This window comes from Balaenoptera acutorostrata, chromosome 5 (genome assembly GCF_949987535.1).
Source record: "Balaenoptera acutorostrata chromosome 5, mBalAcu1.1, whole genome shotgun sequence".
NCBI lineage: Eukaryota > Metazoa > Chordata > Mammalia > Artiodactyla > Balaenopteridae > Balaenoptera > Balaenoptera acutorostrata.
This window is the reverse complement of record NC_080068.1, coordinates 421,558-531,631: the sequence shown is the minus strand read 5'-3', so window position 1 is coordinate 531,631 and position 110,074 is coordinate 421,558. Positions and strand designations below refer to the sequence as shown.

Below are 110,074 nucleotides of genomic sequence, written 5' to 3'. Positions count from 1 at the left end.
AGAGCATGAGCTTTTTTCCGGAATGGGTGCTTTATTAGCAACGTAAAAAAATGGAAAATTATCCTCTGCTGATGTGATAAAAATCTTCCTCAATTTCACTGACATTTGAAGCAAAATAACTGCATTGAATGTACCCATTAGTATGTTTATCAAACATATGTATTTATTACAGTGGCATTTAGAATGTATTTTGCAGGATCTTCCTTCACATGACAAAGAACATCAAACCTAAAAATGGGCAGAAGACCTAAATAGACATTTCTCCAAAGAAGTTATACAGATCACCAACAAACACATGAAAGGATGCTCAACATCACTAATCATTAGAGAAATGCAAATCAAAACTACAGTGAGGTATCACCTCACACCAGTCAGAATGGCCATCATCAAAAAATCTACAAACAATAAATGCTGGAGAGGGTGTGGAGAAAAGGATACCTTCTTGCACTGTTGGTGGGAATGTAAATTGATACAGCCGCTATGGAGAACAGTATGGAGGTTCCTTAAAAAACTAAAAATAGGGCTTCCCTGGTGGCGCAGTGGTTGAGAATCTGCCTGCTAATGCAGGGGACACGGGTTCGAGCCCTGGTCTGGGAAGATCCCACATGCCGCGGAGCAGCTGGGCCCGTGAGCCACAATTGCTGAGCCTGCGCGTCTGGAGCCTGTGCCCCACGATGGGAGGGGCCGCGATAGAGAAAGGCCCGCGCACCACGATGAAGAGCGGTCCCCACACCGCGATGAAGAGTGGCCCCCGCTTGCCGCAACTGGAGAAAGCCCTCGCACGAACCGAAGACCCAACACAGCCAAAAAAATAAATAAAATAAAATAAATAAATAAATAAATAAGAAAATCCTTTAAAAAAAAAAAAAAAAAAAAAAAACTAAAAATAGAACTCCCATATGACCCAGCAGTCTCACTACTGGGCATATACCCTGAGAAAACCATAATTCAAAAAGAGTCATGTACCAAAATGTTCATTGCAGCTTTATTTACAATAACCAGGTCATGGAGGCAACCTAAGTGTTCATCGATAGATGAATGGATAAAGAAGATGTGGTACGTCTATACAATGGAATATTACTCAGCCATAAAAAGAAACAAAATTGAGTTATTTGTAGTGAGGTGGATGGACCTAGAGTCTGTCATACAGAGTGAAGTAAGTCAGACACAGAAAAACGAATACCGTATGCTAACACATATATATGGAATCTAAAAAAAAAAAAAAAAAAGTTTCTGAAGAACCTAGGGGCAGGACAGGAATAAAGATGCAGATGTAGAGAATGGACTTGAGGATACGGGGAGGGGGAAGGGTAAGATGGGACGAAGTGAGAGAGTAGCATGGACATATATACACTACCAAATGTAAAATAGATAGCTGGTGGGAAGCAGCCGCATAGCACAGGGAGATCAGCTCAGTGCTTTGTGACCACCTAGAGGGGTGGGATAGGGAGGGTGGGAGGGAGACACAAGAGGGAGGGGATATGGGGATATATGTATATGTATAGCTGATTCACTTTGTTATAAAGCAGAAACTAACACAGCATTGTAAAGCAATTATACTCCAATAAAGATGTAAAAAAAAAAAAAAAAGAGTATTGATATAGAGAGTACCCAGAATTTTCTGAGCAGGTCCAGTGTCATCACAAAGGTCCTTATAATAGAGAGGCAGGGGTGTCAAATCCAGGGAGGATGTGATGGTAGAAGCAGAGGTCAGAGGTGTGGATGGCAGTGGAAGGTCTCCCACTTGTTCCGCATGTCCTGCCACTATGTGCATCTGTCTCTTTTCCCCTGTTGGCTGTGCTGCGATCCACACGTGCATCTCAGTGATGTACCTTATATGTGATGTAGGACACCCACCCTGGAATGCATAGCCACAGCCTTCTCTGAAAGAAGGATGTTCCCCAGGATTAATTGTCATGGAATTTGGTCTCTCCATCAGTCAGAGTTCTGTACTGCAAGCAACAGAATCTGTGGCTGACTTAAATGTAAAAGAAACTTACGAATATTGAGAATCATGAGGAAGACTACGAAAATAGTGGGGAAAACGTAAACTATGTGTAATTCTACTCATTTCCTCCTTGAAAGGTGACCCTAAAGAGTCAGTTTTGTTGCATGTACTACATAAGTATGTGGATTGTGGTGGGGGGGGGGACTTTTTTACAAGGATATAGCGTTATTTAATAGTTTTTGGTTTGGGGAGTTCTTTGTGCTGCTAGGTGCATTACAGGGTCTAAAGTATTTCCCTGCCCGTCTTTTCACTATCAAAATCCTTGGTCTGTTTCCAAACACTGTTGTTTTTTTTCATCACATTTGAACATCAGGAATATGTAAAGGGAGCTGGCTCGTCCCGAGAGTTGAGAATGTGATCTGAGAAAGAGCCAGCAGTGAAGCTCGAAGGCTGGGAAAGAGGCGGAGAAGCAGATGAAACTCTTCATCTTGGGGGCAGAGGAAAAACCCAGAGGAAATGAGTCACGTTTCGGGGATGAGCCTGGGAATACAAACCCAAAACTGATTCATCACCGATTGCGCTGAAGATGCGGATTGTACAATTGAGAACAAATGCAGGAAAAAACCCCTGTGGACCCACTGGTTGGCATTTCTAGATCCTGGTTCTACTGTTTCATCTTTGGTCTGTGGCTTAGTGACCACCCCGTGGACAGGTTCTTACTGACTGTCACTTTGTCTTCCTGATGGTGTGTGGTCCAGCATGGACGGTCTATCTCTTCTGCTCTAGACTCGGGGTACTGGACCAGGCGGACCACCCCTCTAACCTACTGAGCCGGGGAGAGAAGCCCAGAAAGCTTGAGGTCCCTCCACCTCCGTGACTGTGGCTGTGACCCAGGAAGCAGGGAACTGCGGGTTGCGGTGCTTACATAGCAAAATCCACGCGGCTGGAGAGGTATTTGCGCTTAGCAGACCCTGCCATCGGTGGGTAGACACTGGCAGAGTTACCCAGCCCTTTGAGGAGGGCTGCAGGGGGCTCCTGGAATTGAAAACTCTGATTAAAAAGATCTCTTGAGGGGGCTTCCCTGGTGGCGCAGTGGTTGAGAATCTGACTGCCAATGCAGGGGACACAGGTTCGAGCCCTGGTCTGGGAAGATCCCACATGCCACGGAGCAACTGGGCCCGTGAGCCACAATTACTGAGCCTGCGCGTCTGGAGCCTGTGCTCCGCAACAAGAGAGGCCGCGACAATGAGAGACCCACGCACCGCGATGAAGACTGGCCCCCGCTTGCCGCAACTGGAGAAAGCCCTCGCACAGAAACGAAGACCCAACACAGCCAAAAATAAATTAATTAATTAATTAATTAAAAAAAAAAAAAGATCTCTTGAGGCGTTTGGTTAAAATGCAGATTCTGGGGCCCCGACCCTGCCGTTCTAATTGGCGGGTCTGTGGTTGTTTGCGCGAATCCGCAACTTTACAAGCACCCGCTTCCTCCAGTGATTCTAAAGCAGGTGGTCCACATTTAGAGGTCCCCTGTCCGGTCCCCAGGGTACGTCTCACGCTCCGTTCTCCTGGCTTCTCTCCCCGGATGCCAAGGTTGGAAAACGAACGGCAGGAACTCCCCCTGGAAAACTACAGGAGGTCCTCAAGCAGGGCGTATCGGCGGCCAGAAAGTTCTGTGCAGACGGCGTCCAGCCCTGGCAGCAGCGAGCTTCTGTTGGCATAGCAGTCGCTTGGCAGGGCCCCTGCTCTTCGTGTGACACTCACGGCTCCAGCCCTGGACACAACCCTCCACAGGGACTTGCCCATTTTCTTCCCATCTGCCCGACGGGGTGGGTGTCTGTGCCCGGGGGACACTGCAGAGGAGAGCGCTTTGTCGGTCAGGCCCTGAATGGCTGGTTATGTGAGAAATAAACGGCTCCTGTGGGCGCCAGACCTCGGGGGTCTGTGTGAGGGTCCGCCTGTCTTAATGAACACGGTACCGGCTGGCAGCCTTGCAGACGGAAGACTGCTTACCCTAGGCATGCTGCTGCTTTCTGTACCACACACAGCCTCCCCGGGGGCAGGAAGCTGGATAAATCGTTTCCCCCAGCCTCTGTCCGTCTGGACTCAGGTGGGCCTGTGCCTTGCCCTCACGTTAGGGATCCAGATTGCAGTCAAGACGGCTACTCCTTCCATAAGCAGGAAGCACAGGTGTGAGCTGGGACTTTGTCTGGTCTCAGTCAGAGTCGTCAGGCAGAGGGCTTGGGACGTGTCACAGCGATCGAGCAGTGGACCCTCTGAGGACTGAACCCAGCGCTGTTAAATCCTGTGCTATGGCCAGTCCCAGGATGCAAACCGACCACCACCGTGGCGTCTACAAAAGAGACACACACAGCTATCTCCTGCCAGTACTAGGGCAGAACTGTGTTAAAGCGAACCTCACTGTACAGAACCTGTATCCTTGACGACGCACACAGTTCTCAAGACCATGAATCAGGCCACGTTTAGTCATGCCAAGGGGAGAAGTTTAAGACAACCCTAATATGAACTATGGGAGTCGACAAAGGAGGGCTGTTGACATGGTGAACAGTCCTTTTTATCATAATTCTCCCAGAGCAGGTTCTGCTCTACCAGGGAGGTATGCAAGAACCATGGCTCTAAAGCCCGCGGGGCTGCAGGCAATGGAAAGTGATGGACCAGTTTGGGAAGGTCTGTTACCCAGTCCAAACTCCACTGCTCACTGCTGGACAGGCAATAAATCGAGAGCCCAATTGTTGGCACAGGAATAACGCTGTTATTGGGAGGGCCAGCGGACTGAGAAGGCGGTGCTCTCCCCTCCCAAAGAACCGTCTTCCCCAAGTTAGCATTCAGGCTTGTTTTACACTAAAAGGGGAGGGGGTGTGGCTAGTTGTTGCAAACTTCCTGGTGTCGGAGTCCTTTGTTTTTGCAGCTGTTATGCTCTGTTCTGCAACTTTTTATCCCTATTTGAATGTAAAGTGTTACACCTTTAAAGGTCAGAGCCTTGAGAAGAGGCTACCTTGTCTATTTCGGGCTGCAGGCAACATCCTTAACTTGTAGCAAAAGCAAAGGAATACAAAGGTTACAGTAAAAGAAGCAGCTCCAAGGTGGAGTCCCTTCTTCCCTAGCGCAGGTTTCAGATAACGGGGAGTGTCGGAGACTCCAGTGGGCTGCTGAAGCCTCGCCAGCCCAAATGCGGCAGCTGCGATTCAGGGACAGATATTCCTCGATAGGACGGTGAGGCCGAATGCACTGAGATGCCCGAGTGAGATCTGTGATCTAGGCTTCTGTGCAAAATGGGCTCGTTTAGAAATGCTGGTGCCCTGTCCTAACCGCATCCCACTCGCAAGCCGGCAAGTTCGCCTGCTGCTGTTCCGAGGATCCTGGCAGAAGACGCGGCACTCCGGGAATGGTGGTCAGCACTGTATTCCTCACAGCCACGGCAGTAGCCAGAGGGGTCAGTTTCCCGAGTCCCGGCTCCCACAGGGAGACACAGAGAGGGCCAGAGGACAGCTGTGGGTGCAGCGGGCTTTCTTGCAGGGTAGCAGCCCTGAGCTTAGGGAGCTGAATCCTGTAGACCAGATGGGAAGCATCCCTCCCTCTGCTCTAGGGGGAGATACTGTCTCCATTTCCAAGGCACTTAGCTATACACACACCCTTGGAAAGACAGTGTGGACCAAAGGCAGTCAGAGCCTCTGGTCATAAGATGCGCACACGTATGAGGGGCCCGGGGAGAGCTGTCTCGCGGTGAAATCTACCCCTAGTTCTACACCATCGTGGCACCTGGTGAAGTTTACCAGTACAGCACTTGGATTAATCTGATTGAAAGATCTGCACCCAAATGTGTTCAACTTGCCTCGTACAGCATTTAGCTCCAGGTACTGTCAACAGGACTCCAATCAGCTATTAGGCCGCCCTGCAGGGCTGACCCTAGCCACGCCCTGCCCCCGGACGTTTGCACCCCGCCGGCGGAGCCAGTCCCATCCACCGCCAGGCCTGCCCTCTCCAGCTGGTCCTGTTAGTGGCGGCTCGGGCTGCACACTGACCTCAAGGGGAGAGGCCAGGGCGATGTTATCCTCATTCCTAAGGGCCCTGACCGCTGAGCTGAGGCTGAGTGCAATGCCTGCAGGACCTGGGTGGTGTCTCTGACGTCGCCTAAGACCGGGGAAAATTTCATAGCACCGTTCTCATCGTAGGGGTAACAGCCTGCCGTAGATGCATCAAGAATCCGTCAGTTACCCTCCCTGAGTAGCCAAGGATGGCCTCACTCTGGAGGGATCCCGGTCCTCACGCCCAGGCCTCCTCGTCAACTCCTGGTGGTGCACTGAGCACTTGAAGATCTGGGATTTCTTCCTTATTCCTCCCTGCCCGGCAAGCTGGTGGGTGTTAGGGCTCCTGGTTTAGCTGGAATAAATGAGTCTGGTCTCTTCTGATGGAGGCCCTGCCTGAGTGCCTCTGGCCCTGCGTGCGCGCCCTACAGACCCACACCAGCAGCCGAGGACAGCCATTCGGCCCCGGAAAAGTGCAGCAGCAGCTACAGGAGTGCGTGGGGAAGACAGCCGGTTGTGCAGCAGCTGCAGAGCTGGAGCTACACCCTGCCGTACTGATAGAATCAGCCAGGTTAAGGGCAACGGTAATTAAATCACGTTCAGAGTTGTCTGGCAGGAAATGGCAGCCCCAGAAATCAATACAGTTCAATGCATTTAAAACAGTTTCGGTAGCCACCCTGGGGCCTTTTCCTTTGTGAGAAAGGCTCCAGGGTTGACGACAGGTGATAAAGGCCATGAATACCCTTCGCTCTGCCCTATCACCTGGGGTCAAGGTGCTCCCTCCCCAGGGGCCACCGACCACCAGGGCTGCTCCTTGACCCCCGTGAATCTGTGGTCCTAGTTCAGCAGCTGTAACTTCAGCCTTTTCCCAGTTCTGCCCTAATTCTGCCCAGACCACTCATCTGGAATAATCAGGTACAGGAAACACAAGGGCATTTTTTATGAAACCTAGAGACATGGGTTCTATTCCCCGCTTGTGCCCGGGTGAACCACTGCATGGGGACTCGACAGGACGAAGCTCAATCAAGAGCCCTTCATCCCTACGATCTGCAGCCTGGTCGCTCCCGCAAGGGAACCCAGGGGGATGAACCAGAATTAAGTCTGAATTTTCTAGGTCTTCTTGTGCCTGGGCTGCCAACCCAGAGGCTGTGTAGCTGTGCTGGCCTGGTTTCTGCTGGGAGGCAGAGAGAAGCATCTTGTGCAGAAAAGCTCAGAGCAAAATCCAAAATTTCCAGATCAGGTCTATTTTTCCCATTATCCTTTTTTATTGGAGTGTAGTTGATTTACAGTGCTGTGTTAGTTTCAAGTGTACAAAGTGATTCAGTTACACATACATACATATATATACACATTCTTTTTCAGACTCTTTTCCCTTATATTATTATTACAAAATATTGAGTAGAGTTCCCTGTGCTATACAGTAGGTCCCTGTTGGTTATCTATTTTATATACAGTAGCGTGTATATGTTAGTCCCAAACTCCTAAGTTTGGTAAATTTGTTTTCTATGTCTGTGGGTCGGTTTCTGTTTTGTAAGTAAGTTCATTTGTATCTTTTTTTAGATTCCGCATATAAGTGATATCATATGATATTTGTCTTTGTCTGGCTTACTTCACTTAGTATGATAACCTCTAGGTCCATCCATGTTGTCTCAAATGGCATTATTTCATTCTTTTTTATGGCTGAGTAATATTCCATTGTATATGTCTACCACATCTTCTTTATCCATTCATCTATTGATGGACATTTAGGTTGCTTCCATGTCTTGGCTATTGTGAATAGTGCTGCAGTGAACACTGGGGTGCAGTTATCTTTTCGAATTATGGTTCTCTCCAGATATATGCTGAGGAGTGGGATTGCTGGATCCCATGGTAGCTCTACTGTTAGTTATCTTTTTCATCCTTATCATTTTCATTACCCAGGAAGCAGCCGAGGGGAGATGATTCCTTTCTTGAGACAACTGCACTTAGTAATCATGCTTCCTTATCAAAGTGTGTACACCAGGAGGAGGTGATGGGGGTAGAGCCAAAAGGAATTTTAGTCAATTTCTGAGGAGGCTGTTCTCGTGGTCAGCAGTCCCAGGCGCTGGTGGGTGGTAGGAAACAAGGAAGGCCAGCTCAAGAACTTAACTATCAGCACATAGCCGAGTGGATTTTGCAATAAAAATACACCATTGTTAGACTGTAAATGTTCCCAAAACCTGAAAACAATATTCAGTTTACTTTCAAGGGCTATAATCATGCGACATCAGTGAGCTGATCTGCCTGGAACTTAAGCACTGTGACCTGAAAAGTGTCAACACGGGTGGTGCGGCCCGGTGGCCTCACGCGGGGTCGGAAGTGTGACGTGTCTGTCTGCAGGACTGGGGGAGGCGGGGTGCTCCAAGCCATTCGGCCACTCTCGCCAGGAGACAAGTGGGGCCGCTTTCGGCGGGAATCGCAAGCCTGGCGGCAGGGGTAACCTCCGACTCCGAACCATAGTGGCGCCTGGCCTGCGATGGCAGCTGTGTTACGTTTAGCACAATGACGGTCCAGGCGGTGACGGCGGGAGTGCGAGCGCAGTCTCCTTCAGCCCCGGGAGTCCAGGCGGCGTCCTCGGAGAACAGGCCCTTGTCAGAGGCACTTACACGAGCGGTGCAAATAGCGTCAGCAACTGCGAGGTGCTTCCACCGGCAAGACCCCAAATACGGGAGCCTTTAGTCTGCTGTATGCGGTTTTTGAAGGAGCTAGAATATTAGCAGCAGCCCAAGGATAAGTGAAAACACAGCGAGACCCTGGGTTTCAGCTCAGCCGAACCATCAGTGAACCAGGCCCAGACGTGTTGGAAACCTCTGTGAACCGAGGGCTCGGCTGAACCAGCAGCTTTGCTGTTAAGTGGCCGAGGGCGTGTAGAGCTGCCCCCAAGGTGACAGCTGCCACTGTTTCCTGTAAAGCGGAGAGGCCGAGGGGCCAGGCTAGCTGTGTTCCTGAACAAGCCATTTCCACCTACCGGGTGAGGCTGTGGGCCCTTCCCACCCTGTCACTCGCTGAGACTGAGCCAAGCTGCCCCCAGTGGAAGCAGCGGCTGGCGAGCCCCACGCCCTCCGGGTCAGGCGTTCAGCTTCAACAGAAGCGTCACCGCAGCAGAGCAGTAAGGCTGGGCAGTAGGGGCTGCAGGTCGCTGTCGGGGGTGACAGGTCTAACCCTCGAGGGGGACGCTCGCGGCGAGGCCTGACTCTCTCTGTCTGGGCTCCCATCACCGGAGTCATCAGCCCAGAGACCTGCCGCCGAGGGCCTGCGCCGCTGGGAGTCGAGGTGTGCACGTCCGTCAGGAGGAGCCCCGCGGGCGCTGGGGCACAAGGAGGCAGGTGCGCGGACAGGTTACCTCCGGATGGACGTTCGGACAGGCGCGTAAGCACAGCACAGTGAAGGAGCCTAAAAGGGCCCCCACGGGGCGCACTGGCGTCCCCTTTCCACTGTGATTCTTGCCTGAACCCCATTAGTGTCATTCACATGCCCGTCCCACCAGGGAACCAGCTAGGAGGGCGACTTGCAAACAGCACAGTCGTAAAACCTCAATTCCCTTCCCCACCCCCCAATATTCAAACCCGTGACTCCACACACACACACACACACACACACACACACACACACACACACACACACCAGGCGCAGGGAGACCTGGGCCTCGCCCCTAACCGGCTCTCTGCTGAAAGACAGAGGCGCAAGTAGGAAGGGCCAGGGAATTCAGAGGGAGAGGACGGCCCCAACCTGCCAAGCAAGGAGCCTTCACTTGTCGTTCGGAGCCAGCTCGGGGCTCCACAAAGAGAACCCCCGAAGTCTTGGGTCCAGCACCCTGGAGCACGAGGCCGGGTCCTCGTGACTGACACCGTCTACCTCGGCCTGGGGACCCTGCGCTCAGCAGCCCAGCAACGCTAACTCCAGCCGGGGCCGTGGGGCTCGCTCATTCCAGCTGATGAGGGGCTGACTCGCATAGCAGTGACTTCTTTTTAAGGAGATCATTTTAATCTGGGGCACGAGTTGCCCTATTACTAAGAAAATATCCTTAAATTCTTGCCCAGCTGATGTGCAAGGTCTAGGGCGTCTTCCAGGGCTGTGGGTCTGACTTCAGTCATTTGTCTGTGTCAGTCTGTCTAGTCACTTGAATCAGCATCGTAAATCCAATTCAGGGCATGAAAGGTCCAGATACTGCCTACCTGACTTTGCTAGGGTTGCCAGAACAAAGCATCCGGTGCTGCAACTGCAGAACTTTACTGTCTCCCAACCCAGGAGACTAGAAGTCCAAGATCAAGGTGTCAGCAGGGTTGGTTCCTTCTGAGGGCTGTGAGAAATACCTGTCCTGGGCCTCTCACCTAACTTCTGGTTGATTCTGGCAATAATTCATATTCTTGGACCTGTGGAAACCTCACCTCGATCTCTGCCTTCATCTTCTCCCTGGGTGGCTTCTCCCTGGGTGACTCTGCATCCAAATTTCCCCTTTTTCTAAGGACACCAGTCATATTGGATTAGCGGTCTAGTCTATCTGCTCTGCGTGACCTCATCTCAACTGATTACACCTGCTATGACCTTATTCCCAAATAGGGACTGGGGATAAGACTTCCTCATATGGATTTTGGGGGGACACGGTTCAACCCAAAACAGTGCCTTATCTGTGGTTTCCACGGGAGTTTGTGTGTCTCAGGGAAATCCCCCCCCCAAAGAACCAAGCTCCCTTACAGCAGCCAGGACTACGGAAAAAGTCTAAGACCTCTGACTGTCACCTCTGCAAAGATCTAAGGTTGGCGTGAAAGTCTGCAGGAAGAGCTAGGCCTCAGACTCCCAGGACTTGCCATCCTTTCCCAAGAAGCACGATGCATCCACAGGCGAACTGGCCAGCGTTTCAGTGCTTCACCTGGTTTCTGCTCACAGGGCATGGGGACCGTCTTCCTGTTCACTGAGTGTAAATGTCCCTCTCCATTACTGTTGTCTGAAGAGGGCTGGGACCTTGCTCCAGTCCAGGACTGTTCTTTGTACTGGTTATGACGATGACATACATCTAAGGCTGGCAACCTGACGGGGGAGAAAGGTTCTCATCCAGCAGTGTGTCAGCAACAACGCACCACTGCTGAGACAGCTGCATTTGAACCTCCCGCCTGGTACATGACATGAAACTCCACCCCCAATCCTTCCTCACTAGCAGACAATAAAACAGACGACCACCTATTACCCTGTGGAACACGAAACTTGGTCACCATCTTTGCTACCAAACCCCATGGACTCTTCCCTCAAATCCTGTTGATCGGCCCACAAGAGCCTCGTCCGTCCTCTTCTAGGAAGCCGTGTCTCCGTCAGCATCCCATCCTCACTGCCGAACTGTCAAGAACTAGAAGAGTGACATTTTACTCTACTTGTGAGGTAACAGGTTAAACTGCCATAGTGTCATGAATTCTGGCAGAAGACACGAGATCCCTGGGTCAGAGGCAGAAGACTTCACCACTCAAAACGATGTCAAGAGACACGGAGAACCAGCCTCGCCTTGCGCTGGCTTCCTGGGCCCTCACTTCTACAGGACAATGTGATCTCTGCATACACAGTGGGCTGCATTATAGGACAGAAGCCCTGAGCTTAGGAATGCAAATCTTGCATAACGGGCAGGGAATATGGCTGCGCTTTTGCTCTGCGGGAGGGCATTATCTCTGTTTGCTAAGGCTGCCTGCTGTACAGACATTCTTGAAAAGATCGTGTAAAGCAAAGGCAGCCAGTCCTGTTTCTCTACAAGATGCAAGGGAGTGATGGAAAAACGTCTCCTAGCAACCTGCGGCCAAAGCAAATGGACCCCAGAGCTCCCGCTACTCGCCGTTACACTTGGATAAGCTGAGCACAGTTTTATTCTTAAATTTAGGTTTTCAAAAAATTTATGGTTTTGGTTTTATTTGTGATTTGAAAAACTCGGATATGAGTTTTGTTGGAAGTAGGAGTTTTACAGACCTAAAGAAATGTATTCTGGTTATACCGGGACTGTATTTAACAATAACTTTTTCAAAAGGGATTTTGGATACACTGACCTACACACAGCAAAGGCCTGAATTAAGAGCTTTTGGTCCTTTTTCTCCCCACTGTTGTGTTGGAGGTTTCCTCCATCTGAAACGGCAAGACCCACAACAGAACAAATGTATTAAATATTGTTTTTACTTGATTTGATGGTTCATTTTCTTTTTAAACAGAACTCATTTTAAATTTTAAGAAGATTTTTATTTAACACTTTTATTACAATATTTATATGGCAACAATATCTAACAAGCTTCTGAGACACAGGATAAATTTTTGATAGACTTTGCGACTCTGCCAGAAGCAGAACTCAAAATAAACAGTGTAATTTAAAGCAACTGTGAAAGTCATCATAAAAGAAGTGTTGTTAGTATCAAGAAGGTTTTCAACACGAGGTTCAATAGCTATCCTGTTTCACGTAGAGGAAAAATGAAAAGAAGTACTTAAACTAGAAGAAACAGTGGGATACCAAGAGCAGTGCACATTTACCAAAAACTCGAGAAAATGCATTGAGAGATATGTTAAACATTCGCTAAAAAGAAAACTTTAGTTGCTCATGTGTGAAGCCCCATGAATCAATCATTCCACAGAATCAGGAGCAAAAGAACTTACGCCCTTTGCTCCTCAAAAATCAAGTGGTCACATCTATGCCAAAGCTCACAGACTTCGTCTAGTTCTTCATTCTCTTCTCATTTCAAATAGGATTTGCTGTTTTTTCCCTTCTAGATAATAAGTTATTAGCCTGAGGGTCTCTGCTACCTCACTGCGGTGGCCTAGGAGTACATTCCAGGGAATCCCCAAACCTCTGGAAATACACATCAGTCTTGGGGTGTAAGGGCATATGCACATTTTTAGAAGGGTGATGGCCGATATCTTTTATCTTTTATCCAGTTCTCAAAGTGATTTGTGACTCAGTGAACGTGGAGACCCACTGGCCTGTTGTAACAGTTTCTAGAGTAAAATATAAAGAAGATTCACTGGGGTAAGTGAAGAAAATACTAGAATTTCTATTTATATTCATGCTTGCTTAAAATAAGCTTATTACTATATTATATCAGACTGAGAGCAGCGTATTATATATTTATTAATCATAAATATTAATAATACTTACAGGATAAAATTTATTTTTATATATTTATAATAGATTGTCAGTGTTCTAAAGATTTTACTAATGGTGTGCAGAATCCAAGAGTCTGGAGAACATTGCTCTAGACTACTAACTATCAAGCTGTGTCGTAAGATCTTGCAGGGCGTCTTTAATTTACATGTGGGAGGATGTGAAGGAACAGTACATTCCCGAAGACTAAAACATGTTTATCCACTTCAATTTTCCGACATATATCTGGGGAAGAAAGCAGCTCACTGTGATTGAACAGCCCTGGATGCCGCCTCCTGGGGCATCATCGTTTCCAAAGGCACAGAATTCTGTGAGCCTTGTCACTGTATCTTTCCCAAAGGCTTCAGCTTTACCTTTTTATTCCGGGCGTGTAATACGATGGACTGTCCAACTTCTGTAACAGCATTTTGTTTTGCTTTAATTTTCCCTGAGATGACCCCATAGCTCTTCCCTCAGTACAGATGGGTTTGGCAACCTTTCAGACTAAACAAACATCTTAGCTGATACTTTATAAGATTTGGGCATTATGCAAAGTCATTTTCTGCCAAGTGATCTTCTTCCCGATCTGTAAGGTTTAGTTGCAATTTAATATTTTTTTTTGTTATATACATTTGTTTGTTTTAGATTTTAGATTCCCCGTATCCGTGATAGCACACAGAATTGGTCTTTCTCTGTCTGACTTATTTCACTAAGCCTGATACCCTCCAGATCCATCCACATTGCTGCAAATGGCAGAATGTTTTAACGTTAAATACTTAAAAAAATTGAAAGGCAGCACAACCTTATCGAAAATCTTCTACCAAAATATCTGAGCTTAAGTCCTAGATCTGCAAATTAAATTTTGTCCTGATTTCGATGCCTGTGTTTAAATCTTAGATATTAACATTTTCCTTAAACTAAGTTTATTACGATGAAAAAGAATTTGCACTGACAGTAAAAGCAGCCTAGCGTTTAGAATATCACATTTTTTCCCCTTTAGCTTAGTTTTAAAAATTTGAAAGCTATGCGTTTATGAAACCTATGCTATTTTGGTTTTGCAGGCACTGGATACAGGAAGAACAGTTTTAGAGGTAAAAGTGTGTGGATTGTGGGAGTTGGTCGAAACAGATGCAGGTGTGACAGGTCAAGGGCAAGGCTGCTTCAGGAGAAATATAGGTGGCAATAAAGTGTAAAATGTTGCAGGTGGCTTAAAGTACGAACACCAAGTGAGTACAAGTCACCAACACCATAAAAGCAGCATTTAAAGAGAGCCACACTTCTGCAGTCTGGAAGCAAACAGGCAAAGAGCAAAAGGAAACTGAAGGCAACCAGGACTGCAAAGGGCTAATCCCTTCCAGAAGTTCTCGCCTCTCACAGTGGGAGGGATTCTTCCCCTTCTCACAGTGGGAGGGATTCTTCCCTTTCTCACAAGAGAACACAGATTTCCCAGGATCTGAGGAAGAATTCCAGCAGAGAATGTAGGTCGCAACACTGTAAACTCTGGTTTACATTTACCTCTTGGTGTTCTCTGCTGAGTAAAGCAAGCTGTCCCTGCTTTTAGCCTCTGTTTGGACAAGGGGACCGCACTTTCCTATCGTCTCTGCAGCAACCTGAGGTTTGGTTTTGCAGGACGTGTTAAGTCCTCCTTTACAGGCTTTGCAACCCCTCTGGCCCAAGCCCCTCCGGACCGCCCTCCCCCCGCCCGTGTGTCACGTGTGTCGCACCGCATCCTTCACCCTGCAAACCGGCCTTCGCTTAACTTGTTGCCACGCGGCCGGCTCCGGGGGGAAACGCACCCAAGGCCACCAGCAGGCACGGCAGCTCTGGACGTTCTGTGGTTCGGGGAAGGGCCGTGTCCTGTGGAGTCCCTTCCACTGAGGAACGACGACGCATCCGGGTAAAGCCCACCATTCACAGCCACGAGGACCCACCGGCCCATTCGCACTGGGACGTTAGGCGGGGACGTGGGCTTCCCAGCCTCAGGCAGCCTTAGGGTCGCTGGGGCTCCGCAGGTAGCTCGCGGGTGAGGGCGCGTCTGCCCCCAGCCCCTCCCGCTTCACCCCTCCTTCCCTCGCTGCCCCCCGGCCCCGGCCAAGCAGCCCCCCGGAGGGACCGCAACGCCAGGGAGGAGGGATTTGGAGGACAGGCCAGCGAAACGCTGAACAACCTTCCCACCCAAGAAGGCATGGACACAGCAGCACCTGAAGAGCGGCTCCTGGCGTCCTTAGGAGGAACACGTGTCTTGCGACCCACATGATATGTATTTTAGGACAGTTCACTCGGCAGTAAGATTCAGAACCCTTGGCTCCTGCCGGAGACCCTGTGTCCATCCTTTTCTGCACCCTCAACTCCACGCCAGCCTCAAGCCCCCGGCCGGGTCCCTCGCTTTCCTTGTGAACATACCCTCGGGCTCCGTCCCTGCCTACCCTCAGCGGTCTGGCCATGAACACGTCTCCCTCACCTCCACCCTCCAAAGTGGATCAGACAGAGATGGAAAAGGGATTCCTTAAAGTTTTAAGGGCCCAAGTTGCAGATTTTGAGCGCATTCCATCATGGAAATGTTGTATGTCCATCTTGCTTAAGGGCTCTGAGGTATCCCATAGTTAACGAGCCTTTGCAGGCTGGCCTGGGGAATCTATCACAGATGGCTTAATGTTTTCGAGAAAATACATTTTGGGTAACTTTTTATTTGGATAAAATATCAAACTTATGGAAAAGTTGCAGGAATAGCACAAGGAATTCCCATGGAGCTTTTACTCAGATTGTTCACATTCTCCTCCATTGGTTCTATGTCTCTGTGTGTGTGTATGTTTACACACACACACACACACACACACAGAAAATATTTTTTGAATTCTAATTAATTTACAACTTTTGGAACATAAATTATTAGCAAATTTGGGTCTGCTTAAATAGGTGATAAATAAGACACATTATTTTATGCTTTTTAATTTCCCTTAATTCCTAATATTTTCCCTGTGATAAGGGCTCATTTCCAGAAAGAAAAATGTATTTAAGTCTTTACTTCCCTTTTAAATACTTTTATTAACTTCATATAATTGTGAGACTATAACTATATTTTCCCAAGGCCTGTGATACTCTCCAATAATAGGATTGGTATTTAATGAGCCCTATTCGGTACCTCGAGACACTGGAGCATCATTGAGTAAATAATAATTATTGTGATATGTATAGTAATACACCAGGGATGCTAGAGGCCAGCCAGTAATGGCCTTTATTCCTGAGGTCACCATGGCCTGGCCTGGGGACTAGTGGAGATAACTGTTAAAAATTCCAGCTGACTTCCTCCTCAGATCCCCAAATAAGAGTTCAGTGTATCTATAGCTCTGCTAATACTGATTTAAACACTGTAATGTTCATCTTTCTCTTGCTTTGAAGTTGCGTTCTTTTTAAAATCAGATCCTTATCTCCAACCAAACTCTGCATGTTACTTAGTTCACCAGAGATCTTAGACTAACATTATTAAAAGTTCACGTTCCAGAAAAATGTTTTGAAATTTCTACAATGAAATCACAGCATAATTTTCTTCATCAATATTCACACCCTCTTTAAAAATATCATTGAATTAATTTCGCTAGAATAAAAAATTCACAGATGTGTACTTAAGACAAAGAGTCCTGATGGTTCCAAGGACATATATACACACCAAAGTGTTCAACACAAATACTTAAAAAATAAGCTATCAGCAAAAAGATCAAGTCTTATTTCCCACTCCCGAACTTAGATTTTCCTAATGGAACTTTATATGGCTCAGCCTGGCAATGGAGGGTGTCTGCTGAAACAGGTCCAAATTACTGCTGTGTGTGTAAATGTTTTACTTCTGTACGTTATGATTCATTCCCTGAATGCTGCCTTTACTCCATGTTGCTTCTGGGTAAAGTAAATTAGAATAATATTATTGCATTTTAATGTAGGCTGTAACCCTCTTTTATCCTGAAGATTATGACACAAAAATGAATAGAAATGAAATTGCTCTTATGAATTAAAATAGCCTTTCCCATATATAGACTTTTTAAAATGTCAAAAAAGGAAATATTTATTGTCACGACACATTATGTTGTGGAGAATATTTTTATAAAATCATCTTTCATATTTACAGAAGAACTACTTTAGATTCATATTGCATCTAACCCATAATGGCTTATTTTCTCTGAAAAAAGAAAAAGAAAAAAGTGCAACAGAAGAAAGCCTCAATCTATTTTGTTATGTATGCTAACAGTTAAGTGAGGAAATGTAACAAAATGCAGACTTGAAAGGTTCAAAGAGCTTAGGGTATCCAAGACTATGGTTTCTATTCAAAAAGCGTTTTTAAGGCAACCAACACTATGAAAAGGGCTTTGATAACCAGGGTGTTTGGCCAGGGCAGAAGGCAGGCGACTCCACCAGGTTGAACAGGTCACTACAATCACCCGATATATGAACAAGGCGATGAGTTCTGAGTACAGGTTATAAGCTATTCTTATATATCAGAAATATTCCCCCAAAGTCACTTTTTGAGGCTTCTTTCTTTCCTTCTTTCTTTCTTTCTCCTCTCTCCTCTCTCTCTTTCTCTCTTTCTTTTTCACTGAAGAGTTGAATATTGAGGTGAATACATTTCTGTCATGTTAAGTGGAAGGAAAAGCAGTTGGTGACTTAGCTCCCGAAACGTTACTACTGCTCCGCAGCTTGCTGCCATCCCAGGGTGCTCTCAGAAGGTCCACACACGCTCCAAGGACTCAGACCCAAAGACGAACAACTGGGTGTATATTTGGCTAATCTATTCCCGATGCTTTGCCTAAAAAATTGGCATTGGCTTCCTCAACATCTTTCTTCTGGAACCATGGCTTTGAAGTTGTTCCTTGTTGATAAGCTTCCAGAAAATGACAGATTCCAGGAATGTCACTAGGAAAGTTTGGTGGGAGTTCCTCCCTTGATCGAGGTGTAAACACAAAACCAGGACAGTCTTTGAGTAATCTGGAAATATTGAAACACAAATATTAATCATAAAACTGAAGACTGACGTAACTGTCTAGTCAAGAAAAGGCGGCATAACTAAAGGAACATTCCTGAGAATATTAATAAACCAGCCATCTTCAGTGTCACTGACAGGAAAAATCCTAATGATGTTTATAAGCATCTTCACAGAAGAACCGCAAGGAATCAATGCACAATAACAGAAAGCCCTACCAAATAATGTAGTTCACTCATATTAGGAAAAATAACTATAAAATAGTCTTGTAAAGGTATCATCTATAATCTATAGAACAGTGCAATTCACAGCAGTGGGGAAAAAAACCCAAAACAATGCAAAAGTCTAATAATAGCAAAAAATACATGAAAATAGTGTTACAGAACTGGAAGAGTTGAAAGAGATAAGACATTGTCTGTCAATTCATTCATTTTCTAAATATTACTGAGAAGTAAGCTTGGGCAAGAACTTGTGAAAGAAAATTCTATATAAGATATATATCTATATATAAAATGTGAGAGTATCTTTGGGATCTCTCAATAGAATTTTTATGAATTCTAGGTTAGTAGGACTAAAGTGAGATTTAGTCGTATATATCGACACTCTACTTACTGTCTGATATTTGCAATATATTTTCTTCTTAAATTCTTAAGAATTAAATTTCATCTTAAATTCAGATGTTCTACAGGCTTTTATTATTTGCTGCATTTGTCCATGATGATAAACTCATTTGGAACTAATTTTGATTAAGTTACTGGCTCCTCTTCCCACTTGCTTCCCTAGCTTTCTGTCAAATGCAAACTTAATAAGCATCTCTCTGATCTGTTATTCAGGCCGTGGATGGAAACAGGCTCTAAACCAGCTTCTGCAGAAAATCTCTCACTGTATCTTCCCTTCCACGCCCCAGTCTGCAATGAAAAGAGTGACAACGCTGCACGAGACCTCAGGACCCTGAGGCCCCTCCGTGTGCTGAGGAAACCGCTGGACACAGATGCAGGTCTCGAGGATCACAGCCCTCAAGTAGAATACATGGGAGTGTTCAATCAACTAAGTTTTATCAGTGCACCAATAAATATGTAGCCTGCAAAATCATAAGACTAATGAAATGATGTTTTACTCATGGATTTGTAAATATTTTGAGTACCTATTATTTTTAAGGTATAGTATTTGGTAATATATAATGAAAAATTACAGAATTCCACACAGTTGAAAGTATAAGCTTCAAAGTCTGGTAAATGTAGGTTTGAATAACAGCAAAGATGTCAGATTTCTAGCCTTTCAAATGGGGATTAAAATAATACATGTCTCTTAAGACAGTTGTGAAGATTAAATAAATTGAACAAGATTAATTAAGCATCAATTAGATATCACATAACAACCGTCATATTGGTAACAATCAGTCTGATAATATCAGTCACTGGGAAATAGAAACCTTCAGACACTGTGGATTCTATTGGTATATATTACCAATATGTACCAATAGATTGGTGAAACCAATCTGGACAGCTAACTGATGCTTAGTAAAGCCGAAACCGGGTATAGCCCACGATCTGGGAATACCATTCGTAGGTATATTATCTAGACATGCATGTATAAGAATATTTATCAAATCACGTTGTGTAATAATGAAAAACTGGCAATCCTCTCATTACCCACGGATAGAAGACAGACTGGCTTACTTATACTCTAGAATACATATTATGTCACATGCACATATGGGGACATGCTAGATTTATCTCGTACCAGCTTGTGAGAAACAGCTGTTAAACACTCTGGAATTCTGCAAGCCAGTTAAGCCATCGGTAGCCTGAAACCTGCCACGGTGATAGTATTTACACCTTAAAAACTGGTAAATGCTGGAAGTCAGGGAGTATGCACTTTCACTCCGCAGGCTGGTTTACCAGCACACCACTGCATTAGGAATACTGTAAATAAATGACCTAGATTTATATTTCATCAAGAAAAAAATCTCAAAAACATAGTATTGAGTGGATTCAAGGCAAGTTGTAAAAGGGTATGAGTGGAATCTATCTTTCTCTGGTTTTATTCTTCTATCTGGAGCATTCAGAAGTGGCTTTAAAGCAAATCATTTGAATGTATGAAGAGCCTTGCTCCAGATCACACATCTGGTAAGCCCTGTGCTGTAGGACATGTCTTCTGCCTACAGATCCCATGCTTTTTAAAGAGACTTACAGATTTCTTGTTCATTAAATCGTCTTTTTAAAAAGACCCAAATTTGTAAGGAAAACAGGTTGAAAAATAAAACCATTTAGAAGCAAGCTTGAGTAAGAGCCGAGAATAGTAGCCACAGCCCCAGGGCAAATGCTCACCCGTGGAGGGAGGTTTTCTTTATCCCTCGTGACCGGACACGGTTTCCTGCCAGTGGCTGCACCAACTCTCCTAATTCAGTCATCGTCCCATAAGCCCTTATTCTCCTTGTTCCCTGGTGGAATTCAAGTCCTGCTTCTGTGTCCCTACAGGAGTTCCTGGTCAACTTTCCCGCCCGCACGGGGCACCTGCCAGTTTTGTCTTTAATGATCCTGCATCACTGCACGCAACCCTCCCTTTAATCCACTGACCCCAAACTCAAACGGTATTGAACCTAGTGTCTGTGCATTCTCTGCACTTCAGTAAAAACAAACAAAAATGAGGGAAACTGTCCCCTAGAAGAAAACTCCTCATGACATTTAAACGAAAGGAATGTCTAATTGCCATTACATTCTAAATTACTGATCAGAATTTGGAAGTGGAAGTTTGAAGGAAATGGATATTTTTGGTGGTGGGTATGCAGTCTGTGTCCTAAAGTTACATGTGCTTCATAAATATATCAAGGAAGTTAACACTTCCTAATATTATTTTATTGGGAAACGCCATCCCTGAATTCAATGTACTATCAATAAAGCTCTGCAAAGAAGTAATTACCTTTCATATTTGTATAACTTCTCCTAGAATCGCTGCTTGTCCTGAACTTAAGAAACACAGGATGAGCTAAGCTGAGCACCGGAGGGTGTGTCCGGGGCGGGTGAGGAATGTGTCTGTGGAGACTCGGCCTCTGACTTAAGGTCTGATCGTGAGAAGGAGGAAGGCAGGGGATGACCCGGGAGAGAAACGGAAAGCAAGCAGCCTCCGTTCAGGAATCGGTTTGGCGAGTGTGATGCATGAAAACGAGGCCGGGTTGCAGGAGATCCGTGGAGTAAGGAGGGCGTGGAAGAAACCGCGGTGGGGTCTGGCGGGACTCTGGTCAGGGGAACGGGTGAGTCCGTGGTGGCACGTTTAATTTTGTTCTGGCTTGTGAGGCGGGGGGACGGATCTGGCCTGTGCTTCACGGAGAGAACATGGGTACCACGTGGAGGGGAGCCTGGGTGAGGAGCCCTGCGTGCAGCGGCATGGGGGGGGGTGAGGAGCCCTGCGTGCAGCGGCACAGGGGGGGGGGGTGAGGAGCCCTGCGTGCAGCGGCATGGGGGGGGGTGAGCCCTGCGTGCAGCGGCATGGGGGGGGGGTGAGGAGCCCTGCGTGCAGCGGCATGGGCGGGGGGAGTGAGGAGCGCTGCGTGCAGCGGCATGGGGCGGGGGGGTGAGGAGCCCTGCGTGCAGCGGCACGGGGGGGGGGGTGAGGAGCGCTGCGTGCAGCGGCATGGGGGGGGTGAGGAGCCCTGCGTGCAGCGGCACGGGGGGGGGGTGAGGAGCCCTGCGTGCAGCGGCATGGGGGGGGGCGGTGAGGAGCCCTGCGTGCAGCGGCATGGGGGGGGGTGAGGAGCCCTGCGTGCAGCGGCATGGGGGGGGGTGAGGAGCCCTGCATGCAGCGGCATGGGGGTGGGTGAGGAGCCCTGCGTGCAGCGGCATGGGGGGGGTGAGGAGCCCTGCGTGCAGCGGCATGGGGGGGGTGAGGAGCGCTGCGTGCAGCGGCATGGGGGGGGTGAGGAGCCCTGCGTGCAGCAGCATGGGGGGGGGGTGTGGAGCCCTGCGTGCAGCGGCATGGGGTGGGTGAGGAGCCCTGCGTGCAGCGGCACAGGGGGGGGGGTGAGGAGCCCTGCGTGCAGCGGCATGGGGGGGTGGGTGAGCCCTGCGTGCAGCGGCATGGGGGGGGGGTGAGGAGCCCTGCGTGCAGCGGCATGGGGGGGGGAGTGAGGAGCGCTGCGTGCAGCGGCATGGGGCGGGGGGGTGAGGAGCCCTGCGTGCAGCGGCACGGGGGGGGGGGTGAGGAGCGCTGCGTGCAGCGGCATGGGGGGGGTGAGGAGCCCTGCGTGCAGCGGCACGGGGGGGGGGTGAGGAGCCCTGCGTGCAGCGGCATGGGGGGGGCGGTGAGGAGCCCTGCGTGCAGTGGCATGGGGGGGGGGTGAGGAGCCCTGCGTGCAGCGGCATGGGGGGGGGGTGAGGAGCCCTGCATGCAGCGGCATGGGGGTGGGTGAGGAGCCCTGCGTGCAGCGGCATGGGGGGAGTGAGGAGCCCTGCGTGCAGCGGCATGGGGGGGGTGAGGAGCGCTGCGTGCAGCGGCATGGGGGGGTGAGGAGCCCTGCGTGCAGCGGCATGGGGGGGGTGAGGAGCCCTGCCTGCAGCGGCACGGGGGGGGGGCGGTGAGGAGCCCTGCGTGCAGCGGCACGGGGGGTGGGGTGAGGAGCACTACGTGCAGCGGCACGGGGGGGGGGTGAGGAGTCCTGCGTGCAGCGGCATGGGGGGGGGGGTGAGGAGCCCTGCGTGCAGCGGCATGGGGGGGGTGAGGAGCCCTGCGTGCAGCGGCATGGGGGGGGGAGCCCTGCGTGCAGCTCACTCATCTGCAGCGGAGGCGGGGCACGCACGGGGAAGGAGGGGGCACGCCCAGGGTGCTGGTCCCAGGAACCAGGTGCACGGCGGCCTCTACCACCCAGTCAGGAGACGGACGGAGCTTGGCCGGTGGGAAGTGGGTGTCTTCGGGGGGGGGCGGCGGGAATCATTTGTTCTAATAGGATCACGTTGGCTGTAAGGGGCCAATTAATCACCCGAGCAGAAATACAGGTCAGAACGTACGAGTCTAATTCAGTGGAGAATCATGGGTCAGGCTGGAGATCAAAGTTCCCATGAGGCTAACGAGCAGTTTAAAAAAAAAAAGTTAAAGTGAGGATGATATAAGTTATGGCTTTTCTTTTCCTTTAAGATGATCTAAGCAAGAACAAGTTATGAAGAATGAAACAAACCAATAGACAAAACTGACGCCTGCGTATGAATGCAAAGCATAGACTTCAGGCACTGAACGGGATCTGTACCTGTAGGTGGTAGGGCTGACGTTGATTTTCCGGGGGACACTGCAGGACTCGAACTTGTTAGCCAAGGTGACATTGTTTCCAAAAAGGCAGTAACGGGGCATCTTAACTCCGACAACTCCGGCAAAAACCGACCCAGAATGCAGTCCAATGCGCATCTGAAAGCAAGAGTAACGCAACGTTGCGGTCATGGGTAAACGCTCCTGCTAGCCAGCGCCGGCCGCGCGCCTGTCGAAATCACTGGGCCCCTTGCTCTCCCCTCACGCCCTCCTTCCTCCAGGCCTGCAGCCGATTCCCCTCTGCTCCTCACCACCACGTAAAAGCCACTAGGCTGCATCAGTCCCCACTGCTCACACAGAACATGCTTTATCTCAACCGTCTTCCGCACCTGAATCGAAGCCCCCCACGAACGGACCACAGTCACCATGGTGACCAGAGCGCCTGTGGACTGTTGACGTGCACCTGCTCTGTCCATCGGTGAGAGAGACCTGACTTCCGGAGCCCAGAAGTTGTTTCCCAGCACGGTCAGAGGGGGCCAAGAAGCCGCTGCTCAGGATGCAGAGGGCGGGCTTTAGGTGTTCTGCTTTAAAAGGACTTCCTGCCAAACACTACCTCACTACTCAAATGACCAAGTGCAGAAAGAGAATGGTAATATTTAAGCAGAAAACGACGGAGGAAGCGGAAAGCTGGCATTGCTGACGCCTGCGTCACAGTGACTACACCCACTTCAGTCCAAACCATCTGGACCCGAGGAAAACCAGAGTCCTGCCGCATCAGGATGTGCTGAGGTAAACGTTGAGGCATCCTGAAAGTTATCAACGATCTGGAGCGCAGTTAAGACAATGTTTTAAAGTGGGATCTTCTGGAAGCTCCAAAGACTGGCTGATCTTAGAGGAGGTACAGATTTTAAATTACTGCTGCAACAAAGCAAGTTAAAGGGGGGATGTTTTACGTGACAGTCAGATGCCATGCACGTTACTTTCAGTTCTCTGTTTAGCTGACCATTTAAAACAAGTTTTATTAGATGTGCGTGTTGTAAACAGAGGCCGAGTACTCAGTGACTTAGATGTACTTTAGAATCCAGAAGACTCCAGATCTCCCTAGTTTTACTGCTAATTTCAGGTCTCTTCTAGAAACTTCTGAGAATCATTGGCTTGTAACATGTCAAATCATGAATTCTGCAAAATTTTCAAACAAAAGCCCTACATCATGAATCAGGAAATTTGTATTAGAAACCAAAATTGTGCTAATAGCTGGTACTCTGACCTACAATATTAGATTAGTTTCAGGCGTACAACACAGTTATTCAATATTTTATAGATTACACTCCCCGCAGAGTTGTCATAAAATAACTGTACTTGCTGTGCGGTCCATTACATCCTCGTAACGTATTTATTTCACACCCAGTTGTCTGTACATCTAACTCTCACTCCCACGTTCCCCTCCCTCCACCCCCTTCCCTCTGGGACCGCTGGTTTCTTCTCTGCATCTGGTAGTCTGACTTTCTCTAAATCTCCAAATTTCCCTTGTACTCTTTCCTCACCTAAAAAATGCAGGGTTGGATTATTTTTAAAGTTCCTTCTTCATCCAAGTTTTACTTTAAGCACAAAAACATAAATGTCTATTACATCTGGCTTTTTCTTCCTTAGGAGAATATGGTTCTATATGTAAACACTATGACAATGAACAATGAACAATGTAAACACATAAAATAAGGTGATAAAAGGCTATCTTCTGCTTATAAATATCAGGCAGGATTTTAGAAGTTTTTACTGTCTTTGGGCACTCTTCTGGTTAAATCAGTTTCTCTCTTTGTACCTAGTCATTCTAGCTTTTAATAAGACAAGTTTATCATGGCGTTTTACTGTTTCTATTGCATAATTAATACGGAAATGCGTCCTCCTCATAAACATCCAAACAACGCAGACAAAGCCAGTGTCTCTTTGCTTCCTCCCCTGCCCCCCAACTCCCCTCCCCCAGCCCTGAATCTCACTCTCAACCCCAAAGCTTCCTTATCGGGGAACTTTTCAAATTCACAAGCACGAAAATGGTCCGAAGTTTAACAGGCCCATCGTGCCCCCGGTGGGAACCTGCGGGGGTCTCCCCTTTGGGGCCACGTTTGATGTAGCCCCTCTGCACACGGGTTCTGGGGCGGGGAGGGAGGCTCCCAGAGCCTGTGTCCGAGTTCACTCTGCACCTCCCGACTCAGCCTGGCCCTGGTCTGCATCACGAGATGGTGTCCACCCACTGTCTTCCAAGCCTCAGTGGGTGGACGTCGGTGAGGAGGTCAGTAGGAATAAGTGCGTAGATGCTTTGTACATGTGACACGCTGGAGAAAACAGAGTTTGAAAAGAAAAAAAGGAAATATTTCCTATTCTTTCTCTGTGATTCCATGCCATGGGGCAGTAGGGTAAGAAACACATGACTCCAAACCCGGATCCGTGAGAGACTCGACTACTCTTGTCCAGCAGTGAATTGTGGAGGCCTTTTCATAATGTTGTTATAAAGATTTTAAATAAGATGATGTTTAAGTCACAATCTGCTCCCTGTGATACACATTAGTGCTTCTCTGTCTACTAAGACTACTCTGCACTTCTGCATCTGTGATATTTCATGAGTAGCCCCTAAGGCTGTCAGATATTTCCTAGGACTGCAGGTCAATACAAAGAAAAAGGTAGTTTCACATCTGACTTTACAGGTCAGTAAAGCTAAACTATTATCACCCAGGTAATTATCTTTGAAACTAGCTATAAATAATTCTTGCAATTGCAAAACTCTAAAAGTGGATTTCTACAAATATCAAAAATCATGCCACTAACCCCCCTGCCCCAAACATACACATCTTAATTACAAAATCCATTTATGCGGAGATCACTGGTTTTATTATTAACCTGGATATTTTAAGCATTTACTTTGATGCTATGAGTTTCCTCACCAAAAAAAGACAAAACAACTACAAAAAAAACCCCAAAAACCACATAATTCTCTTCTAAAAAATTATAGAAATTAAGCATCTGGAAAAGTCAGATACTGTGAAGCTTTTAAAGCACAGTTGAAAATTATTTCGCGCTCTTCCTGTTGAAACCTGGGGTCTCAGTCTTCTCCCCTGTGGGCAGGCTTAGGGTTGCTGTGACCAGTAGGACAAAATGGACGTGTCACGGTGTATCGCCTCAGGCCAGGGCATACAGGCCATGCAGTGGATGCAGACCTGTTCACGGGACGTGGCCCCGATGTAAGAAGCGGGATGGCCCTGAGGCTGCCCCGCCGGGGCACGACAGGTGAGCACCTGGGCTGACAGTCCCAGCTGGGCCCCGCCCTCCGCCAGCCCCAGCCACGCAACCAGGCGGGGGAGTGACGCGGCGTCTTGGAATCGGTGCTCTGGTTCAAGTGGTGTAATCCCAGCTACCCTACGCGCCCTCAGCCGCTGAGGGGTCCCAGCTGAGGTGCTAGATACTGTGAGAAACGACAAGGCATTCCTGCTTCGCCTCATCCAAATTCCAACGCACAGCATCAGTGCAGAATCAAAGCTCTGTGGTTTTACGCCACTAATTTTAGGGAAGTGTGTCACACATCGGTATATAACTGGGAAGACAGTTGACTTAGAAGATAGTTGTGAAGGCTTACACACACGGCTTCTATTAACAGTGGAGACAGCCCTGGCTAAGCTTCCAATTTTTTTCCTCCTTCTCTCTATATTTTATATCATGCCACATAGGATTCCGTATTACTTCAAAGGCCCATTTCTGAAGGTCATCAACTGAGGACTGTTCTATAAAAATTAAATGGCAGATTCACTTCAAGTGGGACAAATAAGGATATTCCACTCATGTTTTATCTATTAAATCAATGCTTATGAGCATGTTAATTTTATTTTCTCATCTGCTATAAGACATTATTACTCTGGGATCCGGCTCATCTAGAAATTTTGGAATTTTATGTGTCCTGGAAAATATTGGTGGATTAGTAGCCCACTTCATGCTCGTGTAATTCCTCCCCTGCAGGGCTCGAAAAACTAAACATTCCGTTTTCCAAAGTCCCTTGAAGGTTCTAGATGTACTTAGGTGTGGTGAATCAGAAGCCCTTGCATGAGCTCTGGAAACCTGCCTTTCTGCCTGCACTCCCGTTGTGAGCACAGCTGGGGAAGCCTTTGTGTTCTCTCTCCCCTGCTCAGCAGGCAGCCCTGTTGCCAATCACTCCTTTTGGACGAGTCCTGATGCAGTATCTCCATGTTGCTGATGCAATTACAGTAGCTGCAACGTTCTTCTGCAGCCAGCACTGGACACAGTTGCTTTCCGAGCGCAGTGGTCCCCTGCCTGGCTGTGGCTGTGTGGTTCTGGAACCAGCTTCCAGGTCACGGAGGAAGCCGTGGTTCTGAAGTGCGGGTTTGGGAACCATTTTTTCAAAGCTCAAGCCACGGATGGCGTCTTTGGTCTCTGAGTGATCTGTAAGCCACTTAACACCGCGTAGTCAAGCAAGCTGGAGGTTTGCTCTCTGCCACTAAACCCTGAGGGATGCCCCATTCTGTTGGGAGCTAACTAATCAGCATTTACTGGCCTGACATCTCCTGGCCAGTACGTGGTCCGCCTCACCTTGATGGGCTCTCCGTGGGGAGACACCACTTCATCAGAGAGCTCCATCATCTTCAGGGCCATCAGTGCGATCCGAACAGCGTGCGTGTCACTCTCTTTGTGCAAGCCCCCGGCCACACAGTATGCATCGCCGATGGTCTCCACCTACGCACAACGGATTTTCCACGTTACAAACGGAAGCTGAGGAAGCAGCACAGTGCATATCATAGAGCAGAAATTCAGAATCACGCAGCAGACACCTCGGCGCTCAGGGCCAACGGAACATCAGAGCAAATCACAGACCCTTGGAAAAGGCTTTCCTTTCCAGGAAACGCACAAGGTGAGCGGCAAGGTGTGCTGTGAACACGGTCAGGAGGGGCTTCTACTCCCAGGATCGCCACCGACTCACCTCCTTCTTTCCCCACCACGTAAAAGGGCTTTGTAGAAGCAAATGACGTACTTTGGGTTTATACTAAACTGTTTAAGATACTGGGTGATTTTATACCCTCTCAGCATAAAATACAGCGTTCTGAACAAAGTCACTACTGAATCAAGGCCCTATGAATTTAATAAGGATATGCCAGGTTAAAACTGTCATTTTAGCTTTCCAAAAGGACATTTGGGGTTGTCATAGCAACGCTAAACTGTCCACATGAATATTAATCACAAAGTGTAGAAACCAAGACATCAAGCCCAGAGGCAGAGACAGTGGTGACTGGAAAGCTATTGGAAATCAGGCTCTTCTGTAAATTTCATGTATATTATTATCATTGTCATGATTGCTGTTGCTACGAGTGATTTTTATCTGTCTGTGATCCTGAGTACAGAAAGCTAATGGTTACTTTAAATCCACAAATAAGCCACCAATTTGTACTAGGTACATTTTTCTCCTCTTAATATTAATTGTAACTTATCAGATCATATTACTGTTCTGATCCAGAGCTTCCAATCTAGGGGGACGGAGACGAGAGAGGAGAAGAGAAGGGGGACAAACTTCAGTGACTCCCTATTTCATGCAGAATAAATGCTGGGGCCCTTAACCTGCCCCCCAAGTTCTTGCCCTGCCTTTCCGCTGCCCCCTATCCATCTCCGAATTCCCCCTCTTGCTCACTGTGTTCCAAGCCAGCGGCCACCTGTTTCCCCTCAGACATACCAAACACTTGCTACTCCTCGGTCTGGAACAGTCTTCCTGCAGGTGGCCACCTGGCGTGTCCCTGGTCTCCTCGGGCCCTGCTGACACCCACGTGGCGAGGAAGGCCGATCCCACCCACGGCCCCGTACCTGCTCCGTTTCCTACCAGGAGAGCTCACCAACGGGACGCTGTGCAGTTACGCCTGTGTGTGCTGGCGTCTCTCCCAGTGGGACGCAAGCTCTCGGAGTCTGTCTCGTCAACTCCCCCATCACTGGGGCCCAGGCTGCTCACCAAGGACACAGCCCGGCGGCTGGGCGTCCTGAGAGCCTCTCCTCAGCACCACAGGCAGAGAAGCGCTCAGGCTAACGGCTAACCTGTCACAGGGCTCAGGAAGTGTCACTAAGCAGGAGAAGGGCACCCTCGCCCCTACTGGGTGTTGGGTGCTGTCCCCTGTGCTGCTGCAGCCCCTGCGGAGGTGAGAGTGGTATCGTGTCCCCAGTGTCACAGGGACTGTACCCCCTCCCACGCTGGCCCACGCTGGAGGACCAGTAAGGATGTGCTGAAACAACAGACAAATACTCCCTCCGATAAGCAGAAAACGGCCAAGAGATTGAAAGACAGAAAGGAGATGTAACAGAATGAAATCCTGGTCCAGTCGGGTCCTGGAGTGAACAAGCCTGACTGTTCCTTGGAAGCCACCACGGGCACAGGTCAGCCCCCGATTAACACCCTCTGTATCTTAAGGTTATTCCGAGGTGAGGACCCTCCCCCGTTTAGCATCTCCAGGTGCTTCCACGCAGAGCCGGCATGGAGACCAGGTGAAACGGGGATGCAGGCTCTCCGGCTGGGGCGGCAGTTGCGCCCCCGGGGGTCTCTGCGCCCGCCTCCTCATCGTGGGCAGCAAGATTCTGAACGCTCGGCAGGAACGGCCCGTACTTTAAAGTTGCACCAGGGCGAGCCGTGCAGCAGCGGGCGGCTTCTGCGAGCGGTCACAGCAGTTTGCAGAAGACAGGGAGACCTCCTCCCAGTTCCGAGAGGAGATATTCTCAAGACCTAAACTGTCTACAAATAAATACAGTGAATTCCACAAGAGGCCATCAGGCTTAACCTAAGTGAAGCCAATTATTTTATCTGTAATTATACATGGACCTCTTTTTTCCTAAGGGAATCATAGCTCTGTCTGGAATTTCCTGTTAGAAATTTTTTAGAAGGAAAGTTTTACTTCGAGCATCTAGATTGGAACAAAGGAGGGGCTTACAGAGTCCCATAAATAATTTTTGTTTCCTCTTTAATCATTTATTTATTTTCATGTTGCATTAAGCTCTGAAATGCCAGATTTTTACGTGGCAAATTAAAAGATGATTCAAGCCACATAAATGAGAAGCATGCTTTATTCCTAATGCCGGTATTTAGGACAACGTAAAATACTTTAAATCAGCAAGAAAATATGTTTTACTTCTAAAGAAATAAGCTGAACACAAAATGTCTTCCTTGGTTCTCTTATTAACAAAAGTTACATTTAAAAAATAGTTTATTACGTTTCAGGGACCATCTCTGTGCCTCCTCAGAGCCTAGAATGGTGGTTGGCGCCCTGCAGGCCCTCAGTAAACCCTGCTGGCTGACGAATGACAGATTATTTTTTTTACCGTAATCTTTGTAACAGTCGTGTTCATGAAGATTACGGGACATAATGCATGTGATTCATGCATATAAACTCTGTGGGTGGGTATTATATTCTCTGTTTCAGAAACGAGAAAGGTTATTTAACTTTCTCTGCTCACAAAGCCAATAAGGCAGAAAAGGAGACTTGAAGACAGGCCTCCCTCTGCCCTTGGCCTGGGTACAGTCACCCCGTAAGCCGCTGACTTGGGGTTCTGCGCCCTGGCTGTGAAAAGGACCCCGTTACCCTGTACTGAACGAATCCGTTCGCAGACAATTCGTGCAGTCCTCGTGCTTCTTTCCTTCTGCAGAGAGAGGATACGTCCTCCCTGTGCTAGGCTGACCTTGAAACGTCTCACCCTGACGGTGCATCTCGGGTCTCACCGTCGAGGCTCAGGCTCACTGTCTTTTCAACTTCCCCTTTCTGAGGGTCCGACGGCCCGCCCCTCGCTCTGTCCCCCCTGCGCTCTGTGCCTGTTCTTTGCGGCAAGCTCGTCCTTTCTGAACGCGCGGATTCGGAGCCGTTTCGGGCCGGAGGACGCACACACGGCCGAGCACGCTGCCTGCTCCGGGGCTGGGGGGGCCCCCGGCCCCAACCCCGCCCCGGCCCCGCCCCGCCCCCGCCCCGCCCGGCCCCGGCCCCGCCCCCGCCCGGCCCCACCCCGCCCCACCCCCCACCCGGCCCGGCCCCGCCCTGCCCCACCCCCGCCCCGCCCCCCCACCCCGCGCCCCGCCCCCGGCCCCGCCCCCACCCGGCCCCACCCCGCCGCCCCCCGGCCCCGCCCCGCCCCGCCCGGCCCCTACCTTGTAGACGTCCAGCTCCCCGCACTGCCGGTCGAAGCGGGTGTAGAGCGCGTTGAGCATGGTGATGACCTGCAGCGGCGAGCAGCGGGCGCAGATGGCCGTGAAGCCCACGATGTCCGAGAAGAGCATGGTGACGTCGCCGAACCGCTTGGCCTGCACGGCCCGGCCCTGCCACAGCTGCTGCGCCACCTCGCAGGGGAAGATGGAGCACAGGAGGTCCACCGTCTTCCGCTTCTCCTCCTCCAGGGCCTGGTGGGCCTGCTCCAGCGTGGCCTTGAGCTTGCCCAGCCGCTTCTTCAGGCCGTCCTGCGCCCTGGCCTGCTCTCCGATCAGGACCACGTCGCGCAGCGCGTTGTGGATGGGGATGTCCGAGAGGTAGAGCCCGCGGCCCGTGAAGTCCTCCAGCCTGTCCACGCAGGGCGAGCCCAGGAACAGGACGGCGCTGGACTCCACCATGTAGATCATCTGGCCTTTGAGGTCCATCACCTGCGTAGAGAGGAGCGCCAGCCTCTGTGGCTTACTCAAGTTCCCAACACCTTCTTGAGACAAAAGGTGAGGAGGTGGGTACAGCGGTAATCCCTTTGGTGTTTGTGTTTTGGCTTTTTTGTGTGTGTGGCTGTACCGTGAGGCTCGCAGGATCTCAGTGCCCCGACCAGGGATCGAACCTGTGCCCCCTGCAGTGGAAGCGTGGCGTCCTAACCCCTGGACCGCCAGGGAAGTCCCTCCTTTTATTTTTAGACTTGATGTTTTTCTACTTGTCAACAAACACAATATGCTTTCTTATCGTTGCAATTTACTATGAATTCTAAAATGCATGCAGACATTTGGAGACTATACTGGAGTACAGGCTACACAGAAATTATGATTTTCAATCAACAGAGCCCCAAATTCTTGCCTCAAGGCTTTCTCACCATGTGGCACGCTGAGGCTTCTGCTACTGCATCCTGTGGACAGCGGCAGGAAGGATGGAACAAGGAGCCCTGAGCGAGGGGGGCTTCGTGTGTTTGTCCTGGATGACAGGGTTACTTGTGTGAATGAGACAAACGTGTACATGTGTGTTCACGGCAGCAAAGCGGAAGAAGGCAGCCCAGGTGTCCTTCAAGAGTGAACGGTTAAACGGAAAACCACACGATGCGATACGACACGGCCTTTGAAAAAGTGACATAGACAGGTATCTAATGACATGGCAGGAGGCCCACAGATATCGTTTAGTGATTAAAACGAAAGTTGTAAATAGTATATTTTGTTTTAAACAAAAATGTGTATAATTAGTGTTTTTGATTTTGCAATGGACATCTTTAAGTATTACCTATTTTTTAAACACTTAGCTATACTACTTTTATGATAAAAAGTAATAAAGCTGTTTTCATCTGGGGGGACAGACAGCATGTCTGCTGGTTTACGTGTGTCCAGAAGTTAGATGCGTCATAAGCCTTTCTTTGAGCTCACTTGTACTATCGGCTGTGATTTCCCAAACATTTTTCTAAATCATTACCATGGTTCTCTGTTATGAGATGAGAGCAGAACATTTTTCCCCACATTCTCTAACCGTTAATCAAACAAGTTATTGTTTTTTTCCATGTGTATTAAATATTGAAAAAATCCATTTAGTTGCCTCCTGTAAGAAACAAGTTTTTGTTTCTTTGTTGTAGAATTCCTCTTATTATTCCAAATTAAGTCAGCTATTTCATGATGACTGAAACCATACTTTTACACCAATATTTTTCTAATTCAGTTATAAAATACTCCATAAAGATTGTAAAAGGTAGACTGCATTCAACAAATATCTGTGCAGTGATGGCTTAAGTAAGCAAGCAAATGAATGCAGAAAGAATCTTGTCTTAAATTTATTCCAGCCTTCGTAGTATTTTAGAATTGTCTTAAACAGAAATGCTGTATTAAAATGTCTCAAGTAATGCGTATATTTTAACCTTTTTGAATGCTAGTCTTTAAATGTGAAACAATGGATTGCATATTCACGAGAGTGTAACGTTCTTCTTACCCTGGAAGCTGTCTTCACGGCGTTGTCCCACCTCCTCACACGGACCACAAACTGCATGTTAAGCATGGTCATGATTCCGCTGAACGTCTGGCTGATTTTGGGGGTGAGAATCTCGAAGTACTCGTCGAAATGAGGCCTCCCTTGCACGTCTCTCCGGCTCATCAGCCTCCTGACGCCGTCGCCCAGCTGCAGGATGGTCATGTCTCTGTCCAGCATGAAATGGAACGGGAAGGTCTTGCAGAAGAGCGAGGCGGGGATCACCAGCGAGGACGGGGGCTTCCCGGGGGGTGGGGACGGTCGGGGGGTCTTGACGTGGACGGAGTAGAGCAGGCAGGGCTGGTCCATGAACTCGCTGCAGTGCTGGTGGAAGCAGGGGGGCGTCGAGGACACCTCCACTTCGGTCTCATACAAGATGCGAGCAGCTGCCTTAACGATGCCGGGGAGAATCAGGGAAGTGATCCTCTTGGGGAAGAAGTAGTAAACACTTAAGAAATCGGGATCTTTGTCCAGGCATAGGATGGACGCGTCCTCAAACCTGCCCTTCTTTTCTGCTTCCTGGCAGTGGCTGCTTTGTCTCAGAAGGGTGCTGAAGCTATTTAAAAAGTCTTTCAGGGTTCCTCCGACCACACCCAGGATGTATTCATCTTCTTCATAGCATATTTTAAAAAGCTCCTCACCGAGAGATTCTCTGATGATCTCCACTGGGACTCCTGAAAGCACATAATACATTTTCTGCCGTATCAAATGCGCCATCTTAGCTGAGGTGTGCTGTGACTATTTTTAATATTGTTCTGTCTGACGAGTTAGTTTGCTTTATATCTGCTAATAAGGTTTCCAACCAAAATTAACTACCCGTGTTTAAATTATCTCCATAAATTAGTTTCTAAAATTTGGATAACTCCTAATATGAATCCCAAGTCAATTACGAAAGAATGATCAACTGAGTATAATATGTGACTTTGTATCTCCCTGAAACTTAACTATAAAAGAGCAATTGGAATCACAGGATCAAGTCCATTTCAGAAAAAGCTCTCCCACCTTGTTAACCACGGAAACAGTGGTACGTGTTGGTGAAGGGGTCCCGGCCCCCTTGGAGTATAAGCATCAGATACAGGAATTAATTTAAATCACTGGTGATGAAACTCAATTTTGTCATTTTTCCTTAGAGATGATATGAAGTAATTTTTTTCCGAGTAAAATAGCATTCTTGTTTGATGTTACCTGACTGAATAGGTGTTTGGAATATATTATCTACTTTCCACAGCTTCTCCCTCTAATGTCCTTTGTTCTTTACACTCTGTGTACCACATTCTTCTCATCTGTGACTTAGGGAACCCCAGTGTCCTGTCCACAGCACTGCTGTGGCAGGGTTGGCGGGCACGTTAGGATCACGCCTGACCCAGAGGAGGGGCTCAGTACAAGTCAGCCATCGTCATCATCATCATCATCAAGTTCTTCATATCTTGTACTTTGAGAAACATCTAACCTGTTGGTCCGGGTACTCAAACTTTGAAAAGGACAGTATGACAAAGTCACTCATCTGCTTGTTTCCTCCAAACTAGGTATTAATATGAGAGCACTGCTCACCTTTCTTCCCATGATTGCTTCCAACCTTTACAAAAATTACTTCTTTTACTTTGCTGAGTAGAATTTTTCATGCATAAATGAGGAGCACTTAAAGTTCAAGACCAAAGCATGTGAATGCCTATGAGTCAGCCTCCCACGCAGCTTTATCTACTTCTCAGCAAATAAACATTGTAAGAAGAGGAAATACTTGAGGTCAAACAAAGACATATTGTATGAAAAAGAGTTATTCTTTGTGTTAACACAAAACATGATATTTAACATTTCACGCTGGAAGCTACCAACCAATAAATATGAATATTTTAAAGAAAATACTAGTTCTCCAGGTAAATATTTTCTAGGAATAGAAAATCTTTGTTTACAGGTAAAACATTAGTTCTATAAGTATAATTATTTCCTAATTGCATATACTTAATTCTATTACCTGCTGCAATCGCTTGGTCTGCCATTATTTTTTCAAAGTCTTCTCTTTCCAAAGATTTCCTGAAATTATTTCAATATCTTAAATTATAAACTGACAAGTGAATGCTAAAATTTCAGATTATAACATACAGAAATGATGACAGAAAATAATTTAAATTACCTTTTCTGTAGAGGCAAATCTTGACTGTCAAGTTTACAGGAAAGGAGCAGTGACATGTACAAACCCAAAACAATGTTGGAAAACCCCCGAATATACCTGATTTAGAGTGTTTCATCATTTCATATAAAGTATATTTACCTTTGAAGCTAACTTCACATTGGCTAATAGTATAGAGGCTGTACTGGCAGAAAACCAGTGGTATGAAATGGCCAGGAAAAGATGATGATAAATCAGCATGGGGTTTTCTGATAACCCAACCAAGAAGAAAAATCTCTGTGCTGAGGTATTTCACTTTTAAGTAAGTTCTTAATTATTTTCTAAAGCAAATACATAGTACATCCTGCTTTTGAGTTTTTGGTTCTATATATTTAACTCTCAGACATCATCACATTAAACTTTTATCCTTGATTTTACATAAAAATTAGTAACTAAAGAAATCTATTCCTTACTAAATTTCTGCACTGCTTTATGTAGCACAAAAGTTGATAATATAATAGCATACATTTTGACTGATAGAAGGTTTTTGTAATTTCAGCTGGACAACTCGTTGATTCATGTTTGCCTAATTGATGATTTCTGATAGTGATGACTGATTATGACCAAATTTGCCAAACTACTGAAGTGTATTAAAAGACACCCAAGTTCTACTTCTGGTTCGGCTTGCCATTAGACAAGCCAAGAGGAAATAGGCATGAATTTAAAATGTTAAACAGATTTCAGTACAGCATGATACATGTAGAGAAGTTTCAAAAGGAAACAATTTTGAGAAGGAAAATTGCTCTGTTGACTACTTGATCGCATAAAGGTATACTGCTTATAATTATTTAAAATACTAGGTTACTAGAGATACATATTTCTATATGTTCTTATCTAAATAATTTGAATTACATCTGGTTTGAATCTAGAGACCCCCCAACCCTTTGTTACATATTATGTTACGTTTTCAGTCTTTAGATTTGCTCCTTCCTCTCCCTTAAGCAGCTTCTGTTTTTTTTTTTGTAAAGAATGAGAGGAAAGCTGCTCAGAGACCTCTTCTGCTAACTCCCAGCAAAGCTTAGCTCATCCAAACAACACAGAGTGCGATTCAGAATAAGCTCCCTGGGACCTCCCTGGTGGCACAGTGGTTAAGAATCCGCCTGCCAATGCAGGGGACACGGGTTCGAGCCCTGGTCCGGGAAGATCCCACGTGCCGCGGAACAGCTAAGCCCGTGTGCCACAACTACTGAGCCTGCGCCCTAGAGCCCGCGAGCCACAACTACTGAGCCCGCGCGCCACAGCTACTGAAGCCGGTGCACCTTGAGCCCGTGCTCCGCAACAAGGGAAGCCACTGCAACGAGAAGCCCGTGCACCGCAACGAAGAGCAGCCCCCGCTCGCCGCAACTAGAGAAAGTCCAAGCGCAGAAACGAAGACCCAATGCAGCCAAAAATAAATAAATAAATAAATTTATTTTTAAAAAACACGAAAAACAAAATAAGCTCCCTCTCTTTACCCTCAAAAAAATTAAAAAACGAGAAGGTGTAAGCCTGCATGGACACCAGCAAATGTGCATAGGTTGTACACAGAGACACACATACCAGCCACAAGTTCACACATGATGCTGTGATGTGATCAAAAGGTCCTAGAAAAACAAACAAACCAAAAGCTCTCTGTGCAACCAACCCAAAGAGGTATCATAACGGCTGTACTAAAACTCATTCACTTAACAAAGGTGGCGGACGGGGCAGTTAAGGTACCCTCAGCAGGCAGCAAACTGACTGCGGTAGAAACAGCAGCTGACCTGCCAGAAAGATGGGGAGGAAGGCCCAGTGTCCCAAAGAACTAAAGAAAGAAAGCAGAGAGAAGCCATTTAGCATATCAGCAGGCAGTCTCAGAAGAAAAAAGGTCCTTCATCCTATTTCAACAGCGGAATAGTGATTAGGACAATTTAAAAGTGTGATCAACTCTTTAAGAAGTCAGGGAAGTGGTAAAAGATTTTTTTAAATTTCCAAATAAAATAATTTTTTTAAGTTTTGAGAATTTTTTTTTTTAAAGAGATACATCTCTGGGAACACATCCTAACTGAATATCTGCATCTAGCTTAGACACATTTCAGGACACAAGGCCCTGAGAATAAATTCTGAGTAAACTGTCTGCCAAAGCCCTAGGCAGACAGACACAGTAGCACAGCTACAGGACTTGTTGGCTATCTTATCAGCCTGACTGAGAATTAAGGTCAGAGGCGTTCTGGAATGCTTTCCATATCACTCTGTAAACACAGCTTCTGTCAGACACACAGATTCACACTCTCTCTTTTGGACCTGTCTCTGACCCCTTCTTGGCTTTGCCTGCTGCCTACAGTCTGGGCCCAGTTAGTCAGCAAGGGAAATTCAGCCCAGATAATCCGCAGAGCAGATTATCCACTCCTGAGCAGCAGACAGATGAATGAACTTATCAAATATTCCCGACAATGATACTGGATTGCAAAACTTCCAAGTTCAGTTCTGAAAATTTGAACTCAAGTGTTTATTGTATTATTTGCACATGAAATAATCCTTTGATTTCAGGAAAACCAAAACAAGGCCAAATCAAGTTATCCACCGGCAGTAAATGAGCTGAGATGTATTTTTAAAATGAACTCTAAAAGTCAGGTTGTTTTTTTTTTAAAAAATTACCTTATATATGAAACCGCTACAGAAAGCTTTCTTAAAGAAAATTTCAAAGACAGAGTAGAAGAACAAAGTATAAACGGAAGTGGTATTCGCACACCAGTATAGCCGAACCAGTTAGGAAAATGCGGAAACACCTCCCTGAGGACGGCCCCAGCTGCCCCAGACCCCTGAGTGGCCGTCCTCCAGTTCCTGTATCCTTTCCCGTCCTCCTGATGCCGGAGCGGAAAGCTTAACCTGTGGTCGAGGCTATGGGCGAGGGCCAGGCAGGCCCCAGCCTCTCGGCTGTGTTCTTCAGGCAAGGACTCCGCTCTGACCCATGCCTTACCTTTGTAAAACATTTCAGAAGCTATCCCTTGCTAGGAAAGAACAGGCCTTCTGGGAGCTTATTAAAAGCAACAGCACAGGGCAACATGGTTAAAATCATGGGCTCTGAAAAACCCAGGCTTGAAACTCAGTTCTGCCTTTGCCTAAACAGCTATACGAGCCCAGATATTTTACAGGAACCTGAGCTTAGTGATATATAAAATGTGAAAAATGAATACACTTGCTTTCATATGAGTGGTAGCTAAAATGTTTAGCCCAGTTCCCGGCATACCAAAATGAGTCAGAACACACGCAAACGTCACTCAGTGTTGGCTATTAGTAGCTGTGTCAGCGACTGCAACAGGAGATTCATGCAACTAAATGATTCAACTTACCTGCTTTCCTTTATTTTGTGTTTTGCCAGTGTTCTCTGAAGGGCAAGGTTCAGCCGCTCAAACTGAAAATTGAAAGGAAAAGTTTTAAACATTCCCTTAAACAATCATATTCTTGAAGAAACATACTTTACAGAAAATTGGGGCTGAAAGCTCCTTATGACGAAGCAGAAGCAGTTACTTTAATAAGTGTAGTGAATTGACACTGTGGAAAAGGGGATAGATTCTCTATGGGCTTTTCACTCTTGGGCAGAAGCAAAGCGCTCAGACTCACTCGTGTCTGGATGTGGGCTTTGCCCTCCGTGGGCGGCTCACTGACGGCCACTGAGCTGGAATCAAACGGGAGGCCTGGCTTGGTGAAGTCAAGCCTCTGGGGAGGAATCGCGGGCACCCCTTCCTCGGGGGCCGGAAACCCCTTGGGTGTGTGGCCAGGACTTCAGTCTCAGGGGCGTTCAAGCCAAGAGACTCCCACTCCTTCCACAGCCCCACGCCAGCCACCCCAGTGACCGCCACCCTCCCCACAAACCCACATCTCTGTCTCATGTACGGTTTACGTGTCCTGCTCTAGAAAACTCCCGAGCGTGTCTCTCCCCTTTCTTTTATCCCTTAAATCCAATCTGTCACCAAGGTCAGTTGATCACTGATCGAAACAAATCTCGGATTTCCCCAAACTTGCACTCATTTCCTTTCTTTGAACGAATAATCTTCACCAAATACTTGCAGTGTTCTTCTCTTCTATTGATTTCTGAGTATCTCATGAATCTTCCTAGATTGCAAAATAGTTGTACATAAGCCTGCATAGTTTTAAACACTGGTTTCAATACTATTAATCTCTCTTAACAGCTTGTTGATAAGTGGACGTAAAGCACTGGTAATTTCTTTGCATCCCGTAAAAAAATCATATGTATCTATGTGTGTGTATAGCCCCCAGTTCTGTGTGTAGTTTACCCAGAGGACAGTGGAGAATTCTCTGGCTATATCCCAAGTTGTGAAATTCCTTTTTCCTTGAGAACTATTTATATTTCTCTTGGAATTTCCACTGGTCAAGTGAGACAGTAAAGTTAAGCAAAATAGACCAAGCTTCTGTTTTAATGAAACGAGTTATGAAAAGAAATTTTGGTGTTTTTTATTTTTATTTATTTATTTATTTATTTATTTATTTATTTTAAATTAATTAATTTATTTTTTTGGCTGTGTTGGGTCTTCATTTCTGTGCGAGGGCTTTCTCCAGTTGTGGCGAGCGGGGACCACTCTTCATCGCGGTGCGCGGGCCTCTCACTGTCGCGGCCTCTCTTGTTGCGGAGCACGAGCTCCAGACGCACAGGCTCAGCAGTTGTGGCTCACGGGCCCAGCCGCTCCGCGGCACGCGGGATCCTCCCAGACCAGGGCTCGAACCCGTGTCCCCTGCATTAGCAGGCAGATTCTCAACCACTGCGCCACCAGGGAAGCCCCTTGGTGTTTTTTAAAAATTTATTTATTTATTTTGGGCTGCATTGGATCTTCGTTGCTGCGTGCGGGCTTTCTCTAGTTGCGGCGAGCGGGGGCTACTCTTCGTTGAGGTGCGAGGGCTTCTCATTGCGGTGGCTTCTCTTGTTGTGGAGCATGGGCTCTAGGCACGCAGGCTCAGTAGTTGTGACATGTGGGCTCAGTAGTTGCGGCTCACGGGCTCTAGAGCGCAGGCTCAGTAGTTGTGACACGCGGGCTCAGTAGTTGTGGCTCACGGGCTCTAGAGTGCAGGCTCAGTAGTTGTGGTGCACGGGCTTAGTTGCTCCGCGGAATGTGGGATCTTCCCAGGCCAGGGCTCGAACCCTGGGAACCGTGTCCCCTGCATTGGCAGATAGATTCTTAACCACTGCGCCACCAGGGAAGCCCCAAAACTTTTGGTTTTTAAAGAGCATATAGAGCTTAGAAAAGAAATGTGAAATTTCTTGAAAGAAAATGCAAGTGCTGAAAAGAAATAAAGGAGAACTTAGATTTACCACGTAGAACCATTTTTCTGACGGTTCCAGTAAGGAGAGAGAGCACACATCTGCCTCAGGAGGAAAGAAGGGCTGGAACAGTGGGCAGATTCCGACCAAGGGCCAGATGCCTGGCAGGTGGGGAACAGGTTTAGGAAGAGAAATGTGGGCCTGTTCCTCAGAGCCCTTGAATCGGGGAAGGAGGAAGGGAACATTAAACCCAAGACAGTAAACGAGGCAGATCAGCCGGGGGTGCTCAAGAATCTTCAGTTTCTCAAGGGCCTTTTTTTCCCTCTCATATATTGTTTTTTATGTCCATAAGCTATAGTTTTTTCAGTGAAATCCTTAAAGTCTGTGGATTTTTAATTTTCAGTAGCTCTTTCCAAATTAATTTCATAAAAGTTTGTAGCAGGTGGCACTCTTATCAGTTGTATATGAGACTGCCAGTTTCAGCTCAACCCCATCCATCTTTCCGTAAAACCTGTTCATACGGGAAGAGGCGTCAGCAGTGTAATGAGGGTCACTGTTTCTGCACGAGCCTGTCTTTCAAGCATTTGCTACCTGACATTTGTTTCTCATTTTCTGTCTTCTCCACGAGAATAGAGACTCCAAAAGGGCAGGGAATACCTGTTTTGCTCACTACTGCATGTCCAGCACCTAGATAGTACCTGGCCACAGGAGATGCTCGCTACACAGTGATGGGATGAATGAATGAATGAATGACCATCACCCCCGCACCCCATCAGCTGTTCAGTCTTGAAGGCTTGGTCTATAACATTTCTATCAGTGAGGAGATATAAGCCAGTACAGAGGTGTTACTCTTTCCGCTTGTTCAAAAATGGATTTAGGTTGTTTCCAATTTAAAATAATTTGATTACATTTGTTTATATATGAATTGCTGCTCTGACCAGGAACTTCGGATGAGCAATGAGAAAAGAGAATCCATCCAATTCTGGCACCAAAGACTTTTTCCTTCCTCGCCCCGAGCGCTACTTGAGACACCACCCTTCTCTCTCCTCCTCCTGACCTTTTGGTTAAAACACCAGGTACATGGTTTTATCCTTGCCAGTCTGTATTCTTCCTGGTCTTTCATTTCCTTCCCACTGCCACCAGGAACTTCTTTTTCTAGTCCTTTCCTCCTAGCATATATGCTGCCATTGTAAGAAAGGAGAAATGGTCCCTCTCTCATTGCTGGGGTTTGTGGAGCAGGTGTCTTCCTGACTTTCCATGTTGAATCAGAACTTAGGACCTGCTGTAGAGCACAGGGAACTCTACTCAATGCTCCGTAATGACCTATATGGGAAAAGAATCTGAAAAAGAATGGATACATGCATATGGATGACTGAATCACTATGCTGTCACCTGAAACTAACACAACATTGTAAATCAACTGTACTTCAATAAAATTAAAAAAAAAAAAAGAATTTTTTTTCTAAAGAAGAAAGTTCCAAAGTCCTAGCCAAGCTGTAGTAGCATAAGCTGGTGATATTGCGGCTTACCAGGCTTTTCTGTCTACTTTCATCACCCAGCATTGCACCTCTGGAAAATTGTTATAAATTCAGAACAAGACAAAACAAAACCAACAAGCTTTTCAGACAAAACATGCATTGGTAAAGGCTGCTGGTGCATAGTTTCCTACCTTGGTGCTAGGGCTTCTACAATACAACCTGAGCCTAGACCCTGAGATGACGCAGTTCACAAGAAATCCACGAGAAGGACTCAACTTTCCTGAGACCTCAGGCCTCATGACACGGAATCAATCACTGCAGGACAGCCCTAGAGGATACTCGTATATTAATACTTCAGGTACAACTGCTGTTTGATGCAATATTGTTGGGAACACTCTGAATGGAATTTCATTGGTCTGGTTTATGGATATGTTGCTATTTCAGTTGAGTTTTAACTTTTCTACAGTTTTTTTTTTTTTTTGGCCTGGAGGCTATATTAAGAAAGTTTATTTTTATGTTAGAGCAATGAAAAGTCATTGAACGGTTTTAAGTATGGCAGGAGCTGGGATGGAGTGTTTTCTACAGTTTTTAAGGATTTTCTAGACCAAGGATATTTCCCGCATAAGGATGCTGTAAAACTGCTTCTCTTTTTGCTTCTTGCAACCCAATATTTTGCAGCACATTTAGAGATTTCAGGAGTCCCCTCAGACCCTCTTAATCTCACAAGGTCTTGGATTTGGGATGATATCCTTTATATAAGCATGTCTGACTCAATTGATTCAATTCAGGAAGTGGGTTCTGATTTGCTACAACTGTGGCTAATACCATATCATAATTTCTTTAAAGACATTCTGCCTGAGGAGCTTATAGGATTACTGGGGAGAATATTCAAGAAGAATCAGCTAACAATGTAACAGAAAGAGCAACAGATTACGAATGAGGTGCAGAGAAAATTCCCTCTCCTCAGTTATCTTTTACTTAAAGCAAGTGGCCTTTTATGTGTCAATTTCTTCAAACTAATGAAAAGTTTGCATTAGATGAGCAAAAAGACTTCTGTAACTTACGATTCCACAACTCTGGAAAGCCATCTCCCACTCTAAATCTGCTAAGGATATACTTGTCCCCCCATAAAACATAATTGGGGAGTTAAATCTGATTATCGAAAGCAAGAACTAGAGTGCCATCAATACTATTTGGAGTCTCTTCCTTTGGGTTACTGATAGAACTGAAATTGAACAGTAGGCTAAGCATTAAATCTGTCCACTTAAAAAGAATCGGTTAAAAAGAAAAGTCCTAGTTAATCAAAGACACGTAGATGTTCGGACAGGGGATGAAGTAATCTAGGTTGTTTACTACACGGCCCTGGGACGTTCCCTGTTTTAATGAAAATGGCCTCAGTTGTGGGAAAAGAGTCCTGGTCCTTGATGCCAATGGTCACCTCCTGCCTCTTGGAAGGCCTACATCCTCGCCTTCCCTGCTACATGACAGCGCAGTCAAACCTTGATGATTATTCCTGTGAGCTCACGAACAAACAACACAGATCCTTCTAAGTAAAGAAAAGGAAAACAGGAACATATATGTTTGGTGTTCAGAATGTTTTTAAAAGAGGTTCCAACATGTGCATGACTTCTATTGTAGCAAACCTTGATGATTATTCCTGTGAGCTCACGATCAAACAACACAGATCCTTCTAAGTAAAGAAAAGGAAAACAGGAACATATATGTTTGGTGTTCAGAATGTTTTTAAAAGAGGTTCCAACATGTGCATGACTTCTACTGTAGGAACTCAAAATTTATCAAACAGAATAATGAAGCCACCATGGTAATGACAAGACCCAGGGAAAGCATGGACGGTCTCCAGCCGTCCGTCCTCACCATCTGTCCATCCCTGTGCATCTTTCCTCCGTCTGGAAATGAGAGTACCAACCGCTTCCCAGACTGTGATGCCAACCCCCCGCCTGCGAAGGGCTACGTCCCTCCCCCCAGCCAAAGCCGGCTGCGAGCGACGAGCAGGGCGAGAATAATGAAATATTTCCATCTCAGAGGCCGCGAACCAAAGTGCTACTGTGTTTCTTTATATCTGACGTTAAGTCCCCTCAACTTCCTGCTAATTCTGATTTATCCATCCTTCAAGCTTCAGTTCAAGTCTCTCCTTTGTCACTCGAGTCCAGATTGTTGACAGCAGTAATTGCTCTATCCTTCCAAAGCTGTGTGACTTTGGTCAAGTCACTTAGCCTCTCTAGTCCTTCTCGGGAGTGAAACCAGTTTATCTCTGACGCCCCTTCCACTCCTAAACGTCACCAGTCTGCGGTTCCTCAGTGCTTCACACAGGCACAGGGCTGGTGTGGAGTCAATTAAAAGTCACCCGTGGGGCTTCCCTGGTGGCGCAGTGGTTGAGAGTCTGCCTGCCGGTGCAGGGGACACGGGTTCGAGCCCTGGTCTGGGAGGATCCCACATGCCGCGGAGCGGCTGGGCCCGTGAGCCACAACTACTGAGCCTGCGCGTCTGGAGCCTGTGCTCCGCAGCGGGAGGGGCCGCGATAGTGAGAGGCCCGCGCACCGCGATGAAGAGTGGCCCCCACTTGCCGCAACTGGAGAAAGCCCTCGCACAGAAACGAAGACCCAACACAGCCAAAAATAAAAAAAAATAAAAAAAAAAAAAATCACCCGTGGATGACGAGAGCTGGAGCTTGATCATATCAATCCCCAGTCTCCCAGTTGATGCAAATTTATATAAAACCGTGAACACTGACAGAGGGACGAAGACACACCATGAAGCCTTTCAGTAGCTCTTCTCTTTGACCCCAGGGGGCAAGGAACCCTCCACATGCCCCATCCATTCCAAAGACATTTTACCTGGTCTATGCTCTGTCCCCAGAGTTCTTTTCCCCCCCTTTCTCCCCCCGTTTTATTGAGAAATAATTGACATACATCACTGTCTAAGTTTACAGGGCACAGCATGATGGCTTGATTTACACAGAGTGTGAAATTATTACCACAATAGGTTCAGCTAACATCCACCTTCTCATAGAGCTACAGTAAAAAGAACAGAAAGAAAGAAGAAAACCAAAGTCTCCTTGTGCCGAGAGCTCCCAGGATTTGCCTAACGGCTTTCCTACACATCAGCCAGCAGTGCCAGGTGCAGTGATCGCGCTGCACGCCACCCCCGAGCACTCATTCATCTTCTAACTGCCCGTCTCTACTTTCTACGGGTTGCTGTCGTTGTTCTTAAGGTTCCACATATAAGGGAGACCTGACAGCATCGGTCTTTCCAGGATTCCCTTAAGGGCTGCGCTCCACACCTCAGAACGGCATCAGGCGGCGCAGGCCAGCCCACAGAGCTACATCGAGACGCGTCTGAGCTGAGGGCAGGTGGGCGTCACGGGCAGGCCTTCAGACTCTGAACCAGCAGGGTGAGGCGGTCTTCCCACCTCAGCAAGCTGCCAGGGAACAGTGACGCTCTTAGGGAAACCCAGCAGGGAATAAGTTATCCTTCAAGGAATTTAGCTCTAAAAATACAGCGAACGAATCCATAAAAAATAGCTTGGCATCGGTAAGTAGAAAACGGGTCCTGTGGGTGGCGAGAGCTGTGGACTGTTCCACCTGATGCCCGCGCAGGCCCTGGGGAGCAGGGGCCGTGAGCGTTTCCATTTTCAGGCGCGGATGCCGGGGCCAGAGGGAGAAGCAGCGGCTCAGAGTCATGAAGCTTGTCAGAGCGCACGATGCTCTGGAAAGGCATGCAACATTTTAAACATGTTCAATTAAACACAATTTAAGAAAACGACTGCTTTAAAAAACATGTTTGCAGGAAACCGTCTACATCGACTGTAGCCTTGAAAGTGAGAAAGCAAGTGTTCACATTTTCCTTAGGAAAACATCCTTTTGCCGTTTTCAGATTATCAGTACAATCTCGAAAGGCCGGGCACTCACCTCCGGGAAGATGAGTTTGCAGATACTCTCCGCCAAGGTGTGCAGGTACACGCGGCTGCGGCTGCTCTTCCTCTGCGGAGGCCCCGCGGGCGGCTTCTCCCCGGGGTCGCGGGGACACACGCCCTGCCGGCCTGCGGGCGGCGTCTCCCCGGGGTCGCGGGGACAGACGCCCTGCCGGCCGGGCGCAGCTGCGGGCCCGCCCCCCGCCGCCTCGCCCGCGGGCTCTCTGGGGGCCGGGCCCGGGGCCAGCAGCGAGAAGGGGCAGTCCCCCGTGATCTGCAGGTCCTTCAGCTTCGCGCAAAACATGGTGCCCACCTCCTGGCGGCTGTTCTTACGGGGCCAGGGACACCGGTGGCTGGAGCGTCCAGGGGCAGCAGAAGGTCAGGACAGAAAGAGGAGCGACTCTGGACTCCTAGGGAAACAGAGACAGGCAGGTGTGCAAAAGCAAAGACCGTACAGTGCTATGTCATTTTCAACTAAAGAAACAATTCTGCTGCAAATGTCAATTCATGGATGAACATCTGGTAAAGATCTTTATTTCATACGCATGCATCCTAGTATACTAGTACTTCCTTTTAGTATTTTAATACTTTTCAAACAGAATGCAATTTTCTCCAAAATGTCTTTAGCACAGACTACTGATTCTCATTTTTATAGCCCATGTGGTCCTGTGCGATTCCACAAGAGTGAAACACTACGGTTTTACGGCAGAGGCTGAGTCTCAATCTATGTCATATCACTGCTGGTACTGCTACATTCTCATTGTGCTGTCTTTTCTGAAAAATCAGAATAGCATGTCTAATGTCTCCTAAACATACCTGAAGAAAAAAATGTATATAACGAGGCCCAAGTATATGTGATTAGATCTGAAACACTGACTTTTACATGAAAAGAATTACATGAAAAAAATTAATTGAAATGATTACTGGCAAAGAAGACAGTTGTCTCTATAAATAGTAAAATAACTTAAAAATATCACCAAACTGAAAAACATGTAATATTTTTTCAAAGAACTCCTGATTCCTAAGACCATGCCATTGGATTTGCAAGGGTCTCCGGATCCGAATCCAGACAACACGGGGGTAAACCAAGAAAGCCTCTCTTCCTAGGGGTCCCTGAAGTCACACGCAGGGCCCTTCTGGCCGACTTTCCCTCTTACTTTTGTTTTTGTTGATGTTCTGACTGAGTCTCCACACAATTCACAACCCACGGCTCATTAGTTACTTTTCAGTGGAACCGTGTGGTTGTAAATTCAGCTTATCAACGGTACAAAGATCTTGGGCTTACCCTGGTGGCGCAGTGGTTGAGAATCCACCTGCCAATGCAGGGGACACGTGTTCGAGCCCTGGTCCAGGAAGATCCCACGTGCCGCGGAGCAACTAAGCCCGTGCGCCACAACTACTGAGCCTGCTCTCTAGAGCCCGTGAGCCACAACTACTGAGCCTGAGTGCCACAACTACTGAAGCCCGCGCTCCTAGAGCCCGTGCTCCGCAACAAGAGAAGCCACCACAATGAGAAGCCCACGCACCACAACGAAGAGTAGCCCCTGCTCGTCGCAACTAGAGAAAGCCCGTGAGCAGCAACGAAGACCCGACGCAGCCAAAAATAAAAATAAAGAAAATAAATTTATTAAAAACAAAAACAAACAAAAAAATACAATGATCTTGATTAACTTGGGTCCACCAACTACTTCCATACTTGGAAAATCAAAAAGCACAAAAAAAGAGTGAAAAAGAACCCATGGTTACTTAACCCCTACTCAGTGCCTGGTACAGGGCTGGGAACTCTGTTTTTACACTGAAGCCGCACAGCAGCATTGGGAGTAGGTATTATTAGCTCCAATGGGCCAGAGGCTCAAAGTTTAGGTCATTCCACTGGAAATGCTAGAAAGCGCCAGAACTAGGGTTCAAATGTAGGTCCATCTGACTCCATAGCCAGTGCCTTTCAATGAACCCAAACTCATATTTTACCAAGTGAGACTAGCTTCTAAATAATCAGGCTTAGTTTATACAGTAGGATTAGTTTATCTTAAAGATACGGTTTTCAAGTTTACATTAGAAAGCAAAGAAGAGCATAATTCTCCTGCTCACTGGCTGCTGGTGCTTGAATCATCCGGGATAAAATCTTATGTCATGTGTATGTATAGCTGATTCACTTTGTATAGAGCAGAAACTAGCACACCATTGTGAAGCAATTATACTCCAATAAAGATGTTAAAAAAAAAATCTTCTGTTTCAGGCTTTGGAACTGGAGTCCGATTACTTTTTTGTCTTTTCTGTGCCCCTCAGTGCTCTTAGTATGTTCCTAATATATATAAGCATCAGCTTGTAATTTGTCACAGATACGTTACTAACAAGCTTATAACAATGGACAATTCACTTCCTAAACTGGGACAAATAAGTAAGCTAAATTCACATCTGACAGCCCCTGGGGTGTCGCTGGGTTATCAGGTTTGAGGAAGATGATGGATGCTGAGTGGCCAGAAGAAGCTGCCGGGACTCTCTGTTTCTTTTTTCTTTTTTTTTAAATTTTTATGTTATATTGGACTATAGTTGATTTACAATGTTGCATTAGTTTCAGCAAAGTGACTCAGTTATACACATATGTATCTATTTTTTCAGATTATTTCCCCTTATAGGTTGTTACAAAATACTGAGTAGAGTTCTCTGTGCTATACAGTAGATCCTTGTTGGTTATCTATATAGTAGTGTGTGTATGTTAATCCCAAACTCCTAATTTATCCCTGCCCCCCGCCTTTCCCCTTGGTAACCATAAGTTTGTTCTCTATGTCTGTGAGTCTGTTTGTTTTGTAAATAAGTTCATTTGTATCATTTTTTAAGATTCCCCATGTAAGTGACTCTCTGTTTCTTAAAGTCAAACCCCACATCTGTGATCACACGTCACTTCCTAATCTTCAGAAGGTTCAGAGGAGGATCCTCCGCATTCAGGAGCAGAACCCTTACCCTGCGGGCAGAGAAGAGGGCGCTGCCTCTGTCCACGGGCTGCTGAGTGGCCCAAAGGTAACCTGGTGATGCAGGCACGGTTACTTGGATTCTGAAAAACCTGCAGATCTAGGGCTCTCAAGCAGGCTTCGTTTAAGAGTCAATTCTACGAGTGTCTGTTTCTCAGTCTTTGATGTATCTCCACCTCACTGTTACTGTTGACTAATTCCTGTCCTCACACACACCGTAGATCAGGGCCAAACCTTCCTGTAAAGGGCCATAGGTCACTTCAGCTCTGTAGTCAGGGGCCCCACTCTGCCACTGCTGGCGGGAAAGCAGCTGCAGCAGATACAGAGGGCCGGGCATGGACGTGTTCCCATAAAAACAGGCTGCCCTGGGCCCACAGGCCACGGTGTGCTGACTGCTGTTTGCAAAAAGCTGAGCAAATTAACTGAAGCACTTTAATCCAAATATAACCTTGACTATAGGGTCAGATTACTTCCTCACCTCTTCTCCCCATCCCGCTCCTAAAATAGAGAACCTCTGTGGATCCAGTTCTGTACAACTTGAAGATAATAAAGGAGAGTATAGTAGATAATATTAAATAAATATTCATTCATAAAAATTACAATACCATTATTTTATATGAATTTTTAGGAAGAAGAACCGTATTAATTGAATGCCATGGTTTCAGTTATGTAAACATATAACACAATAACTAGAAAAGAGGGCACTCAAAAAAAAAAGAAGGCCACAGAAAATACAAGATTATATGTTGGGGCTGATGCAGGTCTGGAATTTCTTCCTAAAATAAGTTATTCTGGTACCTATTATAATTTTAGTATTGGACCTAGGAGTTTGACATAATGTAGTTTATAAAAATTCTTGCATTACGCTTAATCTTCTCATTTAAATTGGATTTCAACCGCTGTCCCCAAACCCGATATTTTACCCTCATCTTCTCTTCAGCCTCACTAGAGCAGGATACAACTGACCAGTCAACGTTCCTGGAAATTCTTTCTTCTCCGAGACGGCATAATGCTCTAATTTCCAGCCAACGTGCCTAACATGGTTTTTTTTTTATTAAAGTAAAAACAGCGACAGGAAACAAGCTGTGCATACTTCAACATCAGTTAAGTGTTGAGTCTCATTAAATCACATATGTATCAACAAACTAATTAGCATCCTTGGTCTGTTCAGCTGATGAGATTACACTGTGAACAGACGCACCCAGTGCTGCTACCTTGGAAACCCGCGTTTGCCTTGCGTTTGCCAGGAAGACAGACCACGTTCTTCAACAGAACGAATGATGATTTTTACGTGTAACGTTAGCAGCAACTTCAGGAACGGTTGGGTCAGTCCCTGAATCCAGTACAGAGCTGGGTGTAGAGATGGTAGTGACAGGGGAAGGAAAAAACAAGTGAATCAAAGTGATAAATGTGGTGACAAGGCCTTGGCAAGCAGTGGGAGAGAGATTGTCAGAAGCTCAGAGAGGTATTTGCCATCCCCAGGGTTGATGATTAAACGGCCTCCAGATCCACTGACTGCTCTCTCCCTTTACTGGTAAGTGATTAACTCCGCTACGGTGAGAATAAAGACCCATGTATTGGCCTCATATTAATAACCAGGAGGCAGAAAGAGTGGCTCTATGTGTGTGTATAACAGATTCACTGTGCTGTGCACCTGAAACTAACACAGCATGGTAAAGCAACTCGACTCCAATAAAAATTTAGAACAGTAATGAGGATGCCTTGCTGTGCAGGTAATGGGATTCTCCATCACGAACCTCCAGCAGAGAATGAAGCACAAAACCCTTGTTTCCACATGTAAAAAAAAAAAACCTGAGGAAAGCACCCTATGCATACTCTCTCACACGGAAAGCCTGTTTTCCAACAGCAGGTCATATGCCAGACTTAGCACCCAGCCATGCCGAAACCTGTGATTCAAGAAATATAAGTGTTTTAAGATTAAATTCCAAAGTCCAGATTTTGAAGAGTAGCTGAAAGAAGAGAGAACGTCAAAACAAACTACCTCGGTAAGGATAAAGCGTGCCAACCCTGGCCCAAGCTGTAGCAACCATTTTCATAAATAAACGTCAAGAAGACAGCTTCATGTTCAGAAAATCGAACGTTTTCATTCCTCAAAAGCTGAAAAATTATTAAATAAAAATCCAAAAGTCAGGCCTTTAAAACGTGTTTCTTTTCACCTGGCAGTAAGCAATATTTATAGAACTCTCCCCTGCGATAGACCAGGACAGCAGGACAAAGTAGTAGAAAAGCTGGTGAGAACTTCCAAGTCTGTGCAGTGCTGGGCGGAGGGAGGGCCAGCGAAGGCCCCTGCTCCCAGCTCCACAGTCCCCTCTGCTTCCCCTTCTGGTCACGGCCCCTGGGCTGCACTCACCCCCTCAGACGAGATTTACTCCTGTGCCTACAAGGCCCTGGCTTTGCTTCCACCGTGTCACCCAAACCTCCTTGCTAAATTCAACCATAAGCTCCTGAAAGTTAAAGCTCTGCACACACCTGACTTCCCCCTGCCGCTGGCATTTTGCTTTTCATAACCTCCACTCCCATGGATTCTTCGATGCACTGGATTGCTTCCTGCTTCATTCCTTCATTTGTTCACTTTCATTCTGTTCAACAAGCGTTTATGGATGGCCTGTGTGGGACCTTCTTCCAGACGCAAGGGCAGAGCCACATGCAAAAGTCCTCACAGACACATGGAGCTTACAATCCAGCAGAAAAACTATTTCTTTTTTTTTTTTTGTAACTCCTAATTTATCCCTCCCCCACCCCTTTTCTCCTTTGGTAATCCAAGTCTGTTCTCTATGTCTGTGAGTCTGTATCTGCTTTGTAAATAAGTTCATTTGTACCATATTTTCGATTCCACATATTAGCAATATCACATGGCATTTGTCTTTCTCCGACTTACTTCACTCAGTATGAGAATCTCTAGGTCCATCCATGTTGCTGCAAATGGCATCATTCCATTCTTTTTTATGGCTGAGCAGTATTCCATTGCATATTCGTACCACATCTTCTTTATCCATCCCTCTGTCGATGGATAATTAGGTTGCTTCCATGACCTGGTTACCGTAAAGAGTGCTGCTGCGATCGCTGGGGTGCATGTGTCTTTTCGATTTATGGTTTTCTCCGGAGAGATGCCCAGGAGTGGGATTGCTGGGTCATAACAGCAACTCTATTTTTAGCTTTAAAGGCACCTCCACACCGGTCTCCACAGTGGCTGCGCCGATTTACACCCCCACCAGCAGCGCAGGAGGGCTTCCTTTAGGAAAACTCCTCCTGACACGACAGTTCCCAGTGTGATGTGCGCTATTCAAGGACAGGGACACCGCGATCCAGGAGGGACACGAGGCATCCAAACCCAGTCCCAGCAGGAGGAGACAGCGAGCTGAACGGTGGCCGCGAGCCAGGTGAAGCGAGCCCCAGAAGAACAGCACGCTTGGAGGCCAGGGCGGACCCAGCCACGCTCCGGGAGCGGAACCAATCCCGGCCCGGGGCGGTGGGGGGGGCGAGCGGCCGGGGAGCCCCCGGGGAGGCCAAAACGGTCCAGACGCGAGCGCGTGACCCGCGCTGCGCAAGCCACCGCCCTCTTCCGAGGCCAAGCAGCCCAGTGACTAAGAGGTGAGGCCGGGATCGTATTTGTAAAAGATTATCTGAGATGCAGGCTGAGGGCTGGGTCAGAGGTGGACAGGCGGCCGATCTGGGTGGGATGACGGAGACACCCTGAGGATAAAAAGTGGATCAACCCCTGCGGCGTTTCAGAGAGGGAACCCACAGGCTGTGTCTCCTGGGGGGACGTGGCGATGAAGGAAAGGCAGCCCAGAGCCCCCGGACTCACCTTCTCAATACCCCAGCCCCGTGGAGGGGCGACCAGGGTCCAGGGACGGCCACCAAAACGGTCCGCAGTTCACGTCCCAGGATTTGGCCAGTAGGCCATCACTAAGTCCAGATGTGCGGTTTTCAGTATTGCATAACCCCTCGTGGGAGCTGGATGCTTCAGCTCTCCGACTGAAACCCCCTTTAGGGAGCAATGCTTCCCTCTTCAAAAGCCCAGACGTGGGCAAGCTGACCGCCCTTCAGATTCCAGGCCAGGGACCCACCCTCCCAGTGCCAGGCGTCTCTAGCTCTCTGCAAGAGTGGAGGGTGCGTTTCTTAAATATTTTTGTTCCTAAGAGCCAGTACTGGTCACCCTCCCCAAAGCTAAGAGGTCAACTCTAAAGGCCACGGCGACCTCAGCTCTGGGGGCCAACATACCAGCATCCCCTGCTGGAAACAGCTGCCTCACTAAAGCTACGCTACGGCACGTAACTTACGTTTAACACACTACATTCATCCTTTCTTGAAAATAAGGCGGCTGTGACCCGCACCTTTCTTATTGCATTCAGCAGGCAATTCGGTGACAAGTTGGAAGTAAGAGCGACGTTTAGTGCACTCTAGAGTAGGGAGGTTTTTAACTCTAAGAATGATCATTTTTTGATTCTCAATTGTTACAGCAAAATGTCTACAGGATGCTTTATAACTAATTAAAGAGTAAAACCTTTGGGACTATAAATCCTAAATATCTGTGCTTTTGACGATCACCACTGAAATCTGAATGTGTACAGTTACTATCTCTTCAAATTAAATATCATTCCCACTTATGGCAGGTCATGAGGAAATCAGATAAACGTTTTGATATTTTGTTCCTCAAACACATGAAATAATCTCCAGCTAGTCCTCTAATCCCCATCTTAGTTACACTGCTCAAATAGTTCCTTACAAAGACATAGTCATTTCAAAATACATTTACAGGGGCTTCCCTGGTGGCGCAGTGGTTGAGAATCCGCCTGCCAATGCAGGGGACATGGGTTCAAGCCCTGGTCCGGGAAGATCCCACATGCCGTGGAGCAACTAAGCCCATGAGCCACAACTACTGAGCCTGCGCTCTAGAGCAACAAGAGAAGCCACCGCAATGAGAAGCCGACGCACGGCAATGAAGAATAGCCCCCTCTCTCCTCAACTAGAGGAAGCCCGTGCATAGCAACAAAGACCCAACGCAGCCAAAAATAAATAAATTAATTAATTAAATTAAAAAAAAATTTACAGAAAATATAGTGATTATTATGAGAAGGGTTAAGGGAGACGAGCAAGGCCTTTTTACTCTATAAAAAGCCATTTTGTTTTCATCTATTTGCAGATAAACACTGTGTATTTCTGTATCGCGGTTTGGCTCATACTAATAAATAGGGGAATAATGTCGGCGTAAAGTAGCGGTCACATTTGAAGACGCCCACCCACCCCTGCAGGTCCCCTCAGCTCAGTCTGAACACGCGCCCTGTCTTGGAAAAACCTGTTACAGAGTTTCCTTTATTGGTTCCTTGTCTCTACAGCTCAGCAGGCTCTGTGCTTTCCTATAATATAGTCCCTTCCAATCAAGCTACCTTTTTTTTGCCTTAAATCAGTCCTATAATTACTGTAGCGTGGTTTTCATCAGAATTCAGCTTGTCTTTTTAACTAAGCTTGTATATTTGTTAGGATTGGTATAGCGTTTGTTAGTGTCCATAAGCGCTGACTGGTTTCACCCCAACATATTTTCGTCCCATAAATCCTTTTATTTTTAGTGCGTAGTTTTGCAACATACAGTTTTTTAGGAACAGTTATGTTGTATAAGAAGTGCTTGTGGGGGCTTCCCTGGTGGCGCAGTGGTTGAGAATCTGCCTGCCAATGCAGGGGACACGGGTTCGAGCCCTGGTCTGGGAAGATCCCACATGCCGCGGAGCAACTGGGCCCGTGAGCCACAACTACTGAGCCTGCGCGTCTGGAGCCTGTGCTCCGCAATAAGAGAGGCTGCGATAGTGAGAGGCCTGCGCACCGCGATGAAGAGTGGCCCCCACTCGCCGCAACTAGAGAAAGCCCTCACACAGAAAGGAAGACCCAACACAGCCATAAATAAATAAATAAATAAATAAAATTAAAAAAAAAAAAAAAGAAGTGCTTGTATTCTCAACAATGTTCGATTTAAATTTACAAGTAAGGCGGGAATTCCCTGGTGGTCCAGGGGTTAGAACTTGGCACTTTCACTGCCCAGGGCCCAGGTTCAATCCCCGGTTGAGTTTACAGCACAGCCCAGCGCACTAAGATGCTATTTTGGTTTCATCTTATGTAATTCTATTAGCTAATAAGTTGCATGCCATATTTCTTTAATAAAATATTAGAATAAACATTGAAGAACTATGCTAGATTTTAAATCTCTTTTTCCACTCATTAAACCAAACTCGTTACATCAATCAAGCAAATATTATGTCATTGGAGTGCATACTATTTTCAATAAATACACATTATTCCTAATGTGGAAATTTTTTAAACAAAATAAACTCATAACAACCAAGGTAAAATAGAAATTCCATGGTATCTGATTTTCTTTTCCTAGAACACTAGATTGACAAATGATTAGTATTTGTTATACAAAATATTTTTTCTCCTATCACTACTTTGATAAGTTACCTGTTCTCAAAATTGATTCAGTGTTAACCCTTTTATCTACTTACCTTCTCAAAGTTGACTTACTTTGTAGAAAGGTTTAGGTGATGAGGAGGGAGAGGTGAGACACTTATTGGAATGTTAATTTTAAGATATTTGTGAAATCAAGGTACCTCACCCAGCGACTGACTAAAACAGGGTTTGTGACAAGAGTATAGTACATTCTGGGATTGACTGTCATATCTGTGGAGCATCTGATTTAACATTCTGAACAACGAGGGGGCATTAAGGTGGCTTCTCTTGATGGGAAGGAAGGGTGACCTTACGAGCACAGAATTCACTCTATGGTGGAAGAAAGTCAAATCATCTGGGCTCTAACCTGTCATATTTGGAAGGAAGATTATGGAAGAAGACACAACAATGACTCTGGATTCTTCTAATCCAGCCCTTGGAACTTTTCCCAAGATCCTTGAGAAAAAAGACCACAAACTAACAGAGTCATAAAAACTTAAGATCTGTGAGCATTGCTGGAGACAGAACCTTCCCAGCCTCACCAAGAACAAATCAATCAAGACGCGTACGCCTGGCCACACAGGCACCAACAAAGAGAAAACCAAGGAGACCCGAAGAAATGCATGGCAGTGGAGGCGCGGGCGGTGAGCCAACGGGAGGGTCAGACGAAGCTGAACCAGCCCTGAGCAGGGCACTGGGCACTCACGGGGTCGGCCCGTGGGTCAGGTCCAGCCTACTGCCCGGTTCCGTCCAGCCTTTGTGCTAAGAATGGCCTTCACATTACGTAATGGAGGCAAGCCAAAAGAATGTCTCATGATAAACGAGCACGAAGTGAAATTCAAATTGCAGTGTCCACAAATACAGCTTCACTGGAACACGGCCATGTTGTGCCCTAATAAGAAACATATAGGTGGTCTCTGCCCACTCTCGCCCTTTTCTGTTTCCCGGCACCCAGCTCCCCAAACCCTTGGAATCTCCAGAGTGATGGTGCTTTTTATGCAAATGAGGTAGCTGGTGGCTGGAGGCCCCTGGGCAGCCTAGGACGGGGCCTCCTTGCCAGGGAAGCCAACCTGAGATTAGAAGGTTGGAACTTTGCATCCCTCCCAGATCTCTCGGGGGCGGGCGGAGGGGCTGGAGGTTGACTTAATCACTAATGGGCAATGAGTTAGTCAATCATGACTACATAACGAAGCCTCCACAGAAAACCCCAAGCGCAGGGGCGAGCTCTGGGCTGGGGAACACGTGGAGGTGTAGAAAGGTGATGCACCCAGAGCTCATGGAAGCTCCGGGTCCTTCCCCACGCCTGCCCTGTGCGTCTCTTCGATCTGGCCGCTCTTGAATTGTATCTGTTTATAATCAACGGGTAATATAGTAAGCAAGCTGTTTCCTGAATTCTGGGAGCTCCTCTAGCATAATATGGAACCCAAGGGTGGGTCGTGGGAAGCTTCCATTTAGAGCTGGTTGTGGCATGAATTTGTGATTAGGCTCTGAAGTTGGGGCGGCCTTGTGGGGCTAAGCCCTGAATCTATGGGATACGGTCTCAGAACTGAATGAAACTGTAGGACACCCAGCTGGTGTCGGGAATTTCTTGGGGAGGAAACACACACAGTTGGTGTCGGAAGTGAAGTACTGATGAAAGAAGGAAAACAGGGCTTTTCAATGTTTACAAGCTCATCCATTTACCTGTGGCCTAAGGCTGCTGCTTTGGAACAACAGTGGCAGAGCTGAGTAATTGCGACAGAGACCCCAAGGCCAGCAAAGCCTAAAATATTTACTGTCTGGTCCTTTATAGATTCAGTTCGCTGACCTTATAAGACATCATATACATTATCTCATCGAATCTTCACAACCATCTGATGGGGAGCGTGTGTGTATATGTTACACAAGAAGAATCTAAAACATAGATTAAGGAACTTGTCCTTGGTCATTGCTAGTGAGTGGCAGAACCAGGAGGTGAACCCAGGCCCATCTGGTTATAAAGCCAATGCTCTGGGGTGACTTTGAAAAATGGGGGACTTTTATATACCATAGTGATTATTACTCAACTTGTTCTGGCAGTACATACAGTCGGGGAAAACAAAGGTTAAATTTATCTGCTAAAATGGAAGGTCAGACTTTTGGGCCTGGGACCGAGGGAATGAAGACATCCCAGAAACGCAGGTGGGAGGGGCCCTCTTGGGACCCCCGTGAACTCTAAGGAGACCCCGTTGCGCAAAATTTCACTTTGAGCCTCTTTGGTTTTAGGAATCAAAGTAGAATCAGAAGACAACTAGAGGGGCTTCCCTGGTGGTGCAGTGGTTAAGAATCTGCCTGACAATGCAGGGGACACGGGTTCGAGCCCTGGTCCAGGAAGATACCACATGCCGCGGAGCAACTAAGCCCGTGCGCCACAACTACTCAGCCTGCGCTCTAGAGCCCGCGAGCCACAACTACTGAGCCTGCGCTTAGAGCCCTCGAGCCACAACTACTGAGCCCGTGCGCCTCGAGCCCGCGCTCCACAACAAGAGAAGCCACCACAATGAGAAGCCCATGCACCGCAATGAAGACCCAACACAGCCAAAAATAAAGTTATTAAAAAAAAAAAAAGACAACTAGAAAGGCTATGGTTGTCTCTGACACACTTAAAGCATCTTTATTGTAAAGGAGAGGAATAAATTATGGGAAAGTATATTTTTCTGAGAAATTTTCTTTTAAAATACTAGGGAAAAGGCTAATAAAGGTGAAAAAAAAAAAAGAGCTGGATTAGAGTAATGTTGACACAGAAAAGAGTTAGATTTTTGAGTTAGATCTTCCCTCTTCTGTGATTCACCCAAGGCTCCCGTCCTGGAGACCCCAGGCGGGGGGAGAGAGGTTTCTCTGGCAGCTCCGGGGGAGTGGGGTACACAGGCCACTGACTGGTTAGAGGCTGCCGGGCAGTCACGGGCCTTCTAGAGTTTTCCGTTCAGCTCTTTCTGATTCTTGAGACAGAAAATGCTCTTCTGTCACTGACACTGAGACACGGGCCTTGAAGCTTATGCTGGAACCAGGCCAGCCAAAGAAATGCAGCAAATTCCAACAGAAATTCACTTCTTTCTGAGTTTCTACATTAGGATCAGTTCAGAAGAAATCATTACCAGAAATGACACCTGGCTTCTGAACACGGATTTGCAGGTGTGTGTCTGGACACCCCAAGGGGCATGTTGAGAGAGCAAGTTCTTTCCCATTAAACCCCAAACCATAACTACATTGTTTTAAGGCCTTCTCATCTCTGACCAACTGAAAACAGGGAGGGTCCGAAGGAACTTTCCTGTTCACAGCGAACACAAACAATGTGTCTGCTGCGTTTCAGTATCTTTTACGCAAAAGTCAACATAAGGACACAGGCACTTACATGACACAAGTTCAGAACTTGAGGAGACCTTAGAGGCTGTTTACTGCAGTCCTTCCCACTCGCAGGTGGCGGAACAGAAATCCAGGTTCTCGTGACTTGGCCCAAACCCCAAAGCTCCTGAGGGACAGACGTCTCTCAGAAGCTGAGGCCACGTGATCACTCCACACACTCTGGTCACCTCCTCAACTGAAAGGCAGAGAAGCCCCCTCCGTCTGTGGAGGCCCCGCAATGGCTGTGATGCTTCGAGAAAACTTCCCCGCTCCGTCCTCTGAGTTCAAGTCCCACACCTGTTGATCTGAGAGTTACCACACATGCTCCTTTTTCGTCCAGTCGGAGGGTCACCCTTCCTCTTCACCTCGCACCAGCATCAGTACACGCTGCGAAACTGGCTTGGCTGTCCACGGTTTCTAAAACATTTCCCCAGGCTCTTTTTCACGATTTTCTCATCACCTTTTGCACTTTCTCAAGAAGCTATCTTTAGTCCTTTTTTAATTCTCTAAACATATTTTCTAAATAGCCTGACTTACTCATTACCCTGTCTTTGCCACTTAATTGAAAGTTAAGTATGTTTCCAGCCTTAATCTAACTAGCCAATGTAGATCACAATTTATCTAACTTTAGGCTCCTAGTAAGTTAATTTTATGCTGAAATTAAAAGACAGGACTACCGGCTTGGAGTCATCTGGTATAAACATGTATGGGATACAGATACATTAAGTCCTTATTATACGGTTCACTCAGTCTTTTCCCTTTATTTTCCCTGGATCCTTCTGTACGTGAAGCACAAATACACATATGTAAGCAACACACAACTGAAGAAGAAATCATTTTCAAAAAGTTTTCCTATGTATTTTCCTTTTCTATCTTATTATTTTGTATGAGCCGTCCTATTTGTTTTTACTATTTTTGTCCAATTATTTTCCTTTTCTTTTTTATCACTTTCATTATTTTATTATTTAATGTTTACCTTTTTTGGAAAGGAAGAATCTCACTACATGTAGAAATGCATGAAGTTCACTAAGCTCATTTGAAAATGACAAGAGACTGGACGTGAAGTCATGAGCAAAAGGGCATGCCATGGAGGAAGTACAGCGAGGTGAACGGGGCGGGGGGAATGCAGGAAGTTGTGGGAAAGGCAGGAAAGGGTGGTGCTAGAGATACTACAAAATTAAAGTTGGCATCAGCGGCAAATGAGTAGGTCTGAGGAGCGGGATGACTCAGGTTCGGTCTGGAAGGATGTTGGGCCATTAATAGAAAGAGGCCCCAGAAGCCAGTTTGACAAAGGGACGGTCAGCTGTGTTTTGTACACGTGGATCTTGAATTCTTAGCAGTACATCTGGGTAGAGATGCATCTGAAAATTGAAGTCTTTAATTAAGGAGCGTAAAACAGATTAGAGATATGAATATGCGGTCCTCTAGATAGAGGAAGCCATTTAAATCAGGACTTTAAGTCAAACCGTTCAATGTCAAAGGGCCGCAAAAGAGAGAGAAGATGGCCAAATGGATGACTCTGGGAAATATTCGTACTTAAGAATTGAAGAAGGATGTTATGACTCAGATGGAGAAGCAGAGATCAGAAAAGTATGCTGAGAATGAAAAAGAAGAGGACACACGTTCAAACAGAGGGGTTTGTTGGGAGACCGAAGAGGGTCAGGCGGTGTGGTGGTCAGCCAGGCCTGCTGTAACTCAGCACCACAAACTGGGTAACTGGGTGCCCGCGACAACATTAACACGTCTTCTCAGGTTCTTCAGGCTGGAAGTCAATGGCAGGGTGTTAGCATGGACGAGTTTTGGTGAAAGCTGGCTTTGTGGCTTGCAGATGCCACAAGAGAGAAGAGAGAGAGAGAGAGAGAGAGAGAGAGAGACGCGATAGTTCTCAGGTATCTCTTCTTAAAAGGGCACTTAATCCCATCATGAGGTCCTGTAACAGGGAAGAACACATCTGACTCCGCGTTGGAGCTGCTTCTTTTACTTTAACTTTTGTGTTCTGTTGCTTTTTGCTACAAGTTAATCACTATAATCAAGTTGCCTATAAGCTTAAATTATCCATAATGGCCCATCTCTGGGAACCCGGACTCCCAGGTCATGAGCATTAAGCTAAAATAACTTTGTTCAGCTCACAAGGAACACCCTGACCAGGTCCACCTGAGAACGGCTGCAGGAAGGAAGAAATTCGTACATCCCCTCCGGAGTCTGGGCGGAACCGGAAATATCTGCAACAACTTATTACCTTTTTCATTGTGCTTTACCTCCTCACCTCCCTCTCCCTGTTCTATAAAAGAAACTAGCATCCAAACCTGGTTAAGATGCTTCTTCGGGACCCTAGTCCACCATCTTCTGGGTCTGCCGGCTTTCCGAATAAAGTCCCTATCGCCTGCATCAACACCGCGTCTTTCGACGTATTGTCCGGTTGTGTGGCAAGCGGGGCGAGCTTGGACTCGGCAACACTCCCACCCTCACCTAAACCTAATGCTAGCCAATAAACATCTCCTTATGTTCAATAATATTAGTCATGGGACAAAAACCCATTAGAATGTCTAAAATTTAGAAGTCTGACAATGCCAAGACTTGATGCTGATGCGGAATGACGGGAATCTTTCGTAAACCGCTGGTGGGAAAGTAAAAAGGAGCAAACCACTTTGGAAAGCAGTTTGGTGGTTTCTTAAGAGGTTGAACACACCCTATCATACCACCCAGCTATTCCATTTCTAGGTATTTGCTCATGAGAAAGGTAAATACATATACAAACAGAGACTTGAACACAGACATTCATGAAGCAGGTTTACTTGTAACAATCAAAAACTGGAAACAATTGAAATGTCTTTAATCACGTGAATGAATGAAAAAGATGTTATACAGCCATATGTGCAAAGGACAATTATCCAGCAGAAACATGCAACAAAGAAGATAAATCTCAAAATCATTATCTGAGCGATGGGACTGCACATACAAGAGTCCACACTGTAATAGTACTTTGTATAAAATCGAGACACTGCAAGCAAACCCGGAATTACAGACAGCAGATCAGCAATTGCCTGGAGATAGAGGAGGGGTGCTGATTGGAAAAGGACACAAGAAATTGTTTAGGGGTGACGGAAACGACTTCTATCTTGATTGTGGTGACGGGTTCACAGGTGTATACACCTGTCAAATCTTATCCAACTGTATATTTTTTGTATTTGAGGTTTATTGTAAGTGTCATACCTTAGCCAGGTCATTAAAAAAAAAAAACAAACCAACTCAGTGGAGGACTAAAAGAACCTAAATGAACTAAATTCCAAAATAAATAAATAAGAAGCCATGGAAGAGATGAGACCTGGGCTATTTTCATCCCAGATCAAGTGGTGGAAGGTGGCAGAATCTCCCACAGGCTGGGGTCAAGAGTGGCTAGTTAAATGTCTATCAGACTTTTAGCTGCTGGAGGAGAGATTAGAACACCAAGGACCCCGAAGCTAAGATGGGCTGGTCCTCCACACTCGCAGCGTAATATGTGTATGTGGTACATGACACACACACCTGATAGATGACACGAGAAGAGGAAGAAAAAAGTGACCCACGGTCAAGAGAAAACCGTCAACAGAAAGAGACCAAGAAATGGCCCCGATGTTGTTACCAGACAGGAACTTTAAAACACCCGTGATAAATATATTAAAGAATCCAGTGGCCTAGTTGAATAGCAGGCATAAATAGGGAGTTTCCATTAAGAAACAGAACATAAAGAAAAAGAAACAATCGGAAATGCTAAAAATGAAAAATCACAGCAAGGGAAATAAAGAATTCCATTTAACATCAGAGGGAAGGATCAGTGAACATGAAGTCAGGTTAACAGAAATAACCCCAACAAAAACACAAAGAGAATAAAGAGTGATAAAATAGAAAAGCATCTGAAATCTGTAGAACAATATCTAAAGGTCTAACATACATGTATCTAGAGTCCAGGGAAAAAAAGAGAGGAAATGGAAGCAGAAAAATATTTGAACAAATAATGTCTGGGAATATTCCATATTTGATGATAGCATCAAACACAGATCCAAGAAGTTCATTAAACCCCACACATGATAAATACAAAGAAAACTACATCTAGGCATAATGTTATCAAACCTCTGAAATTCAAAGATAAAAAGAAAACTTTTAAAAAACTTCCAGAGGTGAAAAAAAGAAATATAATAAAGAGGGAGTAAATGATTTTTACTTACTTTTCACCAAAACAATAGAGAATAGCAGATAATGCAAAAAAATGTATGGGCTGAAAGAAGAAAAAAACTCTCTTTACCTTAAATTATAAATCCAACAAAATATTCTTCAAGAGTGAATATGGGGCTTCCCTGGTGGCGCAGTGGTTGAGAATCTGCCTGCTAATGCAGGGGACACGGGTTCGAGCCCTGGTCTGGGAAGATCCCACATGCCACGGAGCAGCTGGGCCCGTGAGCCACAATTGCTGAGCCTGCGCGTCTGGAGCCTGTGCCCCGCGACGGGAGGGGCCGCGATAGAGAAAGGCCCGCGCACCGCGATGAAGAGCGGTCCCCGCACCGCGATGAAGAGTGGCCCCCGCTTGCCGCAACTGGAGAAAGCCCTCGCACGAACCGAAGACCCAACACAGCCAAAAATAAATAAATAAATAAATAAATAAATAAAATCAAGTAAAACTTTAAAAAAAAAAAAAAAAAAAAAAAGAGTGAATATGAAAAAAAAGAAGTTTCCTAAACATTACAGTCATAACTTTGGTGGAGAATTTAAAGATACTTTAATTTAACTGACTTTCTATCATTTGTATTAAATGTATTAATTTTTTTCTGGTTTTATGTGTTTTATTTGGAAGGTCATAGATCATCAAAACCTAACTCTAAGGCTCATAATGCTATAGAGTCTAATCTGACTATGTTAAAAACAAATGCTACTGATTATATGCAAAATCATATACAAACCAACAGAAAAACTTATATGTAAGCCATTAAGGTGGTAAAGCATAGTTTTTTTTTAACTAATTAATTAATTTTTATTTATTTATTTTTGCTGCATTGGGTCTTCATTGCTGCACGCTGGCTTTCTCTAGTTGCGGCGAACGGGGGCTACTCTTCGTTGTGGTGCATGGGCTTCTCATTGCAGTGGCTTCTCTTGTTGCGGAGCATGGGCTCTAGGCGCGTGGGCTTCAGTAGTTGTGGCACATGGGCTCAGTAGTTGTGGCTCATGGGCTCTAGAGCGCAGGCTCAGTAGTTGTGGCTTGCGGGCTCTAGAGTTCAGGCTCAGCATCCGTGGCACACGGGCTTAGTTGCTCTGTGGCATGTGGGATGTTCCCGGACCAGGGCTTGAACCCGTGTCCCCTGCATTGGCAGGCAGATTCTTAACCACTGAGCCACCAGGGAAGTCCTAAAGCATAGTTTTTAGAGGATGGACCCTGCCTGGCTAAAAAGACTGGTTCCACCACTAATTCAATGTATGACATTTAGGCAAATTATTTTTCTACTCTTGACTTTGTTTCCTCGTCTTAAATTAAATAAGGGTAGAACATTCTCAAGGGTTTCAAGAAAGGTAATTGCGTTTTAACAATGCTTGGAATATAGTATGTACTTAATGAATGTTGACTATTATGACCTGAAATTAGGTTTACATTATTCTAGCCCCTTGATACTACTTTGTTCAAGGCTTGGTTAACAAAGCAGTAGCTGTCAAAGGGCTCCAAGTTCTGCACACCCTGGGGTGCCCTGAGAGCCTCTACTAGAAGGTGCAAGGTCAGACTGCTTTCATAACAACACTCGGATACCATGTGTCCTTTCCATTCTCATTCTCTCACAAGTACACAGTGCAGCTTTCTGGAAGTTACATGACATCTACAAGGTCATCATTATGCAGCTAATGAAATGTATGCCCCTGTAGACTTTTCTACCGTAGTAGGTTTAGGGTAGGAATGTGTATATTTAGGTATTAACTCCGTTTGTTCTCCGAACTTCTACTGTGCTCTTTCTACCTTTCATTCGTTATACTTGCTCTGATCTCTGTAACCTCATTATTGTCCAATAAATCATTATTTTGAAATTCCCAAGTTCTTCTTACATCTACATGTAAACACAAGAAGTAACTACACTTTGGCGTTTTGTTTTGCAATGATATTAAATTATATTAACTTTTCTAAATTTAAAAATTTCATCTTAACAGTTATTATTTTAGAATTCAACAATACTTACTCTAATGTAAAGCGAAATTTATTTATACTTTTCTTCTACTTAAAGACAGATTTTTTGCTTGAAAAGAGGGAACTGGAAAACTTCCTCAACCCACAGCTGCACCATGTACATCTGCCATGGTAGCCTGACAGCTTCCCAGTACTGATGAGATCAGTGGTGATGTTAATTAATGTGATTATTTTGATACTATATAATATAAAATGTAAAGTTTGTCAACATTTGGAAGACCTGCAAAACAAGGGGAACCAATATTTTGCAGTGACCATGATGTTCCAAATTCACGCAGGAATAAAGGCTCCATTCACAGAACAATGGATTTTAATGGTTTCAGATCCCATGTGGCAAGTAACCTTTATGAAATGATCACTTCTCAAATTTTGAATTTTTTATACAAAAAGAATATCTACAGTTGTCTTAAAACATATTAAACCCCTCCTCCCTTTTCAACTATGCATCACTGTAAGGCTGGGTTTTTTCATACTTCCACTAGAGCAACCTGAATTAAATATAGAAAATATAGAAAGCAACCTGTGTTAAATATAGAAAACATATTCCTTTTCACTTCAAACGATTGTATAATGACTGTGGGTTCTTTTACCAAATGCATAGTTACTGCTCACAGATGTTAAACTTTAAGTTTCAATTTCACTAACCGTGGACACACCACCGCTTTACCTTCACATCACACTACTCTCCATCCGGCAACGCACACTTCTCTCCAGTGCCGGACAAGACCATAGCTTTCTCCCTTAAAGCTCATATTCTGCTCTGGACTCCATCACAGATGCTTTCTTTAAGACCTTTCTTTATAATTATTCTACCTATGTAAAATCTTTAATCTTTCTGTCTACCTGAATTCCTGAATTTACCCATCCATTCAACCATTCGCTTATTCATTTGTTCATACATCCTGCAAATTATTTATTAAGCACCTATTCCTACATTCTAAGGGATGAGGTTTCAGGAATTAAAAGCAAAAACAAACAAATACAAAGAAGCCAACATGAAACCCTAAAGGAGGGTCTCATGTAGGGGTTGGTGGGTGAACAGGATAAAAGCACACAAATTCAGTGAAGTGTGAATGAACTATCATGACATGTTGTGATGGGGACACAGAAAATCTGCATCGAACGCTGACACGGTACATTGCTAAGTGCTTCCTCAAATGAATGACTCTTAAGCTGAGCCCTGTTGAATGAGTAAGAAATAACAAGGCATAACAAACAAGAGAAGGTATTCCAAGGAGCAGAAAAGTATGCGCAAAAGAGAAAGACAGAACAAGAAAGCGTTTGGTGACAAACTGCAGCTGGGACAACGTGGCTGTGACACAGTATTCTAGTAGGAGGGTGACCGAGACACGGGAGCAGTTAGAGGCGACGTGCGGCCGTCAGATCACCCAGGGAGAGCTGTGAGCACTGCGCCGCTTCTACACCGCTGCACACGGCGTGTGACACGCACACGCAGCACCACTTCTTCTCGGCACTCCAGCAGTGACCGACGCTTATTTGTAGAAGACAGCTAATGCGGACAACCACAGGCCAACACCATTTCACTGCGTGTAAAACAGACTGACGGCACACAGCTCCCAGCACCCACCGTGCGCCGAAACACAGCCAATGTTACGACAAGAATAACTCAACAGATTTTACTCCAGTTGGATTTGGACAGATGATCAAGGCTGGTGAGCAAAAATGTTCTAACCACCCCCAGTTAAGACGTTTCTTCATCAGCGACGAAGAAGACTAACAGGGAAGAAAACGTGTGAGCACACAGCTCTTCCCAGGACTTCCCCGGGCCTCCTCCTTGCTGCTGAAGCGCCCTGGTGCCCAAGGCACCCGACTCACCTGCCTTTCTTAAGCCCCACCTGCGACGTCTACCACTTCCCTTTTTCTCTTGACTTTGAAAGTCTATATTCAAGAAACCATGGTCTTGATTGAAGGCAGAAGGCAACATAATAACAGTGACTTCTGCTCTTGGACAAACAAGCTTGTGCTGCTTTTCTGGGTCAAACAGTTCCCCGTGGCCTCCAGAGATACACTCCACAGGACCGCATAATCCAAATAAGCGGGCCACAGGGCAGGACCGATGGGAGAGAAACTTATGTGGGCTGTGGCCTCACGATACCTGTGATACACAACCTTCTTGCTCCTGGCCAAGCCAGCAGGTGAGCTGCAGGTGACAACCCGGCCTCAGTCAGGACAAACTCTTACAGCTTCGGAGGGAGTGGGGAAGGAGGAGAAGCTTAGGACAGCCTGCTACGCAACAGGCTGTGTCAGGAAATACCACAGCTCTCTCACACACCGCCAGGAACAGTTTTCAGCATGAGGTGACACAACAAGAGCTTACGAACATTACTCTAAGCCGTCCCCACAGAAAAGATCCACAGAGAGGCTGCGGCATATTGTTACTTGGAGTGGAGACGAACAAAGAAGAATGTTAGTCATTAGTCACTAGTGACTGCAAATACTTTAAGACATTGAAAAATGAAATTTTACCCAGAGTTTTCACTGGGAGGATTGCCTGTTGCTAATCACATTTGGAAACGTACTGTGTTGATCCAGTGTAAGAATCTCTTGCCTCAAATCTTGACCCATCAAGTCTCGACTCTGTGACTGTGTTTATCCAAGTATCTTCCACGTTACATTTGTAACCCTCTAAATTCTGAATTAACCTATATTGATTCAGTTTTATATTCACCAATACACAACTTAGAAGTGCATATTATACTAGTGAAATGTTGAAATTCTTTGTCCTATGTTTAATTAAGTTAATCATATGAGCCATGTATCATTTAACTACTTGTAATACAGGATATCTGAAGCTGCAGAATGAATGAGAAGCAGCTGGCAATTTCAGTGCATTCATATACAATTAGACTAGTAACATAACCAAACTCCTCTAATATAAATATGCATTATTGAAGTTCTAGGGTTTGTCAACCTCATGGATGGAAACAGCTGATGCAATGTGAGGAGTCAAACAATTTCCCGAAGTCTAGAGTTGCATCTAAAACTCTGAAGGGTTGGAATTGACTATGAAGGTCTAATTAAAAGCAATGCATGTGCCACACACCCTTTCCCCAAAACTCTAAACAGCAAAATGGTTCCGCATAACCTAACAAAGAAAGGTTCAGTGGACATCCTGGTCTAGTTGTAACCTAAGCCCTTTTAACCTTAACTCTTTTGATCGGTATTTTCCAGCACTCACTGCTCTGAGACGCCCATTTCACATCACACACTCTGACCGAACGCTCGTGTTCCCTGGAGCACTTTTATTACGTGTCTGTGAACAGAATGGGGGCTAAACTGAAATGGCATCTCCTCCCATTGGGGAGAAGAGTCAGTTCAGCAAGTGATTACAGCGGAGGGTAAGACCGAGAAAGACAAGTACCGTATGACGTCGCTTAGAGTGGAATCTAGAAAAGTGACATAAATGAGCTTGTCTACAAAACAGAAACAGACGCACAGACACAGAGAGCAAACTTGTGGTTACCAAAGGGGAAGGGGGGAGGGATAAAAAGGAGTTTGGGATTCACAGATACACACTTATGTATATAAGATAGATAATCCACAAGGACCACTGTATAGCACGGGGAACTCTACTCAATATCTTTTAATAACCTGTAACGGAAAAGAATCTGAAAAAGAATATATATATATATGCATATATATATATAACTGAATCACTTTGCTGGACACCTGAAACCAACATGACACTGTAAACCAACTCTACTTCAGTAAAAAAATTATAGCCGAGGATAAGTAATAGCATAGGGGATGAGCAGGGAGGTGCAGGGAAACAAGGCCCTCGATTCAGACCTGCAAGAGCAGGGAGAGCGTCTGGGAAGCAGAGCCTAGTCTGAGATGTAAAGGCTGAGTAGGTACGGGCCCTCAAAGACCCAGCAAGGGGCCAGGGAAGCCAGAAGAGGAGGGGAGGTCACAGTGTTTCCCACAAAGGGACGCTGCAGGGGGTGGGGTGAGAAGAAGTGGCGTTGCCGGTTCTCCATCCACAGGTTCGTCTCACACACACTCATACGCACACTCACACATACACTGACCTCACACTCACACCCTCACACACACACACACCCTCACACACTCACCTTCACACACACACTCACACCTCACACACAGTCACTCTCCCACTCACACCCTCATAAACACTCACACACACTCACACCCTCACACACACTCTCACACTCACACACTCTCACACTCACACCCTCATAAACACACACACCCTCACACATAGTCACTCACACACACTCACACCCTCATACACACACTCACACCCTCACAGTCACTCTCACACTCACACCCTCACACACACACTCACACACATGCACTGACAACCTCACACACTCACACCCTCACACACTCACCTTCACACACTCACACACACCCTCACACTCACCTTCACACACACCCTCATACACTCACACACACACTCTCACACACACCTACTCACACACACGCTCACACACACTCACACCCCGCTCTTCCCACTCTTTAAATTCCACAGGTCCTGCGAAGTCCGGCATCCTCATCCTGTTGTAGAATCTCTGCTCAGCGCCAGACCTTCCCTAGAAAGCCTCCTTCAGCATTTCCCTCCTGTGGGACTCTGGCTTTTCAAGTTCTTGAGAAGTTTCTAAAACTGCGGCACGAATATTAAGGTCCTGGTAAAGTGCTGACATGTGTAATTCCAAGGCTGTTCCTGGGTGGTTATCTCCACACGCAGACTTTAAGCCCCTTCAGGCAGGAATGTCATGAACTTTGTATCTTCCTCAGTAACACGCATAACCCACAATACACTTCATCCTGAGAGGTATAAAAAGTGACTAACCTCTGAAAAGTGTGTCATAAAACATAACGTAAGCTTAAGCTTTCAAAAACTACAAATTCAAAAAAAAAAACTCTTAATTCTTGTTATTATTGCCAGGCACAGTGGTGCTCAGAGCGTTTATCAGCTATAGGAGGAGCGCACTGACTTCTGGGGGTGAAGATATCCAAATGAAGGTGACTCACTGGGCAGCATAACTACCTGATTCTGGTTTGGTGTCACCTCAGTTCCTCGAGAAAATGTCATCATACTGGCAAAAGCGAGACAGAAATCAAGTAACAAATTTAAGGCCCAAGCCATAGTATGATGTTCAATATTCTAAATGAGTTTAAATCCATTAATTTGGAAAAATTTCATCACAAAGTACTGAAAGCACGTGTGGCTGTGATAAGGGAACAGTTACAATCATCTTTTAAAATGTTATGTGAAGGGAGGGTTGACAGGGAGCAAAGAAGCCAGCCATGGTCTCAATTTTCAAAACAAAGAAGGTGGATTCCAACTTTAGCCTTGAGAGCTTGACACTGATTCCAGGCACGACTCCCACGAGATTCTTAACATTATCATCTGTAAGCGCCCAAAATGTGAAGTATTGTTACCTACCAGCTAGGGAGAGCTCAAAGGAACTCATCATTACAAAGGAACCCATCATTACAAAGGAACCCAGGGCTATTTCTTTTTGTTTTTACAGGGCTGCTTCATAGCTATTCTGCAGAAAGTGGAAATGCAGTCCAGCAAGGAACCTGACTGAGTCTGTCACAGAATGCATCCGCCCCGCCCACATGAAGGAATGTAAACGCTGAGGAAGGAGAGTCACTTGACTATAACGCTGCCCAAATGGCCTTATAAAGACCACTAATTCATGGGCTCCTGCAAAGCAAGGGACGGCGTCTAGGACCAAACGTCCTGCCTGTTCTCCACTCTGCACAGTCATTGGATGAAGATATTAACTGCATCCTGACCACATCTGCTCATGCCTCTAAATGGGGAAGAGCAGCTAATCTGTATCATGGAATCAGCATCCAAAAATATCCTGACCTTCTGGAACAACAGGCTAATGAAAGGTAAAGGTTACATTTAATTGCAATAAGTATTTTTCAAAGTCCCAAATCTAGTAGCCAAATGTACAAATTGAGGAAAAGAAGTATACTTGCAGAGAAGTATGCAAAAAGATGCCTAATCAAACAGTGCAGTATGGATGCCAAAAATATAGAAGGGGAGAGGACAAATTTGACTTTAGGATGATTTACCATGTGGTACCCAGAGGAGATAGCCAGACAAGTCCAATGATGTTAGTCTGTTCCTGTTTGCTCAGCTCTCAGGACCACACTTTCAGAAAAACAGGAATTCATCCAAAGGAGAAATTCCTTGATGATAATGGGATTCTAGACCTATGCCAATTAAGGACAAGTTGAAGGAAATGAATATTACCATAGAGATCATAGACATATTATATCTCTGTTATGTAGAAAAGATTTCTGTATAAGTACTCTAAGAGGTAAAAACTGGGATATGAAGATTATAGAGGCAAGTAGTACAGTTCACTATAAGGAAAGAGTTCTTACGCTCAGAGCAGGTCAAATAAAGGAATGCCTCCCGCGTTCAACATGAATCTCGATCAATAGCTCGCCTAAATTGATCTTAATATTCTCCTTGAATTTGGAAATAAGATCACCTGCTAAAAGTGAAAAAATAAAGATAATTTGGACTGGAAAACCTGGAGAACCCTGGAACATGTCTGATGGGGAAATTGACAGGAATTATCCAAGAAAGACTAGAATAACTTCCGAGCACCGTTAACCATCCCTGAAGCTGAAGGTGGAGTGAATCGGGTGCTGGCAGGGCTAGTGGCAGGAGATTAAGGGAGGGGGCAGAGCCGACGTGGCTGTCCAACGTCAGTGCGCGGAGCAAAGAGGAAAACCGAGAAAATCGGGACCGGCCCAGGAGCAGTCGCGGGACAGGAGCGGGTGCGCGGTACCGGGTGAGGGGCTTCCTGGAAGGGCAGGAGGTGGGGTCAGAAAGGGCACACGGAAGGCTCGGCTTTTTCAGCTGCGCAGCCCTGCGTGATGGGAAGGCCCGGAGGGCGGGGGCCGGACACCAGTGGATTCCCAAGGTGAAGCAGCGCAGGCTGAGGTCCTGTGGACCCAGCGCACAGGTGCTGAATGAAGTCCTGAGCGACATGGGCAGCCCTGCGTGATGGGAAGGCCCAGAGGGCGGGGGCCGGAGCCGAATGAAGTCCTGAGCGATGACAGCTGATCAAAGTGGAGGAAGCAAATCCCCTGTGAGCGTAGATTCCCAAGGGAAGTGGAATACTCAGGAAGTCAACGAGCACGGGTCACAGGGAGAGGGTAACACCCGCGAAGGGTGTAAACTTAGAAAGACCAAGGGTAGCTGGGCGATGGTGAAAGAATTAACAGTTCGAAGCAGCTCTGAACAGCCTGCAGGCCCCATGGGAGAAAAGCACAGGCATGCGTGTAGGACCAAGACCACGGACAGTCCACATAGGGTCCTTGCAAAACAGATACTAATCCTGAGATGGTGTTGTCGAACAGAATACCTGCAGCACCAAGGCACCAAAAAACTTAAATCAATAATTAGGAAGACACCCACTATGTGCCAGGTACCGGGAATCCAAGGATGAATATCCTGAGGGAGATCTGAGTTTGGTAGCAATCCAGACATCTGAACAGGTGTTTCTTTTTCAACCGAAGTATGTTGATTTACAATGCTGTGTTAGCGTCAGGTGTACAGCAAAGTGATTCAGATATATATATATATATATATATATACACACACACACATATATATATATACCTTTTCTGATTCTTTTCCCTTATAGGTTATTACAAGATATTCCCTGTGCTGTAAAGTAGGTCCTTGATGATGATCTGCTTTATATACAGCAGTGTGTATCTGTTAATCCCAAACTCCTAATTTATCCCTCCCCGCCCCTTTCCCCTTGGTAACCGTGAGTTTGTTTTCTATCTCTGTGAGTCTGTTTTGTAAATAACTTCATTTGTATCTTTTTTTTTCCAATTCCACATGCAAGTGATACCGTATGATATTTGTCTTTCTCTGGCTTCCCTGTCTGAACAGGTATTTTTATTTTTATTTTGAATTTATTTTTTTGGTCGCACTGCGCGGCATTAGCATCTTGGTTCCCTGACAAGGGATCAAACCCATGCCCCTTGCATTGGGAGCGTGGTGTCTTAACCACTGGACCACCAGGGAAGTCCCTAAAAAGGTATTTTTAATGTAAGGCAGCAGAGTGAAAGGGGACACATAGTTATGTCAGACCTGGGAAAAACTGAGGATTAAGAAGCTTTCCTGGGGGTGCCCAGACCCCTTTCCTGGGGTGTTCACTCCCAAAGCCACTGTCTTCTGTTGGCTTCTTGCTAATTCCTACTGTGGTGAGAAGGTAGAAGTGGTACCCGAGTGAATTAACTTGAGTTGCCTTTGATTTTCTGAAAGGGAGAGTTTATTTTAATAAAAAGATTATTAACGGCCAGAAAGGATTCCAGGCAAGCAACTACACGCAGTTGATAATCACATTTTTGTGGCTGGACCTGGGGGAGGGGGGGATCATGGCCCAAAGCCCCTCAGGGTTCATAAGGTACTCACTCTCCTACTGCTGCTGGGCGGGAACTGGCCTAAAGCTCCTCACTCCGGGCAAATAATTCTGTTCATACCCTGTAAGCCTGAAGGCTGCAGGAAGAACAAGCCTGTGGGCCTGCACTCAGGGGAGAGAGAAATAGATGAACTAGGTCAGACGCTTCCAAACTGTTTGAGAGAAACAAAAGAAGCAAATGTGAGTCAGGATAGCCAAAAATCACTCCAATGCCAAATGAGTCAACTAATCTATGGGTGGCTAAATTGGTTCATCTGAAGACCTAAAACTTGCCAAAAGATTTTCTTGTATCAAGATGGAGAGCCCCAACCAAAACTGCTGCACAGGCACCTAACGAATATTTACTGAAAACATCTAGATGGCCTAGAGACTAAAAGCCAGTGAAATTATTGATATTTTAGAAAGAAAAGCAACTGTTTCTACAAATATGCAGAAAAGTAATAAACTGTAATGTTTAAGAAGAGTTGCTTGGGTAAATATTTATAATTAAGTGGTATAAAAATCAATGATACAAAAGTTATATATCCTAGCAAATAAAAGGAAAACTAAGCAACTTCCTGGAAAATCTAACATTCATAATGGAAATAACAATTTGAGTGATCACTTACTTCTTTAGTCTTTAGTCCAATATTAATTTTAAAAGTTTTTTAAAATAATGCCTTAACACAAGATCATTTTATAAGCCATAGTTACATGAGATTTGAGGACCAAACCTTGTGAAGCTACGTCTCCTTCTACATTCTCAAGAACGACAAAAAAGTATCTTGGACATGTTATTTTATACCTGGATACCTAGTAGCGGGGACTTAAAGGGGCTTTTTATATTCATACACTATGAAACACCACACCAAGCGTAAGTACTTTCTATTTGTGTTGGGTCTCAAAGAGAGAAAAATAAAATTCTTATTTTCTCTGTCATACATTAGAAAAAAGATCCTACAGCACAAGAAAAAACAGAATACCCATCTATTCATTACAAATTTCTATTAAATAAACTTCAGCTACTTAAGTTTCCTCGTTGATACATTTAAAAACATACAAGTGGGTCTGTTTTATATGAGATGTTTAATTACTGTACCAATAATTATTCTAGAATTTTTCCTACTACTTTATGTCTACAGGCTTTATGTAAAGAGCCTACTGTTTTGACATGAAAAGTATAGCTTATTTATTTTAACTGCGTGCCTCTTATTTTTTTGTTGGGTCATAGATCCCTTTAGATATCTGAGGACTCTGGATTATCTCCCTAAAAATGCAGAGACTCAAACGTTTAAATACAATTTCAGGATCCCCAGAAGCAATCCACAGACCGAGCTGTGTAATAACTGAACAGAGAGCACAGACTACACGGGCAAACTCCACCAAAAGCATAACACTGTTAACATGGCTTTTTGACAAATTAAGATTTGCTTCGAAATTTTAGACATCATATTTCTGTTAATTGCTGTTATTATTGATTTTTGTCACTCTTCATAATATAGTACCTGAAATGACAACTCCCAAAGAAAACAAAAAAAACACAGCCGTTTTAGGAAAAGCAACGGATTAGTCCCACACTAGGAACCAAGGTATAAAAATCTACATCCATCACTGAAGGCTCTAGCGCTTATCCACGTGTCGTCAGAGGGTCAACGATGTTCCTCCCAAGAGCAGTTCTAGTTGGGAGGTAAGCATTTGATGAAATCACTATCACAGGACTGACCCTGGTATGCTATAAATGAAGCTCTAATTTAAAACTGTATATACGACCTGTTCTACTTAAAATTCCAGGGGGTTTCAGTGTGATGGAAACCAAGACGCCCCAGTCACAATTAAGCGACACGTTCAACCATCTGGCTTACTTCAGAAGATACACACTGTTCACCAAGTGCAAAACGAAGGCGCGACCCTGGGAAACGAGGGAGCTAAGGAAAGACGCGCGGAATGCATAACCCGAAATCACATGACCACTTGCAGCGGAGCGCCCACACAAGTGCCGCCGCGAGGCTGCTCGGCCCACCCGGGACAGGCTGCGGGCACCGGCCCGACGCCCACCGCTCCCCAGGGCGCCGCGGTCACAGTGGGCATCGGATCCCCAAGCAGTAATTAACACGCGCGCGCACACACACAGACGCACAGGCACGCGCGCGCGCACACGAAAACACGCACAGTCACGCGCGCGCGCACACAAACACACGCACGCGCAAACGTGCACAGACACGCGCGCGCGCACAAACACACGCACGCGCGCACACGCACACTCCCCGGCGGAGCCCGGCGGCCCCCCTGGAAGTTCGCGGCGGCCCCGCTGAGCGATCCCGGGGTCGCAGCCGCCCGGCCCCCAGGAGCGCGAACCGCTCAACGCGCAGCGCGGCCGGACGAGGCTGCGGGGACGCCGGCGCGGCCTCGCTCCCCGCGGGCCCTCCGCCCTCGGCCGCCGCGGGGCCCCGGCGCGCGGAGCTGCCCCCGGCGTGGGAACCGGGCCCGGCCCCGCGAGCGCAGGAGGGCTTCCTGGGGGGCACGCGAGGGCCCGGGCGGGGGGCCGCGGAGAGGGCCGCCCCGGAGCCCGGGCCGGCGAGGGCGCGCGGCGACCACTTACTCGGGGGCGTCCCGACCTCGGGCTGCGTTTCCGGCTGCCGGCAGCTCCGGGGCGCGCCTCGCAGCTCCGCGCCGCCCGCGCAGGAGGAGAGTGGGCGGCGGGCGGCAGAGGGGGGCCCGGCGGCGGCACCTGCCGGTCCCTGCGCCGCTGTCCCCACCGCCGGCGGCCGCCGCGCTTCTTCCCGGCTGCCGCTCAACAGGCGGGGCGGGCGCGGCGCGCAGCGAACCCGGCTCCCGCGCGGCGCCCACGCTCAGGCAGCCCCGGCCCCGGGCTCCGCTCTCTCTCCCGCTCTCCCTCCCTCTCTCCTCCCCCCGCTCAGCCCCAAGGATCCCTCGCAGCGCCTCTCCCCGCGGTCTTCTCGGAACCCCTCCCCTTCCCTGCACCAAAAGGCTGAGAAAGCAAGCGGCGGCTGGAACGCACCATGGTGAGGTTACGCCGGGCCCCTGTGCGCTCGCGGCGCGCCCTCCCGCGAGTGTCGGCCGCCTGGGGCCGGGGGGCTCCCGCGCGGCTCCCTGCTCTCCGCGTGGACTCTAGCAGCCGAAGTGCAGGGAAGCTGCACCGAAACCTGCTCCTGGAAAGCCAGCTCGGGGCTGAGTGTCACCCTCTGCGACCATTCTAGCGCAGGGGGACTGAGTCCTCCAGCCGCCCCGTCGCCTGCCCAGCAGCTGCTGTGTGGAGACGGCGACCAGGGAACAGGGACAAAGGAAGAGAAAGGAGAAGGAGGGAGGGAACGCAAGGAAGATTTGGCCGACTTAAAAAACAATGTTTTCCACTATGCACTGGGCCGGAAAAACCTCAGTTCTCCGTAGTTAGAAACTCCAGCATTTCTGCTGGGAAACTGATGTCTCTGCATGGATGGTTTTCGTGCCCTGGTTCTCAGGTTAAAGCCGATCTGCTCCTTTGCAAATGCAGTTCTATGGCTGCAGAGCATTTACATCTTTCCAGTGAGGTCCTGATTCTGCTTGGCTCGGTACCTTTAGTTCTGTTTGTTGGGTGTGCAGTGTGTGTGAGTGTGTGTGTGTGTATTCCAGAACAGAAAAAAAAGTTCTTATATAAATGTTTTGAGTCACCTTTCCGACCTCAAAAAAGCTCATTATGCTGTTTCATTTTGAATTCATAATTAATCATGATTATTATGCGATCTTTCTTCAAACCCAGGAACTCTGAGATACATGGTTCGTGGTTATCTCCAATTCGTATATTTCTCCCTAAACTTACCCACATAATCTCTCCATTTTAGACTCATCTCGCAGCCTTGACAACTATGCTGTCCTCAAGGCAAACATCAGTCAGAATAAACATACATTTAAATAAGAAAAAAGACATTTAAATAAGAAAAAAAGGCATTTAACTAAAATTTGCCTTAGTATCGGGCAACTGGTCTAGAGCTATAAGTGTGCATTTTTTGGCTCTGCCATCTCTGAAACCATCTGTTTCTCTACACCCGATGCATGATAATCTCTTAGGTCAAAAGGGCTTTTGTCTTCAGAGAATTTAAGTCCTAGGAGGAAACAAATAAGTAAGAAGTACCCAGTACCGCATAACTGAAAGAGGATTTCATCGTATTTTAAGAAAGATAAAGCTAATGATTTGAAAGCTCAGAGGAAACGCAGACACCTTCTGACAGGAGACTATTTCATATCAGGACGGCAGTGGAGTCAGGCCTTACAGCACAGATAATATCTGGGAAAAGATAAAATAGAGGAAGTGTTTGTCTTCTGTGTTTTCCCGGCAGAGGCAAACTTGTGAGCAAAGGCTTGGAGGTGGGAAGGCAGGGCCCTGATGTTCATAAAGGGAGTGGCGATCACAAGGGTCGGAAAGGCCATCATTATCAAGTCTGCAAGTAACACACGCTGGAGGGGGTGTGGAGAGAAGGGGACACTCCTCCACTGTTGGTGGGAATATAAACTGGTGCAGCCACTGTGGAGAACAGGGTGGAGGTTCCTTGAAAAACTAAAAATATTGATAGAACTCCCATATGATCCAGCAGTTCCACTCCTGAGCATGTATCCGGAGTGAACTGTAATTCGAAAAGATACATGCACCCCTATGTTCGCAGCACTATTTATAGTAGCCAAGACGTTGAAGCAACTTAAATGTCCATCAATGGATGAATGGATAATGAAGATGTGGTGCATGTACACAGTGGAATACTACTCAGCCATCAAAAAGAAGTAAATAATGGCATTTGCAGCAACAGTGGATGGACCTAGAGATTATCATACTAAGAGTAAGTCAGAAAGAAAAAGACAAATACCATGTGATAGCACTTATATATGGAATCTAAAATATGACACAAATGAACTTATCTATGAAAGAGAAACAGACTCACAGACATAGAGAATAGACTAGTGGCTGCCAAGGGGGAGGAGAGTGGGGGAGGGATGAATTGGGAGTTTGGGATTAGCAGATGCAAACTATTATATATAGGATGGATAAACAACAAGGTCCTACTGTACAGCACAGGGAACTATATTCAATATCCTGTGATAAACCATCATGGAAAAGAATATAAAAAAGAATGTATATGTATGTATATAACTGAATCACTTTTCTATATAGCAGAAATTAACACAACATTGTAAACCAACTATACTTCAATAAAATAAATTTAAAAGGGAGTCATTTGCAAAGTACACCAAAAAAAGTATAGGCAGATGAGGTAGAAAGGTAAGTTGAGTCCAGATGGCCTCATTTGCCCGCCTTCTAGTTGTCATGCATTGCAGCTTCATATAAAACCTGTTTTTTTGTTTTTTGTTTTCCTCTACTGTCATTACTCTTGTCAACATACCCTTCATCCTGGATCATGACTTGCTTGACCCATTCATTCTTGCCTTTACCAGCCTCAAATTCTAAGGCACACAGACTCCTTGGTAAGGACTACATTTAACCTCAGTACTTTCTACCAGGACCTACCCAGTTTCACCAAGGGTAGCTCTCAGGTAGAGAGTGTCTTGTGCAGGCAATTCCTCAGAGACATAGTGGGTTCAGTTCCAGGCCGCCAAAATAAAGCACATATCACAGTAAAGCGAGTCACACAAATTTTTTGTTCCTAGTGCATATAAAAGTTATGTTTACACTACACTGTAGTCTATGAAGTATGCAATAGCATTATGTCTAAAAAACAATGTATCTGCCTTGACTAAAAAAATACTTTGTTGCTAAAAAATCCTAACCATCAATGAGCCTTCAGTGAGTCTTAGTAGCAAGTCAAAGATCACTGATCACAGGTCACCATAACAAAATACAATAATAATGAAAACGTTTGAAATATTGTGAGAATTACCAAAATGTGACACAGAGGCATGAAGTGAGCAAATGCTGTGGGAAAAACGGCACAGATAGACTTGTTCGATGCAGGGTTGTCACAAACCTTCAATCTGTAAAAAAACGCAATAAAGGGAAGCGTACTAAAAAGAGGTCTGCCTGTGGTCCTCCCCCATTCTCTATAGGGTGTGTGGGAAAAGCAACCGACCTGCGGTACAGGAACCACCAAAGCGTGATTGTGAGAGACATTCTCTAATCTGGATGACTGATATGCCTTGAAAAATTACTAAGAGTTCCTTGATGTTGGGAAGTAGTCTTTCCAGCCTAAGTGCTTAGCAAAGAACATGCATCTCAGTAGGGACTCGGTAAAATCATTGAATGGATGAATGAACACCTGAATATTTCATCATCTTTGAGATCTGTTCTGTCTTACAGATGATGTATAGGTTAAAACCTACTTGCCTCCACTTTATTGAGAATAGGAAAGTTGTCATGACAACTTCATCAAAACGTTAACAAGGACAAATATTCAGTTTAAAGCGACTTTCCGTAACTTTGTCCCTCAGGCAGAAAAGCTCAAGTTTTTCTTCTCAAGATGCTTTGTTTTTCCTGTAGGCACAATTGGCAACAGCACACAAGCATTCAATTGTGTATTCTTTTCACATTTGCAGATGACAATGGCAATCAGAGGTGCGATCTAACTCCTTGCTACTCAGAGTGTGGCCTGTGTATCTGCAGCAACTCCATGACCTGTGATCTTGTCAGAAATACAGGCCTCAGGCCTCACCCCAAACCTACCGAATCAGAACTTTTATTTAACAAAATCCTGGGTAACTCGTATGCATATTACAGCTTTGGAAGCACTGGTCTGCAGTCGGCTCACTAAGTATACTCCACCTGGAAATGGGTTTTATGAATCTGTTTAAACCTGGGGATTTTTAGAGCAAGCCTCTTTCTTTTTTTCTGGGATTTTATTACCATATCAGTTCAAATCAACTAATGCGACTAATGGATTCATCTTTTTGGCTTCTTGGCCTAGTTCATAAACAAAAACCACAAGTTCACAAACCAAAGGAATTTAGAGAGAAAAGGGAGAGGGTGGGAGGGAAGAAATGTGAGGAAATTGTACGCTAGTGTACATGTACTTTTAAAAAATATGTCAGAGGTAGAACTTCTCTTTACTTTTTAGCAAACAAACCATTGACCGTACTGTTTATCACATCAAGGTAACTTGTCAAACTTCATTATCTTTGTTTTTCTCTTTATTATTCTTTTTTCCTCCTTAAGGTCATTTACTTTCAATTTGTTTGAAACGCACCTAGTTAGATGTCTTTTGCCCTGGTAACCTGTGATCAATCATTGGGACCACATTAGCATCGCACGTCTCTTTTGGAATGTGAGGTTTTAATTCAGGAAAGCAGAATGCAGGAGGTCGGAGCCCCTAAATTTCTGGTCCTGATATACACGTTCACGAAGCAACGTGGGCTTTAAGAGATTCCAGTGGGGACGGAAATAGAGTTCATTATATTTTCTCAAAACAGATGGTGTTTGTCAGCGTTCAGTAGGGTGGTTGGCAGACTAATGCCCTCACGCCCTCCACCCCGGCCCCAGGATGCCGTGTCCCGATCCCTGAAACCTGTGAATAGCTTATGTTTCGTGGCACATGGCCAGGGGCAGTTAAGTTTGCACACAGAATTAGGATTGTAACCGATGGACCTTGAGGTGGGCAGATTACCCCAGATTACCCGTGTGGGCCCAATCACGGGGTCCTTATAAGTGAAAGATGGAGGCGAGAAAGTCCGGGTCTGAGGCAGAGAGAGCCACAGGGATGCGGTGTAAGGAAGACTTGCTCAGCAGTTGCTGGCTTGAGGGTGGAGAGGGGTGAGTAGCTAGGGATGCGCGCAGCCTCTGGACAGGGTGAGGCTGGAAAGCACTTCTCGCTGAGCCTCCAGAGGGGAGGCAGCCACGTGAGCACTTTGCATCTGGTCCAGCGAGACCCGCTTCAGACCTCTGACTCCCAGCAATGTGAAGCAATACACGTGCGTTGTTTTAAGTAACTAGATTTGGGCAATTTGTTACAGCAGCGATAGGCAATTAATACCGATTTTGGTCCTGGGAAGTGGGGTGTTGCTCTAAAAAATACCTTAAACTGTGAAAGCAGCTTTGGAGGGGGTAGGCTGGAAGAATCTTGTGGAGCATGATTTGTTAGGAAGCCTAGGTTGCTTTGCGTGTACTGTTAGTAGACGTGCGGCCGTTCACTCTGCTCTCAACGAGTCAGAAGCACGGCAGAGAAAACCCCCATCACCTTAGAGAATCCCTGACAGGTCACAAATGGTCAGCTGGCAGAGCAGGGATGGTAAAAGCACTGCCAGTGAAGGCACAGCTGGAAATGAACCCGTTATTGGAAAACGGGGGAAAGGAGATCCTTATACAGTGGCAGGAACTCAGCAGAATTGTAGTCCGCAGGTATGCGGGAACGAGGAATACTTAGACATTCACCAGAGGCAAGTTCTAAGCAATGTGTTGAAGGCACAGGCTGGTTTCCTCTTGCTGCTTATTGTAAAAGGTGAAAGGAGAGAGATAGCTTGAAGGGAGAGATAGGAAGCAAAAAGGAGCCAGGACTTGGTGGTTTGGGAAATCCTCAGCTTATCTGGATGTTTAAGCATGCCGTGCCACCTTTTCTGGGTAAACATAACGTCCTTGTGCTTTGGCGATCCTGAGAGGTTTTGTTAATTCTCATATTTGAAAACTCTGTTAAATATATTGACTCAACAGATCCCCATATTTTAATTTGATGTCCTAGAGTAATAATTATAGTGACTCTTTTGGCCCTGATATCATTACATAACCCTGGTATTCATAAATTGTTTGTGCTTCAAAAGGAGGCCAAGGGGCTTCCCTGGTGATGCAGTGGTTAAGAATCCACCTGCCAATGCAGGGGACACGGGTTCAAGCCCTGGTCTGGGAAGATCCCACATGCTGCGGAGCAACTAAGCCTGTGCACCACAACTACTGAGCCTGCACTCTAGAGCCCGCAAGCCACAACTACTGAGCCCATGTCCACAACTACTGAGCCCGTGAGCCACAACTACTGAAGCCCGCATGCCACAACTACTGAACCCCATGAGCCACAACTACTGAGCCCACGTGCCTAAAGCCCTTGCTCCACAACAAGAGAAGCCACCGCAATGAGAAGCCCGCACACCACGACGAAGACCTAAGGCAGCCAAAAATAAATAAACAAAAATTAAAAAAAAAGGAGGCCAAAATGGTATCCTATAGATCTCAATATATTTAATGCTGCTTTTAAAGTGCTTCCCCCATAGGAATAACTTACAACTGCATTGACTAGAGGAAATTGAAAGGAAAACATAAGGTAGAAACAGTGACATGAAAAGTTCCGAAGATGAATGGGTTAATGGATACTGCAAAATAAAGATCTGACAAACTAGTTCAAAGGTATTTCTTGAGTGTAACCATGTTTACTCTATCCAGTAAAAGATATTTCACACGAGCAAAACTGACAAGTTTAAAAAAAGCAGTTCAGCCACACAAAGATATGTTTTCTGTAAAGAGAGAGGAAAAAAAAAGAGTCCACAGCTAAGGTTAAGCTCCCATTCTAACTTAGTTTAAAAATACACGTAGTTTTCAATGTTGCTTTTTCTTCCCCTGCATCTTGCTCTTGCAAGACTTCTAGGCTTTCCAAAATTGATCATATGAAGACAGATTCTGTTTTCTGAGTCCTTGACTTTACTCTTTCTTAAATAGAAAAACTAAACTAGCTGCCAACAAAGAAGTTATCTGAGTTATTTATAATAACTCCAAATTGGAAACAACTCAAATATCCAGCAACAAATGAGTGACTGAGCAAATTATGGTACATCCATACAATGAAATAGAACTCAGCAGAGGAAAAGAAGGAACTACTAACACACACAGCAACACAGATGAATCTCAGAAACATTGTGCTGAGGGAAAAAAAAACCAGACACAGAAGAGTACATATGGCATGTTTCCATTTACATGAAATTCTGGAAAGGGTAAGACCAATCTGGTAGTGACAGAGGGCAGACCCCTGGTTGCCTGGACCCAGGGCGGGGAATTGCTGCTAAAGGGACAGAAGGGACTTTCTTGGTGCTGGGAATGTTCCACAACATGATTGTGGTAGGGGTGCTGAGGGTGGGTGCATTTATCGAAATTCATCGAATTTTACACCTAAAATGGGTATGTTTTATCGTATGTACGTGTATCTTGATAAAGTTGGCTTTAAAACGAGAGCTGAAAACAACATCAGCAACAAGCAAAGTTATTAAGAGAAGGATGAATGAATTCTTTTCTGGGGTTCTAAAATGTTAATTGTCAGGAAAGAACCATAGTAGTTCGCACTGCAAGATGTAGTTATGTATCAGACCCTGTTCCAAGCACTGTGTGTGTTGGGTCACTCCTTTCCTCCAGTAATCCTTTGAGGTGAGCACTGTTACTGTATCTGCTTTACATGCAAGAAAATGGAGGTGTAGGGAGATTAAGCAATTTCCCCCAAATCACACAGCTAGCAAGCAGCAAAAGCAGGGCTCAAACTCAGGTGGCCTGGTTCGGAACCCTGGGTGTGAATGCCTCTGGTCATTCTGCAAAGAGCTCACTAATTATGCAAAACAAAAAGCCCCGCTCAGGCTGATTAAATCAGATTCTTTGGGTACTGGCAGGTCCCAGGAACCTGCATTTTATCAAGCGTCTGTAGATCACTCTGATATTTGAAGGTCACGATCAGAAACACTAACTATTTCTTGGTCGTAAAGCTGTCTTAGTGAAGAAGTCCCTGGGCGGGGACACATTCCCGACACCGTTATGCAATAGGATTTTCAACATTGGCACTTCAAACTGTTTATATACTCCTTTAAGTTCCTTGTCTGACTTGTTTAAGCTACATGTGAGCAGTGGAGAACATGAGTTTCATTAGCTTTATTTCCTAATGGCAAGGTTAACTAAATCGTAGTCATGCATTTCCATTTATTTATGCATTTATAGAATGAAAGAGAGGGAGAGACTGAGGCAGAGAGAGAGGGAAGGAAGGAAGAAAGGAAGCGGGGGAAGGAAGATTCCTGAAGCAGGTAGGCAGAGCATTGGAAGTATATTCATAAAGCTGCTTATAAAAGAAAATATTAAGGAAATCACACTCAGGTAACCTTATCCCAATTCTTCAAATGTCATAAAGCTTGACAGGTCCCTGCTTCCCTTCATGGCAAAGCATATTAGAAAATAAGCATCAATTACGTGTATGCCTTTTACAAAGACCTGAAAATCCCTTAGCACCTGCCATGTCTGGTCAGTGGACTTGGAAGTAACCCCAGAGCTCCTGCAGGTGAAGCTCCCAAACATCTTCCTTGCCAGGATGTGAGTCTCCTATTTCAGGGGGGTCCTGCATTAGCTGAATTGAAACAGAGTTAAAAAAAATCACAGCCTTAAAAGAATATCACTTTTAGAAGAATGCATTTAATCCAAATGAGGAGAGTTTTTATATTTGAATACAAATATGGGAAAGTCTATGAGCCCTTAAGTTTTAAGAGAAACATTCCGAAGTCACACGACCTACTGACCTATGGGAAAGAGCCAGCTGTGTAGAAAGACATGTTTGCAACTTTTCAGATACCGGTGAAAGGAATGAAAAGTATACTCTAGTCAATAAAGTGCCCTCTCTCCTTTCAAATATTGTAACACATAAACATTTTTCTGCTTCCAATATAATATTGCATAATTTAAGGCTGCAAAATATGGTATGAGAACAATAATATGCCTGTCACTGCGCAGTCCCCTGGGAGGAAGGCCTGATAATTTCCACTGTTCACTTGCCCTGGTGATGTGTTGTGCTAGTGCGCCGATGAATCTGTACCAGAAACATCTAACCAAAGGGTGCCACTGTCGCTTTTGTTTTTCCCTTTACTTCCAAAGACAAGACGTTTCTTTTGATCCTTGCTCATAAGGGTTGCAGGTTTGCTTCTCCTTCTGGCAAACACGAAGCACGTAGACCTCAAAACTGCCAAGGACACTAAGATGCTCTTAAGGGATCACCTTGCGAATTGTGCAGAGGCAGACTTGTTGAAATCTCACTTTCTGAAAATGACAGTTATGGGTGCTTCTCTTCTATTTATAAAATACTGTGTTTAAACGGTCGACAATATGACCTAGGGGAAGTAGTGTCTTACCAAACTCTTCTTCCTTTCCAGAGCATCTACTTTGGTCTGATTATAAAAGTGATGCAAGTGATAAAAGGGGCTTCCCTTTGCAGCACCTCAGGAGATGTACAGAGAACCACTCACCCGCCCCGGTACAGAACACCTGGCAGTGCTGGATACAATTTGAGCACGATTTTAGGGCTTAAGCAGGCCGGATGTCCAGAAGGGGTAACAAGCTGCAGCAAGGAATAAAGAGAAAAAAAGGCTTCACTGGTAGGAAGCAGAGTAGCTGGAATTCCTCGGCTGTCATCACCTGTAGCTGCTGGACAGAGGACTGGGCCAGTGGAAGCAGATACAAGGGGACAAGACAGAACCAGCGGGGACAGGAAATGATACCACAATAGAAATCCTGCAGGCGTGTTTTGTCTCTTCAGTGTTGACTCAGAATGGGGAGAACACAATCTCTCCCAAGTATTCCTGATCTGAAGCCTGCAGATGCACGGTTTTGGCTCAGAAACGCATAGACATTCCGTGGCTTGAAACTCCGCAGGCAGAACCCTGAGTTTAAAGTGGTCCTGTGTTGGGAGCACCGCAGGAGCCTGGCAGAAGCAAACACAAATTCTCACCAGAAGAAAATAACGTTCTCTCAGAATCACTCATTCATTAAAATATTTTTATTGAATACCAATAGCACAGCAGGCACTGTTCTAGAAACTGGGGACTTAACAGTGTGTAAAACAAAGACTTTTGTTGTCATGGTGCTTCCACTATGACGGACAACTAAAAATATGAACAAACAAAACTATAGGACATCAGATGGTGGTATGGGGTGTGAGAAAAATAAAGCAGAGAAGGATGATTGGCCGGGAATGGGAAGGTGGGAGGGAAGGGAGTTAACCGACTCTCTAACCAATAAGTCGTGGATGTTGTTTTAATATCTCAGTCTTATTATGACCCCTGTGTCAGATTGTTTTTCTGCAGGAAAACAGACATCACTTGACCCTTGATGCATTTTAAACAGAGCTGTTGGAAGGCCTTGGCGAGGAGTGTAGGGATCGGAGCAAGATGTCAGTGACGCCAGATGCCTGCTCCTTCTCTCTGCCGTCTAAGCCTCAGTGAAATCACAGGCCGGTCTCAGCCCTGTTGGTGAAGGGTTCTGGGAACCGTAGTTTCCATGCTCCCTGCTTGTGTTGTGGAAGAGCCCATAGCAAGGGGCGGGGCTGATGCCCAGGTGACGACAGACCATCTGGCATAAGAGCCAAGCTTGAAAACACTATTGCAAGTACTGCACAAGTATGTTTTTGGCCAATTCCCAAATACAATATATTTTTTATAGGACATTAAATTTCCTCATCTAAGTTGTAAATAAAGCCACCAGTTTTGAGTTAATTAAATAGAAGTTTGGCCACAGAGAGATGGGATTAGGAAACGAGCAGGTTGGAGAAGAACACTGTGCGGAGGTGGCTGAGAGGAAAGACAGCTCTGCCAGGGGGCGTCCCCTTATGGGCTGCTGGTAGGTGAAGAAATCTCAAGGCATGAAGGGTGATAGAAACATTAGTTCAGTTGATTACATTTCATATTAATTAATTAAGTTCACACATTTAAACATTTATTCTACCATTTCATGAGACCAACTAATGCCATTTAATACTAATGCTTTAATTAATTAACAAATTAATTCTTATTTCACTTGATTCAATAATATTTTATTAGTTGCCTAGTAACCTAACTGCTGTGAATTTTAAGAAGTGTCATCTAGGTCCATTGTGCAGGTCCCCAAACTCCAAGAGGACAGGAGATCCTTTGTTCAGGACCCCTTATGTGTCTCTTCATCTGACTGTTGGAAAACTGCTGTCAGGCAAGGAGTCTCCTCCATTCTGCCTTATTGTAACTGACCAAAAATCTATTTCATGCAAGCCACCTAAAGACCAGAATCAAACGGTTCCTGGACCAGCATTTGGATCTGGAGTTCAATTCGAATGGCACTGCTTTAGTTGTTAATTTCCATCACAGGTCTACATAATTGGCTTTCTCAGACTTCATGATTCCTGGGAGAGCTGGGAAAAAAAGATAACCTCCGTGTGGCTGACAGGGTCTTGGTGCTCTGGCCAGGTGTCAGGCCTGTGCCTCTGAGGTGGGAGAGCCGAGTTCAGGACATTGGTCCACCAGAGACCTCCCGGCTCCATGTAATATAAAATGGCAAAAGCTCTCCCAGAGATCTCCATCTCAACACTAAGACCCAGCCCCACTCAACAACCAGCAAGCTCCAATGCTGGACACCCCATGCCAAACAACTAGAAAGACAGGAACACAACCACACCCATTAGCAGAGAGGCTGCCTGAAATCATAATAAGGTCACAGACACCACAAAACACACCACCGGACGTGATCCTGCCCACCAGAAAGACAAGATCCAGCCTCATCCACCAGAACACAGGCACCAGTCCCCTCCACCAGGAAGCCTACACAACCTACTGAACCAACCTTAGCCACTGGGGACAGATACCAAAAACAACGGGAACTACAAACCTGCAGCCTGCAAAAAGGAGACCCAAACACAGTAAGTTAAGCAAAATGAGAAGACAGAGAAACACACAGCAGATGAAGGAGCAAGGCAAAACCCCACCAGACCAAACAAATGAAGAGGAAATAGGCAGTCTACCTGAAAAAGAATTCAGAGTAATGATAGTAAAGATGATCCAAAATCTTGGAAATAGAATGGAGAAAATACAAGAAACGTTTAACAAGGACATAGAAAAACTAAAGAGCAAACAAACAATAATGAACAACACAATAAATGAAATTAAAAATTCTCTAGAAGGAATCAATAGCAGAATAACTGAGGCAGAAGAACGGATAAGTGACCTGGAAGATAAAATAGTGGAAATAACTACCACAGAGCAGAATAAAGAAAAAAGAATGAAAAGAATTGAGGACAGTCTCAGAGACCACTGGGACAACATTAAACACACCAACATTCGAATTATACGGGTGCCAGAAGAAGAAGAGAAAAAGAAAGGGACTGAGAAAATATTTGAAGAGATTATAGTTGAAAACTTCCCTAATATGGGAAAGGAAATAGTCAATCAAGTCCAGGAAGCTCAGAGAGTCCCATACAGGATAAATCCAAGGAGAAACACTCCGAGACACATATTAATCAAACTATCAAAAATTAAATACCAACAAAAAATATTAAACGCAGCAAGGGAAAAGCAACAAATAACATACAAGGGAATCCCCATAAGATTAACAGCTGATCTTTCAGCAGAAACTCTGCAAGCCAAAAGGGAGTGGCAGGACATATTTAAAGTGATGAAAAGGAAAAAGCTACAACTAAGACTACTCTACCCAGCAAGGATCTCATTCAGATTCGACAGAGAAATTAAAAACTTTACAAGCAAAAGCTAACAGAATTCAGTACCACCAAATCAGCTTTACAACAAATGCTAAAGGAACTTCTCTAGGCAGGAAACACAAGAGAAGGAAAAGACCTACAATAACAAACCCAAAACAATTAAGAAAATGGTAATAGGAATGTATTGATAATTACCTCAAATGTAAATGGATTAAATGCTCCAATCAAAAGACATAGACTGGCTGAATGGATACAAAAACAAGACCCACATATATGCTGTCTACAAGAGACCCATTTCAGACCTAGGCAAGCATACAGACTGAAAGTGTGGGGACGGAAAAAGATATTCCATGCAAATTGAAATCAAAAGAAAGCTGGAGTAGCAATTCTCACATCAGACAAAATAGACTTTAAAATAAAGACTATTACAAGAGACAAGGAAGGACACTACCTAATGATCAAGGGATCAATCCAAGAAGAAGATAGAACAATTGTAAATATTTATGCACCCAACATAGGAGCACCTCAATACATAAGGCAAATGCTAACAGCCATAAAAGGGGAAATCGACAGTAACACAATTATAGTAGGGGACTTTAACACCCCACTTTCACCAATGGACAGATCATCCAAAATGAAAATAAATAAGGAAACACAAGCTTTAAATGATACATTAAACAAGATGGACTTAATTGATATTTATAGGACATTCCATCCAAAAACAACAGAATACACTTTCTCCTCAAGTGCTTATGGAATATTCTCCAGGATACATCATATCTTGGGTCACAAATCAAGCCTTGGTAAATTTAAGAAAATTGAAATCATATCAGGTATCTCTTCTGACCACAATGCTATGAGACAAGATATCAATTACAGGAAAAGATCTGTAAAACATACAAACACATGGAGGCTAAACAATACACTACTAAATAACCAAGAGATCACTGAAGAAATCAAAGAGGAAATCAAAAAATACCTAGAAACAAATGACAATGAAAACACGACAACCCAAAACCTATGGGATGCAGCAAAAGCAGTTCTAAGAGGCAAGTTTATAGCAATACAATCCTACCTCAAGAAACAAGAAACATCTCAAATAAACAACCTAACCTTACACCTAAAGCAATTAGAGAAAGAAGAGCAAAAAAACCCCAAAGTTAGCAGAAGGAAAGGAATCATAAAGATCAGATCAGAAATAATTGAAAAAGAAATGAAGGAAACAATAGCAAAGATCAATAAAACTAAAAGCTGGTTCTTTGAGAAGATAAACAAAATTGATAAACCATTAGCCAGACTCATCAAGAAAAAAAGGGAGAAGACTCAAATCAATAGAATTAGAAATGAAAAAGGAGAAGTAACAACTGACACTGACGAAATACAAAGGATCATGAGAGATTACTACAAGCAACTATATGCCAATAAAATGGACAACCTGGAAGAAATGGACAAATTCATAGAAAAGCACAATCTTCCAAGACTGAACCAGGAAGAAAAAGAAAATATAAACAGACCAATCACAGGCACTGAAATTGAGACTGTTATTAAAAATTTCCCAACAAACAAAAGCCCAGGACCAGATGGCTTCACAGGTGAATTCTATCAAACATTTAGAGAAGAGCTAACACCTATCCTTCTCAAACTCTTCCAGAATATAGCAGAGGGAGAAACACTCCCCAACTCATTCTACAAGGCCACCATCACCCTGATACCAAAACCAGACAAAGATGTCACAAAGAAAGAAAACTACAGGCCAATATCACTGATGAACACAGATGCAAAAATCCTCAACCAAATACTAGCAAACAGAATCCAACAGTGCATTAAAAGGATCATACACCATGATCAGGTGGGGTTTATCCCAGGAATGCAAGGGTTCTTCAATATACACAAATCAATCAATGTGATAAACCATATTAACAAATTGAAGGAGAAAAACCATATGATCATCTCAATAGATGCAGAAAAAGCTTTTGACAAAATTCAACACCCATTTATGATAAAAGCCCTGCAGAAAGTAGGCATAGAGGGAACTTACCTCAACATAATAAAGGCCATATATGACAAACCCACAGCCAACATTGTTCTCCATGGTGAAAAACTGAAACCATTTCCTCTAAGATCAGGAACGAGACAAGGTTGCCCATTCTCACCACTATTATTCAACATAGTTTTGGAAGTGTTAGCCACAGCAATCAGAGAAGAAAAAGAAATAAAAGGAATCCAAATCGGAAGAGAAGAAGTAAAACTGTCACTGTTTGCAGATGACGTGATACTATACATAGAGAATCCTAAAGATACCACCAGAAAACTACTAGAGCTCATCAATGAATTTGGTAAAGTAGCAGGATACAAAATTAATGCATAGAAATCTCTTGCATTCCTATACACTAATCATGAAAAATCTGAAAGAGAAATTAAGGAAACACTCCCATTTACCACTGCAACAAAAATAATAAAATACCTAAGAATAAATGTACCTAAAGAGACAAAAGACCTGTTTGCAGAAAACTATAAGACATTGATGAAAGAAATTAAAGATGATACAAACAGATGGAGAGATATACCATGTTCTTGAATTGGAAGAATCAACATTGTGAAAATGACTATACTACCCAAAGCAATCTACAGATTCAATGCAATCCCTATCAAACTACCAATGGCACTTTTCACAGAACTAGAACAAAAAAATTTCACAATTTGTATAGAAACACAAAAGACCCCAATAAGACAAAGCAATCTTGAGAAAGAAAAATGGAGCTGGAGGAATCAGGCTCCCAGACTTCAGACTATACTACAAAGCTACAGTAATCAAGACACTGGCACAAAAACAGAAATATAGATCAATGGAACAGGATAGAAAGCCCAGAGATAAACCCACACACATATGGTCACCTTATCTTTGATAAAGGAGGGAAGAATATACAATGGAGAAAAGACAGCCTCTTCAATAAGTGGTGCTGGGAAAAGTGGACAGCTACATGTAAAAGAATGAAATTAGAACACTCCACAACACCACACACAAAAAATAAACTCAAAATGGATTAAAGACCTAAATGTAAGGCCAGACACTATAAAACTCTTAGAGGAAAACATAGGCAGGACACTCTATGACATAAATCACAGCAAGATCCTTTTTGACCCACCTCCTAGAGAAATGGAAATAAGAACAAAAATAAACTAATGGGACCTAATGAAACTTAAAAGTTTTTGCACAGCAAAGGAAAACGTAAACAAGACAAAAAGACAACCCTTAGAATGGGAGAAAATATTTGCAGATGAAGTAACTGACAAAGTATTAATCTCCAAAATATACAAGCAGCTTATGCAGCTCAATATGAAAAAAACAAACAACCCAATCCAAAAATGGGCAGAAGACCTAAATAGACATTTCTCCAGAGAAGATATACAGATTGCCAACAAACACATGAAAGGATGCTCAACATCACTAATCATTAGAGAAATGCAAATCAAAACTACAATGAGGTATCACCTCACACCAGTCAGAATGGCCATCATCAAAAAATCTACAAACAATAAATGCTGGAGACGGTGTGGAGAGGGGACCTTCTTGCACTGTTGGAGGGACTGTAAATTGATACAGCCAATATGGAGAACAGTATGGAGGTTCCTTAAAAAACTAAAAATAGAATTACCATATGACCCAGCAATCCCACTCCTGGGCATATACCCTGAGAAAACCATAATTCAAAAAGAGTCATGTACCAGGCTTCCCTGGTGACGCAGTGGTTGAGAATCTGCCTGCCAATGCAGGGGACACGGGTTCGGGCCCTGGTCTGGGAAGATCCCACATGCCACGGAGCAACTAGGCCCGTGAGACACAACTACTGAGCCTGTGCATCTGGAGCCTGTGCTCTGCAACGGGAGAGACCGCGATAGTGACAGGCCCGCGCACCATGATGAAGAGTGGCCCCCACTTACCACAACTAGAGAAAGCCCTCACACAGAAACGAAGACCCAACACAGCCATAAATAAATAAATACATAAATACATAAATAAATAAAATTAAAAAAAAAAAAAAGAGTCATGTACCACAATGTTCATTGCAGCTCTATTTACAATAGCCAGGACATGGAAGCAACCTAAGTGTCCGTTATCGGATGAAGGGATAAAGAAGATGTGGCACATGTATACAATGGAATATTACTCAGCCATACAAAGGAAATGAAATGAAGTTATTTGTAGTGAGGTGGATGGAGTTAGAGTCTGTCATACAGAGTGAAGTAAGTCAGAAAGAGAAAAACAAATACAGTATGCTAACACATATATATGGACTCTAAGGAAAAAAAAAAAAAAAGGTCATGAAGAACCTAGTAGTAAGATGGGAATAAAGACACAGACCTACTAGAGAATGGACTTGGGGATATAGGGAGGGGGAGGGGTGAGATGTGACAGGGTGAGAGAGTGGCATGGACATATATACACTACCAAGCGTAAAATAGATAGCTAGTGGGAAACAACCACATAGCACAGGGAGATCAGCTTGGTGCTTTGTGACCACCTAGAGGGGTGGGATAGGGAGGGTGGGAGGGAGGGAGATGCAAGAGGGAAGAGATATGGGAACATATGTATATGTATAACTGATTCACTTTGTTATAAAGCAGAAACTAACACACCATTGTAAAGAAATTATCCTCCAATAAAGATGTTAAAAAAAAAAAAAAAAAAAGAGTCATGTACCACAATGTTCATTGCAGCTTTATTTACAATAGCCAGATCATGGAAGCAACCTAAGTGTTCATCGACAGATGAATGGATAAAGAAGATGTGGTACATATATACAATGGAATATTACTCAGCCATAAAAAGAAATGAAATTGAGTTATTTGTAGTGAGGTGGATGGACCTAGAGTCTGTCATACAGAGTGAAGTAAGTCAGAAACAGAAAAACAAATACCATATGCTAACACATATATATGGAATCTAAAAAAAAAAAAAAAGGTTCTGAAGAACCTAGGGGCAGGACAGGAATAAAGACGCAGATGTAGAGAATGGACTTGAGGACACGGGGAGGGGGAAGGGTAAGCTGGAACAAAGTGAGAGAGTGGCATGGACATATATACACTACCAAATGTAAAATAGATAGCTAGTGGGAAGCAGCCGCATAGCACAGGGAGATCAGCTCGGTGCTCTGTGACCACCTAGAGGGGTGGGATAGGGAGGGTGGGAGGGAGGGAGACGCAAGAGGGAAGAGATATGGGAACATATGTATATGTATAACTGATTCACTTTGTTACAAAGCAGAAAATAACACACCATTGTAAAGTAATTATACTCCAATAAAGATGTTAAAAAAAAAAAAAAAGCTACCATGTCTGGAAAAAAAAAAAAAAAAAGAAAAGTAGTTGGGAAACCGTGAGAGGCATGATGTAATAGAAATGCTCAGAGGATGCTTTAGGAGCCCACAGATGGTCATGACTCGTTTCAGAGAGTTGATGATGTTTGATTCGGGAATTCAGGGTTGTCTCGTCATTTTCTGTGGAAGTGTAAATTATTATTCCAATATTATGGACCAGGAAATTGCAGCTCAGAGAGGTTGAGCAAACTTGTGAAGTCCTGAGATGCCCAGCACGGTGCCTGATACAGAGCACAGCTCCTAGTGCCAATGTTTGTTGAACAGGTGGATGGGTGAGGGGTGATTTGGTGTCCAGAGAAATGGAGATGAAGATATTACTGTATTTACTGGAATTTTCTAAGGTACATATTTTCAAATTTCAGGAAATAAACTGCTTAGTGGTTGGTTCAGGTTCCTTTCTTGACTTATGATGTATTTTAAAAGAAAAAGAAGTAAAATTCTTACTGTGATAATAACCTACCAGACAATACCAACAGTGAAAACACACACACACATACACACACACACACAGAGAAATTGCCTAAAGGGCCACACATAATTGTTAGATAATTATAACAAACTGAATGAAGAGGGCAAGGGAAAAGCTTATAAGAAAATTCACAGCTATATTCATACACTTTAATCATGGTTTTATATTACCTTCAATAATTCAACAAATACTATTACGAAAACCCAAGTACTTTACATCTGCTTTTCTCATATGTTTGTAATCTAACTTAGAGACCGAAAGATGTAAGAATCGTCTGAGACTGATGGCTTTTGCATAACAATGATTTTAGCCTAGACACCATGGAAAGTAAAAAGCCAATATCCAGGCAGGCACTTTTAATAAGTTATCAAGTAAAGTCGATTATTTTCATTATAGCAGAGCAGGAAGAACCTTGTTATGGTCACCTATGTGCTTCCCCTCTTTCCTTCTATAAATAATGAGTATATTCGTTTGGGAGTTAAGATGGGTAAATTAAAGTAACTAGAAATGTGCTATGTTAGAGAATTGTTGCTAGATGAAAAAACATTGTAATAGTGGTAAAGTTGCTATGTCTTAGTTTTCCCTTCGGGACTTTAAAAACTGTCAGATGAAATATGGAAATAATTTACAATGAAAAATAATTTAACATATTTAGTAATAAACTCTAACTTGTACTTTTGTATGGAAAAGGAGGAAAACAAGGTAGTTATTGCTTAGTAGGTGAAAATCTTGGCTGTCTTAAGTTCCTCAAAAGCTCAGAGCGGGTGACTGATCCTAGGCTGACAGCATGCTTTGTTGTCTAAACTGCAGTCATGTACGAGAATGGAGGGCGTGCGATAAGAATGATGCTGGAAGAGCAGACACGGAGGAGAATTTCTCCCGGCGAGCTGTCCCTGACTCGCCTTCCCCATCAGTAGCCCCCCCTGCACGCGCCACTCTCCCACACACACACGTGTGTTTCAGTTAAGGGGACACACTTTACTGACCGCAGAGCCTCTGCTCACCTCGCTCACAGCCTCTTTTACGCTGCTGGATGCTGCGAATCTGGACTCTTTTCTCAGTTTGTTCTCTCTCCAGTCTTCCCCTGCAGGGGCCTCTTCACCATCTTTACGAGGTCAGGGTCATGATGTACAGTTAGTCGTATTCTTGCTCCCTGAATGTGCAGCGTGGGGATTTGGGGCTGGGGGTGCCTCGGCTGGAGCAAAGGGAAGGCAGTGGACAGGGGCAGTGGTCTCTGGGGAGCAGGGTTTTCTGTGTTTGAAGCCACAACTGTGGGTCAGTGAAAAGAGAGAGAGAAATTGAGAGCAGATTGGACTTTCCCTAATGTTAAGGAAGGAAAGGTATCAAAACGAGTCATTGCTATAGATACCAGAGAAACCATAACAGAGCATGTGAACAAGGGCAGGATGGCGTGGTTGTATAAACGCAACAGCAGGCACGACCATGGTGAATCACAGTGCAGTCGGTTAACTGTTAATATATGACCACTGTTTCTAATTTACATATTCTATTTGATTGTGACTTTTACCTCTTGTGGCCTCAATATTAAGGCCGCTCTAATTTGGAACGCTGCAGACTAGTACCCTCCTCAGATACTCATTAATTTCCAATAAATCGTTTGCACTTTACTTTGAGCTGCTCAGTTACTTTTCCAAAACGTCTAACTTTTCCCTGTGAGCCCTTCTTTACACCTATTTTATGGTTAGTGGCTCGACATACAGCAGTCACACCAATTTGTCAAGGACACCCACTGTTAGCAGATTATAAGCTCTCTAACACCACGTGTCTTAGCTTCCCCTTCACATGGGGCGAGGGTGGGCCTGCGTCATCTCTGCAGCTCTTCCTGTTACAATCTGTAACCATATAAGCATCGTGGGGAGGTTAGGGTGTGGGATAAAATTCAGAAAACAATCTTCTCTTTCCTTTCGCCCATATGTGCTAGAAATATGCTTGCATAAACCAAAAGAAGGAGTCATCTATTAAATAGAAATTAAAACTCTAAGCTCAAATACCTGTAACTTAACCCTGATTAAAGTTAGGTTGAGAAAAGAGGGTAAAACTTCAAAAACAGACACCTTTAATAGAAGAAAAACTCAGTCATTGATGCTAGTTCTTTGAGAACAGGTAAAGAAAGCACTGGATAAACATTGCCTTTTGTTCAGGCTAGAAAATATTTCTATATCTGTGTGCATATAACAAGTTTAATTTATATTTATTCTGTATTTTATGTCAAAAAGCTATTTTATTTTAATTGTATTTTCTAAAACAGGCAAAGAACATTCTTATTTTTTCCAATATTTTCAAGGGCTTCGAGCTGTACTACTCGACCTTGTCCCACAGGTCCTTTAAGCTATCCTCACTCTTTCGTGCTTTTTTCTTTTTGCCGCTTTAATTGGATGAGTTCCACTGTCCCGCCTTCCAGCTCACTGGCCCTTCCTTCTGTTTTATCTAGTGTGCTGTTGAGCCCTCTACTGTGTTTTTCAGTTCAGATATTGTATTCTTCAGCTCTGGGACTTCAGTTTGGTATTTTCTTATATTTTCTACCTCTTTGTTGAAATTCTCACTTTTGTTCATCCACTGTTCTCCTGAACTTGGTGAGAATCTTTATAACCTTTATATTGAGCTCTTTTATTTTTCAGTTGACACACAGCAGTATATGAGTTTCAGGTGCACAACATAATGTTCTGATATGTGTATGTATTGTGAGATGATTCCCACAATAACTCTGGTTGACATCCATCACCACACAGTTACACAGTTTTTTTCTTGTGATAAGAACTTTTAAATTCCACTCTCTCAGCACCTTTCAAATGTAAAATACAGCATTATTAACTATAGCCACCATGCTGTACATTGTGATTTATTTATTTTATAACTACCAGATGTTTGCTCCTTTTGAACAATTTATCAGGTAAATCACTTATCTCCACTTCAGTTATGTCTTTTTCTGAGGTTTTATTTTGTTCTTTCATCTAGAATATATTCCTCTGTTTCTTCATTTTCCTTGACTCTCTGTGGTGAATATGACTTTTTTAGAAAAGTTTACCTGTTGACTTTTAGTTATAAACCATGTTTGTCATAAGGAGTAAATTTACTCACCTGTTTATTCTCTTAATAGTCTCTTTTGTAGGGCAAAACTTTGTTTTTAAATACATTTTATTTTTAAAAACAGGTTTATATTTATAGAAAAATTCAGAAATTAGTACACAGAGTTCCCACATACCCCACATTCAGTTTCTCCTATTATTAACATCTTACATTAATATCTACATTTGGTATAATTAATAAGCTAATATTAATAAATTATTAACTAAATTCCAAAGTGTATTCATATTCACTTAGTTTTTACAAGATATTCTATTTTCTTCCCCACAATCCCATCATTCAGCATCTCCCTTTCCATACTATACACTTTGGTCTGTAGTTTTCCTTTCTTGTAATGTCTACCTGGTTTTAATATCAGGATCACGTTGGCCTCATAGAATGAGTTAGGAGGTATTCCTTCTGTTTTGATTTTCTGAAAGAATCATTATCATTTATTCTTTAAATGTTTGGCGGAGTTCACCAGTGAAACCATCTGGGCCTGGTGATTTATTTTCTGGAATGTTATTAAATTTCTTTGATAGATATGTCTATTCATATTATCTATTTTCCCTCATGTGAGTTTTGGTAATTTGTGTCTTTCAAGAAATTGGTCCATTTCATCTAAGTTATCAAATTTATGGGCCTAGAGTTGTTCATAATATTCTTTTATCATTCTTTAATGTCCGTGAGATCAGCAATGATAGCCCTTCTCTCATTTCTGATATTAGTAATTTGTGTCTTCTCAATTTTTTTTCCCCATTAGACTGGCTGAGAGATTTATCAATTTTATTTTTTCTTTTTAAATGACCATGTTTAGGTTTGATTTTCTCTACGTTTCCTACCTTCAAGTTCATTGCCATATGCAATAATTTTTGATATTTCTTTTCTTCTGCTCATCAAAAGCCACTCTAGATCCCTGATAGTTTTCCTTGTGCTGAAGTCAGCTTGGTCTGAGATTTGTTCAGCTGCTACAGCTTTCTTTTGATTGGTGTTACTACCATATATCTTTCTCCATTGCTTTGCTTTTAACATCTGTTTCTTTATATTTAAAGTGGGTTTCTTGTAGACAACATATAATTGGGTCTTTTTTTATCCTCTCATACAATCTCTGTCTCTTAGTGTATCTGTACAATTCACATTTAAGGTGTTTATTGATATATTTGGATTAATATCCACCATATCTGTAACTGTTTTCTCTTCATTGCATATATTCGTTGTTTCTTTTCACATTTCTTACTAGACAGGTCTGTTGGGAGTGGATGTCTTCAGCTTCTGTTTGTCCGAGAAAGTCTTTATTTTTCCTTCACTTATGAAGGTTCATTTTGCTGGATATATAATACTAGGTTGGTGGATTTTTTTTTCTTTTAATGCATTCAATATTTTACTCTGCTTTCTTCTTGCACAGTTTCTGATGAGACATCCAGTGTAACTCTTACCCTTATTCTTCTATACATGGTGTTGCCTCCCCCTCTCCCTCCAGTTTCTTTGAAAATTTTCTCTTCATCCTTGTGTTTTTGCAACTTGAATATTACATGACGGGGTGTCAGTTTTTTGAAATTTATTCTGCTTGGTGCTCTCCAAACTTCCTGTATCAGTGATTTGGTGTCTGTCATTAATTTTGGAATGTTCTTCACCATTATGATTTCATATATTTCTTCTGCTCTGTTCTCTCTTTCTTCTCCTTCTGGCGTTCCAATTATATATACGTTATACATTTTGAAATTTCCCCACAGTTCTTAAAAGTTCTATTCTTTTTGTTCATTCTTTCTTTGTCTTTAAATTTTGGCTTGTAAAGATCCCATTGACCTAATCTTCACATTCCCTGATTCTTCCCTTGGCTGAGTCATATTCTACTAATAAATCAGTCAAAAGCATTCTTCATTTCTGTTACACTTTTTTTGATTTCTATAATATCCTTTTATTAAATTTTTTTATTGGAGCATAGTTGATTTACAATGTTGTGTTAGATTCAGGTGTACAGCAAAATGAATCAGTTATACATACATATATATCCACTCTTTTTTAGATTCTTTACCCATATAGGTTATCGCAGAGTATTGAGTAGAGTTCCCTGTGCTCTACAGTAGGTCCTTATTAGTTATCTATTTTATATGTAGTAGTGTGTATGTGTCCATCCCAATCTCCCAGTTTATCCCTCCCCACCCTGTTTCCCCCTTGGTAACCGTAAGTTTGTTTGCTTCATCTGTGACTCTATTTCTGTTTTATAGATAAGTTCATTTGTACCTTGTTTGACTCTTTCTTAGAGTTCCCACTTCTCTTCTTACATTATCTGCCTGTTCTTACGTGTTGTCCCCTCTTCATTAGACACCTAAACGTACTAATTTTAGTTATTTTAAATTCCTGCTCTGATGATTCCAACATCTGTGTCATATCTGAGTCTGCTTCTGATACTTCATTTGTTTCTTCAGACTTTTTTCTTGACTTTGGCATGCCTTGTAAGTTTTTGGAGAAAGCTGGACGTGCTGTACTGAGTAATAGAAACAAAGGAAAATAGGCATTTAGTGTGAGGATTTATGTTATGAGAAGCATTGGGGTTTTCTTGATGTTTGCTTTAGCTGTAGGTGCCAGAGGCTTCAAATTCCTTGAGCGTTCTTGTTTTTATCTCCTCTTGATTCTGGGCTGCATTTTGCAGCAAATTTCAGCTGTCATCCACTCTTGCTATACAAGAGCCCTGTTGGTGTGGTGGTGAAGTGGGGGAGAGGAGAAGTATTCTATAATCTCAGGGTGAAATCTCAGCCGTGTAGTGGGATGGGACTTGCACAAGTGCGTCTCCAGTAGCACAGCTTTTGTTTGCTCCCTTGGGTTACGCAGGAAGGTTGAAGTCAGAGGAATGCCCTTCCTCCAGATAAGATAAGGGTCAGGTGAACCCTTTTCCCTGGAAAAGACACCGGACATGTTTCACAACCACAGCTGGGAGGGAATTTTCCTTGGAACTTCACAGGATTCCTAGATGTGAAATCCACAAAAGCGTGGGGATCCTTTGAAGACCATGGACTTACCCTGGTCCAGTTCAGCTTTTTCTTCTTGAAAAGATGGGAGTGATAACTTCTAAGTTCTTTAGAGCTGTCAGAGCTGAGACTGAAAGTTCTGCTTATGTTATAGTCAAGATAGTCAATATACAATAGAAAAAAATACCATTCTTATTTAGTTTGTCCAGATATGTTACTTTTAATTTAAGAAGAAAATGCTTTTGAAAATAGACATATTTTTTAAAAATACATATCTCCATAATATACAAAAGCTGTCTTATTAGAAGAAAATGAACATTTCAAAAGTTATATAATTTCAGTTATTTTTAGTATCCTCTTGGGCTCTCAAAAGTGCTTGGTTTGGACTATAAGTTATATGAGAAGACTCAAGCACCTACAGTTACAAAGCCCTGGAAAAGTGTTTGACTTTAATGCTTTCATTTCATCTACAGAGACTCACTATCTATTATCATTACAAGATCCAAATATTTGATAAATATAAAATCATGCCCTTGGGTTATCAGAAAATGGCATAGTCTTGTCAATAAGTAAATTATGCTTGTCTATCTTGTGTTCAAACTGCAAATATCCCCATGAAGCTGATAAGACCGTGGTTTAACATCTGCTTCTCTAGATGGAGTGAACCAATTTCTTGTTTTTTCTTTTTTTTTTTTTGAACCAATTTCTGTGATGAGGAATTTTCTTGATTTGTATTAAATTACTTTTATTCCTAGGTGAGAATAGATGTTAACAATAATAATTTTCTTAGAAGTTATGGAAGAGGAAACATCTGACTTCCTCTGTTTATGACAGAGATTTCCTATGCCCCACATTAGAAAGGCCTGCGGTCCAGAGCGCTTTTCTTTCTCAGAAGAAAATTTTTATCACTGTCAAGTTAGATACATCAAAAGAACAGCAAAGATGAAAAAGTGGACACTAAGGATTCTTCCCTTAAGTCTTGCTCTTGAAAAAGCCAAGATCGTTTCCCTTTGGGTATTTGAGATTATAGAACAGAGGGTGCAATGGAAAAGGACTAAAACATCCGGTCTGAGCATTCCATGCTGAGATTCAGAAACGGGGAATTTCACAGAAGGAGACACAGGGGAGGAGTGTGGTCAAAGACTTTTTCAGATTGAGTCGGTGATCATTTTATTTATTAAATAAAGTCGAGACCAGATACACATTAACAAAATACAGTGGTGAGCAAAACAGTTTAATACCTTGCCGATTGCTCCAGAGTTAGTGAGATGGGAAGCAACAGCCATACAATTAAAAACAGCCCAAGTGCTATGAAAGAAAAGTGCAGAGAAGTATGAGAAAAGGAGAACCTGATCTTTGCAGGTGCAGGTGGGAGGTGGAGTCATGGTCAGAGGGGGTGAAGCTGGAGCTGAGATATGGAGGCTGTGTGTGGGAACCGAACAGAGTGTCGGGGAAGGAAGCGTGTTTCTGACAGAGGGAACAGTATACGCGAGCGCCCTGAGGACAGGACATGCAGCGTGTCGGGAGAACCGAAAGCACATGAGTGGAGCTGGTGTGGAGGCTGCAAGGAATAAAGAAGCGAGACTGGAACGGAGTAAAGAATAGAGACAGAAGACCGAGTGGAGAAATGGTGGCCTCGGCAAGGCACGAGAACAACAGCCTCTGACTCTGATCTGTGGTCCAGGGAGAAGTCAGAGACCACGTTCTGTTGTCCCCACCCCTGTTTTGGGCCCTGCTTGTACCCTGTTCTCTTATGCGTCTGTACGTCTTCCCAGAAGGCGTCTCCACCTCCTGGACGTGTTGTGAGCAGCCCCAGCCGCAGCGCCTTGCAGACCCTTCCATGGAGGTTTCTTCTCACCCTCCAGAGATCAGACAGGCCAAGAGTGGTGTTGACACCGTCCTGGATCGCAGCCCCCTCGCCCGCTCTCACTTCCTTTCATGTGTGAGGTCTTCCCTTTCGACGCCCAAGACCTGAACACAAGTTGAGCCTGCGTCTTGTCTGTTTTGCTCATATGAGTTTTAGGACTTAGATGCTTTATTGCAGCATTTTGTTTACCCCTGTCTGCACTACTTGACTACAAGTTCTCTGAGGTCTGAGCTCCCTTGACTGGTCTGAATTTGAGCATCGAATTTATTCTTCGGAGTAGAGATGCTTTTCCTTGTCTGCCCCACACGGAGAGTGACGTGCCCCGAGCCACACGCTCGTGGTCTAGTGGGGGTGAGGTTCAGACTGGACAGGGCACCGGTTCACAGGGCCTTTCGGTGCTCAGGCTGCCGTCATTCCTCATCTCCCACTCAGGGAAACGCTGCCATGCGGATTAAGGGACACCGCTGTACGGAGAATCTTGACTCTTGGATCTACTGTCACTTATTTTTCAAGCAAATCTTGCACATACTTGAGTGCTTTGCTAGAAAGTAAAATTTTGAACGCACTTCAAGACTGATCTTCACATGCAAACTAACTATTACCTATAGGATGGATAAACAGCAAGGTCCTACCGTAGAGCACAGGGAACTCTTGTCAATATCCTGTGATAAACCATCATGGAAAAGAATAGGAAAAGGAATGTGTATCTTTATGTATTACTGAATCACTTTGCTGTACAGAAGAAATTAACACAACATTGTCAATCAACTATACTTCAATAAAATAAATGTTTTTAAATTAAAAAAAAAATAAAAAGCTGATCTTGACAAACTGTGACTTAGAAGTTCTCTGAATGAGACTGAGTAAATCTTCTCTTAACAAACTGAGGGACAATCTTGGCATAAAATTGAGAGTCATATCATAGTCATACTATCCCATTTTCTGTCTTCAAAACTACCGATCCAAACATTGATATTAAGCCCTTTACAGGCTCTCAGGGCTCCACGTGTCGTGAGAGTTGCACCCTGCACAGCTCCAGAACCCCAGTCACACGCAGCCTTCAACTGTACGGTTTAACTCAGGGGTGCAGAGTCTCTGTGGCTTCTTCCTAGGGGAGTATGTGATGTGTCAATACCAAGTTGTTGATCACTGCTTTACCAACAGTGCATCCCAGATGCTTCTAAGTCCATTCATTAGATTAGATTTCTGTGGTTTTTTGATGACAATATTATTTGAGAGGAAATCAAATTGTCAGCTATGGTCTACCCATATATATCTGTGAACATATTAAAACTTTTAAATTTTAAATAGATCTTTGTTTAAATGATTGCTGTGGACTGACATTTTACTAGTTCTATTGTTATCCAGTAAAATCTTAACAGCATGTTATATAATTAATTTAGAAAACCTCAAATCATTGATTTCTGGTTCCAGGAGCAGGAACTCTCATTCTCCCCGACCAGTATGCTTCAATCACAGAGGCTAGACCTCTTAAGCTCTCTGGTGGTCAGCAAGGCCACACAATTATAGCATAAGTCATTTTAATTCTCATGTGAAATATGTGGTTATTCAGGAGAGATTGACAGCGCCATGATCTAGCCCGTGAACTGCGAGCCTTTCTGGGCCAGCAGAATATTTTCTGTGGTAGAAACTACAAGGTTATTCAAGGTGCGTAAGCAGTGATTTGTGTAGTCTAAATATATTTTAATGACTATACAGTCACAATTATACCACATGTACAATAAAAAATCAACAAATAGCAATTTAGGCTAGTTTTTTTTTAACATAAAGAGCCTTTTATAATTAGCCATCAAAGACTTATTAACTTGATTCAAAGTGAGTTTTAAGTGTGGACTCTCTGCAAAGAGACATATTATGTGCTGGTACCAAACACACTTCGGAAGTTAATATTTTCAGATGTGTTTTTTTTTTTTAATAAATAAGTTTATTTGTTTGTTTATTTATTTATTTATTTTACTTGGCTGCTTTGGGTCTTCATTGCTGCGTGCGGGCTTTCTCTAGTTGCAGCGAGCGGGGACTACTCTTCGTTCTGGTGTGTGGGCTTCTTATTGTGGTGGCTTCTCTTGTTGCGGAGCACGGGCTCTAGGTGCGCAGGCTTCAGTAGTTGTGGCACGTGGGCTCAGTAGTTGTGGCTCGCGGGCTCCAGAGTGCAGGCTCAGTAGTCGTGGCGCACGGGCCTAGTTGCTCTGCGGCTTGTGGGATCTTCCCAGACCAGGGCTCGAACCTGTGTCTCTTGCATTGGCAGGCGGATTCTTAACCACTGCACCACCAGGGAAGTCCTTCAGATGTGTTTTTAACGGAGCTGTAGTTTTAAGATCTCACATTGTAGTGCTATAGACAATGAGACATTACTGCATTTTTCCATGGCAGTTGGAAATCGATTTCATGCTGTTCGTTAAGAACTGTGCACTACAGTAAAGCTGCCAAAGGCTCCCAGCCAGGGGATACAGTATAATACTCACCAACCAGCTTATGACAAGTATCAGAACTGTAGCCGGCCAGACACTGACTATTAAATGATAACTAAGATGCATCTGTTGAAAATTTGACTTGAAAAGGGGACAGATATAAAGTGTGGTCCAACAGATGGAATGTATAAAACAGAAACAGCTGCTTACTGTCAACCTGTTGACTTGAACAAATCTCCTTTCCTAGTCATTAAAACGCTTTTTTCAAGGCCATGTACAAAGTTTGAAATAGCTATTTTGTCAACACACATCTGCATGATCTCAAAAGCTACATGGCATGATTTTACGATACAATTAGTGAAGTTTCATTTGGAAGAGTCCAAAAGAATGTAAAAAGAGGAAAATGCCTTTCAGTAAGAGGCAAAGGATGTGTTCTAGAAGAATAATGATAACTTTCCACATTAGTGCACAATAAATGTCCATTTTATTACTGCTTTACAAACAGTGCTGAAAAGATTAGCTGAGATATGAGAAAATAGTCTGTAGTCATGGAAGTGATAAAACAAAGTTTGCATAAGATTTAAAATCAGCTTACTTTTTCCTTCCTAAATTAACAGTTTATTTGAAATGAGTGTAGGAATAATTGCTAAATAAGCATTTAGTGATTAACAATTAGCAAACACTTCATTATTCTTGGATGGTAGCGAAGTGTGACAGAGAGAGTACTGGTAGGACAATAATAATTTATCTTCCATAAGTAGTGTTAATACCTGTAAAAAATACGTTGTTGCCTATAGCTTTAGTGCTTATAGCATAAATTAATTTCTGAGGAAGTTTTTTTATGTTCAAAGATAAAATTTATGGACAAGATACATCTACTTTATATAAAGTAGGATGAAATACATTTGATTATTGGTATTTATCACCTATGTAGACTGCTGGCCTCAGGGTGGCAAACAGGTAAGTGATTTGAAGGGGCTTCCTGGGGCGTTGTGTTGAGAAAGATTCTGAGGACTGACTGAGAAAGTATATAATGATAGTGATGTTTGGGGTGAGTGTGGTGATTGATGGCCCATATACCTAATATTTATTACCCCTAGAGGTAGTATAGCTTAGAAATTAATCCAAGGACAAAACTAATTCTATTACTTATATATCCCTGAACATATATTCAACATTTAAACTTAAAGACATTTGATTAAATGTGCAGTGAAGGTTTAAGTTCTTTTAATCTCTAAATCGTAGTTGGTACTTTCTGTGATATATGATGAATTTTATAACGTTTTCGTGTTTGGGGCACCTTTTGGTTGGGAAGATAAAATGAAACAAATGTAGTAAAGCTGAAAGCACAAGCCCCACTTTTGACAAAGTATTTACAATAACACTTGACATACAACCAATAATCCAAAATTTCCCATAAGCTGCTGGGATAGAGGGCACTAGAATGATTTTAAATTGGAGTTTACAAGAACAAGACACATAAGCAATGACAATGAAGGTCGGCTCTAATCTTAAATAAGTAAAAACTGTTTGAAAGGGGATCATAATTACTGTCTGAAATTGTAAGGTATAGAAAACAGAGTCACTGGACCGTTGGCAGTGTAAACGCTCTGATTCCTGGCTTCTCATCTCTAGACAAATCTTCTAGAATTAATGTTTTTATAAGTATGCGGGTGTTCAGAACTTTTGGTTAGTACCGAGAGCTCCATAAAAAAGGTCACTGAAATCCAATTGGAAAATTTAACTATTTTGCCACCATTTAAATGTATCTGCCTGAAGGGAAAAATACATATATTAGGGTTAGAGTTAAGGCCACAGGCTAACTCATATGTTAATAATGATAAACACCTTGAAAATGATCAATGTAAAAAACAACAGTCTCACTCCAACAAGTTCTATTTTCCTTAAGTCTCTTTTTGAAAGGAGCTGACCCTTATCTGATAGCTGGTTTTCAAAGGAAGAATGAGTCATGTCAAAAATGTTGTCAATTTTGCTTTTATGAGATTTGGCACAGGGCTTTCTATTTTCTTCATATTTTATGAGATCTCAAAATAGATTTTGGAATTTCCCCTCCTAGGGTGAACACTGTAATACCAACTTGTGTTTAAAAGATACTTTCAGTTTTCAAAGAGCTTTCACCCATAGCATGCAGCTTTCCCAGCCCTGACAATCTCCTAAGGGAGGGAGTCAAGGTGTTAGCACCCCTGATTTAGGGTGAAAAAGTTAAGACATGGCTGATTAAGGAGTTTTCCACAGACACATGGTTGCTAGGAGTGAAGGTGGACATTGAAACCCAAGCTGCCTGACTCATGATTTAATTGTTCTTCTGACCATGTTATGTTGAGGGCGGTGGGAAAAGATTCTTCCTCGGGAACGATTGCCCTTCCTCTAGGACAGAGTAATAAAAATATGGGGAGGTATGCGCTTAATAAAGGCCGAAGAACATCTCGGCAGGAAAAATGGTTTTGTTGTGCTGCTTTATCTTTTCATCCTTTCCCCTCTTCTCCTTTCACACATCGCCCAGTTGACATCAATCGTTCAGCTCAGTTTGCACCTACATCCTGATAAGTCCTGGACGTACAACTTTAGCTCAGATTTCCCTTCCTTCATAACTTTAGACCTAAGTATACACTCACCTACTGGATGTCTCTGCTGGAATGGCTTCCAGGAGAGCCAGACTCAAAATTCCCCAGATGGAATTTACCATCTTGTTCCCCAACCTGACCCCATTCTGTATTTCTATGTTGGGATTGACACCTCTCTTCTCTGAACTAAACAAAACTTGGGGGACTTCCCTGGTGGTCCAGTGGTAAAGAATCCGCCTTCCAATGCACGGGACGCGGGTTCAATCCCTGGTCGGGGAACTAAGATCGCTCATGCCTCCGGGAAACTAAGCCTGTGTGCCACAACTACTGAGCTTGTGCGCCTCAACTGGAGAGCCCGCGTGCTGCCAAATACTGAGCCTACATGCTGTGGAGCCCAAGCCACAACTAGAGAAGAGAAAACCCACACGCCACAACCAGAGAGAAGCCCGTACCGCAATGAAAAATCCCACATGCAGCAACAAAGACCCAGTGCAGCCAAATAAATAAATATTAAAAAAAACCCCAAAACTTGGCTGCATCTTTGCATCTTTCCCTGTTAATCCCGCATATACAAGAATTCTCCAACCACTGCTGATTCAATTTTCCAGACACCTCTTAAATTCTATTGTCTTTTTCCTCCTGCCTTTATTCAGGTCTCATAAATTTTCACCTGGATTAAGGTCCACACGTCCTTCAATCTGGCTTCTCCCCGGTCCAGTTTCCACACTGCAATCACTCAGCAAGTCTTACCCAGCGCATCTGTGATGAAATCCTCCTCCTTAAGGTGCCCTGTAGAGCCTACGTGACCCGGCTTCATCCTCGTCACTTTCTGTTTCACCATCTGAGATCACGCAACGCTGCAATCAGTGTAAGTCTGAGGCTGTTCCAACTTCTATCCTCGTTCTATTACTTTGTTTACAGCATTGATGGGTGGTCTCACTCTTCTGCTACCAACTCCAGTTCACAATGCGGAGTCCCTGCCTGTCCTTTGGAAATTACACACACTTGCCTGGTGGACTTGGCTGCATGACTTACTTTGCCTGGTGAGAGGTAAGCAGAAGTGGCACGTGTCACTTTGGGAGGACAGCTCTGTGCTTCAACGCGATGTTTGCCTTCTGCCACAAGACAGGCGATGTCCCGGATGCAGGATGACCTGTCAGCTTGTGTCCTGGAGAAAGAAGGCAGGGAGCACAGCGGAGCTGATACCGAACGGGTTACTTGGCCTCCTTAATCAACAGAAATGGACTCGATGTGCACTGCCATGTGTAAAACAGATAGCTAGTGGGCACCTGCTGTACAGTGCGGGGAGCTCAGCTCTGTGCTCTGTGGTGACCTAGACGGGTGGGATGGGGGGTGGGAAGGGGGGTGGGAGGGAGGTCCACGAGGGAGGGGATATGTGTATACACATAGCTGATTCACTTCACCGAACAGCAGAAACTAACACAACATGGTAAAATAATTATACTCCAATTAAGCAAAAAAAAAGAAAGAAGGAAGGAAATTGACTAGAGGCCAGACAAGAAATTGAGGCAAGGCTTAATTGGGGCCCTGCTGCAGGAGTGGGGAGCGAGGTCAAGCAACAGGGGCCCTGGCTCACTCCCCGAGGCGGGGCGAGCTGCTTCCTTACACGGGGTGAGGGCAGGGGCGCGTGCAGAGGTCGGGCCGGAGGGCTGGCTGAGGTGGTCCGCCCTCCCCTCAGGTGGTGCTGCGTGCAGGGGGCATTTGCAGGACCTGCTTTTGCTCCTGGCTCTTCAGAAGTGGCGGTTGGGTTTTTGGTCTTTTTGTATCTTGTTGTCCATAATTTGCCCCAAGTGCACATGCACACAGTTGTTTTTAGTCCCTTATGGTTTCTCTGTGTTTTGTTGCTCCAGGAGAGGTGTGTCCGGGCGCCAGCACTGCAGCAAAGGGTCCCAAGTCCCAGGTCCCAGCCTGTCTCAGACCTTCAGCCAACACATGCTGGACACATAAACCCCAGAGACCTGGAGGTCTTTTCTGTTAATTCAGCATGATTTCGCCCCCTTGACTGCTGCATGTGTCTGCAAGAGGCTTCTTCCTTTCGGCTCAGCTAACCCCTCCCATTCACTGTCTCATGTGAAATGTCATTCTCTTCACGTCTACTTCTAAGTCCTCGATTGGGTGCAGCT

General features: G+C 44.7%; 1 protein-coding gene across 3 annotated transcripts; it reads right to left on the bottom strand.

Moving 5' to 3' along the window:
* Positions 1 to 15,233: 15,233 nt before the first annotated feature.
* GUCY1A1 (guanylate cyclase 1 soluble subunit alpha 1) lies at positions 15,234 to 77,298 on the bottom strand. Of its 3 annotated transcripts, none has more exons than XM_057547429.1 (9): positions 76,777 to 77,298; positions 46,331 to 46,742; positions 38,999 to 39,060; positions 35,493 to 35,551; positions 33,485 to 34,194; positions 31,483 to 31,968; positions 27,909 to 28,052; positions 23,323 to 23,477; positions 15,234 to 18,088 (listed from the first exon to the last, which is right to left on the bottom strand). In XM_057547429.1, the coding sequence occupies exons 2-9, from the start codon at positions 46,634 to 46,636 to the stop codon at positions 17,887 to 17,889; spliced, it is 2,124 nt and encodes a 707-aa protein (XP_057403412.1). In that variant the 5' UTR covers positions 46,637 to 46,742; positions 76,777 to 77,298; the 3' UTR covers positions 15,234 to 17,886. The 3 variants fall into 3 exon arrangements, with proteins under 3 accessions (XP_057403412.1, XP_057403411.1, XP_057403413.1); XM_057547428.1 differs by lacking the exon at positions 76,777 to 77,298 and adding an exon at positions 76,357 to 76,570; XM_057547430.1 differs by lacking the exon at positions 76,777 to 77,298 and adding an exon at positions 52,201 to 52,483.
* Positions 77,299 to 110,074: the final 32,776 nt, after the last annotated feature.

What these genes read in the sequence shown, in the direction of transcription:
- GUCY1A1 (XM_057547429.1), bottom strand. Translation starts at nt 46,636, where the DNA reads ATGTTTTGCGCGAAGCTGAAGGACCTGCAGATCACGGGGGACTGCCCC. An exon ending in CCGTGAAGACAGCTTCCAGG is followed by an intron (nt 31,969 to 33,484) that starts GTAAGAAGAACG and finishes CTCTCTACGCAG; the next exon opens with GTGATGGACCTCAAAGGCCA. An exon ending in CCCACGGAGAGCCCATCAAG is followed by an intron (nt 23,478 to 27,908) that starts GTGAGGCGGACC and finishes TCTTGCTTTCAG; the next exon opens with ATGCGCATTGGACTGCATTC.